The sequence below is a fragment of the Leucopleurus acutus genome, assembly GCF_964270905.1.
Source record: "Leucopleurus acutus genome assembly, chromosome: X".
Classification (NCBI taxonomy): Eukaryota; Metazoa; Chordata; class Mammalia; order Artiodactyla; family Delphinidae; genus Leucopleurus; species Leucopleurus acutus.
The window spans coordinates 2015902-2160080 of NC_139148.1; the positions used below are offsets into that span (position 1 = coordinate 2015902).

Below are 144179 nucleotides of genomic sequence, written 5' to 3' on the forward strand. Positions count from 1 at the left end.
CAGGGAGTCCAAATCTGACTTTCTCCTAAAATAAAAGAGACTCCAGAAATTCTTTTCTCCAAGTTTAGAAACCATTCTAAAACTTCATGAGTTTGCTGTTTTGATCATAATTTAAATTTCTTCCAGATTTGTAGCCTTAGGAAAAAAAATACGGCTTCATGCTTTTAGTGGAGAAAGATCAAAATAGTACATTAAATGCTCTCAGAAGACTTTCTGTACAGAGAAAAAATATTCAGTGAGTTAATATAAAATAAATTAGAAACAGATTGATTCTCCCCAAGATTACACAAGCGTTTCAGTGTTAAGAAGACGAAGGATAAAAATGAGAAGATCAATGAAAAAATATCAATTAACCAAGAGGAACATTTAAAAAGCTTTAATTACGGTTCAGACACCCAACTCCCAACGAAAGCCAAAACGTCGCGACTTTGTTTTTTACATAAGGTGGAATCTTAACCAGGTACATTTTCAGTGCTTGGTTGGAAAGCCTAATGCGGGGGAAATTGGCTGGGTCACCACCTTGGATTAGGCAGCAAAGTCATTTTACAAATTCCAAGTAATAAACAAAATCTTGTCTAAAACAAACACTTTCTTTTCCCTCTGTCCAACTTCCCCTATTCTAAGGGAATTCCCTTCAGAAACCCAAGCTGACCTTGGTCCAGCTTTGCAACTGAGCCACTCTGGAGGGATGTGCCCACCCGTGAATGTACAGCAACTAAAACGAGCTTCTGCCTGCCCCAAATCTCCCCTTGACCCTCATGGCATTTCCAACCCCACGAGATCCAAGGGTGGCTTCTCCTCCATCTTGGAATTAATTATAAACAGAAGGCATGAGAGCTCCCAGGCTTCCATGACACTAGCTGCTTGTTCGTTAAGGATCCTTAAGAGATCACCGGGTAACAACCAACCCCAGTACTTTGTCACCAAAGATGACCCACCATTTTCCTTGCTCACGTTTCTATGGGTTGGCCGTTTAGACTGGGCTCAACTGGGCTGCCTCTCTCTTGGTCTTGTCTAGGGTGTGTCACATGGCCACAGTCACCCGGCAGTTTTAACCAACGACGGATGACCCAAGCTGGAGCCCCTTGTCTAGGCTGACGGATGGAATCACCCAATAGGCGTATGGGCGCATCTACTCTAGACCATCCATTCCCATCCAGACCATCCAGAGGATGGCAGCTCCAAAACTGACCCCAGTCCGACCCACACAAGGACGTCCCGGGGGAGCCCAGACCCAGCTGCTGATTCACAGCATTACAAGCAAGTCCACGATTTGCTATATTGAGCAAACTGGTGCTCAGGGAATTTAAGTAACTGGCCCACACTCACCAAGACCAGAAGCGATATTAGTTTCTTAGAGCTGCTGTGAGAAATGACCCCAAACTTTGTGAGTTTAAGCAACACAGAGTTATTATTCTGCAACTGCAGAGGTCAGAGGTCCGGGACAGATGTCACGGAGCTAACATCAAGGTGCGGGGAGGGTTGCATTCCTTCTGGGGGATCCAGGGATCAATCTGTTCCCTTGTCTTTTCCAGCTCCTGGAGGCTGCTGGCTGCTTGCTTTGGGGCCCCTTCCTCTGTCCTCAAAGGCAGCAGTGGGGGGTTGAGCCCTTCTCACCTAGACTCACTCTGGTCTCCTGTCTCCCTCTTCCCCTTTTAGGAAGTGGTTCCGCCGAGCCCACCGGCATGATCTGTGATCATCTTCCTATTTTAAGGGCCAGTTAATGAACAACCTTCATCCCATCAGCAGCCTTTATCTGGCCACATAACCAGATATATTCACAGGTTCTGGGGACAAAAGGAGGTAGACAAGTTCGGTGGGGAAAACCATCACCGCACCCACCACAAAAGCAAAGGAACGCAACAAACCACCGGACCGTGAGCTGTGTTACTGATTGGCAGGCAGGGCAGGGGCAGGGATGTGGGTTAGAGCTGGGAGAACCAAGGGTGCCTATCTGTCCCCAGCTCCCTGTTCCATGACGTCACGTGGGTATCCTGGAGTTGGCCATGGTGCAGGGAAATTGGCATGAGCTCTCGACCCCAGTTCCCCAGTACCGGCTGAGAACAGCTCCTAGGATATATCCGCACATGACTGGGTGTGATACAGAACGGGAGAGCAGTGTAGTGTTCCGGGGAAAGGTTTTATCAGAAAGATGAGACTTGCTAAAGAAACCCAAGGGAGGCTCCCAGCCATGCACTGGGAGGCTTGGTGGAAGAAGACAAGAGCGGAAGGAGGGCAAGGGGTGAGACAGGTGGAGGGGTTTGTCCAGACAGGAGGTGAGAACACTGCACATTTGGAAACACGGTTCATAGATTACAGAAGTGGCTGGTAAACGGGGAGCAGAGGGGGAACAGGTAAAGTCGCCCTCTTTAGGCGTCTGGGATGAAATGAGCTGGAAGTATGCATTTTCGTCACGGTGACCTGAACGCATGTATTTTAAGAACTCATTGATACAACATTAGATCAAGTGTCCTGCAAAAAGGAGGCAGGACAACCCAAAGGTAGTCGATTACGTCTTGTGGTTTTTCCATTAAGATGTGACAGCTCATCGCGCCAACTCTATTCAATTCACGACGGTCCTGAACACGAAGGCAGCGTGGTTCCCCGTGAAGAATTCGATTTTGCTCAAGAGACAGAAGATGCACACAGAGTCTGGTCTAGATTTTAGTCCACTTTTTCTTGACCCTGAGATTCATGATGCCACAAAAAAAGGAGAAAAATCCCACAACTAAATCTAACACGAAAGCCAGAAGGCTCTTGAAAGAGAAAGGAGAAGGGGTATTGTATGTTTTGTCAATACAGAGGGTGGTTCTTCTTGACAGGAGGCTTGTCTGGGGCTGTCAGGGAAAGGGCCCCAACAGGGCAGAGGAGGAATCCAGCGGCCGCTCTGCCGTTCTCATGGCGTGGGCGGGACACGTAATGGATCAAATCACCTCTCTACATGGTTGAACCCACACTGTTGGCGACAAACAAGGCTCCCCCTACGTTTCAACCGTCTGAACGTTCATCTCTGCCATGAAAGCAAGTTTTAAAAAGGGAAGGTCAAGGTGCTGCATCTGGACCCCACGTGTCCAGAAGAATGACTGTTCTTAGAGATGAGTTATGTCTTCAATGGCTTCAGCTGGTAGAATGTTTGTCCCAATACTCAGGTACCTTTGGGATTCACAGTCCACTGGGAAATAAGGTACTAGAAGTTGGCAGGTGATACCTGGGTACAAGCTATATAAACCACGCATGACGGGAAAAGGAGAGAGCTTCCTAGGAACCCAAGGTGCGTCTGTGGAGGAAGACCCATTTGTACCCGGTGTTGAAAAATCGATTTTATTTGCACACAAGACACGGAGGATCAGTACTCTGAGGAAACTCATGGGAACAAAGCAAGGAATGCAGCATGTGTAGAGAAAAGCAAAAACATCGAATTCAGGTGTCATGGAGGGCTGGTTACTGGAATAATAAGTCAATAATAATGATGAATGGATAAAGATGTGGTGTATATATACAATGGAAATAATAATGACGAATGGATAAAGATGTGGTGTATATATACAATGGAAATAATAATGACGAATGGATAAAGATGTGGTGCATATATACAATGGAAATAATAATGACGAATGGATAAAGATGTGGTGTATATATACAATGGAAATAATAATGACGAATGGATAAAGATGTGGTGTATATATACAATGGAAATAATAATGACGAATGGATAAAGATGTGGTGCATATATACAATGGAAATAATAATGACGAATGGATAAAGATGTGGTGCATATATACAATGGAATAGTACTCAACCATAAACAAAGAATGAAATAATGACATTTACAGCAACATGCATGGATTTGGAGGGCATTATGCTAAGTGAAATAAGTCAGACAGAATCTAAAAAATAAAACAAACTAGTGAATATAACAAAAAAGAAGCAGACTCACAGACAGAGAACAAATTAGCGGTTACCGGTGGGGAGAGGGAAGGGGGGAGGGGCACGATAGGGGGAGGGGATTAAGAGATACAAACTACTATGTATAAAATACGTAAGCCACAAGGATACTTTGTACAGCACAGGAGATACAGCCAATGTTTTCTAATAACTACAAGTGAAGTATAACCTTTAAAAATTGTGAATCACTACATTGTACACCAACTATACTTCCACTGAAAAATAATAAAAAATTTAAAAATAATTTTAAAAGAAAAAATAAGTCAATAATAATGATAATACTAATACTACGTGTAGGAAGGGACCCCTTTTCGAAGGCTTTGTCACTGAAACTAAGAGGTACATACTCGATTCTGTTGAAACCAGAAGCGATTGACGCATCTGGACGGAAACCTTGTCTTGATCATGTGAACTTCTGAGAGATGAAACTCTTTCCACTGTTTCTCACACTGAACATGTGGGAACGTATGTATATGTATAGCTGATTCACTTTGTTATATAAAGCAGAAACTAACACACCGTTGTAAAGCAATTATACTCCAATAAAGATGTTTAAAAAAAAAGTATTTTAATTTTAATTCCACTCCAGATGTTAACGTACTGCAGGTGGGTTTTTTTGGTCTTGTGTTTTGACCGTTAACAGGATCGTCCTTGACGCATGAGGTGTCATTTGAAGCAGGAAGGAGGTTACAGCACATCCAAGTCCCCAGAGGAAGTTTTAGGTCCACATCATCCTTACGATGCCTGATGTTCAAGGCATAGTAGCATTCATGCCTATATTCCTGCACAGAATTAGAGAAGAGATTCCTCAGCTGGAGATTCTTTCCAATCCTATAAAGTGATGCAACTATATTCGATGTTATGATTTTAGGGCAAACCCAGTCTCCAATGAGGGATTCACAGCTCACACCCACGCTGATTTTAGTGAACGTTGCTAGAGAACCTTGCAAGATTCTTGGCCACACGTTGGCTGAATGGCCCTCCAGCCCTATGGCTCGAGAAGTTGATGGACCCATAGCAGAAAATGCAGGCTGCCCTTCCTGTCGGGCGTGGCGTGCTTTGTGGGCTAAGGAAACGGCCGTGTGTGTTCCCTGTGGCTGAGCTGGACTTCTGGTTTCCACCGGCCTCGGGGGATGAGAGTCAGAGGGTCATATCTCAAGCATTCCAGCTGAGGGGTTTAATACATCATATATTAACAGTGTGCTATCAAGCGAGAGATGATGTGGAAGGAAAACAATAATATTCCAAGGAAATCTCATGCCCACATACAACCCTGTTCGAGTCCGTTCTCCTTTTTGAAACCCATACCCTACACATCTGTTGGTGCAGACGGATCGTGTGACAGTCAGTCCCAAACGCACACACTCTAGAGATGAGGCAAAGCGCAATTTATATCAGCTTCTTAAATACATTTTTTTTTTCCCTGCGGTACGCGGGCCTCTCACTGCTGTGGCCTCTCCCACCGCGGAGCACAGGCTCCGGACGCGCAGGCTCAGCGGCCATGGCTCACGGGCCCAGCCACTCCGCGGCCTGTGGGATCTTCCTGGACCGGGGCACGAACCCGCGTCCCCTGCATCGGCAGGCGGACTCTCAACCACTGCACCACCAGGGAAGCCCCTTAAATACATTTTTAATATGTCGAAGTCTTCAGCAAATGTTACCTTCTCGAAAGCAGTGAGAAATGCGCTGTGAATATCTCCAGCATGACCGATAAGGGGGTTATCGGATCCTTGTGCAATCTGCCCCTTGAAATCTTTTAGGGGATGCTGTCTAGCCACGCGTGTTTCTCTCTGCAGAAGGGGATCCACATTTTCCAGAGACGAGGATCAACTCGGGTTTTCTGTGCAATGTGGAGCCTCCTTGAGCATCAGATGAAGACGCCTGTGGGATTCACGCCCGGATGTTGCAGCTGATGGGGAAACAGATGGTGGGACTCAAGCCGTCCTTTGGAAAATATCGGTACAATCGCTGCAAACAGCACAAAGCGAAGTCGGAGAGATGTCTGCAATCCGTGTCAGATACTGGGTCTTTCGAGCTCCACATGGCCTTTGCCTTTTCCCAAGAATAGTTTATAATGAAGTCAGCACGATGCCTTTTTTCTGGACCAACCACACCTAACATTTGCAAACTGATGACCACCGCCCAGTGGTCTGCAGAGGACAGCTGTTTGCGGTTAAAGACATCAACGGCATTTCCCCGGGGGGCATCATTTTCCTCGGGCTCCCTCCCTGCAGCTCATTTTCTCAAGTTTAGGGACCCAGCCTGTATGTTTCAGGTCCCAGCCCACACAGGTCGCCCCGTCGGACACGAAAAATTACATTAACATGGGATCAATTTTGAGAAAAGAATACTCTTCAAAAAAAAAAAAAAAGACTTGATGTTACTCTTTCTTTAGCAAATGTCTTACTTGAGGTAATCCACCCTCCCCTGCCCCCCTTGCTTTTGTTCACATCAGCAACTTTTCACCCAGAAGGATCTCATCAAGAACGTGCTGCATCTTCTCGAGTGCAAGGATGAAGTGGAATATCTGGCTGGGTTTTTGTTTGCCTGCTGTTAACAAGAAAATTAGTCTTTTCTAAGCCAAATTTAGAGACAAATAATTATCTTTTTCTCTTTTTAAAAAATTTTTTATTGCAGTACAGTTGATCTACAATGCTGTTCGTTTCTGCGGCACAGCAAAGTGAATCAGTTATACATATATATCCACTTTTTTTAAAGATTCTTTTCCCATATAGGCCATTACAGAGTATTGAGTAGAGTTCCCTGTGCTGTACAGTAGGTCCTTATTAGTTATCTATTCTATATATAGTAGTGTGTATGTGTCAATCCCAATCTCCCCATTTATCCCTCCCCCGCCCTTACCCACAGTAACCATAAGTTCGTTTTCTACGTCTGTGACTCTATTTCTGTTTTGTAGATAAGTTCAAGAGACGAACAATGATTAAGCCTTGCCTTATCTTGGGCACAGTGTGGAATCGACTTAAAAATAGCAGAATGCTATCATGCTAACACATAAATATGGAATCTAAAAAAAAAAAGGTTCTCAAGAACCTAGGGGCGGGACAGGAATAAAGACGCAGACGTAGAGAATGGACTTGAGGACACGGGGAGGGTGAAGGGTAAGCTGGGACGAAGTGAGAGAGTGGCATGGACCTATATACACTCCCAAATGTAAAATAGCTAGCTAGTGGGAAGCAGCCGCATAGCACAGGGAGATCAGCTCGGTGCTTTGTGACCACCTAGAGGGGTGGGATAGGGACGGTGGGAGGGAGAGGCAAGAGGGAGGGGATATGGGAACATATGTATACGTATAGCCGATTCACTTTGTTATACAGCAGAAACTAACACACCACTGTAAAGCAATTATACTCCAATAAAGATGTTTAAAAAAAAATGCTTTTAAGACCTCATCCTGTAGCTGAAACTCCAACTATGGTAAGGTGTATCTGTCTGTAGCATGCGTCTACCGTGTTTTACGAGCTTCACGGGGTGATGACCACCTAGGACAGCCTGGCATGCCCTAAACCACAGGAAATACCCGCGATGCGTCACCTTACACACTTCTGTAAGAATTCCTCTGGGATTTACACCTACAACGGATAGGGCTGGGTCATGAGATGTCCACGTACTCAGTGAGCATCTAACGTCTGGCCAGACGCTCTTCACAAGGGCAGCTACAGAAACTCAGTATCCTGCTGGCCCCCAGTGGTGGTCGTCTCACACAGGCGAGCGTTTCATACTATTCTGTACTGTGGAATCACCCCCCCACACACACACACACACGATGAAACATACAATATATGCACGGTTGCGAACACTGTAATTAAACCTTTCATTCGTTTTTTCAATCATTTTGAAACTATACCATCTCTTCCACCCATATATGAACCTACGTTGCGACATCTCTCTTACACGACGTATTTCCCAAAAGGGTAGAGACGTAATATTATTACCTTCCTCCCGCAATAGAGGTTTTCTGTGGCATATATGTTGGGTACCGATGGTCACGATGGCATCGTCTCAGACCAGAAAAGGAACGAAAAGGAAAAGGTGGGGTTCACTAAACCAGGGCGGGGCAACCTCCCCACCTGCTCCTCTGTGGGACTCGTGGCTTCTGTCCACCTTTCTCTGTCTTTCCTCCTTGGCTTCCTAAAAACGTGCTTCTTTTCTGGGCTCACGGCTCCCCCTGCAAATAAAGTACCTCATCGGATCCAGTTCTGGAAAGCTCGCCGTAATATAAATCCTCGAAAACCCGGCGTCCTCTGGTCCTGAAATAGCAAGAATCTAAGGTAACCAAAAGGAGGGCTGATCCCATTGCCACTGGTTCAAGCTTCCTTTCCATCAATTAAAACCACGTGTGTGTGTTACAGCCATGAGATCCAGATGTCCCTGCGGTAGGGGATCTCTGTAAGAGCCACGCAATCCGCTGTAGTCCCCGACGTGGTATTTCAGTACATCCGTGTCTACAGAAAACCGCCACAGGTGATGGTCAGCTGGAAGGACTTTGTATGAACACGGAGCCGTGCCCTGGACGCAAGGTTCCAATGTCCCGAACCCATAAAGGCAAATTCTCTCAGTGGTGACCCAAATGCCCCCTTAGCCCATTCACCTGACACTTTGTCTGTCCATCCGATGAATTTTGGAAGTCTGTGAACCACCATCATCCCGCCAACTGGACCCTGAATACGTCACACCAATATTCATCTCCTTTCCACCTTTTTTTAAGAGCAGGAAAGCACGCGACAATGGGAAGACACATACGATGGCTTGCCTTCTCTCTTTTCTAGAATCTCGAGGAAAATCTGGTTGTCCCCGAAGTCCCGTGGATACATACATTTTAATCTGTTGTAACAACTTTGTCTGCAAAGCACACTTCACCCGGGTGTCCTACGTGAATCAGGAGCCAGTGCCTAGTGCGTATCCACTGTGTTGGTAGCCACTGCGCTAGCTTCTGGTTTCAAGGAAAAACGTTAAAGCACTTGGATTACATGTGGACTTTTGCTTTCTAGGTCATTGTTTCATGAAAATAAAATGTCACAGAAGACAGAAAGCCGCTGTATGCATTCTTTCAAAATGTTTTCCTCTGCCCACAGAAACAAGCTCCACCTGTATAAATATTAGGCGGCCAGGAAGTAACTGTTTACTTATTATTACAAAGCCTTAAAGGCAGCAGGAAGAAGAATGTCGTGTTTATTTTTCCACACGAAATAACATTTAAAGCCACTGCAATGGCAAGGGGAGATGGGAGAATCTAAGTTGATAGGAATAGTTATAAAACTGTTACAGTCGCCCAGATGTATCATCTGGGAGTTATTTTGCATAATGCTGATTTCACTTAGGGTGTCTCATGGGTAGACGGTCAGCTCAGACACAAACTGAAGCCCAATATATTTTTTCTCTCCAAGGTTCACAGCGTTGCCAACCGGGATGAATGCCAACCCGAAGAAGAGGATGACATCGTTAGCAAAGAACCCCGACGGCATCCTGGGCGGACTGACGGACGGTGTCATTCTTCAAGCTGTTTTAGACAATCGTTTCTTTTTCTGCCAATCCTCTCTCTTTCGTGAAGGAGAGCCTTGTTCTCTTATTTGTTAAGGTTTGTTTTCTTTAAGTCGACCCTATTTAGACTTCTTTCTGAGTGAAAGCATCTGGGGATCGCTAGATGATTATCTCTCTGTCACAAACAATTTGCAACAGTGCCCTTTATGGACGGCTGCTGCTTTAGCAAACCAAATTACAGGACGCCCGCAAGGATAAGGGTGTCCCAAATACTGCGTTGGACACACTTAACAGGTACCACTCGTCTATTTACCAGCTACATTTGAAGCTGGGGCAAATAATGAATAGTTTTTTTAAGTACGTACATTAATTGGGGACATGCTGATGCTTTAAAAAAATCATTCAGCATTTACCCCAACTTCAAATGTAACTGGGCTTCCTGTATTTTATTTGGCTACCCTGCCTTTATAAGCCCTTTCTGGGGGCGGTGGGATGTGCATAGCAGATGGTACTATAATAATACCATTTTGGTCTTGAGGAAATAGTTAATCCTGGTCCTTCCAAAGCTACTTTTGCAAGTCAGCCAGGATGCTGCATTAACTATCTTTTACTTTCTAGCAGCGATAATTTGCTCGGGGCGTGGATGGTGGGGGGGTCACCCGCAGCTTTGAACGTTCACGCCAATCACATGTAACTACACCAATGACCATCTGAGCGTGGAGTACAACCTGCAGCCGTTTAAACTCCCTGAGACAGGAGACGATGGGCAACAATAAATCTTTCGAGGCCGTCCACGGGCTGTCCCGATGCGTACGGAAATCCTGCCCTGCATTCCTGATACCTTCCTTCCCAAGATGTCCACGGCTCCGCCCCCCGCCCCCCAATCCACCAGCAACCTCTTCGCAAGCTTGTCTACGCGGGTCCCAGACAACAGCAGGCTCAGAACATCGAGTTGTTCCACCGCGGAAAGAGAAACGGGTGCTGGACTCAGACCCAAGGTTAACAGCCGACCGGGTCCCATCCTCACGCTTCGGGGGCGTCACCTTCATTCTCTGCGACTGGATAAAGGTTTGTGCCCTTTCCAGAGAGGGCGCTGGTTACCGGGGATGCTGCAAACAGGCGAAAAGAACCTTGCTGGGAGTGTGGGCACTGCTGAGGCTGGGGACTGCAGCCAGCTTGGCGACCTAAGCTAGACATAAACGCCAGTCGGATAACAGTCCCTACCCGAGAGGTTCCTGGTTGGGGCAGGGGGCTGTGATGCAAGAATAAAGAATTTAGAAAATGCCTTGCTCGCCCCCCACCCCCCCGAGCTCGGAGGCCGCGGCTACCCACTCACAGCGGCGGAGTATTTGAGGCATAAAAGTGGCCCGAAGCCAGCCTGACATGGGACAAGAGAAAACAGAGCTACTTCATGGGTTGGTTCTGACTTCTCTTCTTGGGTCTGGACACGTTAAATGACTTTGTTTCCGTCTGTGGCAGATCAATGAAATGGAAGCGATACACCTAATAAGGTTCTCACCCCAGAATGGTGAAAATTGGTTTCGGCATTCGAAGGGCGAGCTTTCTAGAACTGGATCCGATGAGGAAGCGGCACGTTTCCGAATAAAACAGGAGAAATGAGGCTTCGGTTCCTGCTTTACATTCTCGGATAACAGCACGGGCAAGGCGGTGGGTACGTGCGTGCCCTGCGCGACATGAGTGACCATACAATCGCTAATGGACGAAATATGACTCTTTTATGGATCCCCAAAGGCACCGGAAATACCAACATTCCGCCGCCATTATAAATAATTATAGGATGTACTGGTGATGCTGAAATTCCTTATTTACAAGTCGTCCTAGCAGCCTGGGAGTGTCCGTTCCTGGTCATGGCTAATACTTTAAAAATTAACTACAGAGACCTCTTCGGACCAGCCCTGTCTGTGAAGTACACATATAGTACGGTGTTTTGTTGTTTTAATAATTATGGTTCTGGTCTCTGTGATTGATGTTTGGTCTTTACTCTTTGGTATCCATTGTTTTTCAATGAATAGGGCAGAAGAGAATTTCAGTTAGGAAGGTCTTTTACCTAATGAAAGATGAGAAATGCAATCGTGGAAGGGTTTGCCTATTCCTTTCGCTGGTAAATACTCTTTTGAAGTTGCGTTCATTGTCTATTAACTGTTAAATTGCTCAGCTGGGTTCGGCTTAAAAATTAAGGCTTTACTATCTACTTCCCTAACGAGAGACACTGTGGCCCAATTAAATACTGAGAGTCTTACATTTCAGCCCATTTCTCCAGAAAGAGTAGCTCACAGTGTGATCTCACGTTTTTTGGTTTTTGACACCTGAACAGTGTGTTCCCCTCATTTGCAGGAAGGATGGAATTTAGGATCCGCTCCAGCCCAAACCCATGTCAATTCTTAACTCAAATCTCTGTTGGCTGGCCCAACCACTGTGAAAAGAACACATCTTTGAAACACATGAGTGCATACTTTGGATGGAATCAAAATGTGTTTTACAAATACACATTGCCTTCAAGTCCCAGAAGTTTCTGAAATAAATTCAAACATGAGTTTGTCAGATGCCACAGACACCACATTATAACCCCAAAATAGATCCTACAACGATCTGGCACGAGGCATTTATGAAATAATGAACAGACCTCAGATCTGATAGCCCTATAAAAAAAAGATATCGTAAAAACCGGTAATAATAATAATAAGCATTCTCCCTTTTCATGAGCCAAAGTCAGAATGGAATCACCCCTGATCATCTGTAATGAGCTGGTTATAGAGCAAAATGTTACAAACTTTATACTCTTGCCCGGAATCTGTAATTATTCGGACTGCAATGTTTAATAACAGTCATTTTCCAATGATTCTGATTTAAGAGGAGTCCTATGCCTATTTTTAAGGATCGTAATTTATCCTTTTCCTCAATAATTCCCCTGCGCCTGCATGATTATAATGCTTAACACGTGTGCCTCTCGCCCAGTGACGAAGACAGGGCCGTAAAAAAAAGTAGGTATTCCATCTAACTCTGCTGACATCAAACAAACAAATCATCAAAGTGAACTCACAGGATATTTTTAGAACGCACAAGGGGTTCACAGCACCAGGCGGGGGCCACACAGCTAAAGAGCAGGTGTGATATCTTCCCGTAAAAAGTCTGCAAGATCCCTCCACCCAGCTGGAGACTGCCTGGCATGATGGTGATAAGGGAGGGGCAAAAGGCAGGGGAGGTGTTTCAAGGCGAAGAGAGGCTTCATCGAAAGGTGCTACCAAGAAAGCTACCTACCCAGATGGCCGCGCATGGGCAGAGCTGCACGTTGGAATCCGACATGCCAAGACAAAGGGAGCCACCAGATAAAAACAGATGTGAAACCTCGGGCACTTCGAACGCTACGGTCGTTTCAATTCTGCCAGTCATATTTAATTCGGGGCTTGGTTTCAAAACTCAAACCATGGAGGAATAAAAGGGAATAAATCCAAAGTTTTTCTTCACAATCTCCCTCAGCTGTTATCTGTTTGATGTGTATCTTTCTAGACCTTTTCTATGGATCTGGGTCCATAAATATATGAACATGCTGAAAAACGTGTAGTTTCCCGAAGTGCGTCATTTCACCCCCCCAAACGAAACACAACGGATTCGCCTGAGCGAATTCTGAATTCACTTTTCCACATACCAATGTATCTTAGAAATCTTCCCTTGACCCAAAATACAGGCCTTCCACAGCTTTTTTTTTTAAACTCCTGAAGCTTATTCTGTACATTGGCTGTACTCTGGTTTATTTTCAAATCTCGCCCTAATTTTATGATTCTGTCTCAGGCCACTTTTTTCTTGCTTTGGTTGTTAGTTTATTCCTTAGTACTCTAATACAAAAGACTCAAAGAACCCCAACTATCTGGTAATTCCAGCACACAGAAATGTGTGTTGCCATTCTCTAAAATAAGTTATGTACGCCCATGGCAAGAAAACTCAAACCACATGGAATTCCCACTTTATCGTATGTTTTGCATATATAAATTATTAGGAAAAGATAACCGATGGAAGGGGCAGATGGTATAAGTTATCTCACCCATTTCAAAGCAACATGAAGAAAGTAACATATAACAGATGGTCAACTTGGTTCATTTAAAAATGCACATCACTGACTTGGAGGGCACTGTGCTTGGGGAGATAAGTCAGACAAAGGGAAATTCTGTATGACACCCCTTACACGTGGAATCTAAAAAAATACAAGAAACTAGTGAATATAACAAAAAAGAAACAGACTCGCAGATATAGAGAACAAACCAGTGGTTCCCAGCAGAGAGAGGGAAGTGGGGAGGGGCAAGATAGAAGGAGGGGATTAAGAGGTACAAACTAGTAGGTATAAAATAAATGAGCCACAAGGATGTATGGTACAGCACAGCGAATACAGCCAAGATTTTGTAATAACTGTAAATGGGTGTAACCATTAAAAATGGTATAAAAAATAAAAATTGAAAAAAGAAAACCAAAGAGTTCACCCAACAAAAAACATTTTTAGGGCTTCCCTGGTGGCGCAGTGGTTGAGAGTCCGCCTGCCGATGCAGGGGACACGGGTTCGTGCCCCGGTCCAGGAAGATCCCACATGCCGCGGAGCGGCTGGGCCCGTGAGCCATGGCCGCTGAGCCTGCGCGTCTGGAGCCTGTGCTCCGCAAAAGGAGGGGCCACAATGGTGAGAGGTCCTCGTACCGCAAAAAAACAAAACGAAACAAACAAACAAACAAAAATTTTTAGATGCATATCAAGGTGAAATAGATTTTACCTATGTAGCTAGCAAAAAAACCCTTAAAAGTAACTTTAAAGTACGCGGCAGTAAAGATCTGAAGAAAAGTATTTTTTTTAAATGATTGAATGAGTAGAAACAGGAAGAATATTTTCTGAAGGCCAATTTGCCAAGCTGTATCAGAACTTAACATGTAGGTAAGCAGGAAGTTTGGAGGAGGAGAGATGAAGAGTGAGGCGTTTTTCTATTTCCCATTCGTGTGTTCATGGTTCAAATTAAAATCCTAGAGGTAGAAAGAGAAGGAAGGGGTGGGAAAGCCCCATTTCTGCCCCAGCCCTGGGGCTCCTGCACCGGGGGGGGAAGGTGCAGACTGGCTCTGCCGCCCAGCAGGTGGGACATCTCCTCCATGGGGGGAGCAGGCAGACCCTACGTGGAGCCTCAGGAGCTCCTAGACCCACCAGGAGGACAAGCAGAGGAAGACAAGTGTGGATGGAGGTTCCTCTTCCCTCCAGAGACTCTAAGCCAATCCAGGACGCCTCCTTCTTGGAGCACTTGTGCCGGAGACGGGAAGAGCTGGCTTCTTCCAGCTCCGGGAAGTCCACCTTCCCCCCCACAGTTGCCACCATCCGGACAGGAAGAGCTGGCTTCTTCCAGCTCCGGGAAGTCCACCTTCCCCCCCAGTTGCCACCATCCGGACAGTAAGAGCTGGCTTCTTCCAGCTCCGGGAAGTCCACCTTCCCCCCCACAGTTGCCACCATCCAGACAGGAAGAGCTGGCTTCTTCCAGCTCCGGGAAGTCCACCTTCCCCCCCAGTTGCCACCATCCGGACAGGAAGAGCTGGCTTCTTCCAGCTCTGAGAAGGGGACTTAAATCCTGAAGAACTCTGTGAGCCAGCTCTTCCACTGTCGGCAGCTTGAAATCAGTCACGGCGGGGTTAAGTACTGACACCATGGACGTCGGCAGAGGCTGCGCGTCAGGGCCTTATCTCCCCCGGGAGAACTGGTTTACAAAGCATACCACCACCTAAGACCGTCTAAGCCTCTGCAGCACTGACACGGAGCACGGCCCCACGTGGCCTTCTCAGGACAGACACTCCCCCACCCAATGTCCTCCACCTGCCTCTTTTCTGTAGAAAAACTTTAGCCAGAGAATAACTTCAACCAGAGAAGTGAGAAAATGCAGAAGCAAAGGAAAGCAGTCAAACAAAACCAAATAAAGCAGTTGAGTCATTACACAAAGTCAAGGACGCTTAGTCCCTCCTCAGGGACTAGCGATCGTATTCTGAGCCACGTCCTGTGAGCTGCTCTGCAGATACTGAAGACCCCGCCAGGTGGAAGAAGTGCACTGCACGGTGACCAGGCTGTAGCCATGACATAAGCTGCCACCATTCTGAGAACTGGCCTCAAGGAAATGGGAACCAACTGACCTCGGAAGTGAACACCAACCGTACTGAAAACAATCAAGAGGATACAGATCAGACCATCACTGACCAATTTCAAGATGACGATCACAGCTGACTGTGCTGTTTCTGCATGTAGCCCCGTCCCTCCGCCTTGACACTCCCCTCCTTTTTTTTTTTTTTTCTTTTTTGCGGTACGCGGGCCTCTCACTGCTGTGGCCTCTCCCGTTGTGGTGCACAGGCTCTGGACGCGCAGGCTCAGCGGCCACGGCTCACGGGCCCAGCTGCTCTGCGGCACGTGGGATCTTCCCGGACCAGGGCACGAGCCCACGTCCCCTGCGTCGGCAGGCGGACTCTCAACCACTGCGCCACCAGGGAAGCCTGAAACTCCCCTTTGAAAGCTCCTGTCCACTGATAAGCAGGGGAGAGGTGGCTGTTAGACATGAGTCCACCTTCTCCCCCCAGTTGCCACCATCCGGAATAAAGCACACTTTCCTTTCTACCAATGCCTGCCTCTCGAGTATTGGCTTGAGAGTGGCGAGCAGCGAGACCCGAGTTCGGTAACACGACGACAGTTGAGTTCTGTGTTCTTGGTCTCAAGGGATTAGAGCAGCAGGCTATATATGGGATTCATTACGCCTGGCAAAGCCACTAAACGGTTTTCTAAGTGTGATCAGGATGCCGATGATGGTGGGGATTGACGGGAAAATAGATGTGGAGTGAAAATCCAGAAAGGTATACTCTGAGCTACTACATGGTGCTTAGAGCAAACTAAAAGACCCAGGAGCCTAGGTGCAAATTTAGGAGACAACTGCCTTCCACTGGCAGCTTTCGGTTAAACAGAAAGCAGAATAAATTTGAGAATAGGAATATTCTCAATGCAGAAGCAGAATAGGCTGCAACCCCCTAATGTTCCGAACAACTGGCCAGAAGAACAATCACAGGCTTCAAAACCCGTTAGGGCTTCCCTCGTGGTGCAGTGGTTGAGAGTCCGCCTGCCGAGGCAGGGGACGCGGGTTCGTGCCCCGGTCCAGGAAGATCCCACGTGCCGCGGAGCGGCTGGGCCCGCGAGCCATGGCCGCTGAGCCTGCGCGTCCGGAGCCTGTGCTCCGCAACGGGAGAGGCCACAGCAGTGAGAGGCCCGCGTACCGCAAAAAAAACCCAACAAAACCAAAAAACCCTGTTAATTTACTTTCAGATGTTAGAGAAACATTGTAGATCTACATCTGCTAATGTATACGCAAACACTACACCCGGATGGTAAAACAAAGTATACAGTGGGCGCTAATAAAAAATAAAATGGATACAAGTTTCATGTGGCCTTACCAGCCTAAAATAATAAGAAAACCCCTTTCAATGGGATTATTTGCTGAGTTCAGAGGTTGAAGAAATGGTGAAGGGTGATTTATAATGATCTGCTAAAAATCAAGCAAAGGACAGGCAATTCAGAAAAAAAGAAATGTGAAAGTCCAAAACATGTGGCTATGTGCAAAACCTCACTCACAAATGTGGATTGAAAATACTGAGATATGACTTCTTTAACCCAATCCAGTTACCAAACAGTATAAAAGCTGGCCTGTCCACTTGCTGTGGACAAGGTTGTGAGAAACTTCTATTCTCTGTTGATGGGTGTAAATTGATAAAAGTGTTTCTGGGTTGCAACGGGCAGTATCTGATCATAATTTAATTGAGCAAATCCTTTGGATCCAGCATTTTGTTTCTAGATCCTTTTCTAGGAACGACTGCTACACACACACACACACACACACACACCAGATACACACACACGGACCCCAGATATACACACACATACACACACCAGATACACATCCCACACCAGCGGTCCCCAACCTTTTTGGCACCAGGGACCGGTTTCGTGGAAGACAATTTCTCCATGGACCAGGGGTCGGGGGTGGGGGGCGATGGTTTCAGGATGATTCCAGTACATTACGTTTATTGTGCACTTTACTTCTATTATTATTACGTTGTAATATACAATGAAATAATGATACAACTCACCATAATGCAGAATCAGTGGGAGCCCTGAGCTCGTTTTCCTGCCACTAGATGATCCCATCTGGGGGGTGATGGGAGACAGTGACACCCGACGTGAGGGCTTATGTCCAGTCTACTGCGTAAGACGCAGCTTAATCGTCACTTGACACTCACTGACAGGGTTTTGATATGAGTCTGCAAGCAATTGATTTATGATGGTCTCTGCGCCATCAAACCTCTCTGCTAATGATAATGTGTATTTCCAGCCGCTCCCCAGCGCTAGCATCGCCGTCTCAGCTCCACCTCAGATCACCAGGCATTAGATTCTCGCAAGGAGCGCGCAACCTAGATGTCTCGCATGCGCAGTTCACAGTGGGGTTCGCGCTCCCGTGAGAATCTAATGCAGCCGCTGATCTGACAGGAGGCGGAGCTCAGGCGGTAACGCGAGCGACGGGAGCGGCTGTAAATACAGGTGGAGCTTCCCTCACTCGCCCGCCGCTCACCTCCTGCTGTGCGGCCCGGTTCCTAACAAGACACGGACCAGTACCGGTCCATGGCCCAGGGGATGGGGACCCCTGCCCCACAACACACACACACACACACAAAGATGCAACCACATGTGTATATACATGCACATTATTTTATATAAAGCATGGTTTGCGCTGTACAAAATGCAAAGAAATTCTCTTCTTTTCAGCAATTCAATACATAAATTACATAAGGGCACCTTGCCTACAGTAGGAGACCATCTCCTCATTGCAAAGGAAAGTGCAGTAAGTTTCTCTACACTCAGTGGCAGAGAAACTACACATAACAGAGTTTTACATGAGGATGTCCTTGCATGTCCTGAGAACTGTTCCAGGCACCAGACATACAACAGTGAACAAAACCAGAGACCAACTTCCCTGCCTCCATGGAGTTTGCATTATAATGGGGAGAGACAGACAATAGAGATAAGTAAGAAAAGTGGACATAACCCATTAGAAAGTGCTCAGTGCTATGGAGAAAAATAAATGAAGGAAGGGGTTGGTGAGCAGGGGCAGGAGAAATGAGTTGAAATTTTAAATACGATGCAGGAGGGACCCCTTTATGAGAAGATAGCTGAGCAGTCTTTAAAGAAACGGTGCAAATGATGGATAGACAGACATAGATAGACAGACAGATATAGATAGATAGGTGGATGGACAGTCTTATGCTAAGGTCCAGGGTCTCTGAACTTCAGTGCTACTGACATTTGGGGCTGGAGGACTCTGATGTGCGGCGTCCTGTACCCCATCGAGTATGGAGAGCACGCCTCTCCCCTGAGAGATCAGCACACCTTTCTTTATTACATTCATACTCTTAATGAAATGTTGCACGATCTAAATACTACAATTCCAAAACTGTTTTAAATAACTGCTTTACATATGCAACATTACCCATTTGAGGGGTTAAACAGACGCCTCGAAAAGTGGTGAAAATCTTTTTAAAGGGGGTTATCAAATTTATCTTGCCTGGGTAGAAACAGTACATCTATCGGGAGCTTAGAAAGAGGATTATCTGTCACGACTGAAAGAATATTTTTACAAGGGCAGAAAATGAAGCCGATTTTCAGTGAAGACCAGTAGAAAATGTCAAAGGTAAGAACCAAATGAGAACAAGGAAATAAAGTGAAAACTGGGGGATGGACACATAGGAAAATGGTTACACATGTCGGGGTCTTCCATGCCTGACGAGGACGCGCTGAATTCTGGAGCCAAAAAACTCAACCTCTGCTTTGAGAGAGCTGAGAGTAAGGCACGTGGAATCCCACCAGCATCTCTTTCCCTTTTGGAAAAGAGAACCCTCCCAGCCATCCAGAAGCCCAGACGTCTATGCAGAACTGAGACTGGCTGGGACCCGGGACCCTTGGCTGCAGTGCTGCAGTGCTTGAACCTGGACACACCTCTATTCCAGCAACAAAATATACACACACCATATGGGACTAAAAATAACTGCGTGCATGCGCAGTTGGGGCAAATTCCGGACAAAAGATACAAAGAGACCAAAAACCCACCTGTGACCTCTGAAGAGCCGGGAGCAAAAGCGGGTACTGCGCATGCGCCCTGCACTCACACCACCAAGGCAGGGCACTGCGCACGCCCCCTGCACTCACACCACCAAGGCAGGGCGCTGCGCGCGCCCCCTGCACTCACACCACCAAAGCAGGGCGCTGCGCACGCCCCCTGCACTCACACCACCAAGGCAGGGCGCTGCGCACGCCCCCTGCACTCACACCACCAAAGCAGGGCGCTGCGCACGCCCCCTGCACTCACACCACCAAAGCAGGGTGCTGCGCACGCCCCCTGCACTCACACCACCAAAGCAGGGCGCTGCGCACGCCCTCTGCACTCACACCACCAAGGCAGGGCGCTGCGCACGCCCCCTGCACTCACACCACCAAAGCAGGGCGCTGCGCACGCCCCCTGCACTCACACCACCAAAGCAGGGCGCTGCGCACGCCCTCTGCACTCACACCACCAAGGCAGGGCGCTGCGCACGCCCCCTGCACTCACACCACCAAGGCAGGGCGCTGCGCACGCCCCCTGCACTCACACCACCAAAGCAGGGCGCTGCGCACGCCCCCTGCACTCACACCACCAAAGCAGGGTGCTGCGCACGCCCTCTGCACTCACACCACCAAGGCAGGGCGCTGCGCACGCCCCCTGCACTCACACCACCAAAGCAGGGTGCTGCGCACGCCCCCTGCACTCACACCACCAAAGCAGGGCACTGCGCACGCCCCCTGCACTCACACCACCAAAGCAGGGCACTGCGCACGCCCCCTGCACTCACACCACCAAAGCAGGGCGCTGCGCACGCCCCCTGCACTCACACCACCAAAGCAGGGCACTGCGCACGCCCCCTGCACTCACACCACCAAAGCAGGGCACTGCGCACGCCCCCTGCACTCACACCACCAAAGCAGGGCACTGCACACGCCCCCTGCACTCACACCACCAAAGGGGTGGGCAGACCCCCTAAGCCTCCCCTCCGGCCCGACCCCTGGACCCACCCCTACCCTCACCCCGTAGAAGGACCCAGCTGCCCCCCCTCGGGGAGCGGGGCAAGGGCACCTGTTACTTGTTCTCGCCCCCCCCCGCCCCCCGCTGCAGCAGGGACCCCAGTAAAGCTTTGCCTGAATTTCTTGTCTGGCCTCTGATCAATTTCTATCGATCAAGGAGGCCAGGAACCCCGGTCGGTAACAGATCTTCAATGAGAGCTGGAGACGTCTGTGGAGGGCTGGTGGCTGCCCCATCACCAGCTGTCAAGAGCTGAAAAAGACCTTCCACCACCGTTAGGAAGGAAAATCCGTCCAACCGGCATCCCAGAGCAGACTGTAAAAAAGTGATGGCCACAGGCCATGTCCATGGCAACTTCGACCCAACAGTTGTAAAACAAACTAACTAACTAACTAAAAAATAAAAGAACACACTGGACCAACGTTTTGTCAAAGTACAAGTGTGCAGAGACTGGGAATAAGGGCTGGAGAAAAGAAAATATGAGTCCAGAAAGACAGAGCACTGGTAAGCACGCTGTAAACCGCACCGATGAAGACAGAGCACCGGTAAGCACGCTGTAAACCGCACAGATGAAGACAGAGCACCGGTAAGCATGCTGTAAACCGCACAGATGAGGACAGAGCACCAGTAAGCACGCTGTAAACCGCACAGATGAGGACAGAACACCGGTAAGCACGCTGTAAACCGCACAGATGAGGACAGAGCACCGGTAAGCACGCTGTAAACCGCACCGATGAGGACAGAGCACACTGTAAACCGCACAGATGAAGACACAGCACCAATAAGCACGCTGGAAACCGCACAGATGAGGACGGAGCACCGGTAAGCATGCTGTAAACCGCACCGATGAAGACAGAGCACCGGTAAGCATGCTGTAAGCCGCACCGATGAAGACAGAGCACCGGTAAGCACGCTGTAAACCGCACAGATGAGGACAGAGCACCGGTAAGCACGCTGTAAACCGCACAGATGAGGACAGAGCACCGGTAAGCACGCTGTAAACCGCACCGATGCGGACAGAGCACCGGTAAGCACGCTGTAAGCCGCACCGATGAAGACAGAGCACCGGTAAGCACGCTGTAAGCCGCACCGATGAAGACAGAGCACCGGTAAGCATGCTGTAAACCGCACAGATGAGGACAGAGCACCGGTAAGCACGCTGTAAACCGCACAGATGAGGACAGAGCACCGGTAAGCACGCTGTAAACCGCACCGATGAAGACAGAGCACCGGTAAGCATGCTGTAAGCCGCACCGATGAAGACAGAGCACCGGTAAGCACGCTGTAAACCGCACCGATGAGGACAGAGCACCGGTAAGCACGCTGGAAACCGCACCGATGAGGACAGAGCACCGGTAAGCACGCTGTAAACCGCACAGATGAGGACAGAGCACCGGTAAGCACGCTGTAAACCGCACAGATGAGGACAGAGCACCGGTAAGCACGCTGTAAACCGCACCGATGAGGACAGAGCACCGGTAAGCACGCTGTAAACCGCACCGATGAGGACAGAGCACCGGTAAGCACGCTGTAAACCGCACCGATGAGCCAGAAGGCTGGTGTGCGCCGTGGTGAACGACGGAAATGAAAGGGTAGAAAAGAGGATCCACTTCTAAGTTCCCAGACATGATGGGAAAGAGAGCCGCAGCTTTTCTTCTAACCCCTCCCTAGTATTCGGTCCCTTGTGAAATCAGCAACACAGAGCCTGGAGCTCATGTGAGAAAACAAAAAGCGGGATTCAGAGCAGTCACCTATGGGCTTCCCACAAAAGACCCAAGCCTGAAATGTGGTTTCATTTCTGGATGGTTCTGCTAAATATGCCAAATAGGTTTCCCACCATGACCACAGTAAAGGCTTGAAAAGCACGAATTAGGGGATCTCTGCTAAAGCCCCAATTCTTTAAGATGACATTCTGAAAGTGGCATAAATTCCCCCAAATAGGTCACGGGGGCTCCTTCCCTTAGGAAGGAAAAGACAACAGATTCCCAAGAAAAAGCCAAGGATCTAAACATCTGGCCAGGGACTTCCTGGTGGTGCAGTGGTTAAGCATCCGCCCGCCAATGCAGGGGACACGGGTGCGAGCCCTGGTCGGGGAAGATCCCACATGCCGCGGAGCCACTAAGCCCGTGCACCACGACTACTGAGCCTGTGCTCTAGAGCCCGCGAGCCACAACTACTGAGCCCACGAGCCACAACTATTGAAGCCCGTGCTCCGCAACAAGAGAAGCCACCGCAATGAGAAGCCCGTGCGCAGCAACGAAGACCCAACGCAGCCAAAAATAAATAATAAATTTTTTTTTAATAAAAGGATATCAGTTTAAGAAAATAAATAACCATCTGGCCACCGGGAAATGGAGAGTTCTCGGGTATTAGAATGTACTCTGCACAAGGCCAATCCTCCCCCTTTGCCTTTTAGGCATTGGGTCGTGCTTCTCCACCTTGACAAAAATAAGCACAGTGGATAAGAACTGCCCAAATTCCGACCTCCGTGGGCCAAATTAACCTTTGTTCTTTCCCACTTACGGGAAGGACGTCCCTTTAAAAACTCTGCCTTTTGTGGATTTTTTTTTTTTTCTTCACTTTCTCTAAGGCACTGGTTTTAAACAGCCTGCACACGAATTCTGATCATGGGAAAGAAGCATTGTTCAGCCAGTGGCTCTCGGAGACAGCGCCCTCCCCGGGGGACTGTAAAAGCCGAATGTGCAGGGGCTCCAAGCCAGACCTTCCTAACCAGATACCACAGCCAGTCTATTCTCCAGGATGTTCTTGAGAACCGGAAACATTTCGGGTGAAATTCGAGACCCAGCCCCAAAGGCGGGTGCCAGGGGCCAAGGGCAGTGGGGACAGGGGAGCGGTGGGAGGCAGTCACTCACTGTTCAACGGGGATAGAGTTCGGTTACGTGAGAGCAATACATCCTAGGGAGCTGCTGTACCTGACGGTGCCTACGTAACAGGGGAAACCAGTTACCTGTTCCTTTGACCTTTGTGCTCTGTCGCCTGTGCTCAGTGATGCTGGCTCTGCACCTTTTGTAAAAGATGTTGCCTGTGGCCTGAAACATACATAACGGCACATGCTCCGGGCTCTGACCTTTACCAGTAAAACACTTTTCGGTTCATACAGAGATAAAAGGTTGCAGAACAGAGAATAACATGTGTCTTGTTGGAGGTTTACGTGAACGCGGTGACCTGACCTACATGGACAGATGCAAGAGCAAAGGATTCCAGCATCCAGAAGGTGCCACAACCCCAGCCCGCCCTCCCCTTGCCTTTAAAAATGCTTTGCTGAAACCCTTCAGGGAGTATGGGATTTTCTGAGCACGGTCTCCTGGCAAGCCCTGCAATAAACCTTTCTCTGCCGCAAACTGCGACGTTCCGGTTTGTTTCGCCTCACTGTACGTCGGGCACACGAACTTGCGTCCAGTAACATCTATACTTGACGATACTGTACTTTGCACTTAAAATTTTATTGAGGGTAGATCTCCTGTGATGCACTTTTTAACCACCACTTAAAAATAAAAGTTTATCTGTGCTCGTAGCTTCACAGGTCTACAAAAGAGTCTCTCGCCTGCATTTCTGGAAGGTAATTTGCCTGTTAATAACTCTGACTTTCAAAAGGGTTCAAGTAGATCATGGTTTTCTGCCTTAAGACAAAGCCAAGCATGCAATCGTCAATGCTCTTATCAATCCACTGACTGGAGGTCTTCAGCATTTGACAGTTTGCCCGGCATCCAATGTTTTCCTCCAAATACAGAGAATCTGGTTCTTTCTTTCTTCAATGACGGTCCTAATATTTTTATTACTGAAATGTCATGTGGTGCACTGGAATGAGCCGGAGTCAGGTGGAGTTTGAATCTCAGCTCCATGATTTATTAACTAGGAGACTCTGGTGAATAACTTAGTTTTTCTCGGCCTCAATTTTGTTACCTTTAAAGGAGGGGGCGGATATCTCCTATTTTTAAATGTTAAATGGTAGCCGCGCCCAGGAGTGGGATTGCTGGATCATTTGGTAATTCTACTTTTAATTTCTGAGGAACCTCACCTCCATGTGGCTTTCCATAGTGGCTGCACCAGTTTATATCCCACCCACAGTGCAGGAGGGTTCTCTCTTCTCCACACCCTCTCCGGCATTTGTTGTTTGTCATCTTTTTGATAATAGCCATTCTGACAGGTGTGAGGTCGTATCTCACTGTGGTTCTGATTTGCATTTTGAAGAGGTATCTGCACCCCCAGATTCACAGCATCGTTATTCACGACAGTTGAGACACGGAAACCACCTCAGTGTCTGTCAACAGAGGAATGAATAAACGAGGTGTGGCGTACAGATACATACGACGGAATATTACTTGGCCATCAAAGAGGAAATCCTGCCATTCTTGACAACACAGATGGGCCGAGAGGGTATTATGCTTAGTGAAATAAGCCAGACAGAGAAAGACAAATAGGGTATGATGTCACTTATCTGCAGAATCTAAGAAAGTCACATTCATAGAAACAGAGTTAAAAGGTGGTTCCTGGGGCTGCGGGGTGGAGGGGTAATAGGAGAGATGTTGATCAGGGTATAAAGTTGCAACTAGTAGGTAAATAAGTCCTGGAGATTTAATGCAGAGCACAGTGATTACAGACAATAATATTGTATAATAAACGTCACCCTCACTAAGAGACTAGTGCTTAACTATCCCCACCACATACACACACACAAAAATGATAATTAGGTAACCTGATAGAGATGACAGCTATCACTACAAGGGCAATCATACTGCAATATATAAATGTATCAACCAACACGCGGAACACCTATCAGAATGTTCTATGCCAACTATATTACAATAATAATTTAAAAAACAAACCCTGTAAAGCAGGTATCTTACTGTCCTGTATGGAGGGGAGCTCCAAAAACAGAAGAAACATTTTTTTTCTGCAGGCAATACCTGAGGCAGCCTCGGACTGAGACCACACCTGTTCTTCCTTAACTTCTTGAGACAAGGTTGTTGGATTCTTTAACAAGAACGCAAAATGAGACTGGCTTCCAGACTTCCATGAACAGAGTATGGTTACGGAAAAAAAAGGAGAAAGAAAAGAAAAGAAGCCAATGAGGGCAACCAAAGCGGCAGAGGAGACAGAAGAACCTAGCTGCTTCGCAACACAGACTCCGTGGACCATCTCCAGCAGCCCCTCAAATACCCTTTCTCATTTTCTCCCGAAGTATGCACGGATGTGCACGTGCATGTACACACACACGTACACCACACACACATGTACACGCACGTCCACACACACGTCCACGCACGTCCACACACACGTCCACGCACGTCCACACACACACTCACTCTCTCTCGCTCTCCCAAACCAGAATGTCACCCCCTAAGTACCCACTCTATAGAAATTCTAGACCGTCACTCCCAGAAGGTTTGCAGCCAGACCCTAAGTTGCCGTGCCTGTCTGTGGAGACGCTCCCAAAGGAATTCCATGAGCAGAGGTAGACAAGGGTGGCCACCAAGCAATAAACAGGCTCGTATGGGACCCTCGTTTTGGTGTGATGCTTTGCTACCGGCTGTAGTAGTGACGTGAATGCTATAAATCACACACGGGTTGACTTACAGTGAGGAAGGGCGCATGTTTCAGCAAACTGCAGAGGTAGCGTGGAAAGCCGGGCGCCAAGCTACGTGACGGATGAGAATGAAATTTTAAAATAGTTCAGTTTTTGATGACAACGATGGAGGTACATTTTGAACAAACCGCAAAGGCGACTGGCAAAGACACCCTCGGGTACTAGACGAGAGGTTGGCAAAGCATGGCCAAATCCAGCCCCCCCAGCCTCTCTTTATCAATAAAGCTTTATTGGAACAAGCCACGCCCCTTCATTTACATACAGTCTAGGGCTGCTTTTGCACACAGCTTGTCCTGCAGTGCCAAAAATATTAACCGTCTGGCCCTCTGCAGAAGAAAATACAATAATACTGCACCATATGTTTGAAACTTGTTTTAAGGGAGAATTTGAAAGTTCTCGGCACAAGAAAAACATTTTATAACTATGTAAGGGGACGGATGTTAAATAGATATACTGGGGTGTTTTTCTGCTATGTATACATATATGGAATCATTATGCTGTAAACCTGAAACAAACATAATTTTTTGGTCAATTATATCTCAGTAAAATATAAAAAATTAAAAAGAAAAAGAAAGACTTCCGACACCTAGGCTAGATGAAAGCAGAAAAGCTACAGCTTTCCCTGTGACCAAAGAACCAGACCGGAGACAGACTTTATCTTAAAAGATACAAAGTTTTATTAAACAAACCTGGAATCAATAGTATTATTCCATAAATTAGACAGCAGTAAAATTTTCCTAGGGTATATATACAAATCACAGTGATTTTCATTGTGCAAGGAATTGACAGGGTTTTTTAATCCACATGAGAAGCTGGGATGACCCGGCGGGGCTCCCAGTGTGACTCACTGGGGACGTGCCACGCTGGCCCAGGAACTTCATCCCGCAAGAAAGAAGGAAGCTCTGACGGCCCTGCAGAGCTGGAAAAGCATCTCAGGGAACCAGGAAAGACGGCCTGCGAGCAGAAAGGCTTCACATCCCCGTTGCAAAAACAAACATGTAATGACTTGTACTTAAATAACAAAAGTCCACCGTGGAAGATCAACAGAACATCTTAAGACACAATAATTTAGAGGAAACCGTTACAGAGTATTTCCTTTTGATTATGAAGCTCTGCTCCTTGGATGCAACCCCACAGGGTCTGCAAAAACAAGCTTGATATGAAAACATTATGCTTGGTGAAAGCATCCCCCCCCATTCCACCTCCAACAAGACAGACAGACAGACACACACACACACACACACACACACACACACAACTACTCAAACATATTAAGACAACTGTGCATGTGTTTTTCTCTTTGTTTTTGGTAACTCAACAACAACAGGGCTAGAGGGTACATACAGTACGTAGGATGTGCCCAACAGGTGTAAAATACATGCCAGGGAGACGCACCCCTGGAGAAAGAATAATGCAGGCATGCGTCACTTCAAATCTTAATTAGGAGCCATCAAGGGCTCCTGTGATGGTGTAAATTTCGCGATGCAAAATCAAAGGGTTGGAAAAAAAAAAATCCAATCTTTCCTGCACCTGCAGCTAACGTGAGGAATTTGATGTTCTGATGGGATCTGCTGCAGCCTGCAGCGTTCACCTGGGTGGGCGGCCCTCGGTGCCTACAGGGCGGTGCGTCGGGGTCTCGCGTGAACAGGATGGAGCTGTATTTCACAGTCCAAGTGGTTCCGAACTGAGAGGCAACTTAGGTTGTACGCAGAAAGGGCAAATGTGTGTCACATCACCCAACTGCTCAGTGCTACTGGTGACGCTGTGGCTGGCAGCAGGGGAGTCCCGACATACAGACGGACAGAAGGAAACAAAACACTGCGCGAGACATTTATAAACAGCTGATGGTGCAGCTGCCCCAGGAGCACAACAGGAGGTGGTGTTTTAAAGCATCGTGACGGTGTGACATGGACACCTGTTACCTGGTGACTGGAGTTTCTTTTGCGTATTTTGACATGTGGAGAGCATAAGTCACGATTTTTCCATTGCTGGCAAACGATACATTTCTGCTGAGGGGGATTCCAACTTCTGTGACCATGAACATTATGCCGTATGATCAGCTGTGATTTCACCTCCTTCTCAGCTTTACAGATGCCTATCAAAGCAGGCTGGCGACAATCCCCTTAGGAAAACAAGACCCGCCTCAATCCACCTCTTGCAATACATGTGTTTCCTAAAGACTTTTTAAATAGCATTGTCATTTACCAACTTGTCAAAATTGCAGAAAACAAAAATCAATCTGTCCTTTTCCGGCTCTGAATGTTGTGCTGATGGATGTGAATTTTCTCCAAAACTTTGCACCCTGATTATTTCTGATCCGATATGTGAGCACGGCAGAAGGCCTCCAGGGAGGGAACAATTTTTCGGTCATACACGGGGAGCGTGCCATGTGCTTAAGACTCACTTTGATCACACCCATCTTTGCACTACGTCAGACCATGTAATTTATGCCCTGGTCACCGGCAGGTAACGCTTTGTATAATTAAATGGGCCTGAGGGTCTGGAAGGTGAGACAAACACCATGTGGTACTCTTGGAATTCCTCTTCACTTTCAATGTTTTGCGTGGCTGACGGTCAATGACAACGTTTTTAAAGAACCAAGTCATCAATGCATTTGAACTTTTGTCTTCCCTGCCTATTTGTTCAAAATTAAGGCAGTGTGTGTTCATGCATTCTTGGACTCTTTTCATCTCATAAATTAAATCCTGGACAGGAAGAGCGAACCCAAAAAAACACGCATAGGGATCGTGTGTATGTACCATTTTGCATTGTGTTCAAGAAAGGTGTTTCATTTATTTTGTATTTTTTTAAGCATAAGCCTCCAAATAATAATTTTCTTTTTTTTTTGCAGCACGCGGGCCTCTCACTGCTGCGGCCTCTCCCGTTGCGGAGCACAGGCTCCGGACGCGCAGGCGCAGCGGCCATGGCTCACGGGCCCAGCCGCTCCGCGGCACGTGGGATCTTCCCGGACCGGGGCACGAACCCGCGTGCCCTGCATCGGCAGGCGGCCTCCCAACCACTGCGCCACCGGGGAAGCCCTGATTGTTTATCTTTATAGTCAGAAGACACAAGACATGTTTTTCCTTGTGTGTCTACATCTCCGTGCAGGTTTGCTTTGCTCATTTAACCTTCTGACCTTCAACGATGAAACAGTGCAGAAATTACACGGTAAAATTTTAGCCCCTGTTGGCCCATGGCTTCATCCAAAGAGCACGGTGCCCGAAAAGTACAGACTGAAAACACAGTTCTGTGGGAACATTTACCCAAGCGCGCCCTTGGAAAATAAATTTTTATTGAGCTACTCATTGTAGTGGGTTTCTTTCACTAAATTGTGGGCTCACTCTCACCTATGGACTTGGTTTTTGAAGACGAGGTCATTTATGAGAAGGGGGTGATTTAGTGTCTCCAATTTAAAGCTCTTATAGGTGTAAGTTGCCTTCATGTCACCTTCAAACACACACAGCCCTCGTCTTTGGATTCGCGAATGGAAACTGGCCAAATGTGAGAGGTGACTGCATCTCCTTGGACAGTTTTTGCTACGGTAAAAAAAAATGTATGATTTTTTGCAAATGGCAGCTCTCCACACCCCCAGATGTGCCTGCAGAAGAGACAGAGGTAGGCAAGGGGCTATAGGAAGAAAAGCCTTCCTGGCCCAGCCCAGGAAAAACAGTGTTGATGGCAAAGAACCTGCCCGGTCACCCAAGAACACATGAGCTGCAGAGGCCTGGGAGGGGGCTGAGAGCTCAGGGGGCGCCCAACGCTTGACACCAACACACCTGTGGGGCACACTCTGCCCCATGCCGGCTGCCCAAGGAGCTGGACCTTTCTCGGCAGGAAAAGGGAGGATGCAGGAGAGGCGATCTCGCAGATCTATCGGGTGCATCCCTGCCGCCACTGAAGGCTCTGGAACCTACTTCTTAAACGCACAGACCTCCACGGAGAAGGCCATGGTTGGGCCCTACGATCGGATACGTAACAGGTTTGAGCAATGCTGTGTTTTCAGCTGACTCACAGCCAACAGAATATGGGCGGCGCCTTCAGATTTTCACAGCAAAGTTTGGAATCGGAAAGCAGAAGCAGAGAGTAGACGAGGAAATGCACGAGGGACCAGACAGACACCGAGGCCCTCCGCCCAGGCACTGCTTCTGGGAAGACCCATATTTAAACAGCAACACACTCATGGCGACCCACTCAGCACTTGGCTTTCAAGATCAGTGCTAAGGGGAAGGCACAGCAGAGCACTCCTCAGGGGACCCTCACCATCACGTCCAAAGAGAAACGAATCTCACCCAACAGGTGAGATTCTGCACAAGCCAACCAGGTCTATGACACCAGATGGACTGAACATTGACAAGAAGAAGCAAAACTAAGCAGAAACGAGGGAGGTTCAAACACTTCCATCGTACCTGTTTTGTTTCTTACTTTTCCTAAAACCAAAGGGAAAAGAAAACATTTGCATAGGTTCATTGAGCCAATACAGAAAGCTACGAGTTTGCTTTGGGAGATGCAGTTTGGTCCACGGATTTAACCTGGAATATCAATAGCTAGCCATCCCCCTACAGAGTATGAGATTTTTTTAATGCAATAGAGAAAATTCCTTGAATAACAGTCATGGCCAATGGCTAGCCTTGCACTAAAGTCCAAACCCACATCTCCTTCCCTGTCGTCCTGGATTCATGACCCAAGGCTACCAGACACAAAGCACTGAAGATATTGGATATAGACCGTCGTATGATACCTTCTTCACATATAACCATAAAATGCATATAAGATGATAAAAAATGCACATATCATACTTTTAAAATTTGTCCCCAAGAGAATAGATTCTTGAAAAAAAATGTGAAACATGAAACACCATAGGCTCTGGAAAGTAGGAACATTTACTTCACTGCACAATTTCCCTGATCCAGGCACACCGTCCTTTTTATACACACACAGACACACGCACAGGCACACACATGCAATTTGTGGTTGTATCTGAACAAGTTCAGCTCAAACTTATAAAGTCTATGAGAAAAAAACCCCAGGATATCCCAGTAGGAACACAAGCCTAAAAAGAAGATAAAATCTACAACCAAACAATTTTTCAAAATGTCCTCCTACTGCGCAGTCGATTTCCAGCTGCTTAAATAATTCTAGGTCCACAAATGTCAACGGCTCTGCCATCTCTTTATATACATCCGGGTGTATATAAACGTGGAAAAGTCCTTATCCCATTAAGAAGATGCTTCTTCAGGTCTGCCTGGGGGCAGCCATCTGTCCCAGGCAGGCTCAAATCACCCTGTTTCTGGCATGAAATTAGACAAAGGATTTTGTTAGTTTTTAAACACCTGGGTAGAGTTTGTCATCCTAAGAACAACAACAATAATAGCACGAAAGAAACCCAACTTTCCTTTGGAATTCTTACTGCAAAGACCCACAAGCCTGAATTCTAAGGAGAGAAGATGCCTAATAAGAGACATGGAACAATATTTGAAAGGTGGGTTTTTAATGTTCTATGGTGTTGACATGCACAGAACTAGCCTCTCCTCACCCACGATGAGAAGGGAGATTCATCACTCAAGCAAAAACAGATCCGAGGGCTTCCCTGGTGGCACAGCGGTTGAGAGTCCGCCTGCCGATGCAGGGGACGCGGGTTCGTGCCCCGGTCCGGGAAGATCCCACATGCCGCGGAGCGGCTGGGCCTGTGAGCCGTGGCCGCTGCGCCTGCGCGTCCGGAGCCTGTGCTCCGCAGGGGGAGAGGCCACAACAGTGAGAGGCCCGCGCACCGCAAACAAAACAAAACAAAACAAACACAGATCCTAGTTTCAATGTGCTTTGCTGTAGGGTTATACAGCCAGAGAAAACATTTTGTGATGAAAAGAACTACAAGGCACAGAGAGCTGAGAGGCCCCCTGCAGCTGTCTTAACACCCTCTCCACCTGCTGAGAAGCAGGAGCCACACACAGAGGCACGAGTAAGTCCCACAGCTGCAGAACAGAGCTCCAGAATCCTGTAACGAAGCTGAACTCGGGTCTCACCTGTGGGATGAGATTTCGCTTCCTGAAAGAATATCTTTTCGCATAGCATCGTCACACCTGATCGCTCAGCGGAAAATACCAGCCGGTAAAATGACTGAGAGAGATTCAAATATGAATGTGTCTGGCTTTTAGAAGAGCAAAATGCAAGCTGGTTGCATGAACAGGAGGCAATGAGATCATGAAATGGTCTCCTGACTTCCAAAGGGTCACCAAGAATGTCATCAAATACGGCCCCTGCCATTGGCCAAAGTACATTAAAAGTAACTCGACTATAAATCTGGGGAAAAAAATGATACAAATGAACTTACTTACAAAACGGAAACAGACTCACAGACACAGAAAACAAACTTATGGTTACCGAAGGGGAAAAACGGGGAGGGAATATATTAGGAGTTCGGGGTGAACAGATTCACATTACTAGGTATAAAATAGACAAACAACAAGGACCTACTGTACAGCACAGGGAACTATACGCAGTATATTGCAAAAACCTACAATGGAAAACAATCTGAAAAAATATATATACATATATACAATGGAATCACTTTGCTACACCTGAAACTAACACAATATTGCAAATCAACTATACTTCAATAAAAAATAAAAATTAAGAAAATAAAAGCCAACCCCTAGATACCAGAGAGAAAAATAAAAGGCAATTAAACTAACTCAATAACTAACTAAATAAACTAGACCTTCAAAGTCAGAGAGTCATAGACCTTCAAAGGTTCGTGGAAATAAGAGACTCAAAGTCATTTCTTTTCAATCTCAAATTAACTTTAGCAAATTTCCTACAAGGTGTTCTCAGATGATTCCTTTCTAACAAAAAGAGACCCAAGAGCCCTTCTGAAAATACTTGGGAAGTATTGTGGTCTGGACCTCGGAGATTCCAGGAAGCAGCCACAAGAGCTATGCTTCTCAAATGTGTAGGCGCACCGGTCTCCTAGGAGCCGTATGTATTGGTACAGACCCTGCCCCGGCAGGTCAGTCCGGGGAGTGAGATCCTGGTGGTGAGGCTGGTTCTCTGGCGTGCGGCCCACACACACCGGCTGTTTCTTCTGCTGCCCTGGAAGGGACTAGGGCTGGTTCTGCTCCATCGCTCGTGCCCGAAGCGGGGAGAGAAGCCCCACTCGGTCTATGCAAGACCTCCTGCACACGAGGTTCTGTCAACCTCGCTGATTTTTTTTTTTTTTTTTTTGCGGTACGCGGGCCTGTCACTGCTGTGGCCTCTCCCATTGTGGGGCACAGGCTCCGGATGCGCAGGCTCAGCGGCCGTGGCTCACGGGCCCAGCTGCTCCGTGGTATGCGGGATCTTCCCGGACCGGGGCACGAACCCGTGTCCCCTGCATCGGCAGGCGGACTCTCAACCGCTGCGCCACCAGGGAAGCCCCCTTGCTGATTTTTAACTACTAAAAATAAAGATACACCTTGTCGTTTACCCATTTTAAATACAGCAGTGTGTACGTATCAATCCCGAACTCCCAATGTATCCCTCCCCCCTCCCCCCGACCCTCCCCCCCTCGTAACCTAAGTTCGTTCTCTGAGTCTATGAGTCTGTTTCTGTTTTGTAAATAAGTTCAACCAACGAGGACCTTCTGTAGAGCACAGGGAACTGGGCACAGTGTTATGTAACAACCTAAATGGGAAAAGAATTTGAAAAGAATAGATACATGTATATGTTAAAAAAGAAAAGAAAGAAAGAAACAGAATTCAACTGATAAAATTAATGCATGAAATGAGATTCCTTGATATTAAAAAAAAAAAAAAAGATATACCTTCCAGGTGGGGAGCCCATGCTCAGAAATTCTTGAAGACTTCCAGATCTTTCTGTGACACCGGAGGGGCCATGTTCCAGTCGTTCTCGGGATAAGCTTCGAAGTTGGAGGTGTCGCCCTCGCTGCACACTTTGGGCACGATGGGAGGCTGGGGGATCAACAAGACCCAACCCCGTGTTACAGAGGAACAGCGCGCGCCAGGATGTTATTATGCTCAGCGCACATTGCACTTTGCACAGACTGTGTTTTTTACAAATGGAAGCTTTGCAGCAACCCTACCCTGAGCAAGTCTATTGGGACCCTTTTTCCAGCCACACTGGCTCCCTTCGGGTCTGTGTCACATTTTGACAGTTCAAACTTTTCCACTATGATTATATCTGTTATGTTGATCTGTGACCAGGGATCTTTGACGTTACTACTGAAATTGTGTTTGTTTTGTTTTCTTTTGTACTTTGGAGTTAAGGTACGGACACTTTTTTTAGACATAGTGTGACTGTATGCTTAATAGATTACAGGATAGTACCTATTGTACATAACTTAATTTTTCTTCTTCTTTTTTTTTTTTTAATTTTTGGCCACGCCTTGGTTTGCGGGAATCTTAGCTCCCGGACCAGGGGTCGAACCCTCACCCTTGGTAATGAAAGCACACAGTCCTAACCACTGGACCACCAGGGAATTCCCTATACATAACTTTTATATGTGCTGCAAAACCAAAACATTAGTGTGACTCGCTTTATTGTGGTACTCTGGAACCAAGCTTACAGTATCTCCGAGGTCTACCCATACATCCCTCTATGTCTACAGCTTTCTGTGAAAATGTAAAAAGAACTGGAAGACAACAGAGCTGCTTTTCTTTGTTTATGAACAGGAAAAGCTTGGAATTAAAGATATTGCAAGTGAGGTGTCAACTATCAGATTGATGAATGCTTACACAGTTTGAAGAATTTAGGGAAGAAGGAAGGTACCCAGCACTTGCTTCTTAAATTCTAGAACTGAGGACCGCCTGGACTGCTTGTTAAATCGAGATTCCCAGGTCGGGGACATTCTGATGTAGCTGGTCCTGTGGCCACACTTTGGAAAATTCCAGAAAGATGGAAAGAGCTCCAGACTTGGGTTTTATTATCTCAGAGGCCATACCACAATCCTACATTGATAAAAATGAAGGCATCGGGATTGAGAAGAGGGTCAGCAAACTTTTCCCATAAAGGGCCAGTTAGTAAAACATTTTGTTTTTCAGGCCATACAACTTCTGTTGCGACTACTCCCTGCTGCCATTGCAGTGGGAAAGCAGCCATCGACAATCTTTAAACAAATGGATGTGGCTATGTGCCAATAAAACTTTATTTATAAAAACAAGCAAGGGGCCAGATTTGGCCCACAGGTTGTACTTTGCTGATTCCTGCATACATCCAACTCCAAGATTCTGTAACACACACAGACACCGACTAGTTTTCTCTAATCCTGTGAAACTGTTATGCTTTGTCCAGAGCCTTTAACACACGTGGTGAGCACCACCCCTCTCGCCCTTCCTCTGCAGGATGGATCCTAACCTGGATGTTTCACAAGACACTTGAGGCTCATGATGCTAGAATCCTCAAGTCAAGTCCAGGACGAGGACCTAGATTTGTCCCTGTCCCAAAGCTCCGTGCTTCCTAACAGACCACAGCAAAGCAGATGCAGCTGGAGAATCCTGACAGAGCATGCGTTCCTACGTGGATCCCAGGGGGAACATTTTAACTGCTATGTGGACACAGAAATGAGTCAAGTAAGTTAAAAATTATTCATTTAAAAAAAAAAAAAAGAAAACCCTCTTGTCACGTGTATATTTTGGTGAGTGTATCAAAGTGCAAAGAGCATGGAGTGGTCAGCACCTCAGAAACATCAAGGAGCTTCAGGTGAAGGTGCCACGTTCCTCATCTGACTCAGAAGTTCCGTGGCAGAAAGTCTAATTAGTGAGGTTCACGCTGTATACGCACAGCAGACAACTCCCATCCCCAAATGGGCCAAGCCACACGTGAATAGATCTTGGGTTGGCTCCATAAAAGAGGTTGAGGATTTACAAAGATTTTAAAAGTCACAGAGTAAGTTTAATGGTGACTTTTCCTTCATTCTTTCTCACTGCATTCAATAAATGAGCTATTTCTATAAACCAGGCGCCACGTGGACAGAAGGTGCATGATTCTGGCTTTCAGAAACCTTCCAGCCCAGTCAATGGCTCCAGGGGAGTATCTCTATCTGGGTGGCATATTTGGAATCACTTGATGAGCTTTTAAAAAGCTATAAAAATAAAGTTACACAGAGATACCTCTTTTTAACCATCAGTTAGGCAAAACTGCAAAAGTTGTATAACTCACCACTCTTGAGCTGGGGGAAAAGAGGCATTTTTCAGAACCAGTCCCCCGGGAGCACAAAAGGATGCCGTTTCTACAGGGACGTATGCTGCAAAAGTACCTAGATTTCAAACGCATTTACGCTCTGACCCAAGGATCTCACTTCTGGAAATTCATCTTCAACACAAAAGAAATGTACGCAATTATTCCTTTTAGGAGACTGGAATCGGCATTAAGTGTCTGTCAGTTGAGGTCTGGTTAAGTAAACGATGGTAGAGACATGCAAAGGAGTTCCATGCGGTTTAAAAAGAATGAGAAAGCTATTCAGGCATATGGGAAGATCTCGAGGTTGTATCGTTAAATGAAAAAAGCAAAATTAGAATAGTGCATGTGTAACTGTAGGTTTGTGTTTTTAAAAAAGGGAGAAGGACTTCCCTGGTGGTCCAGTGGCTAAGCATCCGCCTTCCAATGCAGGGGACATGGGTTCGAGCCCTGGTCAGGGAACTAAGATCCCACGTGCCACGGGGCAACTAAGCCCGTGTGCTCTAGAGCCTGCGTGCCACAACTAGAGAGCCCGCGTGCCACAACTACTGAGCCCGAGTGCTCTGGAGCCCTCGCACCACAACTAGAGAGCCTGCGTGCCACAACTAAAGACCCGACACAGCCAAATAAATAAATAAAAACAAATACTTTTTTTAAAAAAGGGAGAAAATAAGAATATGTGTATCCACCTGGGTTTACATTAACCTAAAGAAACTTTTAAAGGATACACAGAAGAATCTAATAAAAGTGGTTACCTATAGCCAGCTGGGAGGGGACAGCCTGGCCATGTATACCTATTAATATTGATTTGGTTTTTGAACAATGCGAATATATTACTTAGGCAATTTTGTAAGTCAGTGTAATAGAATAAAATACATAAAAGTTAAAACCTTGAACAAAATGAATATCGGTTCCACCCCTAGAGTCTGGGCTGGGGGCGAGGCATTAGCATTTTTTAAGTGTCTCCACTGGCGCCCAAGCGCAACGTTGAAAACATTGCTGTTGAGGATACCCGTCAATCACATATTAAGTTCAAAGAAAGATGGGCCTCAGAATACTTTCCATCTAAGCTACCACCATCACTGTGCCACATCCGTCCATAAGTATGAGACATGCGTCCTACCTGTGTTATTCCCCCTTAGAAAGGGAACAGATGAGATTCATCATAGTCTCAGAGCCAGGGACGGATGGAGCCAGTTCTCCAAAAACCCAACTGCAAAAGTGGGGTCTGAACCCCCCATTAGGTGACTCTTTAGCTGAGCTCTCCCCTGAATAGGGAACCTGGCTTATCAACGATTTGGGATGGTTGCTTGTACCGAATCAATTCATTACATGTCCATCCTAAGTGAAAGAGAGCTCAGGAGAGCTCCAGGCTGCCCAGGGACCAACTGCCCATTTAAATATGTTGTACCTTCAGTTTCCTTTCTGGGACAGTCTCCCAGTCCATGGTCCGGAACCACCGATGCCGTTTCACATCCTCTGCTCCATTCTGCAAAAGAAACATGCATCATCAGTGAACAGAAGGTTGACAGGATAGGAAAGAAAATATTCCAAGAGAACCTCTACGCGATGCCCTACGGAGAAAAACAAGAGTTTGCTATGTGTGCAATCACTGTGCCCAGAGTGTGAGCTATTAGGGAAAACGACAGATGAAGGCATCTGAGTTTCATTTGCTTTCCTTTGTCGTAGAAAGAAATCCGGTCACGAGGTTCACGTGTATGCCGCTCTGGACCAAAGACCAAAGTGTAATTATGATTCAGCCTCTTGACATAAAACTAGACTGACGCGCGGTCAGGTCTGAGTTTGACACCTGTTTTCATCTTGACAATTTCCTCAGGTGAAATTACACTCATTTTAGAAATGTATAAACTGAGATTCATTAAATGATGTCATTTGCTCTGTACTGCCCAGCAAGTAAGTCTATAACTCAAACTGAGCATGTCAAACTTCAGAGACTTTAACAACTACCCAACGTCGCCTCTCAATTAACAATGTGTACAGCACAGGGAATGCTACTCTATACTCCGTCATAACCTACATGGGAATAGAATCTAAAAAAGAGTGGATACATGCATATGCGCTCACTTTGCCGTACAACTGAAACTAACACAACACTGTAAATCAACTCTACCCCCCAAAAAATTTTAAAAAAACAAAACACAAAAAGCAATGTGTACTAAGGTCTGTCTAGTTCATCCTCAGCTGTGGTGTCAATAGCTGGACGGGAGGCACCACCAGTACCAGGACCTCTGAAAATCCCTTCCAAGTTCTCAGCCTTCAGCTGCACCCTTCTTCTCCTTTTTTACGACACTTGTAGCAACTTTTTAATCAATTAAATGCATGAAGTTATAAGACAGAAACATGTGATGTCTGTGACACAGGAGCCAGTGCATCTGAAGTTAACTTTTTAAAATGTGTATCAGTTCATATTTTTTAAAGTTTTAAATGATTTATCCTCAAAAAAGAAAATTCTCTGTAACCATATCTCCAAAAGGTAGGAGATGGGGTGTCAATGTTTTCTAGTTTTTTCCAGTCCTATTATTTTGAAAACTCTTTTTCTTTTCCTATTTCTTTCCATCCATATGTAAGTCAAATAATGACATCTGATGAGTGTTACCTTGAGGGATGCTGAGAGAAGGTAAATGGGACTGAAGGTTTACTCCCTAAAAGTTCAAACTCAGTATGGATACTAAGGTTTTATGGTATCTAGATAGATGACAGAGAGATAGATGTAGATGACGGTAGAGGACAGAGGATGAGCTATTTAGATAGATACATTTATAGATGATAGATGAAAGTTAGGTAGATAGGTGTTCAATAGATAACAGACAGATGATAGACAGATGATGGAAGATAACAGATGATAGGTGATAGATACATAGGCAGATAGATGATAGATAAATTGATAGATAATGGAGAGAGAGATGGATGAGATATCTAGATAGATGATTGATAGATGACGGATATATAGGTAGATAGATGATGGAATATGACAGACATATAGATAGACATAGATGATAGATAGATAGATACAATAAATAGACAAAGAAGTGAAGGAGAAAGTAAGTGCTAGAAACTTTCCAAGTGTGGAGGACAGAGCAGTGTCCACAGAGGATGAAGGAGTTAAACACAATGGTCTGTTTGGGAAATAAAAAGAGAAACACCGCAAATGAAGGAGCGCCAGGAGGAGAAACACAGCCCGTTACTGGATGAACAACCATGCTGTTTCACAGATCTGTTCCTTTCTCCAGTGATATCCAACCACTTAGCGTTTACTCCCCTCCCTTAAGGACCTCAACACATGAGCCAATCTCCATGAGTAGCCTTAACTAGCCAACCAATTTAACTCGTTATGTATTGAACTGTGCTCCCCACGAAAGGACATGTTGAGGCCCTAGTCCTCAGCACCTGTGAATGTAACTTTATTTGGAAACAAGGTTTCTGTAGATGTAAACAAGTCAAGATGAAGTCATTGGGGTGGACCCTAAATGCAATGACAGTGTCCTTACAAGACACAGAAGAGGAGAGACACGGACACAGAGGAGAAGCCCCGGGAAGACAGAGGCAGAGACGGGAGGGAGGCGGCCACAAGCCCAGGGACGCCTGGAGCCCCCAGAAGCTGGAAGGGGCAGGAAGGACCCTCCCCTGGAGCCTCTGGAGGGAGCACGGCTCTGGGACGCCTGGACCTCAGACGTCTGGTCTCCAGGATGGGGGAGGATGGATTCCTGTGGTTTTAAGCTCACGGTTTGTGGTCCTTTGTTACAGCCGCCCCAGGAAATGAACACACCCACATAAACAGAGGGCCCCACGAGACCTGCGGGGTTCAAGTCTCACACACAGGTCTACTTTGTCCCTCAAGACTGCAACTGACAGGGTCAATGCACTGGTCCACGTCTAAGTTTATCCACAGACGTCCAGAGCTAGAAACAGCTAAGAAAATGTCCCTGGTTTGTCTCAAATTCAGCAGTGCCAAAACAGAACCAAGACAGGCATATACAATATCACCGTTTATACAAGTCAGTTCCTTCCACGTGTTTCCCTCCAGATGAAAAGTTTGACAAAAGCACACATGGTGCACAGCTTCTAAAATGACGATGAAGTCACACACCAACCTGCACATGCATGTTTAGAGCAGCACTACTCCTAACAGCCCAAAAGTGGCAACAGCCCAAGTGTCCATGGACGGATGGATGGGCACACAGCACGGGGTCCATCCACACAGCACAACAGGACTCAGCCAGGACAAGGAGAGAAGCTCTGACCCAGGCTACCACGTGGATGGACCCTGAACACACGACGCTCAGTGAGAGAAGCAGACACAAAAGGTCATGTTGTGTATGATTCCATTTTCATGAGAGCTCAGAATAAGACAATCTAGAGAGACAGAAAGTAGCCCAGTGGTTGCCTACCACCAGGAGGGCTAGAAGGATAGAGAGGTGATAGATACAGGATACAGGATATGGGTTTCTTTTGGAAGGGATAAGCATGTTCTTTAAACGGTGGTGATGGTCGCACAATTTTGCAAATACATTACAAGCCATCGGACCGTCCACTTTAAAACGGGGAAACTGGATGGTATGTGAATTATACCTCAACAACGTTGTTGAAAAATATAAAAGTAAATAAAGTCATGATTCGTAACCTACAGATCACTGCTGAGTCACTGGCTCCTTTGGAGAGACAAGGAGATGGGGTGTAGACCCAGTTTGATTCTGCAGGCCCCAGAAACCCAGATTTGGAATCTGACCAATGACTGAATACGAATGTTCTGCCTTTGCTGAAGGGTGTGAAGTCAAATGACAGGCACTTATAACGAATACCACTTAACACATACGGACGGAAACACTCACCTTCATGTTTCCCAATCTCCTTGTTCTGTCGACAACAAGCAATTTCTTAATGAGGTCTCTGTTTGGGAGACGGAGACAAAAACACAGACGTGTTGATACGGACCCATGCAAACACAGCAGGTCAACAGCAGTAAAATCCACACCGCACAACGTGGACAACGGGCGCAGCGGTTCACACTGGCTGAACGCTTTCTAACGCTTCTTTCTAACCATGATCTGTTCCTAAATAATTTCTGCGGCGCAGAGCTGCGAGAGGGACCTAGCTAAGGGGAAGAGGTTGATTAGATCATCGTAGAAAAGAACAGCCCCGGAGCGGGAGAAAATGTGCCCGCCCTGGGGATGGGGAGGCTTCATTTCAGACATACGAGTCAGGCCATCCCCGCCGACTACACGACATGCACTTTCACCAAAATCGATGCTCTCGCTTTGCCCTGTGGGTCTGTTTATCTGTGAGATTCTTGTCTGGCCATCCGTGCCTTCCCGTAAGCACGTAAACTTATTGGATCCCTTTCGTGTGTGCCGGTTCACTGAGATCCTCCCTCTAGATAGCAAACGGGGGACTTCCCTGGTGGTCCAGTGGTAAAGAATCCACCTTCCAGTGCAGCGGACACGGGTTTGATCCCTGGTCAGGGGACTAAGATCCCACATGCCGCGAAGCAACTAAGCCTGCGTGCCGCAACTACTGAGCTCACATGCCTCAACTAGAGAGCCTACGCCCTTTGGAACCCGCGCGCTACAACGACAGAGCCCACGCGCCCTGGAGCCTGCACGCCCCAACTAGAGAAGAGGAAATCCGCACGCCACAGCTAGAGAGAAGCCTGCACGCTCCAACGAAGAGCCCGTGCACTTCAACAAAAGATCCCGCGTGACGCAACTAAGACCCGACACAGCCAAAAATAAATTAAATAATAAATAAATAATTTTGTTTAAAAATAAATAAATAAATTGCAGGCAGTATCAGAATACAGCAGGACGGTCAATTATGATGGGAAACTGGAGGTGGTTTTCAAGACTTCCAGAAGATGGGCTAGCTCTCAGAGTAACAGTTAAGGAAATAAAAAGTATAATGTGTGTGTTTAAGTATCTAATACGCTGACCATGTTGTGTATACATTAATATCCAGGGACTTCAAGCATATGAGGATGTTTTCCAGGACAATCAAACACCCCCGACTCAGCTTTAAGCATCTCAGCTTTCCTGAATCCAACAATGCCCCGGGGTAAGCAGCACAAACCCAGGCTCCAGCTACGCCCTGGGCGCTGTGGGACCCGCTAAGGAGGCTCAGATGCGTCAGGTGATAAATGAGGGACCAGGGACCAGGGCTCCTCACATCTGCACTGTGAAATCTCCCAGGTTCCTACTGATCAAACTCTGTTAAGGTATAACTGTAACACAGTTTCCCAACACTGTGTATCCTTAAGTAGAACTGGAGTCCTTCTAGACGTTCTCCCAAATCCATCTCAAAGAGAAAACCCAAGAACACTGGCTCACCTAAGGCTAGGATGTAGCCTTAAGGCTAGGATTTTGATGCATCCATCGAAAACAGAGGAAATGTACTCTTGTGCAAGGCAGAGGGATACAAGAGCACTGAGAAATGAAGGTACCTTTCCCATACTTAGTGAGTCTCCCCTTCATTATTTTAACATACCAAAGAAACACACTAAAAAAAACAAGGTCACCAAACACCACACTCCCAGAACATCCCCAAATCCATGTGTTTTTTCCTTCTTCTTCCCTATTATTTACAGCACCCTCAGCCCTATGAGTGCATATCGTTAAAGCTGCCAGTCCCAGGATTACAAGAAAATCAAAGATTTATTCAACATATAAAATCAGATCTTTGCGAAACAGCTCGATCCTGAAGGCAGAAGGTGCAGAAGAAAAGGGGCCACCCGATACGGCAAAGCCACACAGGAACTCTGCAGGCATCCAAGACGCGGCAGGTGGGCACCTCCATCCTGGAATGCCTGTGAGTCCACTGGCAGGCCCTTCATTCAGCGAGGCTGAAACTCTGAATCCTGCTGACTCCCCGGGGGCCAGCTGGCTTCTCCTCGACCACTTTCAGACACAGAGAAACACTTGTAAATAAATATGAGTTCTACCAAGTCGGCACCAAGCCCCCAAGCTTCTACTTCCTTTTCCATTATACATATTCCTGCAAGGAAACCCGAAGCTTCATCCAAAGAGACATGTGCCCAGGCCAACACGCTGACACGGTCCAGCGCTGAGGGTGCAGGAACCCACAAAGGACCTGAACAGCTTCAGTCAAAATTCTACCCTCAGGGCCACCTGGTGACAGTCACTTGGGTAGGAAATCACTCCCTCGGGCTCTGCTTCTCAGCCGGCCCATGAAGATCTAGGCAAAAACATGAAGAAGTAAAGCTTTACTCAACTATGATGTGCCATCACCAAGGGCAGCAAAGGGTCCCAGGTTCCTGCCCTTGGTGAGCCCCCTCACTGGGGACGTGAGAGGAAACGCCTGGAGCTGCGCACGTGAGCCCTCGCCCTCGCCCTCACCCTCACCCTAACCAAGGATTCCAGAACAGCCTCTGCTGCTTCTCTCTTGAAAGTAAACTAGGAGAAAAAGACGGGGAGTTGGCAGCAGACCGGACGGAGATTACGCTTAGGTCTGTTCTCTTTCTATAACATCTTCTTGTTCACGAAACGTTGGAAACGTACTCTATATACAAACATGAGTGTAAAAAAGAATGAAATTGTGCCGTTTGCAGTAACGTGGATGGACCTGGAGGGGATCATACTAAGTGACGTCAGTCAGAAGAGAAAGACAAATATCATATGATGTCACTTGTATGTGGCATCTAAAAAATGATACAGGGACTTCCCTTCCAGTGGTCAGGGCTCTGCACTTCCAATGCAGGGGGCATGGGTTCAATCCCTGGTCGGGGAACTAAGACCCTACATGCTGCGCTCATGACCAGAAAAAAAAAAAAAAAAAAAAGATACAAGTGAACTTATCTATGAAACAGAAACAGACTCAAAGACATAGAAAACAGACTTATTGGGAAAGGGGGTGGGGGGAGATAAATGAGGAGTTTGGGATTAGCAGATACACACTACTGTATATAAAATAAACAACAAGGACCTACTATATAGCATAGGGAATTATATTCAATATCTTGTAATAACCTATAATGGAAAAGAATCTGAAAAAGAATTTATATGTATATATGTGTATATGTATAACCAAATCACTTTGCTGTACACCTGAAACTAACACAATACTGTGAAGCAACTACGCTTCAATAAAACAAAATGGATAAAAAAAATGGGGGTAAAATAGAAATAAAATTTACTATTTTAACCGTTACAAATCCATATATTAACATAAGCAAATAAATGACCTAAGATTTATGGATCTTCCCTTCTCCTGGGGAAACACCTCCTGGAAGCATTTAAGTCCTTCCTCGAAAGAGGAAGGGGATCCAGTCTGATGATCTGTGTTGCCTGAGACCGTCACAAGTTTACCAAAGAAAGAAGCAGGCTGTGAGGACACAGGAGGTAGTTCATCTTTATCCTGCTTGGAGCACGCGCACCCACGGCAGCAGCGAAGTCACACCCATCGCGGGCGGGTCCCGCCAACAGGCAGCGGGTGTACAAGCCCCAGGTGTACCAGGAGAATTCCAGGGAGTCTACAGGGGCCATCAAGTAGCAGTGCCCGTGGCTGGGAGTTGCCGCTAATCTGACCATATCATCGGTCAATCGTTGACACATTTATAACTCAACTTTATTTTTTTCTCTTTATTATGTCTTCTCTTAATACCCTCCCCCGATCCTTCCTCATCCCTCAGCCCTCCCCTGTAACTCACTTTTTAAAGTGTTTTGCCATCCATTCGAAACATTGTTTCGAATGGATGGCAAATCTCAATGATCAAAGATAACTGGCAAATCTCAAGGATCAAAAATAATTCTCGTGCTGATTCCAAATCAACTCCTCGCATCAACACTGATGGGATCTGGAGCCTGGGAGAGAAATCCTAGACCATATTTCTTCATTTCTTTCTAGAGCAATAGACTTTTGAGTGCTGTACGCATTCCCCTTGTCACCTTACCGTCGGACCATTCAGGACACAGAAGTCTCCCTTCCGGATAATTTCTGTCTAACTGGAGCCTCCTTTTCTTGCTAGAATCTTTTGGAACCTAGCTGGTGGGTCAAACATGACACAAGCTCCGCCCACAGGAACCAAGAAGAACATCCTTGGTCCATACGGAGCATTGCTGTTTAAGGTGAAACAAACTAGATGCAGCCAGTGGCCCCAGGATCACAGCTGAGCACTGTCATGAAAGAAGTTTTCCCTGAACTCAACAGGTTCCTTTAAAAATACGTAGCAAAAAAAGAGAGAAAAGTTTAGTTCTCAATTAAACACAATGAAACCCCATTTGGGGATCAGAAGAGGTTGGAAGCACCTATCAACGTATCTGGGAAATACAGTAAAACAGCTAGAAATCAGGACTCACAACGGTGCCAATGGCTAAAAGCTGACACACAGGGCAAGGTCGTTGGAAAAATCGTTGGAAAACCTAAAGCGTTCTTATCTTTTAAAAAATTTAGCTTTTCCTCCCACTGACACAAAAATGCACACCCGAAGTTTAACACTGAAGCAATGCAACAGTTCTTGAAACAACGAGGGCGTAACTCAAAATTCTAGCAGGAGAAAGGACTTTAAGAATGAAAATAATTTAAGCAGGAGAGAAAAGAGAAACTCTGCTAAAGCCATCAACACTTGTGCCAACCGCAACACTAGCTGGGAGGAAGGACACCCTTCTTGTCAAATAACAGAACGGCTCTCGTATTAAATATGATAACAAACGCCTTTATTCGCTAATTGTAAGTGTCATTTCTTTTAAACGGTATAAAATAGGGCTGAGAGTCGTTAAAAGGTGAAGTCTCATCCCAGCAGAGTCATGAAAACCTCCTCCCTTTTGGTGGAAAAAATGACCGGTCAAAACAGCTTCAGCCCAGCACAGAGAATAACACAGGATCGTACCCCGCTCGGCAGATGCCATAACTGGGGTTTCTTAGATGCTTTAAAAATAAACACACCCGATGAGGCGGGAACGGTTTACTTACTTGACACTGAAGTCCAAATGCCTGGGGAAATCGATCTTGCCTGCAAGAATTTTTTGGTAAATGCCAAATGCGTTGTCATCAAAAAACGGAGGAAACCTGTTAGAAACATAAACATCTATTTTTAGTGCCAAGCAAGTGTGGAAAACATCCCTGCTGGGTAAGGAGGACTCTTTCCGCCTGACCCAGGCAGAACAGAATTTATTTCACGGCCGCTCTTTCCTCGCATCCTGGAGTCCATGGATGGCTCGAGACCAGCTTCGAAGACATGGTTGCAAGAGGCCAAGCGTGAAGCACCGCAGCCCGAGGACAGAGGATGGGCCGGCAAAGAAAAGGCAATGACCATGAGGCCATCTGACCAACTATGAGGTCACTAGGGTGCCATTAAAAATGTCTCCCCAACTGGACCGTGAGTGGACCTCTTTGTATCCCTCCTGCATACGGGAGTGTGGAGCACACAGTAGGTGCTCAATAAGTGTACACAGGCCAAATGTAAGAGGAGAGGTTACACTGGATCCTATTTTTTTGGCTCAAGTACTTCATAACTTTACAGAAGCCCATATGTAAATCTCCACGGTCGATGAATTCACCTCCATCCTACTTTGGGAGGTGAGTGACAGCAAGGCTGGTTTCCAGGTTGCGATTTTAGGCACAAAGATCTACACTAGGGGTTGGCCAGTGATGGCCCACAGCCTCTTTTTGTCAATAAAGTTGTACTGGCACATGCATGCCATACACGTATGTATCCTCTGCGGCAGTGTTACCACAATTAAAGACTATAGTCTAGTTAGAGAAACTAACAGACCTATCCTTTCTAACATCTGGAAATAGAAAAACAACACAATGTGACATAAGTTAAAGAAGAAATATACTTACAACTGTAAGGACCACGAAAAATCCAAGAAACTCTAGAAGTAAACCACTAAATGCATACCAGATAGCCACATGTCCCTGGGCACAAGGTATACTTCTGATACTTCCTCAGAGTGTTCAAGGCAAAGACCTTCTACTCGAAAGCAAAACCTCTATTTAGTTTCTTTAGAAGGAGGTCTTCTAATTCAGTAGAATAAGCAATGGAAATATGAAGGGGAGATTTCAAATGATGGTCTGACTGATGGCAAATCTCAATGATCAACAATAATTCTCGTGCTGATTCCAAATCAACTCCTCATGTTTTTTTAAAGAGAAACAGTGTATCATGGGTGGAATGGTGGCCCCCAAAGTTACACCCGTGTCCTCACCATGACTACCTACATGGGACCTTATACGGAAACAGAGTTTTTGCAGATGTGATGAAGTGAAGGGTCTGAGATGAGGTCCTCAGGGAGAAAATGTGTCATACATACCTACCCACGTGCGTGGAGAACGTGGCACGCAGTACTCTGGGGGAGCTGGCATTACACGACACTATCATGGGAAAGGCATGTTAGCAGTAGTTTAGCGAGCGGAAAAAACAATAATAGGGAGAGCACTAACACATCTTGCCTGAAGGAAAAAGCACGGAGAACTCGGCGTGTGCAAAGCGGCCAGAGAACCTGCCCTCAAGTCTCTGCCTTTAATCCAACAGAATCCTTCCAATTCTTAATAAACGGGTGCTTGTCATACAGAAGTGGGCGTTATGTGCACCTTGCGTTGTCCATGGTGAGACGTAGCCAGAAGGACAAGCTGCCCATCCCCGTGAAGGCAGGCTCGAGACTTTCGTCTGCAAACTTCATGCCAATTTTGCCATTTTCTCCATCATCTATCTGGATTCTTTGTATAGATACCGTCGACCTACCTAAATCTCCCAGTAAAAAAATGGATTGTCCAGAAACAGGCGCCATTGTTGTGACCTTGCGTTTCTCATCAGACCCCAGAGACCCGTTACAAAATGATGGTCCTGGGACGGCCCCAGTGGCCCAGTGCTTAAGACTCCATGCTTTGGACTTCCCTGGTGGCGCAGTGGTTAAGAATCCACCTGCCAATGCAGGGGACACGGGTCGAGTCCTGGTCTGGGAAGATCCCTCATGCCGCGGAGCCACGAAGCTCGTGCGCCACAACTACTGAGCCTGCGCTCTAGAGCCCGCGAATCACAAGTACTGAGCCCGCAAACCTACAGGCCGTGCTCCCAACAAGAGAAGCCACCGCAATGAGAAGCCTGCGCACGGCAACCAAGAGTAGCCCCCGCTCGCCGCAACTAGAGAAAGCCCGCGCGCAGCAAGAAGACCCAGCACAGCCACAAATAAACAAACAAATACACAAATTTATCTAAAAAAAAAAAAAGACTCTGTGCTTTCACTGCAGGGGGCACGGGGGGTTTGATCCCCCGTCCGGGAAGTTCCGCATGCCACAGGATGTGGCCAGAAAACAAAACCAAAATGATGGTCCCAAACTATGAGCCCATTGTAACAGGGAAAGGACCTTGGAAGGCAGGTACTTTGGAAATGGCTTCAAGGAAAAGAAGAGTTTCTGGAGAGAGAAGTGAGAGATGGGGGGCTACAGTATCGCCCTCCTTTGACTTCTCCCTCCAAGGTCCTCGGCCTCATACGTTCCTATGAAACAAATATCTGAGATCCTCAGAAAAAGGGGCAAGAACAAAGTACTGGGCCAGGAAACACCCGGGCAGACTGGAGCGTGAGAGAGAGTCCCGGGGCACCCTATCTTTGGCATGGCAGCTGTGATTCTCAAAGTGGGGTCCCAGGGAACCCTCGGGTTCCTCGGGATCTTTTCAGGAGATCTGTGACACCCTTTTTCTGACTATGAATCTGAATGTGGCTGCATTTTCGTCATACACCTCAACCAAAACAACGCATCACACCAGACAGAGTGTGAGAGAAGGGAAGGACGCAGTGGCCCGCAATGAAGCTGGACATAAAATAGTGAACATGTGTACAACGTCACTGTTTTCTCTACCTATTTTTAATACTAGGAAATAGTTATTGTTTTCATTAAAAATTTGATTTATGTTCATCATTAGTTTATCACCTTATGCTTTTACGTATAAACTTATACACTTATATATACAATCTCAGTTTAACTTCCAAATGTGGTAAACGTTGACAGATAGAACCTGCATCCCTGAGAGCTCTTTGGGGTCGATACTAACACTTAGGGGCGTTTTCATAACTTTTAGGAAGGGAGTCACTTTTAGGACAGATGGTTACTGAAAACTTTTAGGGTCCTGCGGCTGAAACGTTTTGAGAACCACTGCACCGCAGCTAACGTTCTACATGGATGCAACTCCAAATGCAGACTAGTTCCATCTTCCTGAAAAATAGGCGTGCGACTGAAACTCTCCACATGGGTGGATATGAAAGGAACAGATGATGGAAGACATCAGGGCTGAGTTGGGCGCTCCTGGAAAAGCCCATGAATGGGCCACCTGTTTTCAATCCAACCGAAACATTTCTTACTCGATGAAAATAAAATCCCAGTTAGGACATGCTCTCATACCTAATCACGTGGCTGGCTGTACCCAACAAGTGTACTTCTTGTACTTCATGAAACATTTCACCCACCAATGAAAGCAGTAAGCAAACAGACAAGGCAGAGTCTAGCCTGATCTTGCTAAAGGTGCCAAAACAGAAAATGGAAATCCAACAGGCACGCGGGAGACGGGAACCTGGAAGAAAAGGCCACCTCCGCCATCTGTATGAGAACTCCCTCCCACTGGCCACCAAAGGCGTCTGGGTTCAAGGGGGTGAGAAGAGCAGCTTGCACCATCCAGTGATCTCGTGGGCAACGAACACACGGAACCAGATGGTTGCAGACCCACTGAGCGCTCCAGAGAGAACAGAAAGGGGTGCTAGGGCGGAGCGTGGCTGGAAGCAGCGGAGGAGGGCTCTGAGGGCAGGTTACAGGTGAGCCCGAATCGTGAGGACTGGAAGCGAAGGGACCGGCCGGGGGGATGCCCTCAGGCGGCTGGCAGAGAGAGGGACAGCAATGCCGCACCGGGTGCTGGAGGCGCAGCAGGAAGGCCCGCGATCCCAGGAGAGAGGCCAGGCCTCCGTCTAAGGTGGGCAGATCTTCTACAGACCGACTCAGAGCCTCGTATAACGAGGAGCTCCGGGTCTGTCCCCTCGAGGGCTGCTAGGGAGAAGGACGTGGCCTGGCGGGTGTCGGTGAGGGACCCCTCCGGTGGCTGCCAGGGGAACGTGCCACGGGCAGGGGCAGCTGGAGGAGACGTGAGGACACTCGGGACGGGTCCAGGCGAGAGCAGAGGCTGGCCAGACTTCAGGGGCAGCCCCGGGTCAGCCAGGCGTGCGGTGTGGGCAAGTGTGGGTGTCTCTGGAAATACCACCCAGACAAGCCTGACTCTAACTGAAATGTGGAAAACAAAAATATGCCGACTGTGAACTAACAGCTCCCTTTTATGAAATGCAAAGTTCAGCTTACGGTGTTCTGGGTTAGGAGAGGGTTTGAATTATTAACCTCCAATTATTCTAATAATAGGACCTAGTAATAGATTCTAATTACATTATTTTCTACTGAATTCCTAATATTCTCTGAGACTACTAGAACTACTGTATGGTTAACCTTCTACTGGAATAGAGTATTTTCTATTTTCTAATGTTCTAATATTTTAAAATTGTACATCCCAATAGTAATGAGAATATCATTTTAATGTATTATATCCTAATAGTATCTTAGTTACTATTAAAATAGCATATTAAATTATTAGAATTCTAATAATTATGCTTATATAATAACCCTCATAATAATTCCAGTATATCCTAATATTATATTCTAATTCTACCCTATCCTACTCTATTTTAATAATTTTCTATTATAGTCTATCCATACTGTGTTCGAACAGTCTATTATATTCCAACCTTGCCTCTCCTAATGATATTCCGCATTACTGTGTTCTGTACTATTACAGTCCAACCGAACAATAAAGACAAAACAGAGGACACGTGGACCCCATTCTGCTCAACAGGACTGGGCGCCGGGATTCAATTCTCCTTGGGCAAGGCTGCCCTCTCGTGGTCAGCAATGTACAGGAGGGAAGGTATGCTGCTGGCTCGAGAGTGTGGAAGCTGATCAAGTACAGCTGCAGAAAGATGTACAGTTTCTATACCTTCTTGGTGGATCGACCGTACATGCCATTTATTTCAGCGTGCTGCTTTGATGAGGACTTCCTGGGCTAGGGTGCATGTGAATAAACTTGGGTCTATGTGATTTGCTAGAGGTGTTTGACTAAAGAGCAATGGAAAACTGAAAAGATTTGATAGATTGATAGATATTGATCTATGATTGATAGATATTGATCTATGATTGATAGATGTTGATCTATGATTGACAGATACGGATCTATGATGGATAGATATGGATCTATGATTGATAGAAAGGCAGATAGCTAAAAATTAATAGATACACAGTTAGAGATAGATATGAATAGACGATAGGCAGATAAAAATAAATACATAGAGAGTTAGAGATCGATACGGGTAGATGATAGAATAGGTAGATGACAGATGATATAGATACATAGAATAGATGACATACAGATGATAGATAGCAGATATACAGTTAGAGATAAATAGGTACAGATAGTAAGACAAATAGGTAGATAGATGATGGATAAAAATGACAAACTAGATGATAGGTAAATATGATGATAAACAGGTGACAAGAGTGGGCAGATAGGTATATTATGTAAATAGATACCAGAGCTGACCACAGATACAATAGAGAAGATATACAAATAGATAAGATACAGATGACAGATAAACAGACGATAACTAGATATAAACGACAGACAGATCATAGGTAGACGATGAAGAGATGGACGACTGATAGACGACTACGGACAGGTTTGCAGAGATTCCCCCCTGGTTGCTCACACACTCAATGCAGGAGAAGGCCTCTTTCCATCTTTCTTTCCAACTGAAAGCTGTGGACCAGCCCTGCAGGGAATCACACAGGCATGGAACAGGCTCCGGGTTTTATTAAAACCAGAGCAAACTTACCAGCAAAAAGCACAGCCGCCAATGAAGGCAGGACACAGGGAAGGGGCGGGAGTGTGGACGGAAGGCTGCCCGTCAGACAGAAGAGCCTCGCGTTCACAGGACGGGGAAGAATCCCCAGGTCCACAGTTTCTACGAGGGGGATGCCTGCTTTCTGTGTCCATCCTGCACGTCTCACGCAGAAGCCACACACTTCACTATTTAATCATGCCGACCCCTTGAGAAACAGTCCGACTCTCGGCTATCTGGACGAGGGGCAACGTGACTCCTAACCTCCCCCGAGGCACGTCTGGGATTGCAGGGAAGAACACCCTCTTTCCATTCCGACACACTCTCCGTTCATAACGTCCTCAGCTGCGTGATCCGACACGTACGTTACCCAGCTCCGGGAATCACTCCAGAGCGTCCGTGCGGGAGATGAACAGCATTTTCTTGGGAGACAGGGACACTTACAGACAGGACGGAAGACCTCGACAGCTGTGCCCTGCTGGTCCTTCAAGCCTCCGCTTTTGCTCTTTGGAAATCAAGCCGGACGGTCCGTTCATATCACCGTCACCAGCAGCGGGAAACTGCCGTGCGACCCGACCCCGAGAAGCTGCCCCCGACCCCCGGTGCCCCATCCTGGGGGCGGGCTGAGCACCCCAGGGCCAGCGAGGGGGGCAGGGACTCGCCGCCGACTTCTCCACGGAAACCCGACTCACCCCGAGAGCATCTCGAATATGAGGATGCCGAGCGCCCACCAGTCCACGGCTCTCCCGTGCCCCTTGCTCTGGATGACTTCGGGGGCCAGGTACTCGGGGGTCCCGCAAAGGGTCCACGTCCTGTGGGCAGAGAAGGGAGTCCACAAAACTCAGCTGTGCTTGGCCAGTGCGTGCGTCTCAGAAGCACTGAAGGTTAGTCACTGAATTGATCGACAAGATGCCTTAAACCCTCGCCCGGTAGATAAAGACAGTAACCCCGTCTTCCCTGACTTCTGTCCTTTATAATAAACACTCTGTAACCAAGAAAGAATCTGAGTGACGGCCCTGTTATCACGGCTGTGTCTTCTTCTTGGTGCTTACCTTTGCTGCTCAGGATCAAAATCCCCCGTCCCTGTTTTCCCATAAAGTGATGGAAAAAAGGATTCAAGGATTGACTCAAGGGAACGACCCTCAGGAACCCAGACGTCTGCTTTATGAATAAATGAGCTGGTTCTGTGCCCCCAGAGGAAACACCAAGCGACCGCTAAGTGCCTTTTCCACCTGCTCTGCAAAAGGCCTGAAGTGTTTTTGTGGGTTCGCGGTCATTTTAGTATCCGTGGTGGCTTTTGGAAATCCTCAGGTTAAGGGGCTCTGGGATGTTTGGGGTTTAAACGGGGCGGACAGCTTTGGAAAGGATTTTCTCCCCAGGAGTTGAGACTTGCAAAATATTTAGCGTTTAGCGCCACCTAGAGGACAGCTGGCTGAAAGCAAGAGATTCCAGCCAGCCAAGCCGGACCCAGCACAGAACGCGGAGATTTCTTCTGATCGCGTGGGTGGTTGTTTTTTATTTGGGTCATCCCTTCCCTGTGTCTTTTTCACAACAGATGGGAGACGCAGTCTTCTTCTCCTTTTAAGAGAATTCTATTTATACTTTAAAAAGCCCCAATGTTTAATTAAAACATAATTTGTAACATTTCTGCTGAAATATCTAAATTTTTATGCCCTATGGAAAATAAAGACTGATTTTCCTAATTTTCTCTTTATTTGTATATCTCAGTATGGAGGATTTTGCTAACAAAAATTCACCCGTGAAAAGATAAAAACAATACAAACTTCCAGCTGAAAGATTAGGTCCTGGGGTTGTAACATGTCGTGGTGACTATATAGTTAATAATACTGTATTGTACATTTGAAAGTTGCTAAGAGAATAGATGTTAAAAGTTCTCATCAAGAGTAAAAAATTGTAGGGCTTCCCTGGTGGCGCAGTGGTTGAGAGTCCGCCTGCCGATGCAGGGGACGCGGGTTCGTGCCCCGGTCCGGGAAGATCCCACATGCCGCGGAGCGGCTGGGCCCGTGAGCCATGGCCGCTGAGCCTGCGCGTCCAGAGCCTGTGCTCTGCAACGGGAGAGGCCACAGCAGTGAGAGGCCCGCGTACCGCAAAAAAACCCAAACAAAACAAAACAAAACCCTGCGTCCAAAGCATAGGAAAATAACACGCTATGGTCATGTTCACGTTTTATATGACAGATCAGCGATAGTGATTAATATCCAAGAGGGAAACCACGGACTTCCCTGGCGGCCCAGTTGGTCTTTGCCTTCCTATGCAGGGGGTGCAGGTTCCATCCCCGGTCGGGGAGCTAAGATCCCACAGGCCTGGTGGCCAAAAAAACCAAAACATAAAACAGAAGCAATATTGTAACAAATTCAATGAAGACTTCAAAAAGGGTCCACATCAAAAAAATCTTAAAAAAAAAAAAAAAAAGGGCAACCAAAGGAGATGCCAGGGAAGACGCTGCTGTGACACATGAGCTATGAGCTCCATCGGCGCCTTCAGCCAAAGTCTGAATGGTGACTTTCTCTTCCCCAAAGTGCAACTGACACAGCTAGGCTGTTAAACCACTAAGAAGATCTGGAAACCGCCTGGTTCCAGCCCACGTTCTTACGTTGGGTAAAAGTCCAAGGCAATCAATGTCATCTGCCTGTTTTGTGTTTTTGGTGTGTGTTTGTCATCATGATATACACTAAATCCCCAGAACATATTTATCATATAACTGGAAGTTTGTACCTTCACCCATTTCCCCTTCCGCTCATCCCCTGCCCCTGGCAACCACCATTCTACCCTCTGGTTCTCTGAGTTCAGCTGTTTTTTTAAAAAATTAAAGTATAGTTGATTCACAATGTTGTGTTTGTTTCAGGTGTACAGCAAAGTGATCCAATTAAACACATATTTTTTTCAGATTCTTTTCCATTATGGTTTATCATAGGATATCGGATATAGTTCCCTGTGCTCTACAGTAGGTCCTTGCTGGTTATCTATTTTATATACAGTAGTGTGTATCTGTTAATCCCAAACTCCTAATTTATCCCTCCCCCACCCTTTCCCCTTTGGTAATCATACGTCTGTTTTCTAAGTCTGTGAGTCCGTTTCTGTTTTGTAAATAAGATCATTTGTATTATTTATTTAGATTCCACATATAAGTGATATCATATGACATCTGTCTTTCTCTGTCTGACTCACTTTGCTTAGTATGATAATCTCTAGGTCCACTCATGTTGCTGCAAATGGCATTATTTCATTCTTTTTCATGGCTGAGTAATATTCCATTGTATACACATACCACATCTTCTTTATCCATTCATCTGTCAATGGACACTGAGGTTGCTTCCATGTCTTGGCTATTGTAAATAGTGGTTAGTAACACAGGGGCACATGTATCTTCTCAAATTAGAGTTTTCGTCTTTTCTGGATATATGCCCAGGAGTGGGATCTCCAATTCAGCTTTTTTAGATTCCACACGTAAGTGAGATGCTACAGTATGCATCCTTCTGTGACTGATTTATCTCACTTTAATAACCCCAAGGTCCAACCATGTTGTCCCAAATGGCAAGATTTCCTTCTTTTTTATGGCCGAATAATATTCCATTTTATACACATCTCCTAGCTTCTTTATCTACAAGCCAAGAAACACGTGAGGCTACCAAAAGCTAGGAGAGGGGCACAGAACAGATGGTTTTCTAGAGCCTTTACAAGGAACACTGCCCTGGCAACACCTTGATTTCCTACGCTGGCCCCCAGAACTGTGAGGCTGTAACATTCTGTTGGGTTAAGCCCCTTAGTTTGTGGTACTTTGTTATGGCGGTCTCAGAAGCCAAACACCCACCCCATGGGGGCCATATCACATCAGCCCTCACCCAGTTCACCTCTGCTTCTAAAGCACCTGGGGTTTTCACACTCCACACTGGGTATTATAACTTGTGCTACATGACGGGCTACAAGCTAAATGATGGCCAGGGAAACAAAACATTTGGAAACACAGCTTTGGAGGTCCAGAAAATTGTCATCATGATGTCCATGTTTATCTCTTTAAAGAGGCTGACCACCCAGTTGCCCCCTCAGGCTTGGAGAGATGACATCATGTCACGCAGACAAGGAGCTACAGCTCAGAAAGGGGATGCGATGGGGTTTCCGTGAGGAAGAACTTCAGGTTCTCCTTGTGACTTTGCCCTGCGATCGGCCAGAGGAAAGAGTCGAAAGTGCAGAGGCGACCACTTCACCCCATGCAGATGGCTACCATCAAAAAAACAGAGAAACAAGTGGTGACGGGATGTGGAGAGAAGGGAGCCCCCCTGCACTGTAGGTGGGAATGTAAAATGGTGCAGCCACTGTGGAGGGTCCTCAAAAAACTAAAAATAGAACCACCGTTACGATCCAGCAATCCCACTCCTGGGCATATACCCACGGGACATGAAAGCAGGGTCTTGAAGAGATATCTGCACACGTGTGTTCATTACAGCACTGTTCACAACAGCCAAAAGGGAGAAGCAACCCCAGTGTCCCTCACGGATGAATAAACAAAAAGGAATATATCCAGACTGTGGAGTATTATTCGGCCTTGAAAAGGAAGGGGACTCTGACACCTGCTACAACATGGAAGAACCCTGAAGACATTACGCTCAGTGAAAAGGAAAACTACCTAATGATTCCACTTACGTGAGGCCCCTAGAGGAGTCATATTCACAGAGACAGAAAGCAGATGGTGGGTCCAGGGGCTGAGGGTGAGGAAGTAGGGGAGCTGGCACATTTTAACGGGGACAGAGTTTCAGTTCTGCAAGAAGAAAGGAGTTCTGGAAATGGATGGTTGGGGATGGCTGTACCACGTACTGAATGTAATTCATATGCTGAATTTTACGCTTAAAATTGGTTAAGGTGGTATCTTGGATGCTATCTGTATTTTGCCACAATTAAAATTTTATAAAGTGCAGAGACAGAAGAGGCTAAGAAAGGAGGGTGTCCCCGTGGGCGGGAGATCCAGGAACAGGTGTCTGATACCCAGAGTCAAGGTAAGGTAGCCAGGACGTCGGCAGAAGCTGGACCAAGGGCGGGTTTGGAAAGGATCCGGGACCAGTAAGTCCAGACAGAGCTGTGTGGGAGCCACGTCCAGCTGGCACGCTTCTGCCAAGGAGCATGTCTCTGGGGCAGCCACTTAAAAACTCTGGGCTGCAGCCCAGGTCCAGACCACGTGTGCCCAGGTTGCCTAGTGTTGCCGTTGTGTCTGGCACCTGTCTGTAGACAGGTAGAAAGGAACGGCATCTTAGGAGGGAGAAAATACCCTTTGCAAAGAACTCCTCCAACAAGAGATGCAATGATGAAGCACTGATAGAAGAAACCCCTATCTTGCAGGTTTAATGTAAAGAAAGTAACAGTGTCTGCTCACTGATACGTTTGTCCACTCTCTCTGTTTCTCTGCCCATCATCGAGCTCACGCTGACCCTGCTGTGTAAGCAGTGCATCTGGTCCGAGCCCTCCCCAGGTCCACTGGAGTGTTGGGGGTCTTGGGCGGGAGTGTTCAGCTCTCTCCAGGAACCCACCCAAAGGTGCTCTTGGGTCCCTGCTTCCCTTCTCCATGACACCTCTCCATTCCCAATCTCTGACTCTTTTTTCACACGACAGACTCTTTCCCATTTCCCTAGAACCCCCCGTGATACAAAGTACCATTCCACTTTCAAATCCTATGGAAGGAATGGACGGTCACGTTACGTTGGTGCAGATAGAAATTGTATGGTCTGGTAACCAGCCAGGAATTTGGGTGCAGAAGGTGGCCGTAAGTTCAAGGAAGGAAAGGAGATGGGAGACGTGGGTTCTTCCCACACGGAGTCGAGCGGGAAGGGGCTCACACTACCTGCTGGGCTTTTTCAAGTGGCATCCCGTCAGGGTGCACAGAACCACCTGGCGGTCCAGCTAGGAGTTTCTTGTCCCCAAGACTTAAGCTTAGGAGCATCTTTCTTCCCGCCACACCCAGCTGAGTCAACTCAAAGTCAACCCTCGTTGCTCTGGCTCATGAAATTCATTAATTCTGCTGAGAGATCCAGGTACTGGCCCGTGAATGCTGTATTCCCAGGTGGGGCACATCCACGGTGGCCTGAATCTAGCTGGAAGCCTGGCGCTTAGCTGATGTCCTCACCAGGTGGAGGTGGGTGCAGATAATTGTATCTGTGTTAGGTGTGGTGTCTCCGCTTACATGTGGAAAGGTGAGTCTCTCCCTGGCTTCATCCTGGGGTATGGGGCACAGATGGAAGGCCGTATGACTTTCCAGTTTCTCAGTAAACTCAGGTAGCCTGACCCCCTCATTCAAGGAAAAGCTTTCTCCGAAAAGCCCCCAGGCTTCTTGGGTGTAGAGAGGCATAAACTGCTAGAAAGAGCTTCAGACTGCAGTAAACGTCCTTAAAGCCTTAGATTTCAAACAGTACTGCAGTTCCCTAAAAAGTTAAAGAGAATTTCCGTAAGTCCCAGGAACTTCCGTCCTTGGTTAAGGCCCCCAAAGAATTGAAAGCAGGGACTCTAACAGACATGTGTACACCCAGGTGCACAGCAGATGATTACTGGGCAAGGTGGAAGCAGTCTTCTCCTTTCAAGAGAATTCTCTTTATACTTAAAAAAGCTTCCTGCAAAAAGCCCCCATGCTTCTTGGATGTAGAGAGTCACAGATTGCTAGAAAGAGCTTCAGACTGCAGTAAATACGTTAAGACAAGACAGACAGTGGGGGATGTTACTGGGAGAGGGTGCTGGTCCAGGCTGTGAATTATCGATGCCCCTGGTCTTATCGTTTCTGCTCACTGGCTCCTGAAGAGAGGGCCAAGTGACACCCGCCGTTCTCAGTTTTCTCACTGTTATCAGGTCCACCACAACTGGGGGTGGGAGACCGTTATCCAAGTATGCTCTGTGAAACAGACGTCCAATTGCTCATGTGTTCCGACTCCCCCACTGCCTTCCATGGCATCCCCACTGAGTTGAATTGTGTCCCCCCCCAAAAGTCCTAGACTCCGGTACCTGTGAATGTATTTGGAAATAGGGTCTTGCAGATGTAATCAGGTTAAGACTGGGACTAATCCAATGACTCGTGTCCTTAAAAGAAGAGGAAGAGAGAGAGATCTCTCTACTGTATTAGAAGGAGGCCGTCTACAAGCCAGGAAGAGAGCCTCACCGGGAACCAAATCAGCCAGCATCCTGATCATGGACTTCCAGAACTGGGAGAAATACATTTCTCATAAGGTCACCAATCCTATGGGATTAGGACCCCACTGTCATGACCTCATTTGACCTTAATTACCTCTTAACAACATGATCTCCAAATACAGCCACACAGTGGGGGTTGGAGCTTCAAGACATGAATTTTGGAGGAACACAAGTTCAGTCCAGAGCAATGAAGGTGATGGTGATGGTGGTGATGGAGGTGATAATTATGGAGATGATGATGGTGGTGATGATGATCATGGAGATGGTGGTGATGATGATGATAGTGGTGATGATGGTGATGATGATAATGGTGATAATGATGGTGATAATGAGGGTGATGATGACGGTGGTGATGGTGATGAAGGTGATATCTATGGGATGATGATGGTGATGACAGTGGTGGCGATGGTGGTGGTAATGATGATGTGAGGGTGGGCATGATAAAGTCAGAAGCACCTACTGTCTACTCAATGCTTACTACATGAGAGGAACCGTTCTTAGGAAATACTTTCCATCGAGCAGACCCATCCATTGTTACCAATCACCCTGCAGGGTAGGAACAATTCCCATTACACAGACGAGCAAAACCAAGGCACACGGGGTGATGACAACATACAACGTCCTCAATCTCTCCAGAGTGGCAGACACAGGGGTCCAGCAGAGGCAAGTGGTCCCCATATCCACTCTTCATTCCTAAGTGCCCCTCTGAGGTGCTTCCGTGAACAGAGGCTCTTGGTAAGGGAAGTAAGTTTAACCTGGAAGCCGTAAGGTACTACCACTTGGCAACTGTGGGGATACACGCCAACTGCCTTACCTCTCAGGGCCTCAGATTTCTCAGCCGTAAAATGATGACGGTTGGCCAAACTTATCACCGAGTGAATTTGTGAAACATTTTATTGGTTGTTTGTTTGAATCAGGGCTTCCAAATAAAATGATTAAAAAAAAACCACAAAAAACTAGCAGGTGGACTATATACCACATGTTACCAATAGGGGGCAGCACCAATGCCATAAACCAATTTTTAAAACTATATAAAGTCTTCACACTCTTCTACGTAAAACCATCCCATTTTATTCTTAGCCATGAAACAGATGAAATTCTATAGGGGAAAATCAGGTTGCATTTAACAGCAGCCTAGAACGAAACTGGGTCATTTGTAGAGACATGGATGGACCTACAGACTGTCCTACAGAGTGAAGAAAGTCAGAAAAACAAACATCCTATATTAATGCATATATGTGGAACCTAGGAAAATGGAACAGATGAACTCACCTGCAAAGCAGAAATAGAGACACAGACGGAGAGAACAAATGTATGGATACCAAGGGGGAAGGAGGGGTGGTGGGATGAATTGGGAGATTGGGATGGACATATATACACTATTGATACTATGTATAAAATAGATAACTGGGCTTCCCTGGTGGCACAGTAGTTGAGAGTCTGCCTGCCGATGCAGGGGACATGGGTTCATGCCCCGGTCTGGGAGGATCCCACGTGCCGCGGAGCGGCTGGGCCCGTGAGCCGTGGCCGCTGAGCCTGCGCGTCCAGAGCCTGTGCTCCGCAGTGAGAGAGGCCACAACAGTGAGAGGCCCGCGTACCGCAAAAAAAAAAGAAAGACAAGCCGTAATATGAGTTGGTGACGGTGTGGAGAAAAGGGAAAGCACGTCCACTGTTGGTGGGAATGTAAACTGGTGCAGCCACTATGGAGAACAGGATGGAGGGTCCTCAAAAAACTAAAAATAGAGCTACCATGTGATCCAGCAATCCTACTCCTGGGTATATATCTGGAGAAAACTCTAATTCGAAAAAATACATGCACCCCAATGTTCACTGCAGCACTATTTACAATAGCCAAGACATGGAAGCAACCTAAGTGTCCATCGACAGAGGAATGGATAAAGATGTGGTGTGTATGTATATATACATATATATATATATATACACACACACACACACACACACACACAATGCAATATTACGCAGCCATCAAAATGAATGAAATCATGCCATCTGCAGCACCGTGCATGGACCTGGAGATTGTCATACTGACTGAAGTGAGTCAGACAGAGAGAGACAAATACCATACGATGTCACTTCTGTGTGGAATCTAAAGAAAAAGGAGGTCACAGCGCAGAGGACGCAGAGCACGCTGCCAGAGGCAGGGGGTGGGAAGATGGGAAAACGGGGGAAACGCTCACGTACTTGTCCACCAGTTTCTTGGCGAACCCGAAGTCAGTGAGCTTGATGTGACCGTCTCTATCCAGCAGGATGTTCTCCGGCTTCAGGTCTCTGTAGACGATCTCCTTGGAGTGCAGGTACTCAATGGCACAGACGATCTCTGCAGCGTAGAAGAGCCCGGTGGAGCTGGAGAAGCGGCCCTGGTTGCGCAGGTAGCTGAAGAGCTCACCACCCGGCACGAACTCCATCAGCATGTACAGGAAGCGGTCATCGTGCCCCGTCCAGAACCTGCGGGACCAGAGCGGGAGTGAGGGCTGCGCCTCGGAGGGACAGGAAGGGACAGGGACGGACGGATGCTGGGATGGCACTTAGACGGAGGTCGTGGTACACGAACAGGTCATGTTAAGATATATCTCTCGGTAAGACATGATCATACGAAGTGAAGTAAGTCAGACAGAGAAAGACAAATACCATATGATATCACTTCTATGTGGAATCTAAAATGAGACACAAATGAACTTATCTACAAAACAGAAACAGACTCACAGACACAGAGAACAGACTGGTGGTTGCCAAGGGGGAGGGGGTGGGGGAGGGATGGAGTGGGAGCTTGGGGTTAGCAGACGCCAACTATTATATAGAGAATGGATAAACAACAAGGTCCTACTGTAGAGCACAGGGAACTGTATTCACTCTCCTGCGATAAACCATATGGAAAAGAATACGATAAAGAATGCATATACACGTGTAAGGGAATAACTTTGCTGTGCAGCAGAAATTAACACGACATTGTAAATCAACTATACTTCAATTAAATCTTAAAAAAAAAAGATATATCTCTAGGTCCATGTTAGGATACTCATATACATGGACAGATATAAGACGTGTGTGGACAGATGTTAAGATTTGGTAGAGGGCTTCCCTGGTGGCGCAGTGGTTGAGAGTCCGCCTGCCGATGCAGGGGACACGGGTTCGAGCCCCGGTCTGGGAAGATCCCACGTGCCGTGGAGCGGCTGGGCCCGTGAGCCATGGCCGCTGAGCCTGCGCGTCTGGAGCCTGTGCTCTGCAATGGGAGAGGCCACAACAGTGAGAGGCCCGCGTACCGCCAAAAAAAAAAAACAAAACAAAAAAACAAAAAAAACGATTTGGTAGAGATCGATGTTAAGATATGTCTATAGGTATTAGAACAGAAAAACCAACAAATAAGCAGATGATTATTTTGTAAGAAGAGATACATCCCTAGGTAGATGTTAAGATACTCATACAGATGGACCGATGCCCACATGTGTGTGTGCGGCGATGCTAAGATTTGGTAGAGAGTGATGTTACTGGTACAGATACATGTTAAGACATGGCATAGACAGATGTCACGTTATGTGTATAAATACACGTTAAGATCGATCTCTAGGTGGATGTTAAGATACTCGTATAGGTGAACAGATGTCGAGATATGTGTGTGGACACATGTTAAGGTTTGGCAGAGATTCATGTTATGGGTACAGGTACCCATTCGATGTGCTAAGATGTGGCACAGATGATGTTAACGTTACGTGTACAGACACACGTTTGGACACGTATAGGTAGACGTTAAGATTCAGGTGCACGCAGATGTTAGGATACAGGGAGACACAATGCTAAGGGATGGCTATCCTGTCGACGTGCAAAGGTCTCAGAAAGGCCAAGAGTAAATACCAACTTCTGACGATAAACTGGTGAACAGCTTGTTATGGGCTGAATTGTGTCCCCAACCCCCAAATTCATATGTTAAGTCCTCACCCCAGGACCTCAGGAGGTGATTCGATTAGGAAATACGGTCTTTAAAGAGGGGATGAAGGTAAATGAGGTCACTAGGGTGGGCCCTGATCCCATAGGACAGGTGTCCCTATAAGAAGAGGAGATCAGGACACAGACACACACAGAGGGACGACCCTGGGAGGACACAGGGAGGAGACGGCCGTCTCCACGGTCTCAAAGGGCACCCACAAGGCCGACATCCTGACCTCAGACTTGCAACCTCTCCAAACATGTGCTAATAACTCTGCTGCTACAGCCGTGCCATCTGGGGCGCTTGTCTCACAGCCCGAGCAGACTCACACGGGGTGGGCACACCTCAGGGATCACACCTGGTTCAGTGGCCCCAGGGTCGTCATCAAGACTGCAAATTTCCAGTCCATTCATGATGGCCTCCCAGACACCTGCTGGGAAAGGTGGCCATTAACAAAAGCCCAAAGCAAGAGATTTCTAAGCAACGACGGGTAGGAGATGTTCCCAGAGAGTCAGAAGAGACGCATCCCCTTTAGAAAGGCGCTGATTGGCTCTGTTCACGGGAGAAAAGGCAGCAAGCAGCGAGAAACTGAGGAGAAAAGAAGAATACAGATGTAAGAAGAGACAGAGTCCTGAATGAATTTTAGAGGTCACGGCAAAGAGGAAAAGCAACAACTACATCCTGGGGAGATAAGCACGGATGGAGAAGAAAGTTTGCCTGTAAAGGAGATGTGGCTACGTATGGCTGATTCACTCTGTGATACAGCAGAAACTCATACACCACTGTAAAGCAATTGTACTCCAATAAAGATGTAAAAAAAAAAAAGATGTAGAAAAAAAGAGAAACGCTCGTTGGAAGTAAGGGCTCTGTTTCTGAGCGGATTTAGGACACAGAAGTGTGACTCAGGCACAAGCATATAAAGGTCCCCCCGCAGGATCGGGACACACAGACGACGATGTGAAGCAACGCAAGGCTACCGTGCCAGCAGCGGTGCCTGATCCCCGAACCCCCGGGCCGGGCATCTTCTCTGCTCAGGACACTGTGCTCCCCTCCAAGGCTGGTCCCAAAGTGCTGAGTCCCTCTGGGCTTCCATGAAAACAAAGGATGCTCGGAGGACCCGCGTCCTTGGGTGAGGATGCGCAGGGCACCACGCACCAGATGGTCCTGGCTGCTGGGATGGGCTGTTCCAATAAAATAAAGAAAAATACAGGCACACCTCGTTTCAGTGTGCTTTGCACACACCGCATTTTTAACACATGGAAGGTCTGTCACAACCCTGTTTTGCAAGCAACTCTACGGGCACCATTTTTGGAACAGCATTTGCTCACTTTGTGTGTCTGGGTCCCCTTTTGGCAATTCTCGCGATACTTCAAACCTTTTCGTTATTGTGGCAATCTGTGATTTGGGGTGTTTCTATTGCAAAAAAGCAAGTCACGGAAGGCTCCGAGGTTGGTGAGCAATTTTAACCAATAAAGTGTTTTTCACTGTGGCACCCACATTGCTTTTCTTTAGACATAATGGTACTGCACACTTAACACACTACAGTCCAGCGTAAACGTAACTTTTAGATGCGCTGGGAAACCAAAAGCTTCGTGTGACTCGCTTTACGGCGATATTTACTTTACTGTGGTGCTGTGGAACGGAACCCACCGTTATCTCTGAGATCTGCCTGTAATCAACCGTATCGATATATACACAAAGCACTGGAGGAGGTAGTTTGCAACGACCCAAAAACTAGCTGCAAGGAAAATCACGAAGCAATAACCAAGTGTGGCAGTGGTCAGGAAGGTGTAAGTTTATGCAATAAATAAAAAGATGGGGGACTTCCCGGGCGGTCCAGTGGTCAGGACTTGGTGCTTTCACTGCCGAGGGCACGGATTCAATTCCTGGTTGGGGAACTAAGATCCCCGTAGGCCTTGCGGTGCGTGCGGTCAAATTTGGAAAAAAAAAAAAAAAAAAAAAGATGGGCTGCAGAGAGGAAAAACGCCCCCCGTCGTGGATGTGAAAAACTTTTCTATGCCCAAGGGAAGCCTTTTAAAAAGAAAAAAGGACAACATACTCTTCTGATGTTCAAATGAATGGCTTTTTTGTTAAGCACTATGGTTTATATGTCTTCGCACAATATGGGCCACGCGTTATGAAAGGGTTTCTCTACATGCGCGTTTCCACGTGCAGACTCTTTGCACGACGGGTGCGGCTGGGGGATGACGGCTACCCTCCGATAGGGTTGCCATACATGCCATTCTTTCTCGGTGTTCCCCGTTGATTTCTGTCTCTCAGAGTGAGAGACGGCCCGGGGTCCTGTCTGTAAGAAGCACAGTGGCAGCCCCGTCTAGGCGTTGCTTTTCCCCCAGTTCCTGATAGCCGTGCATCTCTGGCCTGTTCCCCTTCTCACATCTGACAGCTCAAAGGCTCGAGATTTGCAGTGTTGAAACTTGAGGGAACACAGGACGCAGGAAGAGTGCTTTGGGGTTGTGGGTTGTGGCTATTGCTACTGGAGTGGAACACAACTTTGCTCCCCCTGCAAAGTATCTCTTTGGCATGCGGATTATTTCGACCTGAAAACAATCAAAGACTCAAAAGAGAAACTTTGACCTTCTCGCTAATAGCCTCAAAGAATTCAGACGGAGGAGCTGTTCCTGGGACCTCTATCCTCACCAGAGATGTCTGCCCGTGATATGGGCCACCCGTGGTGGGGAAACAGCAGGGCCTGGAGATCAGGGTCCACTCTGTGTCCCATTGTCTCTGCAGGCTCAGCAAACACTTGTCTACCAACTTTTTCTTTTCCGTCTCCATGTCGACGGCCTTCCTCCCCTTTGAAGTCCCAAGCCACTACCCCAACAGGCTCTTTTGTCTTTAGCTGAAGATGATAGCATTTAAGATGAGGGTTTGGACCATGTTTGTGAGTGACTCCGTTTTCCTGGGTCTCTCCCGTGTGTCCAGGGGATTCAACTTTCGTGTGACTTTCTCCTGTTCATCTGTCTCACGTCCATTTCGTTCTCAGACCAGCCAGAAGAGCCTGGAAGGATAAGGAAACTGTCTTCCTCCCCGACATGGCTTTCTGGAGAAATCGTCTGAGCAGACGCCCATCTTCCTTCCATCATTTAAAATCGAGATGAGCCGTTATCTTTGGGCCGCCCGCCCTCCTCCTCCGGTCCACATACCTACGAGTATGGCAAGGACGTTCCGTGCCGTGATGCTTGAAGAGAAGCGCACGGTATCCCAAACGCATGACAGCCTCGCTGTGTTTTGCTGGCGAGCTTAGAACCCAGCAAGGGCTTTGCGGTTCTGATGGGGAGATGTGTTCTAGGGCAGGGGTCCCCAACCCCCAGGCCACGGTACTGGTCCGCGTCCTGTTAGGAACCGGGCCGCACAGCAGGCGATGAGCCGCTGTTCCGCCCCGCACCCCCATCGCTCGCATTACCACCTGAAGCCCACCATAGACACACACCTTCCGTGGAAAAACTGTCTTCCACAAAACCGGCCCCCGGGGCCAAAAAGCTTGGGGACCGCTGTTCTAGGATCCTGACACCTGACTGGTGAACTTGTACACCGAACCTCTACGTAAACTGGTGACTTGCTGAATTTCTCTGGGGCAGGGCGGATGGCCAATCTAGCTAGAACTCATCTGAGAAGGCCTGGTATTCTGGGATTTCGGGGCCGAACTGAGCCCTTAAGAAGACGTGAAACAGTCAATAGTATCTAAGCAAGGGCACGACCATTTTCTACAGCTGTGAATTGGGTTGAAAAGGTAGGAGAAATATATATAAGCCTATCTCTCCGCTGCTCCAATGCACGCACACACACGCACACACACACGCACCTGGAGGTCATCAGTGAGCTGCTAGGCAACTCACTCTTTGCGTAACTCCTGTAACTGCTCCCACAGACCCGCTATCAGGCTAAGAAACTGCCCTGACGTATTCCCAGCTCTGGAAAACAATGGATCACAAGGTTCCAAGGCAAACTCATCTCAAGTCTCAGGAGCATCAGGTAATGAACAACGTGGGGAGGTGAGGACAGAACCCGATGGGGTTCGGAGCGAGGGGTGAGACGGCTTTCAGGGCTGAGCAAGTAAGTGGAGTGCGTCAGCCCCCAGAACAGCGTGGCTGGGCACCAGGTGACTCGGGGAGGGGGCCGGGGTCACAGCCTCTCTTTCCGTCCCCTGGGCTCCAGGGGAACTGCAGTTTCATCCACGGGCAGGCCGACCGACATAGGAAGCAACCGAGGGTGAAGTGTCTGTTATCCGGCTCCCAGTTCCTCACACGCCAAGCCATTCTCGGATACCAGCTGGGTGTCCCAGAATTCAACTCAGTTCTGGTACTGTGCACCCAGAGGTAGCATCAGACCCCACGGGGTAAGGGCTCCGTCCCACAGGACCCCAACGGCAAGTCCAGGGGGCCACCTGTGCTTCTGACCGGCCGGCGGCAGGTGGAAGGTTGCCACGACCTCTCCTTGGGTTTCATCTGCTAGAACGGCTCACAGAAGTCAGGAACGTTTACGCATTAGATCACCTGTTTATTATAAGAGGCGCTAACTCAGGAACAGCCAGATGGGACCAATGCAGAGGGTGAGATTTGGGGAGGGGGCAGGGGACCCCGACACCCTCTCCAGGCTGCACTCTCCCCAAATCTCTACATGTTCACCGACACGGACGCTCTCTGAACCCTACCTTCTTGGGGTTTTATAGAGGCTTCATTACGTAGGTCTGATGAACTCACTGGCCATTGGGAAGTGACCTCAACCTCCAGCCCCCCTCCGCTTCCCAAGTCAGGGTGGGACTGACAGTTCCAACCCTCTAAGGGTTGGTTCCCCTATAACCAGCCCCCAGCCACAGGTGACCCGGGGGCTTTCCAAGACACCTTTATGGCTCTCGGCACTTAGGAAATTTCAAGGGTTTTAGGAACTCTGTGCCAGGAACTGAGAAGAAGACCAAATAAATATTTCTTAGGATAAATCACCGTATCACAATCTCAAATGTCCCAAACAAGGGATAGAGTGGGGAGAACTATACCGACCGACCAGGATGGATGAAGATGCTCGTTCCACAAATATCTAATGAAATCAAACAAACCTTCAACCAACCGCCATACCTACGAGAGCCACCGTACATTAAGCGGATAAGTCATTTCTACCTTTGTAGATCACACGCAGAAGTGATCCGTCATCAGCTTGCTTAAGAAGCAATACTTTTCAAATAAAGGCACCCATAACGAATAGAAATTATGGCTATAAAACAAACAAAAGTCCTGAGGGCCCTGATGCCACTGTCCTCCTCCAAATCACGAAAATCAGATACATTATCGAAAGGAAGAAAAGAAATCCCTCCGATACATCTTTGCTTCAAAGCTCCACCAGTTAAGAGGTTTCTTGAATGGAAAGAAGTTGTAAAGAGTTGGGTATTATTAACGATCGGACGTAAACGAATATTCAAACAGTTCCTGACATCACGATTCCAAGAACAGTTACAGTCATCGCTTGGTGCTTGTGGCCGATAGGAGGCAGTCCACGTGACCACAGAGGAATTAAACTCTTGAGTTTAGAGAATCAGAAGCGGGATGAACTGCAGGAGCTAATCTGTTCATCCAGTCATTCTCATCAACTGCAGGACCGAGTCTATAAAAAAAACAGACGTTCGAGGGCCAAAAGCAAGGTTTATCACGTCGCTACGAGAAAAGCACGCATGTAGTGGATCTAAAAGGCGTGGGACCCACGGTTAGCATCACCAAGCAGCATCTCCAGTAACTCATGATCACCCCTTTACTGACCTCACCACCCACTGGTTTTCTCTTTGTTTAGTGGATACATCTGGACAAGACCCACTTCGGGGACTTCCCTGGTAGTCCAGTGGTTGAGACTTCGCCTTCCAGTGCAGGGGGTGCGGGTTCAAGCCCTGGTCGGGGAAACTAAGATCCCACATGCCTCACAGCCGAAACACCGAAACACATAAAGCAGAAGCAATATTGTCACAAATTCAATAAAGACTTAAAAAATGGTCCACATCAAAAAAAAAAAAAAAAAAAGAAATCTTAAAAAAAACCAAACAAAGGACCCACTTCATACCTGGCAATGTCCTATCTTGGACACACTGGAAAGGGCATCTCCCGTTTGGCCTGTCATGAGCCTTGTGGGAAGCAGGGGAACCAGCTCTAAACACCGAACACAGAAGGGGGGGTGTGTCCCAGCAAGATGGGAAGGGTTGCCCAGGTGTATCTGTGGTCGAAGGAGGCTGGGGACAGACATACAGGGAAGTTGGAAACTGAGGCACCAGTCAAACCCTAGAGCTGTGGATGCACCGTAGGGAGTCTGCATTTTGTTGCGGGCAGGAAGGAAAGTCATTGACGGGACTGGAAAACAAAGGATGACAGTTGGGTTTTCATGTCAGAAAGAAGCCCCCGTCTCCAATCAAGAGTGGATGAGCCCTGGGGAGGTGACTGAGAAGAAAGAGAGGGGACCCAGATGAACAAAGGTGGACGGACTTTGGAGATGTGACTTACAAGAGGAAAGGGCAGGTCTGGAAAAGATGAAAACTCTAACTCGAAAAGATCCATGCGCCCCTGTGTGCACAGCAGCAGTAGTCACTACAGCCAAGACATGGAAGCAACAGAAGTGTCCATAGGCAGAGGACTGGATAAAGAAGACGTGGTACGTGTATACACAGTGGAATACCACTGAGCCATGAAAAAGAATGAAACAATCGGCATGGATGGACCTGGAGATGATCATGCTACGTGAGGTCAGTCAGACAGAGAAAGACAAACGTTATACAGTATCACTCATATGTGAAATCTAAAAAGTAACAGGAATGCATCTACGTACAAAACAGAAACAGACTCACAGACACAGAAGCATGGATGGACCTAGAGATTATCATATTGAGTGAAGTAAGCCAGAAAGAGAAAGACAAATGCCATATGATGTCACTTAGATGCGGAATCTAAAATATGATACAAACGAACTTACTTACACAACAGAAATAGACTCACTGACACAGAAAACAAACTTATGGTCACCAAAGGGGAAGCGGGGGGAGGGGTTAAAAACTAGGGGTTTGGGGTTAACATATACACACCACTATATATAAAATAACCAACAAGGACCTACTGTACAGCACAGGGAACTGTACTCAATAGCTTATAATAATCTATAATGGAAAAGAATAGGAAAAAAGTTTTATATAAATATATAGAACGGAATCACTTTGCTGTACACATGAAACGAGCACAATATTGTAAATTAACTATAGTTCAAAGAATTAAAAAAAAGCAAGAGGAAAGGGCAGAAGCCCTGGTGAGAGTGAACACAGCAGCAAAGAAAAGGAAATCAAAAACAGTGCCCGGGGTGGGGGGGGACCCAGGAGCTGGAAGGGCCATTTGGGGGGAGTCCAAGGAGGAAGTGATGGGAGGTGTGGGGCAAAGAGGAAGGTCAAGAATTCCTTTCCAGCATGAGGACCCTGAACTGCCTGCAGAGACATCCGGGCAGAAGGGACCAGGCGCCAGGTGTGTGGATGAGTCCAGCTTGGAAGGAGCAGGTGTGAGTGAGAAGCTGAGCTTAGGAGTCTAGCGTGTCTAGTGTGCAGCAAGTGTGACTACAGTGCATGGTTTTGGGAGCACGTGCACACGTTCACACACGTCCGTCCCCTATACCACGTCCGCTCCCTGGTCCTCCCACCTCTACCTTGCATGGCCCATGGCCCAGCCTCTCTCCAAGGAAAAGCTAAGAGACCTCCCTCCCTTTCTGTACGCCCTCACGCCTGCCTGGCCTCCTGGAAAGCGTCCACCCAAAACGCCCAGGAGGGATCTCTATGAAGCAGAGTTAAAAACAGTGAGAGGCAAAAAAAATAATATGCTGTAAGAATGCCACACTCCGCATGTGTGTGTGCGCGCACGCACAGAGCTCTTTAAGCACGGGGAGAAGGACAGAAGGCATCATACCAAACTGTCCACGTGGTGACCTGGTGATGATGGAGGGACAAAGGAAGAAAGAAAAGGGAATGAGGCAAGCTGAGGAAAAAAAAAGAAAAAAGAAAGAAAAGCAGAGAAGAGAAGAGAAAATGCTTAAGCACTCTCCACGGGCAGGAAAGAGAAAGAGATGTCGAAAATGCACTCAAGGAGTTGAGGCTGGGACTGAGACGCCTGTACACCTGTGTTCACAGCAGCATTACAACAGCCAAGAGGTGGAGGCAGACCAAGTGTCCGTGGATGCATGATGGATATAAACAAATGTGTTCCAGTCACACAATGGAATATTACTCAGCCATGAAAAAGAAAGGACATTGTGATACAGGCTACAATGTGGATGCGCCTTGAGAACATGATGCTTGGTGAGAGAAGCCAGCCCCAAAAGGACACACAGTGTGGGATTCCACTCAGAGGAGGCCCCTAGGGTTGTCACACTCATCAGAAAGTAGATGGTGGGGCTGGGGGAGGGGGAGTGGGACGCAGTGTTTCATGGGCACCATGAGTTCCAACTTTGCAAGATGAAAAGGTTCTGGAGATGATGGTTGGGATGGCTGCACGATGTGGATGGACTTAATGTCACTGAATTATACACTTAAAAATGGTCAAGATGGCAGACGAATGGATAAAGAAGATGTGGCACATGTATACAATGCAATATTACTCGGCCATAAAAAGAAACGAAGTTAAGTTAGTTGTGGTGAGGTGGATGGACCTAGAGTCTGTCATACAGAGGGAAGTAAGTCAGAAAGAGAAAAACAAATACCGTACGCTCACACATATATGTGGAATCTAAAAAAAAAAAAAAAAAAAGGTTCTGAAGAACCTAGGGGCAGGACAGGAATAAAGACACAGATGTAGAGAATGGACTTGAGGACACGGGGAGGGGGAAGGGTAAGCTGGGACGAAGTGAGAGAGAGGCATGGACATATATACACTACCAAATGTAAAATAGATAGCTAGTGGGAAGCAGCCGCATAGCACAGGGAGATCAGCTCGGTGCTTTGTGACCACCTAGAGGGGTGGGATAGGGAGGGTGGGAGGGAGAGACGCAAGAGGGAAGAGATATGGAGATATATGTATACGTATAGCTGGTTCACTTTGTTATAAAGCAGAAACTAACACACCACTCTAAAGCAATTATACTCCAATAAAGATGTTTAAAAAAAAAAGTCAAGATGGTCAATTTTATGTGAGGTACATTTTACCACGATTAAAAAATTAAAATTGAAAAAATGCACTGGAGAGAACATATTAATCAATTATTCCATAAACAGCAAAAAAAAAAAAAGTGGCCGTCATTGACAATGAGTAGGAACACACTGGCAGAGACGTCAGCTCTGAGCTCAAAGAAGCACTTTCCACCTTTGATTATTGTCTTTTATTTGCAAAGTCTGCAGTGAGCACCTCCCTTGTGGCATTTTAATTAACTTAAAAGTCAGCCTCATCTAGCTGGAGACACCTAACTTTAAAGTTGGTCACAGTTTCTCCAGATGCTGCCGTAAAGCTGGACTCTGCCATTCAAAAGGAGAAAACAGAAAGCCACTCACGTCACCCTTTCTTGAGCCCCATCGCCCGGCGCAATCTGAGGTTCTGGAACATCCCTTCCAGTTTCCGAACCGGCTCCATGGTAACCAGTGCCCCCCGCCCGCCCCGCCGAGGGGACCTGAACTTGTTTCCCCGTCCCCAGCCCAGGCTCCCCCTGTTGTGGAACCCAGGGGTCCCAACGCTCAGTGGCTACATCTGATGCCTTCCCAAGGACGACCGTTCGCTCTCTCTCTCTTCCCAGATGGCTCCCTGGAAACTGCCCCACCTGGAACCCTGTCTCTCCCGTCCAACTTCCCAGGCGTGTGCCAGGCCAGTACGCCGCTGTGGAAGGCGGGGACGGGGTGACCTCGTGCTCTGTCCTCGCACCCAAGTCCCCAGCTGAACGCACAGGGAAGCGTGCCCTCCGAGGTGCCCGGGCGCACAGTGTGTCCATCTAACCTCCCCAGAAGTGCCCTGGGGGCCCGTTCCCATCTCCTACCCCCGCTCCTGAGTTACACACCAGCATCAATGCTGGAGCTCCCCCCCACGTCCAGCCTTGCGTCCAAGGCGGACTCAGATCCCTCCCCATGTCCCAGCCTCCTGGCTGACCCGTGGCCCCTGCACCAGGCATTCCCCCCACCTGTCAGCCACCAAATGCCTTCTCCTTCTGCGAGATTCTGCTGCAGCATCCTCAGCGGCTTAGGATCTCCGGCCCCAAAGGGCTGACGATTCCGTCCTTACCAACCACGCTGGGACCTACCAGAGCCTCATCGGGAACTTCACAGTTTCCCTCCACCAGGAGAATTCAAACCTCCCTTTTATAAAGCATCCACCTTGCCAGACCCCCCAAAATTCAAAATGGACATTTCGTTACGTTCGGACAAAGCACAGAACAAGGAATTGGGAAGTGGCTGTGTTCCTTCTGTCACAGCCGTCCCTTGCAGGCGATGGTGAAAGAGGAAGGAGAGCTATTTCTGGACTTTTGCTTCTGAAACTCAAGTGCAGAGGGGTCAAGGGAAGTCAGAACAGGGTGTTCTTTCCTCCTTAGCTACCAGAAAAGCCAAGGAACAGGTTTACTAACTACCCGTCCATGTGCCATGGAGATGCACACGAGACTCAAGTCTGTGGGCAGGAAGAAAGACCTTTCCTTTAGGCTATGGGCTCGTCCTCTCCAGACTAAGACCCAAGTTCCTCTACGTGGAGATCCAAGCTGTCACTTCGCCAATAATGAGAAGGATGTGCCCCATGGGTGATGGACCTCTGAGTTCTTTCATACCCACATCTGTAGCGGAAAGCCAATGAAACATGGCTGGCTAGCTGGGTCTTCTACTGCGCAATGAGTGACACGGCACTGGGACTGTTATTGGGTCCACAGGCTCATCACCAAGACGAAATGATGGAACTCCACGTGCAGGGGCTGGGACAGGAAAGTGAGAATGCACCCACACCCACCTAATCTCTGTGTGTGCCCCTATCACAGGTGTTATCAACCAACCATCCATCCATCATTCAACCCATCCATCCATCCGTCAACCTATCTAATCATTTGTCTACCATCTGTGTATCCATCCAGCCACCCATCCATCCAGCCACCCATCCATCTACCCAAATATCTACCTATCAATCTATTTATCTCACTATCTATTTCTATATCACCTACCTATTCATCCTGTCTTCCTTTCTTCCTTCCATCCATCCATCCACGCATTCTTTCTTTCTATCTATCTATCTATCTATCTATCTATCTAGGCAGTGGTCTGTAATCAGGACTATTTCACTCCCTGGGACATTTTCTGTCAACGTCTAAAGACATTTTTTGCCATCACACCACGGAGGGCGTGTGCTCCTGGCATCGAGTGGGTAGACACCAGGGATGCTGCTAGACCTCCTCTACTACACAGAAGAGCCGCCACCACAAAGAATTTCCCGTCCCCAATGCCAGTGGCGCCCAGGTGAGAACGCCTGTCCTGGATCCCACCAACTCTAAGATGCCAGCGATTTCTAGACGCACAAAGGGCAGGGAGCAGACACAGGGTCCTGGTCTAGGGGCGGGACACAAGCCTTCCTCCCCGGGACACCTTGACTGTCACACAATCCTTCTACACTGAGTTTGTCAGCTCTTCTGAAATTATCTCTACGCTGGCTGAACCGGCCCTTCAGGATGGCTTTATCCCAGAACAGAATGCATTCTCTGATGTGGACGTAATGAACGTCCTGGCCGACTTTCAACAACGCAGCCAGTAGCACTTCAAATACCGCACGCTAATGACACCGTGGGCGAACGTGCCAAATCGTTCACGTGGAAGTTGAAACTTGAGTCTTTGTGCGGCGTGATACCCGGGATCACCGGTATTCCATGTGGCTTCACGGGAACGCGAGTAAGGCTCACTCAACACTTCTGGCCAGTATGAAAGGCAGATGTTGGGAGAAGCAACTCATTTCCAAGAGAAACTGCACAGTTGGGGGGATTCGATACCTGCTTCCCTCGTGGTCTCTTCCCACTAAATCTGGTGCCCCATCCAGTGGCCCTGGGCACCCCACTCCCCCCGTTCGCGGGGCTGGTCAGAGACAGCGCTCTCCCCATTACCTGTGGGGCACCTCTAGAGTCTGCTGACCCTGGATCAATTTAATCCCAGTTTTCAAACACCGCCGGGTCCCTCAAGTGATAGTGCACAGAAAACTTCCAAAGGCGACAAGTACTTTATAATAAGACCCCTGTGCACTGAAAGACCTGCACTTAGCAAGTCACTAAGTAGTAGTGTCCACCCCAAAATCTATATGCTGAAGTCCTAACCCCCAGGACCTCAGCATGTGGCTGGATTTAGAGATGGGGTCTTTAAAAAGGAGATGAACGTGAAATGAGGTCACTAGGCTGGGTCCTGATCCCGTAGGGCTGGGGTCCTTATAGGAAGACGAGGCCAGGACACAGACATGCAGAGGACAGCCTTGTGGACTAAAGGACCAGGAAAAGTTCCTGCCTGTTGGCCGTAGCACAGTTGGACCTGACATATAAAAGGACTACACTGAGGTGTGCCTGCACCCAGTGAGCTGTATGGCAACAGGAATATCAAGGTAGCAAAGAGACTGTCAGATTACAGAGCTACCACAGTGCAGAGAGATCCCACTCTTTAAAATTAGAGAAAACCCGATTTAGATAACCTGGGGTCAAATTCCATCCCACTGAAACTAGGGCTTACAGCCTTTGTGATGGAAACAATTCAGGTACTTATCCAAAAGCACGGAACATCGGAATACACAATCTGCGTCCCTCTGGATTCGGCAGTCTACCCTACCTGATGAGGAGACCGCCCGATTAGCTGTCCAGGAGTCAAGGAAGCAGAGTTGTCTGACTAAAGTTCTGTTCTTCACGGTCCTCCTCTTCCCTATGCCCTTTTAACTTCCCAAAGCTCAAGGATTCTATCCTGGGGACTCCTCTGACGTAGTTAGAAAGCACCCCCAGAGGCTGGTGCCCACTCCAGGAGACGACGGGGTGTGTGGTACTTTGCTGGGGCTGCCGTAACAGAAGACCACAAACTGGGTGGCTTAAACAACAGAAATGCATCCTGTCGTAGTTCTGGAGGCCAGAAGTGCAAGATCAGGGTGTTGGTGGTTCCTTCTAGAATCTCCAGGGAAGGAGCCATCCTAGCTTCTTCTACAGCTTCTGGTGGTTGCCAGCAACCCCTGGGGCTCCTCGGCTTATGGCCGCATCACCCCCAATCTCCACCTCTGTCTTCACGTGGCCTTCTCCTCTCTGTGTGTCTTTGTGTGTCTTCTCCGCTTGGTACGAGGGCACCCATCACATCAGATGGAGAACCCACCTTACTCCTATAGGACCTCGACCTCCATCTTGATGACACCTACAAAGACCCAACTTCCAAATAAGGTCACACTCACGGGTACTGGGGGTCAGGACATCAACGTATCTTTTGCAGGGGTTGGGGGGGGGACACGACACACAATTCAACCCACAGCAAGGTGGAGTTCCCAGAATGGAAGCCATCCCCCAAGGTTCCCTATAGCATCACCCTAATGTTTCCAGGGGGACGTGCCTGATCCCAGAAAATATGCGTTGAGGTGACCTCAGCAACCCCGCCAGCCGCCGGGCGGCATGCCCACCACCCACGCACAGCCCTGGGAAGCACTCCTCCCACTGGCTTCTTCCCTCTTCTCCAAACTTGTGTCTTCTCGACGCCAATGTCGCAGACTTCTCGTTTTCACCATCAATTCCACCTGCTTCTCTTCCGTGTTCTCCTAATTTCACTGCAGACACATAACCCATCACGCCACTTGGTTTCCAGAGCAAACCGGAACCCAGCGGCCAGGTGCCCCGTCTTCCTGGGAAAACTCAGCCACAAAGCACCCTCGGGGACACACCCTAGGGTCCTGGCTTGAGACTTCCTGTATTTGGTAAAAGCCCAAGACCGTTCTCCTAAACCACGTGAGAATGACTTGGCAACAGATAAAGGAGTCCACATCTCCTGTACAGAACGTGTACTGAACACCGTAGCCAACTGAAGTCGTCATCCAGAATTACTATTTCAGTTTCTAGAAGAGACACCAGAAGTAGAAGCTTTTCTTCTTTCCAGAAGAAGATCTACACGCATGAGATTTTCTACCCATCTTCCCACCACCTCCCAGCGAAGAGGAGACTCGGACCTGAACAGGGAGGGGTGGTGGCTCTGCTGCACCGGCTAAGTTCTTTTTTTGTTTCGATTTTAATGACTCAACAGCATGAGACTCTACTGACCCGTCCACACTGGCCCAACACGGCCACTGGGCTTCATAAAAGGAAAGTAAGACAAGAAGCCAGCTGCTTCCCTTCTGTCACCCATCAAACATGCCGCCCGTCCCTGCTCCGAGTGACACGCTGTTTCGGGGACGTTGCTCCGGCGGCTGTGAGCCGACAGGCGCCTGCACCCTGCACTGGGGCACAGGCAAGGTGCTCCAAGAGCAGGGTGCAGGCGCCTGTCTCTGTGAACAGGCAGGTGCATCGCAGAAGAAAGGCAGGTGAGGGTGAGGTGGGAGAGGCAGGGGGTGGGGAGAGGCAGATGAAGGGGGCACCATGGGGGGGCGGGTGGCCCTGCGGTGACAACATGGATGGTATCTCCCACCTCCTCCTGCAGGTCACTTTCCTGGGATGGAGGCAAGAGCGTCTGAAAAGAGCCAGAGGCAGAGCCAGAGCCCGGGATGAGCCGTTTCGAGGCCACTGCGCCCCTGGGGTCATTCCCTGAGGATGTGTCAGCAGAGACGCAGGTCATCGGGGGGCCGTGCGGGTGAAGGGATCACTACGGCTGTAGTGAAAGCAAAGAACGCCTTGAAAGAGGCAAGTCTGGGAGGCCAAGAACAGCTGGGCACTCAGGCCAGAGAGGGGGCCACACCAGGCTGGGCTGGGAGGGGTCGGGGGCTGCGAAGGGGCGTGAGGAAGGCAGCGGAAGGGGCAGGCCCCCGGGGATGGGGACGGAGAGCCCTCTGTGGACGCCCACACCTGAGGCCCCTGAGTGGGAAACGGCCTTACCCTCCGCCAGCAAAGAGCGTGGCAGAAAGAGGGATCCATTTGGTCCACATTGGGCACCTTCAACTGGAAGGTTCTATGAGGCAGCGACATGGGGCCACTGAACGGCCAGCTAGAAACCCAAGGAACGATGTGAGTGAGCAGAGGTGAGCAGGTGACTGAGGTCCCAGGAAGACAGACTGGACAGGCTGTCCAGGGGGCTGGGGGTGGGAGGAGGGGACAGAGCCTCTGGCGGGCCCCAGGTGGCCCTGTGGACACGCGGCTGGTGCAGGGGGGCAGCGCCAGGCGTGCCACCCTGGGCAGGCACTTGTGGGAACGGCGCCTTTCTCCGTGAGACCGGGAGCTGAGATGTCTCAGCAGAGGGTGACCCGCTATGACTGCACCCCATCCCACCTCCCGCAGGAAAATCCACCTGGGGGCCGGGAGGGTGGGGACCCGGCGAAGGGGACTCACAGCTTGACCAGGAACGGGTGGCTGACTTCCTTCAGCACGGATTTCTCGTTGTGCACGTGCTGTTCCTGCTTCAGGCGGATGACGTCCGGGATACTCATCACCTTCAGGGCGAAGAAACGTGTGCTCTGCTTCTCGCGGACCAGCTGCACGCGACCGAACGTCCCCGTACCTGCAGTGGGGAGACGCGGTGTCAGCAGCCACGGCCCCCAGGACGGGAGACCAGCACCCCGACCTCAAGGCAACCTGGAGGCTCGGACAGCTCAGTAATGGGCGATACACCTGGTGCGAGGGCTGGGTGACGGGCACCTGTCTGGAACGGTCAACTGAACTGACACACACACAGGATCACTTGCCCCCGCTAATAGGGGCAACTGGCCATCCTTTCTGCAAATGAGTCGTCCCAGAGGAAACGCGCACACACACACACACACAGGGAAAGGCAGAATGGAAAAGGATGCTAAATACATTCCTTCGATGTGTCTTTTTCTTTAGGTTTTCTAAATCAAGACAAGACATAGAAAATAAACTTACGGTTACCGGAGGGGATAGCAGGGGGTGGGGAGAGATAAATTAGGAGTTTGGGATTAGCAGATACACACTACTATATATAAAACAGGTGAACAACAAGGACCTACTGTAGAGCACAGGAAACTCTACTCAACACCTTATAATAACCTAGAATAGGAAAGAATCTGAAAAAGAATAGATATGCATATATATAACCGCATCACTCTGCTGTGCGCCTGAAGCTAACACAACATTGCGAATTAACTCTACTTCAATTTAAAAAATTGGATTAAAAAATAAAAAATCAGAAGATAACTCTTTCCATGAAAACTTGTGAGTATCCCTGCCAGGTTCCTCTTTATCCCACACAGCACTGTATGAGAGGCAAATGAACTCAAAACTCTAGTACACGTGTTGGTGATTGCCACCGTCCTGTTAAAACAAAACAAAACAGGCCAAGTGTGACACACCCCTCCTCACAAGCTGCTTCCTTTAAGCCATTAACGCCAGCTAAACGCAGTGTTTCTGTGAACACTTGCCAAGGGTTAGAACCAAGTGATGCAGATACTAACAGAGAGAAAAGTTTAAAAAGTGCAAACATGGAAGGAAATCAACAGTATAAACGTAAAAGGAGATCAAACCCTCCTGTGCACCATAGGCTGTGACACTGCCAACCCAATGTCTCCTCCTCTGTGGTCTCCCACCAGCCCTTCTTCATCCTCTGAGCCTCACTGTGCGGTGGGGTCCAGCTGCTACCCCTCCCCCCGGCCGGCAATCACTTAGGGCACCTCTGAGATTAAAGCTCCGAAGGCATTTTATCTACGGCCAGAGAAAAGGTAAAGTTGGGGGCAGAAAAATGACATCTGTCTGTGTGACCCTCTGGAAGCTTACCCAAGACGGCTGTCCTTTCCGCCCCTGTTTATCGAAGAAATAACGCAGAGGAAGGGCTCTCCCAGGGGAAGGAGGTGTGGAAAACGGCCAACGAACTGGGGCTCCCTGGCTGGAAAAATGGCAATCAACATGATGAGAAAGCAGGAAGAAAGGAATTCAAGGATGGCTCGAAGACGAAAAAGACCTGCAACGCAACCACGCAGCCACCTTCTCCTCTTTCACAGAGTTGGGAACGCCATTTACGGCACATGGTAACATGGAGAGGGAAACAAAGTTACACCTAAGCAATGCACTTGGGGGGAGGGCCTCTTCTACAAATTGAAATTCTCAAGCTGCAAAATACGTTAAGTGCCTCTACTGGCTTACGCAGCTGGGGTGAGGGACATGGCTAAGTCACCTTGGCTTTTAAAGCAAGTTCCCGATCGTGACTATTTTATTACTGCGCAAGTAGAAAGTGATATACACACATGAAGGAAAGAAACTGTGCCAGAAGAAGCCAATGATGAGCCCCAGTACAGGTTTTAAAAGCCCGTCCTCATCAAAAGATGATTCAGAAGTAAAAACAGAATTGTATCACAGTGAGGCAGCGCTGACAAAGTTCTGCGCAAGCAGGTTCACAGAGAGGCAAGTAGGGGAAGGGCCCCGAGGAGAGTGAATGGACACAGTCTAGGTGTTTTCATGAGATCGCTTGATAAAGGGCGCATGAATGGGAACTGAGGACACTGGCATGGTATCCAGTGCAAGTTGTGCCTTTGACTTGTTCTGTGAACCCAAGGCAAACAAATGAACCCGTCTGGACTCATACTGTTTTCATCTCTCTGACAGAACAGGTAGAGGACTATATCGATGTTATCAACTGTCTCGCCACACGCTAAAATTCTAACGATGAAAAGAAAGACAACACGGCTATGACTCAACAGATTTTTTAAAAATTCTTTTACCTTTCTGCCTGCAACATCTTTTAAGCTTTGCTCTGAGCTGTGTGTGCTGTAAACACTGAGAACTCAAAGCAGAGTGCCTGCAGTGCAGAGATGGGGGAACTCCCTCAGCACCACAGTCAGATTACAGGATGATACCGGGAAACCGTCTTGTTGACGGCAGATGAAACCAGCATGCTGTAATTTTTAAGGTGACCGGCTTTAATGCGCTAAAGACCAAACCAACATTCAATGGTGCTGGTATGAAGTCGTTATTGCAGTAGAAAGAAAAAGGACAAACATCTTTTCCTGATTGGTGTTGGCAGGCTCTCCAGTATACATCCCCAGCTCTCCACATCTCCCGTTGGAAAGTAGAAAAGTCCCCCTTTTAGCTTTGCTGCAGGTAAGGATGGTTACATGACCCCCCTCCGCCCGATAAGAGACGAAATGGAATATTATTCAGCGTAAAAATGAAGGAAAGCCTTGTTGATTATCTATTTTATATATACTAGTATGTGTATGTTAATCCCAGGTTCCTGACTGATTCCTCCCCCTCGCGTTTCCCCTCTGGTAAACATAAGTTTGTTTTCGAAATCTGTGAGTCTGTTTCTGTTTTGTAAGTAAGTTCATTTATATCATTTTTAATTAGATGCCACAGATGAGTGACAGCGTATGATCTTTGTCTAACTTACTTCACTTAGTGTGATAATCAACTATACTCCAATAAAATTAAAAAACGAAGGAAATCCTGCCACTTGGGACATCACGGATGAGCCCCGAGAGCATTAGGCTAAGTGAAATAAGTCCAACAGAGAAAAACGCACACTGTATGATCTCATATATATGAGGAATCTAAAAAAGGGCAAACTCATAGAAACAGAGTCGACGGTGGTCGCCAGAGGTGAGGGGTGAGCGATCGGGGGAATGGATGAAGGGGGTTAAAAGGTAGAAGGTTACAGTTACAAAATAAATAAGTCCTGGGAATGTCAAGTACGGCATGGTGACTACAGTTAGTAACACTGTATTGTTTACTTGAAAGCCGCGAAGAGAGTAGATCTTAAAAGTTCTCATCACGAGAAAAAAATGTGTAACTATGTGAGGTGATGGATGTTAACTAGATAGACTGTGGTGATCAGTTTGCAATATATACGAATATCCGGTCATTGCGTTGCACACCCAAAACGAATACAGCGTTATACATCAAACACATCTCAAAAAAACGGGGAAAAAACAAACAAACCTCTTTCTCAACTACACTCCAGTAAAAATTTAAAAAATAAATAAAGGGGTCACCTTGAACACAAGGTATCACTTTACTGTGAAGTCACAACAGAGGGGAAAAGAAAAAGAACTGCCGAGTGAGGTGTGGGAAAGCACAGAAAATGCATTTTGCAGGGTCAGGAGGGACTGACCTGCCGTCTTCCTCAGCCCCAAACCCACAAACTGTCCCGAGAGGAGGGAGGTCACACAGGGACCATGGCAAAGCCTTTGCCCTGCAGACGCCAGGTAAAAAAAAAAGCGACCACCTTATTTTGTCTTTGAAAACCCATCATGTAAATGAAGCAGGTGGAAAATCAAAGCTACTAGGATTTAAGTTCGTGTGGGTCATTGTAAGTTTGCTGGAACTGAAAACACTTGGGGGGAAATCCACACAGAATGGGGACCGTAGGAGTAGCGTGGAATGCCAGGGAATTACAAAAGGAGAAAACGGAAACCACTCTGGGTTTTATCTCGGGGTAATGACAGAAATGATAGGGAGGCCACTCCCTCTGATTTCACCCTCCATCCCCCTCTGGTCTCCCCCCTTTTCCCGCACCACGTGCTGCAGAAAAAATCCACTAATGGACCAACACACCAGAACACCGACATCGCCCATGTGGACCCTACGCAACCTCTGTCCTGGGAGGGGACCCACAGTGGGCCTGGTCCTGCTTGGCTCACCTACACACAGTTTTTCTAACCCTCCTCCCACCAGTTGAGGGTTGAATTGTGTCCCACAAGAGACAGATTCAATTCCTAACCCTGGAACCTGGGAACGGGAGCTTATCTGGAAACAGGATCTTTGCAGAGGTGATGAAGGGAAGGGTCTGAGATGAGGTCCTCCTGGATGAGGGTGGCCCTAAATCCAATGACAGGGTCCTCAAGAGACAGAAGAGGAGAGACCCAGACACAGAGAAGCCCCGTGAAGACAAGAGGCAGAGACGGGAGGGAGGTGGCCGCAAGTCCAGGGACGCCTGGAGCCCCCAGAAGCTGGAAGAGGCAGGAGGGACCCTCCCCTGGAGCCTCTGGAGGGAGCGTGGCCCTGGGACACCTTGACTTCAGACATCTGGTGTCCAGGATTCAGAGAGGATGAATGCCTATGGTTTTAAGCTTCCCAGTTTGGTGGTAATTTGTTACGGCAGCTCCAGGGGTACAAATTCAACCAAGCAATGCAAGGATTCTTCTAGCATCCTTATTTTCTAATCACCTAATACTTTGTGTTCATATTTTTGCATACAGAACCTAACAGGATTTTTACTTATCTTCCTCCCGTTTGAGAACACGTCTGGAAATGAAAATTTACATTTTTCAAACACCCCAACAGGGATCTGCTCAAGTCTTTTGATACACTGATGTGGTCTGGGAAATCCGGGGAAATTTAAGGGCCAGCACTGAGGACACCACACTCAACTGTCTTTTTCCAGATAGTTGATGAGGAGATACTCAAGGAAAACTCTAGATTCATAAAATGAAAAGCCGGTCTGTTCTGGAAAAGTGATGAACTTTCCAAAAGCTTATCAAAAGAAGCATGCAGGGCTTCCCTGGTGGCGCAGTGGTTGAGAGTCCGCCTGCTGATGCAGGGGACACGGGTTCGTGCCCCGGTCCGGGAAGATCCCACATGCCGCGGAGCGGCTGGGCCTGTGAGCCATGGCCGCTGAGCCTGCGCGTCCGGAGCCTGTGCTCCGCAACGGGAGAGGCCACAGCAGTGAGAGGCCCGCGTAACGCAAAAAAAAAAAAAAAAAAAAAAAAAGAAGCACGCAAACCAGGAGTCTGCTTCAAGACAGAATAGGATGCTAGCTAATAACAGAAACATTTTCTGGGCAAAGGAAACACTGCTGGGGTTCTGCTCCGGTGGAGTAAGCCCCGTGGCTGTCCTCACCAGGAACACGCCCCCGCCAGAAAAGGGAATTTCTCCTGGAGACTCTGACACAGGCAGTTTCGCCAGAAAGACAGCCAAATTCCACATTCCCTTTTATGAACTGCATTTTCATTTCATGTTTCAATTACTGGAAGTGAGAAGATTCCTCCTCTTACAAAGGATTTTGTAAAAGTGTATACGCATAATGTCTCCTACGAAAAATGCACATACTTAAGCTTACCGTTATGACACAGAAGTCTGGCTTCCCAATGACTGTTTTTTTAATCCCTGAGACTGCAGCAATCAAATGAAATATGCAATACCCCTCTATCTATTTCTAGATACCTTACAAAATTTAACCTTTAAGAAACACACTGCTTTTTTTATCACTTTACATCGTGGAGACCATCGGCAGTGACGTTATCTTACACGCTTCAGTCTTGGGCTTTAAGGAAAAAAGACTCCACAAGAAAGGACGTATCCACGCTTTGATGATGAAAGGGGTAGAAACAAACCCTTTGAGGACACGTTTAAGGAGAACATTTATTTCACAAATAAAGGAAAAGACAACGTGAAATAACAGGATCATTGTAACAACCCGTGGAGCAGAATTAAGATAGAAATTCCACCAAGGTAGAAACTAGCAAAGACTGGTTAAATGTGCAAAGGGAGTCCTGTACATAAAACCGTATTTCCTGTGTTCTGTTGAAAATTAGGGAACTGAACCAGTTTTTAACCTGACGAGAAATCACCTTTTCTTTTCTTCCTGTTTCAGAGATTCAGAAATAGTACTGGTTCCCTAAAAATGACTGAGCTCATGCTCTGAAGGGTCTGCTCTAAAAAGGATGAGCTCTGGGGGGAGGGAAAAATGGGAAGATTGGGATTGACACACACACACTATTATATATAAAATAGATAACTAATAAGGACATGCTATAGAGCACAGGGAACTCTACTCAATACTCTGTAATGGCCTATATGGGAAAAGAATCTAAAAAAGATATGTGTATATGTATTACTGACTCACTTTGCTGTACACCTGAAACTAACACAACACTGTAAGTCAACTGTACTCCCATAAAAATTTCAAACAATAGGGGCTTCCCTGGTGGTGCAGTGGTTGAGAGTCCGCCTGCCGATGCAGGGGACACGGGTTCGTGCCCCGGTCCGGGAAGATCCCACGTGCCGTGGAGCGGCTGGGCCCGTGAGCCATGGCCGCTGAGCCTGCGCGTCCAGAGCCTGTGCTCCGCAACGGGAGAGGCCACGGCAGTGAGAGGTCCTCATACCGCAAAAAAAAAAAAAAAAAAATTCAAACAATAAATCAATAAATAGGATGACGTCTGGTCCACACAGCAAGGGAGGGGCAGTTATCTGAATATGCAAACAATTCTTAAACACACACACACATTTTCCATTCTGGGTCCACGCTGGGGATGAAACAGTTCTGAACAGGAGGTGCTACGGCTGTGGGGATGGATTCGGGGGTCTGAGATGTCAAGGCCTGTCTTTCACATCTGTGGGCCTAATCCAGCAATGAAAGACATCAGCTTCACCCTTCTAATCCATTCTTTACCCAAAGATCCCAGGGTGGCCTCCCGGGTGTTACCTTCTTACGAGGGACCCAGAATCAAAGCTCAGATTTCGTGCAGAAAGTCTTTCAGTTACCTCCACTCTTACCCAAAGAAGGCCCACTCGGGAGATTCTGTAAAGCCAGGTCTTGGTTTTAACTTCGTCCTGTGTTTACAGAGGATGTTATCACTGGGGGTCCCGGAGGAGGACTCATGGGGACTCCCCTCTGTGGGCTATTCTACAACTTCTCCTGCGTCTTCAACTGCTGAATGAATCGTCTTAAACTAGTTCATCATAAAAAGTTCTTGTAAAAAATCGCGTCTGTCGTACACCCTGGAGGATCCTATGCCCCACGTGACCATCTTCAAGAAGCCCTGTGTCCGAAATCCATAGATTCCAGGTTCGACCAGAGACACTTTGCTAAAGGCATCGGTAGAGAAGGACCGACTGTAGCAGCTCACCTGCCTTCTTTTTCTTAACCTGACTGTATCCCCCCCACCCCTGTCAAAAACAGGAAGGAACGGATACACAGATACGTGGACAGATAGAAAGAATGGAGAGATGGACGAAGGAGAGACAGATGACAGATAGATACGGGCTTTGTAAGCCTATTTCCAAGAGAGGAGACAAAACCTCATCACAGTCCACCTGACAATTACCTGTAATCTCCAGCTTCATTTAGTAACAGCCGACGCAACCTTAGGACAGTCCAAACCACTCTGTCAAACCTTAAAGCACAGAGAGCTGGGAAGAGGATTAAATACACCCGTCACTCAGCTTCTGACGTCAAGAAACCTCACTCCTGAAGACTCCTGGGATCCGGACGCCAACTAATTTCAACTCACTTCCCACAGCCGTCTGATAGAGAGAAACCTTTTTTTGTTTAATATTTATTTTACTTATTTTATTTTTGGCTGCGTCGGGTCTTAGTTGCGGCATGCGGCGGGCTCCTTCGCTGCGGCGTGCGGGCCTCTCTCTAGTTGTGGTGTGAGGGCTCAGTAGTTGTGGCGCGCGGGCTTAGTTGCTCTGCGGCATAGGGGATCTTAGTTCCCCAACCAGGATCGAACCCACGTCCCGTGCACTGGAAGGCGGATTCTTAACCACTGGACCACCAGGGAAGTCCAGAGAAAGCTATTTTTTTTAATGGAACTATAGGTAATTTACAATGTTGTGTTAGTTTCAGTTTACAGCAAGTGATTCAGTTCTTTATATATATATATTCTTTTTCAGATTCTTTTCCATTATAGGTTATTACAAGATATTGAGTACAGTTCCCTGTGCTCTATAGTAGGTCCTTGTTGTTTATCTATTTCATATATAGTAGTGTGTACCTGTTAATCCCAAACTCCTAATTTATCTCTCCCTCCCACGACCCACTATCCCCTTTGGTAACCAGAAGTTTGTTAGAGGTAAAGCTTTTTCAGGAGAGCATCTCAGGATCACAAAGAGACCAACTGCAAGAGTTCTCAGTACGTATCCACGCCATCCTGAAGCAGTCTGCACCCGCCCCTTGTATACAGAGCAGAATCATACCTGTTTATCCTGGCAGGAAGGGAGCTGAGCCAGAGCTCAGAAAGAGGTGACCCAACCATCTCTAAAGACAGACCTGCCTTACCGGCCATCCCATCCCCTGCACCCTCCACCTCTCTGTAACCTGCGATCTCTCTTGAAGTTACGATGCTCAGTGTGCCTTGCACTGGTGTATCCCAGATGCTAATAAAACAGAACCAGGCATGGCCAAGGGGACAGAGAGTGTGGGTGGAGGAGACCCAACCTGCCCTGAAATGCAGGAGAAAAGACAGCCGACAGGCCAGTGCGGGGGGGGGGGGGGGGGGCGGGGGGAATGCCACAGGAACAGAGCTTCCAAGAAAGCATGGCATCTCTTCCCTGTGGCGCTGGGAAAGAGGATGCGGCGGAAAATGCGCTTCAACCCAGGTCCCCTCAGCGGGAGCAGAATCCCCACACCCTGTGTGTCACCTGCTGGGCCAGGGGGTTGAGCTCTGCGTTGGGTTTTGAGGGAACACTCTTCTTCCTCACACTTCTATATGGTCGAGGTAGGTTAAGGTACAGAGGCTAACACAGGATGTATATAATATTAAGGGTTGCAACTGGGAGACTTCTGAGCGACCCAGCGACCCTCAAGGGGCTACAGAGGGGTCTGGACCACGCTTCAGAGCCGAGGCTGCCTGAGGATCACACACCGCCGGCCTCGTCGTACCGTGGCCTCTGATGCAGCCATTCTGCAAGATGGGGGCCGGACAGAGGGTGACATACCCCCAATGCGCTAGCATGCCCAGACGTGGGAAGAATTCAGCGGACCCGCAGGTGAGCCTGGGACACGGCAGGCAGCCTCAGCCTCAGCAGCGTCAGCTGGCCACCCGGGGGGATCCGGGGGTCCCATCCAACTCCCTTCCACCACCTGTGCATCCCAAGTGTCATCAGCAGTCACCCCCTTTGCCTGGAACCCCGCCTGCAAGGTGTCAGGAATCACTTGTCTCCTCCACCCAACGGGAGCAAAGGTTTTATCTCCTCAACTGTTTAGACAAGTGAAATTAGTTTGCAGATGTTTAAACCAATTGAAAAAAGGATCTATAATTTCTAAGGAGGCTGAAAGAAGGCAGTATATGAAGAAAACGTCAGTCCACTCTTGATAGTGATATGTGCTCCTCTATGTTGAAAAGACTTTTTTTAAAAAAATAAATAAATTTATTTATTTATGGCCGCGTTGGGTCTTCGTTGCTGCGCGCGGATTTTGTCTAGTTGCGGCGAGTGGGGACTATGCTTTGCTGCGATGCGCGGGCTTCTCACTGAGGGGGCTTCTTTTGTTGCGGAGCACGGGCTCTAGCCACACGGGCTTCAGTAGTTGTGGCCTGCGGGCTCAGTAGTTGTGGCTCACAGGCTCTAGAGCGCAGGCTCAGTAGTTGCGGCGCACGGGCTTAGCTGCTCCGCGGCATGTGGGATCTTCCCGGACCAGGGCTCGAACCCGCGTCCCCCTGCACTGGCAGGTGGACTCCCAACCACTGCACCACCAGGGAAGTCCCTGAAAGGGGCTTCTGCAGAAAGATACAAGATACTAAGCTGGGTACCTGGAGTTGGCTAGGGGATGTGGTGATGGAGGCAGATGGGGGCCAAAAACAGGGATGCATTTCCATGTATAATTTTCATTTTTTAAATCTGTGAGCTGTAGAAATGTTTCAGGTACATGATAGTTAAATCTATGTTCAATTGATCAATTCAATAAACATACATTATATAATTATTGCAAGATAATTACTACACCATAATGAAAGAATGTATCATTGTAAAACCCAGTTCTTATCTTTGAGGTTTCCCCCCTTTAAGGTAACATCAGAAAAGCTTATAAACTACAATACATGACATCATGTGTCCCAAGCCTACAGTTCTCCTTTTCAAAGTTGGCTTTTGGAAATTACGGCTGCAAACTAGTACAAACTTCTGTTTTACAGGCGAAAAAAAAAACCTTTAGAAGGTGTTTATTAAAGAATGTGTGCTAACTCAGATTAAAATTAGAACTGTGGAACTGTACACTTTGAAAGGGTGAATTTTACGGTTTGTGAATTATCTCTTAATAAGCAAAATTTACCCCCAAAAATGTGTGCTTTGGATAAAGCTCTGAGGATTTTTTTTTTTTAAACTTGGAACCTTCAAAGATCAGCTGATTAAACTGGACACAATTCAGCTGAGCCCTGGGTGGGAGGGGTTAGAGTTGTGAGTTCACTAGTCTAGACAGATTTAAAAAAAAAACAAACAATCAGTTCTCTCAAAATGTTGCTGGGTCAAGCCACATTCCCTTTCACAGAGCCCTCCTGTAGAACAGATATTTCAGACACACAATTCTTCTATTTACAGATTAATTACTAAGCTACACTCTCTCTTAAGAAAGATACAAAGTGTATAATCACGCAAGAAAAAAGAAACACAGGAAGTCCCTCACACCAACCCCAACGCTAAGGAATGTAACACAAGGAAACGCCTGGAATCCCTGGCCCTGCACTGGGCTCCCCAGGAGCAGATGTGAGGGACCTGGAACCGCGCTGGGTGACTCTTCACCCAGGAGCACAAAGGCTGGTCTTTGTATTCTGACAACACCATCCGGGCAGGTTAAAAGTCACAGCCTGGTACTGCATCCAGGGTGGGATGTGATGATGTCATAGCACCCCGCAAAGTTACAAACAATGGCCCTCAATGTAATTGACACTCTGGGTTAGATAATTCGGGGGTTGGGGGGGAGGGCGTGTGCTGGGCACTGTGGGCTGTGGAGCACGATCCCTGGTCTCCACCCGCCACATGTCAGTAGACACCCCCCCCCGCATGTGACACCCCAAATGCCTCCAGACATTGTCAAGTGTCCCCCCGAGGAGCAGAATCCCCTTGGTTGAAGACCACTGGTATAGACAGATGGATGACAGATGGACGACAGATAGAAGATAGATAATAGGTAGGTGGTAGATGATAAGTAAGAGTGATGACAGATGACAGCTAGATAGAAAAAGGTAATAAATGGATGGATGGATGGATACATGGATAGAAAGATACAGAAGACAGATGATAAATGGATGGATGATATAGGTATAGATGGATACATACATACATAATAGAGAAATACAGAGATGGTAGATAGATGATAGAGAAATATAGACAGACAGTAGATGGATAAATAGATAATAGGTAGAGTGGTAGATGACAGATGGATAGATAGATATGGATAGATGAAAGATTTATAGTTTTGATAGATGGTGCATAGATATAATAATGATAGGTGGATGGATAGATGATTGATAGACAGACAGACAGACAGACAGGGTCTCTCATGTCAACGCAGAGTTTCTCTGCCTCAGCACTACTGACACTGGGGCTGGATGAATCTCAGATGCGGGGCGTGCTGGGCCCAGCTTCCCTGGTCTCCATCCCCCCAGGTGTAACCATCAATAATGTCTCCAGACTCTGCCAAGTGTCCACTGCGGGCAGCATTGCCCCCCGTTCAGAAGCACCAACTTGGAGCAAGACAGCCCAGTCGAACTTTCTGTGGTGACAGAAACAGTCTACGTCCGTGCCGTCCAACCCGTGGCCACAAGCTCACAGCGGCTCCAGAGACTGGGCGACTGGCTTTGATCGTCTTTCACGTGGCCAGCAGCTGTCATACCGGACAGCCTTCAAGGTGCCGCAACTCAGCTCACGCTCAATTCTTGCGTCAAGTGTCAACCTGCCCCTCTGGAAATGTAGAGAATGCTGTACCTCTGACAACAGATGGTTTGTGTGGCCCACGCTGTGAAGACCACCTAGCTCTCTAAGCAAAAACGGGGTCCGGGACTTCCCTGGTGGTGCAGTGCTTAAGACTCCGCACTCCCAGTGCAGGGGGCCCAGGTTCGATATCTGGTCAGGGAACTAGATGCCACGTGCATGCCACAACTAAGAGTTCGCACGCTGCAACCAAGGAGCCCGCGAGCCGCAACTAAGACCCAGTGCAACCAGATAAATAAGTATTAAAAAAAAAACTACTGAAATATTGCTGTGTGTTGGACGCTCTGCACGATTCAGAAACAGCCACAATCCACACAAGGCTGGTCCCTGATATCTTAGTTTTGTTACCATCGTGCGGGAAAGGCTGACAGTAAACGTTAATGACAACAGCCATTCTGACTCTGATGCGCTCATCTATGTTTCAGGGGCTTCTAAGGCTGCAGGACTTCAGGACACAGGTGTGCTGAGGTACATACGGATGGACCTCACCTTGGGGTGAAGGTCGGGACAGACGTTCGTTTTCGAGGAAGGGAAGTTTCCAGTGGAAATTGGAGGGTGGGGCGGACTGGAAAGTAGAGGCTCACTGAAGTTAAGGACGGGTGGGACTTCCCTGGTGGCGCAGAGGCTAAGAATCTGCCTACCAACGCAGGGGACACGGGTTCCAGCCCTGGCCCGGGAAGATCCCACATGCAGCGGAGCAACTAAGCCCGTGCAGCACAACTACTGAGCCTGCGCTCTAGAGCCCGCGAGCCACAACTACTGAGCCCACGTGCCACAACTGCTGAAGCCCTTGCGCCTAAAGTCCGCAAGAGAAGCCACCACAGTGAGAACCCGCGCACCGCAACGAAGAGTAGCCCCCACTCGCCGCAACTAGAGAAAGCCCGCACGCAGCAACGAAGACCCAATGCAGCCAAAAAACTAAACTAAACTAAAATAATTAAAAATTTTTAAAAAAAAGGAAATCAAGGATAGCAAAGGCCACAGAGAGAATGGAGATTCGTGAGGATGGAGGAAACAGGGCAAGAGAAGGCGGGGATTCTGAAATCCTTCCACTGCGTTCTTTAGGCAACGGATTACAGGAACTCACGCGGCGGGCAGGGGGAAGTGACTGACTCCTCTGAGTTCGGCGTGCTTTCCGTTTTGTTTCAGAGATTTCCCTGCGGTTGCAGAAGCCAGTAGGAAGGACGAAAGACTAGTGTGGAGCGAAAGAACAGATCCTACATGAGGCTGGAGGGGATGGGCTGGGAGAGGGAGGGAGGAGATGCCCACAGGGTAGCACTGAGGCATCTGAGAAGGTCGTGATTTAAAACTTGAAAAAAGAGCCTGTACTTTTATGAAGATGTATTTTATATAACTTAACAACGCTAAAATATAGTAAGATCTTTTGAGAATGTTATTGTAATATATGTTATTGTTTGCACAGACTTTTCTGCATAATTCACTCTAAAAGCATACAGTGTATGGTCTAAGAAAGAAAGAAAAAAAAAAAAGACAGGAAACAGGAAACCCTGGCAGGTGTCCAAAGGGTCCACTGAGTTATTCTGTTTTGGGGAGGGTGGTGACAAGTTCCATGTTGGACCCTGCGGATGTCTGGAGAAGCAGGGATGTACTGGGTTCAATCGAGCCCCCAAAGATTCATGCCCACCCAGAACCTTAGGATGGGACGTTATTTGGAAACAGGGTCTCTGCAGATGTGATGAAGGGAAGGGTCTGAGATGAGGTCCTCCTGGAGGAGGGTGGCCCTACATCCAATGACAGGGTCCTTCTAAGACACAGAAGAGGAGAGACACAGACACAGAGGAGAAGCCCCGTGAAGACAGAGGAAGAGACAGGAGGGAGGCGGCCACAAGCCCAGGGACGCCCGGAGCCTCCAGAAGCTGGAAGACGCAGGAAGGACCCTCCCCCGGAGCCTCTGGAGGGACCGCGGCCCTGGGACACCTTGACCTCACACGTCTGGTCTCCAGGACTTGGGGAGGATGGATTCCTGTTTCTGTAGGTCACCTGGTTTGTAACGATTTGTAACAAGAGCCCCAGGAAATTAATATAAGGGGCCCCCTGGATGTTGGGGAGAGAGAGACAAACCCACCCAACAGGCTCTGCCTTGAAGACCACCCTGCAGCTCGCAAGAGCAAGATGCAGGTGACGGCTGTGCCTTTGGCCACCAGCTCCAGGATGATAACTACAGTCACAAGCATGGATCAGATCACCCTTTGGACGTTAGAAAATTCTCCTTTGTAATATCCAGCCATCCTGTTGGAAACTCTTTTGTTTCTCTTTTATTGAAACTTCCTATTATTGTTGATGGATACAGTATCATGTCAAACTTCTCTGAAAACGACTCAAAGTGAGACTTTTAACAAAATTCCCTATGTTCCCTTGTTTTCACCTTCTCTTAGGTTCCCTGAATTATTGGCTTTCTCTGGGATCTCAAGTCTTCTGCTATCTTGATGTCTCAGACTGTGTAAACCGATTGAACAAGGCGAGTTTGGTGGCTGTTTCCTGTTAAGAATGAGGGTCTTCAGAGGAAACTCAAGTTTCCACGTGTGAGTGAGGCTGGGACCCTAGGCATGAGAGCATTAGGAGAACGTTACCCTTAGAGGGCAACCACTGCCTTCCGTCTCTTTACTGAATAAACTGTTCCAACAGCGCTGATGGTTTTCTGGGCACCGTGCTCATCACAGGAGCTGTGGAGTTCTCCAGGGATCCCTGTGCTTCCTTACTCAAGCCTTACTTTTTTTTTTTGGCCCCGCCGTGCGGCCTGCGGGGATCCCCGTTCTGCGACCAGGGATTGAACCCGGGCCCTCGGCAGTGAGAGCGCCGAGTCCTAACCCCTGGGCCACCCAGGAAGGCCCACTCAATGCTCACTCTTGTCACAGCTCGTCTGGGGTCCGGCGTGTCCCGCCCTCCCCATGCTGCTTCGTCCACACTGTCCTACACGCTGGCGTGTGCTCTGGGCTGCCCCGAAGTCTGATGCAACTTCTAACCTGTGCGTGACACCTGCAGCTCCTTCGTGACGACTGTCTGTACCTACGTCATTCCTGTGTTCCTGAAAATAAACTGTATTATCAGTTTAATGGAAACTTGGGAGAGGGAGACTATGAGGGGTGTGTGTGTGTGTGTGTGTGTGTGTGTGCATGTGTGCACGTTACCAGCAAGCAGGTGGCATCTGTGTGCAGTCAGGTTGCCACATGACATCAGATGTCTCTGCACTACTGATACTATGTATACGATAAACAACTAATGCGAAGCTACTGTGTAGCACAGGGAACTCTACTCAGTGCTCTGGGGTGACCTAAATGGGAAGGACATCCAAAAAAGAGGGGATAAATGGATACGTAGAGCCGATTCACTTTGCTGTACAGCAGAAACTAACACAACACTGTAAAGCAACTCTACTCCAATAAAAATTAATTAATAAAAAAGTCTCTGACGATATTTACAATGGAGAGAGGCCGGAAATAAATTACACACACACACACACACACACACACAGGCAGACCTCAGAGACACAAGTTGGGTTCCAGACCAACTCACTAAAGCAAATACAGCAATAAGTCGAGTCACAGGAATTTTTCTGGTTTTCCAGGGCGTATAAAAGTGATCTTTCCCAGTTGATAGACTCCCCTGTAGTCTATTAAGTGTGCAATAGCATTCTGTCTAAAAAAACAATGTACAGACCTTCGCTTTACAATAGCTTCTTGCTAAAAACGGCAAACCATCCTCTGAGCCTTCAGGGACTCGTTGCAGTAACATCCAAGTTCCCTGGTCACAGATACCACGACACATGTCATCACAATGGAGACGTTTGAAATATGGCGAGAACGACCACAACGTGACCCAGAGACACAAGGGAAGCAAGTGCTGTTGGAAAAGTGGCACCAACAGGCTTGCTCGAGGCGGGGCTGCTACACACCGTCAATTTGTAAAAAAGCGCGGCATCTGCGAAGTGCGATAACGCGAACTATGCCTGTGTGTCTATATATTTAAACCTGTACCTTTCGCTACATCTTCTCAAGGAAGATGTAGCTTGTCTTCTGCTGACAAACTCCATCTTCCCATCAGTGAAGGTGTTTTGCCCGTTTGAAAGTGTTTTGTTATGAAATCCTCAAGTAACCACAGGAATATGGTTCATATAGAAACAGAAGAGATGCTATAAGGGGTCCGTGTGGAACGTGCAACCAGAGATGCTTAGGAAATGTCATCTGGTATTCAATCACTTTTGGAAAATACACGTATGCCTCTGGACATTCACTTATACTAGGGAAAGGAGGTCTTTTTGACGTGTCATTTATCTCAGGTATCGTAATGAATCAGGGGACAGCCGAGAATTTTATTAAAGAGCTGTTTCCACTGGTATCCCTAACAGTGTCTGAGAAATCACTTAAAAACGATCCTGAGGTCGTGGCACCCCAGAAGGAAGGAATTCTGATGTCTGATTTTGTTGACCTATACGACTGCTGAGATTCTTAGGTGTGTAAGCTGTGCTGTCCAATGAGGTAGTCACCAGACACAGGTGGCTTATTTAAAGTCCAATGAAGTGAGGTTGAGTCAAATAAGGAAGTTGATGATGACCCAGCAATCCCTCTCCTGGGCATATATCCAGACAAAGCTGTAATCCGGAAAGACATATGCACCCCTATGTTCATAGCAGCACTGTTCACAACAGCCAAGACACAGAAGCCTAAGTGCCCATCGACAGAGAAACAGATAAAGAAGATGTGGTACATGTATACACTGGAATATTACTCAGCCATGAAAAAGAAGGAAATAATGCCATTTGCAGCAACATGGATGGACCTAGAGTTTATCATACTAAGTGAAGTAAGTCAGAAAGAGAAAGACAAATATCATATGATACCACTTATATGTGAAATCTAAAATACGACACAGATGAACTTATTTACAAAACAGAAATGGGCTCACAGACACAGAAAACAGACCTGTGGTTGCCAAGGGGGAGGGGAGGTGGGGGAGGGATGGAGTGGGAGTTTGGGATTAGCGGATGCAAACTATCATGTATAGGATGGATAGATAACAAGGCCCTGCTGTAGAGCACAGGGAACTCTATTCAATATCCTGTGACAAACCATCATGGAAAAGAATGTTACACATGTATCACCGAATCACTTTGCTTTGCTGTACACCTGAAACGAACACAATACTGTACACCAACTATACTTCAATAAAATAAATTTTAAAAAAAGAAGCTGGTCACCATAGCAACATAGATTATAGAACATGGTCCTCACGGCATCCGGTTCTCTTGGACCGCGCTGCTCTAAAGAATCCAAGAACAGGAGAAGTTTGCTGTGAGAGAATCCAGGAGAGGCAGATGACTCAAGAACGAGGCGCGCGAACTTGCTGAACTGGTCCTGCGGAGTCTACTCGGGAGCCTGGCTCATTTGCGTGATAGCGCTGAGGCCGCCATGCTGCTCCCAAACTACTGAGAATCACCCTTATGATAGGGGAGGGTCAGGCTTCAGCCCTAGACTTATTCTTGGTAACAGAAAACTACTAAAGTTGCATAACAGTCTTTACAATGTTTAGACCGTTCGCGTGATGGTTAATGGAAAGCACGGATCCTGCCGAAATATCCCCCAGCTGAGCAACCGCTGGGTTCCCGGAGCACAAGAAGCTTTCTTCTGCTAAAGCCCCGACCCCGAGCCTCGTCTCTTCTCTCTGTTGCTGATCACATCCCTGAGAGGTGACCCTTCCATTCTTCCAACTGACCTCAGGCTCTGAACTCTCGCCAGGGTAACTGACAGCCAGCAACACATCCATTCTTCCAGTGTCTGGCTGGACAAATCTTCTGGGGTCCCTACTGTGCCCCAGGGTACAGAGTGATACACACACTGTGTGGTAGACACAGACCCAGGCCACCTGCAAGCCCGTCAATGTCCACTTCAGAGCCCCCCACGCTCCAAGCAGCACCTCTCAGACTCTCTGATCTCAGGATTTCTGGATGCGCTAGAAACCTATCGAGATCCCTGAGGAGCGTCTGTTCGTGTGGGGCTTGGGGGTGCCTCTCGATAGCAGCCATAGTAACAAGTAAAACAGAAATACAGAAAACGCAAGAGCCCTCAAGGATGCATTTCACTGGTGGTCAAAGAGGCAACCATGATCCCACGTCAGGCGGCCACTGGAAACGCCACCCAACACTCATGCGAGAAGGAGAGAGGAAAAAAAAGCAAATAATGCTTTCGTGTTCTTACGAAAGTCATAGTGACCTCAGAGTCCCACAAGGAACTCCCATGGGCCCCAGGACCCCACTTTGAGAACCACTTGCATCTCAGCTATGGACCGACCGTAGCAACCCATCGCGTAACCGATGCGGTCTTTCAAGAGGCATTTCATTCTGCCTCTTAAATAGACTATTTCACAAGAGCCAGCATTTTCCAAACTGGATAAGGAAATATTTTTACAGTCTTTTTAGTTTAGGCTCTGCAAAGCAGACACATTTTGAGTTGAGTCTGTTAGGTATTACAATCCGCCCTTTTCATTCTCATTTAGTATCTATTTTGTGATCATTTAATAGCTCACGGCACTAAATACGGGCATTCTGAAAACCTGAACAAACGACACATAATCAAATATAACTGTCTCCCATTCAAAGTCTTTCTGATGATTCCTACTTCAAACCACAACCTTCTCACCAAGATCAAAGGTGTCATTTGAGAATGTGACGAAGACCCACTTTCCCTCAACCGTCTTCCTCCAGGATTTCCTACCTGCCAAGGATACCCAATTCCCACAGCATAACCCTCACTCCCCAAAGACTAAGGACGGAGACCGGGGGGTCTGGGAGGGAGCGACCTAAGGGTCCCCAGGAGTCATCTTAAAAGTCCCCCGTGGCCCCAGGTTGGGGTAAGCGTCCACCCTTCATCTTTGCACGACACAGGCGAACCACGTCCTGGGAAAGCACATGGAATCCAAACATCTACTAAGAAGACAGAAACGAGTGTCTCCCAATGCCCGTGCCTGAGCCTTGCCCAGCTGGAGCCAGAGAACATGTTCATAGCCCAAAGTACACTGCTCTACAAGCCCGGGCACGGCCAGTCCATGCAGAGTCAGGACAGCCAGAGACCTGTTTCATGCCAGCCACTCGGGAAGTCAAGTTTAATGCTGGCAACAAATAAAATCGATAGAAAGACAATGTCTCCAATTCCTCCAGAGCCTTGATAAAAGCTGCTCACTCCATCTCGACGGCCCCCCTGCAAATCTGTGGTCTTTCAGGAATCCACAGGCAAGACTCCTGCTGTCTGTGCTACTGAGTGATTCCTGGGCTGGGCTGGCGTCCTCATTTTAGACTAATCCTGCCTTCTACTTTCCTATCACTGTGTGATGTCTGTCACGATTCATTACTCTTTTCTAGGCTGCAAAAGAAGCAGCCTGGAACCTGGACCGTCAGAGGTTGCACTGTTTCCAGAACAGAAATATTCTGAAGGGACAATTCAGAAACCACCTTCTGGCGCAGACTCGGGACTGTCTACCTAGGAACGACCTGCCCTGCTGACTTGACAGGAAGGCTAGGCAGCGGGCCTGGCAACAGGAGATGGCTTTTCCCATCCAAAGAGGTGGCCGGTCTCGGGTTTCATCAGAGTATTTGGCAACGTCCGGAGAACTGGAGTGTTTTCAACAGCCAGAAGGGTTCTCACCCCCTCAGCCAAAAACCTCCCAGTGTACGTGGGTGTGTGCACACCTGTGGATGCAGCAATGCAGGGAGAAACAGAAGCACGGAAAGTCACTGGACAACTAAAGAAAGAAGTCGGTTTCCCCTTTTACAAAGGTAGAAGATCTCCCACCGATAACCCAGGAGGTGAAGAACCCGGTCCACACACCCACCCCCCACCCTTCCCACGGACGGTTCTGCCAATGGCATCCCCAGTTCTAGACGGGGATTGTAAAGCTGGTGTCTAAAGCTGACGGCGTCCTCGTTTTACTTTTGCTTTTAAGGAAGCCGAGCGGCTGTCCTGAGATGCACTGCGCTCAGAAACAGGCTTCTGGAGCAGGTGGCCGCCGCCTCGTTGTTCTCCCTGCTTATTTCTGTGGCTGGTTCTCCCCAGGGAAGCAGCTGGGGGTTTTCATTCGTGGAGGGGGAACTGTAAGGAAAGCAGCAGCAGCTGGGAGAGGGAAACAGACCTGCAGGAGGGTCCACCAGCCACGGTGCACAGAACACAAGACTCCCCCAACGACCAAGGTGCTCCGGGATGGTGGGAAAAGATGACGCAGGCTTAGCAGTTCTCCTGGGTCACGATTCCCTTTCCTCCATGGCCCTCTAGGAGGCTCAGAGGAGTAGCCCAGAATCTCAATCAAAATACAACATGTTACTACCAGGAAAAATAAATAAAGACCCAAAAAAGAAAGAAAGAAAAAAAAAAAAAAGCCTACCCAAAGAAGAGTAACAAACACCAGAAGCAAAAGCTGAAATAAAGACCCAACCGCGTCTCTGTGTGAGGTCTCTACCGACTTTACAAGCAGAGAACAATGAACTTGAAAACAAGAGACTTCCCCGGAGGCCCAGTGGTTAAGACTCCACGCTTCCACTGCAGGGGGCGCGGATTTGACCCCTGGTCAAGGAACTAGATGCCCCGTGCCGCGACTAAGACGCAGCGCAGTGAAATAAATAATAATAAAAAAAGGAAACAAGAAATCGATAGAGAAAAAATAATCGGGGCCACGAGAAGCTGCGGCTTTGACCCAAATCAATACAACGGATACCTCAGAATCTGTTACCAAAAGAACGTGCTAACTCATCTTTCGCAGGATCAACGAAATGAACGTCTTCATGAGTAAAATCCCTGCCAACAATGACTGTATTCAAGGAGTCAATACTCTGACTCACTGGCGTTTGGTTTTTTTCTGGGTAAATGTTTTTTTCCCCTACGGTGTGAGGATAAATGGAAACTAGCACCCAGGCAGAATTTCCACAAGAGGAAACTCTAGATAGCTGGCCTTCTGGGTGCCCGTTCGATTTAGGGGGGCGGGCGGGGGGTAACCCTCCAAGCGAGAGTTTTCAATCTGTGCTGAATGATTTTTTTTGGAATTGTCCGCAAACACCAGCTGGCTAACTACCCACCTCTCCTCGCTCCCTGCTAGCCGTCCCCCCCTTCACTGCACACACCCAGGCACAAGCAGGCGTGGGCACACAAGCCCTGCTTCTGTCTGCCCCTGCAACCTCAGAACCCAGGTGCCCTCGGCGTTACAAAGGCCGTCCTGTGAGCAGCGGAGCCCTGCCCGCCACACCCAGCCCTCAGATCTGCCCGGTCTGGTCCTTTGTTCAGTGAACTGGCTGCCGAGATAATGAGGCAGCAGGGTGACATCATCAACCCAATTCACTGTCAACTGTGTTACAGGAACCCTGGGAGGCTGCCCTCCAAACGCCTTCCATGAGCCCGGCTCATCAAAACCGTGTCCAAAGGACACGTCCAGAGGATGCGTATAGAGAGCAGCTCACGACGTGGGAGCGCTGGGTGCAACGATTTTCAGGAACTCCCGCGTTTGAGCAGGGACTCTGGGAGACGGTTTGTTTTTCCTGTAACTGGAGGGAAAGCCAGCGTGAATTTCCAAATGGTAAGTGGGGTGAACAGGTGTGCAAGGGGCCGAAGGTGGATCTTTTTTTCAAGCATGGAATCACCCAGTGGGAGGGGACCTCGGACGCCCAGAGTCTAGTCTTGACAGACCTCCTAGACTAAGCGGGAGGCACTGGGCCAAGCAGGTGCTGGGGAGGCCACGGCAGCACCCGGTGCGAAATAAAGCCTGGAAGGACGGCCCAGAGGGGTCCGACGGGAGCTCCTACACAGGGACAAGGTGACTCACAGGACGGTGACAGCCACCCACATGGAGAATGTCCCCTTCACGTTCCTACGCCCCAGGGCAGCAGGACGGTCCGTGCCGGAGGAGGAAAGGACCTGCATCGTAGACCACACGTGCCCACTCCATCCGCGGCCTTGGGTGATACGGGGCGTTCCAATGGGACGAGCCTCGGGGACACTCAGGATGCGTGACTGGAGTCCTCCACGGCTAACTCCAAAGGCACTGAAGAGCTATTTGTAACATATGCTCTTATTTGGAGACGCAACCCAGATGCCAAGCGGACGTTTACTGGAGTGCCGTAGGGGTGTAGCGAGAGATGCAGCATCCTGTGCACCCGACCCAGCGCAGTATCGCAGATCCGTCCTCCCCGCAAAACGCAGGCGGGGCATGACGCTGCTGGAACTAGGAGCTGCTTAGACGCATTCGTAGTGTTGCTTTTATTATTCTTCCAAGGGGAACCTCGGGGAGGCGGGGGGAGAGCCTGCCAAGTTCCTCAAATAAAAAAGATAAATAAACGTCCCCGTGTTGTCCAGTCAATGGACACGCTCAAGCCTCCTTGAGAAGAAACCGCCCGCCGCCGCCGTTACCTCCCGCCCCCGCGTGGACACAAGCTTGGTTTCTGGGATTCCACGTGGCTAACCACACCTGCCTCCGCACGGGTCACAGCCGTGTGTCTAAAGGTCCATCCCGGGGCCAGAAGCTCCTCGAAGGTACGAGGCTTTGTCATCTCATCTTGGAGCAGTCCCGTCACTGGCCTTTCTCTTGCAACACGAGAACTGGTGCTGCTTGGCCGGGGACGTGGCAGTCAGTGGTGACACCATTCCAGCCCCTCAAAAGAGGGCAAAGATGTGACAGCCTCAGGTAACTCATTACTCCCTTCCCCAGCGTGCACGGGCACGCGCACACACACACCCAATTTCCAGCCCCATCTGTCGGTCAGTGGATCTCCCATTTCTCCTCCCAGGTAGTAACGGAAGAGCTTTTTATTGTTAACTGCGGTCCCTCCTTTTGTGGAAGTCAAGGCCGTCAGACCAGGGCTGAGGCCAGGCTGGGCGCAGCCATCCACCCGCCACGTCCTCCAAAGCGGTGCTGCGTCTCGGGTGAGGCGCACACAGAAGAGTAGAAGCATCAGCGCACGATACACAGAGTAAGATGTCCTTGTCGTCATCCCCAGAACCTGGGGACGCGTTCGTTTACGTGGCCGAGGGGAACTGAGTCTCAAGGAGCCAACCACAGAGGTGAATCAGCGGAGCCTTAGTAGCGAGATGCCCCTGCGTTAGTTGGGTGAATGCAGTGGCATCAGCAGGGTCCTTAGAAGGAGCCGAGAGACGCAGGAGAGAAACGGCACGAGAAGGGTTTGACCCGGCAATGCCGTCTTCAATGACGAAGGAAGATCATCATAAACAAAGGAATGCGGGCGGCTTCTAGGAGCTGCAAAAGGCCAGGAAAGAATGCTCCCCTGGAGCCTCCCAAAGGCACACAGCCTTGCCCACGCCTTGGTTTTTAACCCAGCCATGCTGGGAATTCCCTGGCGGCCCAGTGGTTAGGGCTGGGGGCTTTCACTGCCGAGAGCACTGGAGAACTGAGATCCTGCGAGCTGCACAGCACGGCCGAAAAAGAAAGAAAGAAAGGAAAAAACAGCAACCAGTAATACCATTTCCAGACGCCTAACCCTTGGAGCTGCAGGTTAATCAATGCATGTTGTTTTAAGCCACTGAGTTCGAGGTCATTTGTTCCAGTAGCCCAAAGGTGGGAAAGGCCACGCGAGAGATCCCAACAGGAGACCACGGGAAGTGGAGCTTGCACTGGGCTCCCTGTGCGGGCCCTGCCCGCCCCCCTCCCCTCCCCGGCTCCCTGACTCCGAAGGAGGTGCTCTGAGCATCGGAGGGGTGGACGCACGACAGGTGAGCTGAGAAGAGTGAGCACCAAATCCACGCAAAGACACTACCGTGTGTCCTGGAACACGAGATGAGCCTGTGTTCGGAAAAGGTGACGCTGGTGATGATGAGGGTGATGATATTATGGTGCCTACCTTGGATGCAATGAGCCAAGTCCGCCTGGGGTGAGGCTCAACTAGTGCATCATGGGAACGCCAAGGAGGCTGAGGTACCGTACGATGCACTGAAAGGTTCATGGTGTCATGGGCTGAACTGCGTCCCTCCACCCAAAGGATTTCATCTTGAAGTCCTGACCCCCAGCACCTCAGGATGCGGCTGTATTTGGAGATGGGGTCTTTAGGTAAAATGAGGTCGTTAGGGTGGGCCCTGATCCCACAGCACTGGTGTCCTTCTAAGAAGAGGAGGTCAGGACACAGACGCGCAGAGAGAGGCGACCCCATGAGGACACAGGGAGGAGACGGCCGTCTACACGCCCAGGAGAGAGGCCTCCGGAGGACCCAGCCCTGCCCACGCCTGGATCTCAGATTCCGGCCTCCAGGGCTGTGTGCAAATAAATTTCTATGGTTTAAGCCGCCCAGGCTGTGGTGCATTGTTTCTCTAAGCAAAAGAATGCAACAGGAGAAACAAAATGGGGTCCATCCAGCACAATGAAACATGACTCAGCCATAGAAAGGAATGAAGCCCTCACACAGGCTACCAGGATAAAACTCAAGAATGTGAAGCTCAGTGAGAAGCCGGACGCAAAAGGCCAGACAGTGTAGGACTCCACTGACGTGAAACGTCCAGCACACGCAAAGCCATAGAGACACGGGTTAGCGTTCGCCAGGGGCCGGGGAGTGACTGCCTCACGGGTAGCGCGTGTCCTTTGGGGGATGACGAAAATGTTTTAGAACCAGACAGAGGCAGTGGTTGCACAACACGGTGCCACTGAATTGTTCACGTTACAACAACCTTCCGTGAGTTTCCATTAAACGAAAGTTCCCCGAGGGTCAGAAGTGATGCAGGTGATGCTGGTGGAGGGTGGCAGGATGTGGCAGCAGGTGGCGGAAGGGGACAGTGACGATGTAGATAAGGACAAAGACGCCTCCCAGGCAGATCAAACTAACCATGTCCCGAACGGTCCTCCTGGGCTTTCCCCCAACACGGCTCCATCCCTAACCCCCTCAGTGTCTCCAAGGGGTGGCACAGCTTTCCAACCATGTAACCCCCAAACCCTGGATTCACCCCTGATTCTTTTCTCAGTTAGTTTCTCTAAAGAACCTTCCTTTCTCAGTTCTTTACTGTTCTTCCCAGCAAGAAAGAGCATTTGTAGTTTTCAAAGAAAAGAGGAAAAGGGGAAACGTTTTAAATGGTGTGAAGGTGGTGACATGTGAGTGTTTGAAAATAAACAAACGAACTTGGGGGAAAATACCAAGAAAGCCCCAAGAGGTCGCTCCTGAGACTGAAGGAGAGGCGCTGAGAATCCTGAACACGTGTTTCTCAAGAAGAACACCGTGCTCACAAGCTTCAAGTGACCCCGGAAAGGGGAAGCGTGTGTCTGTGTCACGTGGTGCTTCTGCCCTTTTCTTGCAGTGACAGACATGGCCTCCTTGGTGGTCCCCAACTGTGGAGAGACCCATCCCGGAAGCAGGTCTGAGACCAGCATCATGGCGTCATGTCCTCGTCCCCATGCATGAGCCAGGTCGGGACAAGGAGGGTCGTCCCCAGATCCAGGGAGAGAGGTGTCCTCCTGTAAGGAATCCAGGATGTGGCAAGGTGAGGCTGTTGCTCGGACAGCCACCTGCACCCCAAAGGCAGAAGCTCAGGAGAAAGAAGCCAGGGCGACATGTAAGGAGGAGTCAACCCAGTGTTACGGACTGGATGTCTGTGCCCCCCCAAATTCCCACGCTGAAGCCCTATCCCCTCCCCACCAATGCGACGGTGTCCGGAGGTGGGGCTCTGCGAAGTAATTAGGACGGATGAGGTCATGAGAGTGGGGTTCCCAGGATGGGATTGGTGTCCTTATAAGAGCTTTCCACTCTCCACCATCTGAGCACACGGCAAGAAGACAGCCAGCGCAACCCAGGAGAGAAACTCTCACCAAAACCCAACCACGCTGGCACCCTGATCTCGAACTTGCGGCCTCCAGAGCTGGGAGAAATCCATCTGCATTGCGATAAGACACCCAGGGGACGGTCTTCTGTCATGGCAGCTGGGCCAATCAAGACAACAAGGTCGGGATGGATTCAAGATGGCGAACCTTGGCCTGACCACATGGGAACTAACTCTGCCCCATCCAGCTCGGGGGATGACCTCTGTCAAACAGTGAGCTCTGCTTTAGCCACACCCACATGCTGCGTGGGATGAGGACGCCCTCGGAAAACACATGTAACCTGGTGTCCTCCACCTCCAAGGATGTGAGGAAACTGCCTTATGGACCAAGCTGTAAGGCCACACGGAAATCAACTCTGCAGTCCTCTCTGGCAGGTGTACTAGTTTCCTGGGGCTCCCACAAACTGTGAGCTTAAAGCCACAGGCATCCGTCCTCCCCCAGTCCTGGGGACCAGACGTCTGAGGTCAAGGTGTCCCAGGGCCACGCTCCCTCCAGAGGCTCCAGGGGAGGGTCCTTCCTGCCTCCTCCAGCTTCTGGGGGCTCCAGGCGTCCCTGGGCTTGTGGTCGCGTCCCTCCCGTCTCTGCCTCTGTCTTCCCGGGGCTTCTCCTCTGTGTCTGGGTCTCTCCTCTTCTGTCTCTTAGAAGGACCCTGTCACTGGATGTAGGGCCACCCTCCTCCAGGAGGACCTCATCTCAGACCCTTCACGTCATCACATCTGCAGAGACCCTGTTTCCAAACAAGGTCCCGGTTCCCAGGTTCTGAGAGGACATGAATTTCGGGGGAGAAGGGGACTCTATCCAACCCAGGACAGCAGGTTCTGTGTGCACGTGTCTGTGACTCGTTGGCTCACCCCTGCCTCTCTCCCTGCCTGCACGTTTCTCCTCCTGGCTGGTCTTCACCTGACCGCTCCCCCCACCCCACACTTTCTATCCTCTGGCGCATTTCCCTTTTCTCCTCCTGAGCAGGGAACTATTGGCTGTGCGTCTCCTAAGCTTCTCTTCCCAAAGTCCCCCCCACCCCCCCAACCCCGCCGTCCCCTTGGAGATGCAAAGTAAGAAAGCAGAGTGTGTAAGATGAAGACGACACGAAACAGACAGATCCATGGAGACAGAGAGCAGATGGGGGTTCCCAGCAGCCGGAGGAAATAGGGGGTGACTGCTCACAGATTTGGGGTCACCCTGCGGGGGCAGCACACGAAAACGTTCTGGAACCTCACAGAGATGAGGGTCGTGCGACTTTGTGAACGTGTAAAGCACCACGGCACGGTTCCCTTTGAAATGGTTCCTTTTGTGTTATGTGAATTTCACTGCCATTTTTTAAAAATGAGAGGGAACAGGGGCTTCCCCGGCGGTCCAGTGGTTAAGACTCCGTGCTTCCACTGCAGGCGGCCAGGGTTCGATCCCTGGTCAGGGAACTGACATCCCACATGCCACTGGGAGTGGCCAAAAAACAAGTGAAAGTTTTTTTAAAATGAGGAGGAACAGCCTGCAGGACTTCTGTAAGACGAAATATTCTTTTCTAGTATTTTCCGTAATTTTATAAAAAGAAATATTTTTTTCTTGTATTTTACCTAACTTTCGAAGTTCCTCTGATGCTCTTAAGTTGAAACTACCCTCCACGCCCACTCAAGGTAAATCAGATTAAAAGGTGAACACAATTTTCTGGGTATCGCTACACGGTAAGCAACATTCCCTCCTAAAGGCTTCTGTCAACATCGCCCCGGGAGAGGTCATTCACATGCAGTGGGAAATCTCCCCAGTGCGGATTCCACCCGCCTCCAGGGCGTGCTGCTCCCGGTGATGCTTTGAGAGTCCAGGTGGGAGGGAGAAAAATTAGGGCCGGTTCTGGGGAACCAAGGGTGCATGAGACAATCTTATCAGCAGGGAGGAAAATGAAAGTAAGAGACAACAGTGCAGGTTTAATTACTCACTACGGAAGGTCTCCTCGGTCTAAAGAAAATACAACTTTCTGACAGTGAGACGTGATAGTAAAAAAATACAAGTGTGAGGCGTGAGCGCGTTTCTGTGGTCAGGGAATGAGCTTTGTGCCTCGATCTCGGGGCTGGTGGCTGCCCAGACGGATGTACAGGATAAAACTGCACAAAACCAAACGCATGCCCCCTCCTCACAAGCTCAAAGGAGTTCCCATGAAAGGTGGGAGCACTGATGAAGGTCTGTGGTCTCTTAGCAGGATGGACCCCACGACGGCGCGCGTCCTGGTTTTGATATTGTGTGACACCTACAGAAGACGTCACGGGGGAAAACTTCATGAAGGGTGCATGGGACTAGGTGCAGGTTTCGGAATCCCCCGTGCGCCTATCATTATTTCAAAACATTTATCTTTAATAGCACCATTGTTCGTGCTCATAGCGAGAAATCAAGCTTGGTTACCTGGACCAGGAATGTGGACCGGGGGCTGCACACCATTCCTTCTGCAACTGGGCCTGTTTTTCAATCTATGAAATCAGTTTGGCCAAGACAGGACCCAAGGTCCCTTCCACGCTCTTTAAAAAATGCCCATGTTGGGGCTTCCCTGGTGGCGCAGTGGTTGAGAATCTGCCTGCCAATGCAGGGGACACAGGTTCGAGCCCTGGTCTGGGAGGATCCCACATGCCGCGGAGCAACTAGGCCCGTGAGCCACGACTACTGAGCCTGTGCATCTGGAGCCTGTGCTCCGCAACAAGAGAGGCCGCGATAGTGAGAGGCCCGCGCACCGCGACGAAGAGCGGCCCCCGCTTTCCACAACTAGAGAAAGCCCTCGCACAGAAACGAAGACCCAACACAGCAAAAATAAATGAATAAACTAATAAACTCCTACCCCCAACAACAACAACAACAACACCAAAATGCCCGTGCGATTTTTCACCAACATAAGCTAAGCTTTCTTCCAAGCTGTGTGAATTTGTGGAGGGCTAATCAACCTAGAACACGGACAATTTCCCACAGACAGTTTATCCAGGAGCACAGAATAAGGGCATCTGAGACCTTACTGGTCACTGACTTTCCTCCTTATTCTATCTCCAAGGTGTCATGGCCGCCCCGTGAACTGGGCCGTCCGCTTCCAGCTGGGTCTCCGTATCCTGGTGCCAACCCTCCTGGGGGGTCCTGCCATCTGAACAGCCACTGCCGGTTTTGCTAAATCATGGAGAAGCACATCTGTGCCCACCTGCTGTGTTCCACCTGCGCTGATCGTCACAACCCTCCTTGGGGGATTGTGAGTCAGCAATTCTGTCCCACAGGCGCCTCCCCCGGGGCCCAGCTCACAGGCAAAAGAAAAGGATGAAAAAAACACCTGTTGGTGAGAAAAAGAAGAGCTCACACACCAGAGTGGAGATCAGACCAGGTGAAAATGCACAACTGTGTGAGGCCAGAACTTCAGAACTTCAGGGTGGAGGACAAGCCCAGCCGGCCCGGTCCTTCCACCCTGACTCATTCTGGAAGGTTCCAAGGGCGTGGGGATTGTGGTTATGTTAAGAAAGGCTGAGAGGTTTGTCAGGGTGGTTTTTTTGTCTTCTGTTTTGTGTGTGGGTTCGTTTCAAGTTGTGGAAGACAGCCTCGCTCAGCTGGAGAAATGCATACAGATGGCCTCAGACGATTCAGAGCCACTGGGGGTGCCTGTTTGCGATGGGGGACAGTTAGGGATGGGTCCGGGGCAGTCAAAAGGGAACTTAAGTTTCCTGGGCCCGAAGCTTAGGATGAAGAGGCACCATGCTGGCCCCAACTGCGTTCTAACTGTGGGTAAAGAGCCCAACATAGCCCCTCACTTTTGTCCATGACACCTCATGGTCTAACGTTACTGGAAACTCTAACACCTCTGATGGGTTTGGGATTTTTTAAAAGCTTATTCTTACTTTCTTAGATTAACCATGTGCAGATAAACCTGGAATATTAAAGAAAGTTCTGGCAAAAGGTGATTTTAAAAAGCCACCAAAACTGCAAAGCCACACACACACACACACACACACACACACACACACACACACACCCTGGGTCCCAGGCCCCTGCTGGTCCAACATCCTGAACACGTGTGACCTGGCTCTCCCTTCACACCCTTGGAACCCACAGGAAGTTATCCCTGAAGAGCAAGTATCTTCTTCATTAAGAAAGGGAAAGACAACTGGAGGGCTCATTTCCCCCCCACCCGGCCCTGCTCGGTCCCCAGAGCCAGTGACTTTCTATTTTTAAGGACAAGACGACTCACTGGGCACCCTAGGCCCACTAGGCAGCGCCCAAAGGGCCCCCAGGCAGCTGCAGACACCGGGCTACGCCACGTCCGCAGCCCACCCACCAGCCCACGCCCCGCCTGATGCCCTGGCACCTTTCACAATAGACTTGCTTAAGTGCCCAAAACAGATCCAGTTGCCAGCGCTGTGTGCCAAGGGCCGCCGGGTCCTCCACCAACTTTCCATTGTTGAATTGTGTTTCCACCTACCGGTGTGACTGCACTGGTCTAGGTTTCTATCCTCGTCTCCTACCCTGCAAAACACAGCCAGCTTTTAAAGCAGCCCTGCAGAGCGCCCCAGAGGGAGGGAGGGAGGGAGAGACAGAGAAAAAGAAAGGGAGAGAGAGAGAAGATGGAGAAGATGAGACAGAGAGACACAGAGAGAGAGAGAGAAAAACAGGAAAGGGAGGGAGAGATGGACAGTGAGAGAGAGAGAAGATGAAGGAAGAGATGGACAAGAAGGCTTGGAGGGAGAGGAGGAGAGAAACAGGAGAGAGGGAGGGTGCCTCCTGTCCCCTCCGTCCCAAACGAGGCTTCCTGGGCACCCCTTCCTCACAGCCAACTACATACGGGCAAAAGGCTACTGACGGAAAAGGGAAGGTTTCAAGGCCACTCTGAGTGGTTTTAATGCCACTCTGGCTGTGCCCCTTGGTCATATGAAACCCCAAGCCATGCCCTTGAGGCTAATGCTTCCTCCCTTCCAAGAGAGGGTGGGGAAGGGCCCGAAGAAGTACCTGGGTACCCCTGCTCCAGGGTCATTTACGGTATGCGCCCCCTTCCCCATTGATTCTTTCCTGACAGGTTGGGACAACTCCCTTAGCAACAAAGGGTTGCTAGGAAGCCACAGGCTGGCTTGAGCCCACAGCCTGAAGGCAGCGCCCTCGCGGAGTCGGGATATTCTGACCCATTCAGGGCGGGCTCCATACACCAACACGTTTTGGGATCCAGGCACTCATGGGACTGGAGACTTCACGTTTCCAGCTGCCTAGGAGTGGTCAGGTTCAAAGGAGGACGACAAAAAGGAAATCAGTGCCGGATAAAAGAAATGCCCAGTTCCGGATACACAGACGGAAAATACGGCAGGATAAGGAAATGCGTAATTCACCCCCAACGCCGCCCCGCGCCCCTAAAACGCCACGGGACACCTGACCTCCCAGTTCCAGATACGCTCTCAAGTCCAGGCGGGAGCATCCTGACGCGGGGGAGAGGGGGAGCCTGGCCAAGGTGAGGTCTGCAGGGGTCTCCGCGGCCGCCGCCGCCCTCAATGTGACGTGACCCCAGCAAGTTCTGTGACGTCGGGGGGGCCCAGACACCGGGGAGGTTGCTGGGGGGCGGGCGGGAAGGTCTAAAACAGGAGACTTTGGAGGTGCGGGGCAGAGCGCCCGCAGGTGGGGAGGCTCTCGGGGGCCGGAAGGAAGCCCTCCAAGTCTAGGGGCGTTCGGCGGACCCAGGGCGCACGGGGAGCCCCGCGCGGAGATCCCGAGCAGGCGGGACCAGGCAGGGCCCTCCCCGGGCGGCGGCCGGGCGACCGCACACAAGCCTTTTGTCTGACGCCGGCTTCCCGGGCGGCGCCGAGCGCCCCAGCGGGCCGGGTCCCCGCGCGTCGCACTCACCCACGGTGGCCAGCGTGTCGAAGTCCTGCGGGCGGTAGGCGGGCGGCTCCGGAGAGGGCGCCCCGGGGCCGGGGAAGTGCGCGGGCGCGCCGTCGGGGGTCTCCCCCGAGCTCTCTCGGGCGTCGGCGTCCGCCGCGGCCGCCTTGGCCAGCCCGGGCGCCTCCATGGGGGCGCGCTCAGGTCCGGGGTGCCGGGCCGGGCCGGGGGGCGCGGGGGGCCGGGCTTCCCGGGACGCAGCCTCGGAGGGCGGCGCGGCGGCGGCGGCGGCGGCGGTGGCGGCATCAGCGGCGCCCACCCATGCGCGGCCCCCGCCTCCCGGTCGGCGGCCGGGCGCAGCAGGCGGCGCGGCGGGGACAATGGCTGGGCGCGGGGCGGCGCTCAGGGCAGGAGCGGCGGCGGCAGCCGGTGGGAGTAGCCAGCGGCCTCTGAGGGCGGGCGCGGCGTGGCCTGGGCGGGGGACGCGGCCCGGGCGGGCGGGCGCGAGGCGGGGTCCTGGCCGCGGCCGCCCGGCCGCCTGTTCATTCCTCTCGTCCCGCGCCCGCCGCCCTCGCGCGGGCGCTGCGTGCGCGCTGCTGGGGGGCCGGGCGGAAGCGGCCTGGGCGGGGCCGCGCGCTCCCTCCGCCCGCCCGGGCGCCGGCCCGGACTCAGCCCGCCCGGCTGGGGGTGTGGCCCGCGCCGCCGCGCCCCGCCCCCTCCGCGCCCCAGCCCTGGGACCTCAGGGCCCGGGCGCCAGGAGCCTCTCCTGCCATTCTGGGGCGGGGGCGGGCGCGGGCGCGGGCGGCGAGGTTGCTCGCGCGGCCTCCGCGCCCCGGGGCGCCCCAGGGATGGGGTCTCGGCCGAGCTCCCCCGGGAGACGCGCGGGCCTGTCCCCGCGCCCCCTGCGCCCCAGCCCGGAAGGCTGGGGGAAGGCGGGACCGGCTGGGGAGCGGGAGGGCGTGGCTTAAAGAAAAGTAAAGTTAAAAAATAAAGCTGGAGTTGGATGCGGATGGGGCGCGCTCCGCCGACCGCGCGGTGCCCGCGACTCCCGGCGGGCGGCCGCCACGTCTGGCGAATAACCATCGGGACCAAGGCCGCTCCCAGCCCTGGCTTGTTGGACTGCAGTCATGTAAGATACGCACCATGGGGGAGGCGCGGAGCCGCGCTCCCGGAGCGTTTCTTGACAGCTTCCGATAAATCTTTAATTATTTCAAAAGAACCATTTCTTAAAATACTAAGAGGCAGGTAACAATCAGACAACTACCAAATGCGGCGCATGCAACTTGACGGGCAGCTGGTGTAAACACACCAGGGACGATTTCGGAAAAGAAACGCAGGACGGTCACAGACAACTACACAACGATAGCGTTAGATTTTTCCTAATGGGAAGTGTGTCCCAGGCCATCTTTGGTTATAGTTATACCCCCAAAATGTCGGGGCTGTATCTGAAATGCAAATGTAACTAGACGGATGCGGCCACTGTTTTTCCGGGGATCTGGTTAAAGTGCTCCTTGGACCACAGCGGGCCGGGCAAGGAACGCCTGGAATCGGTCTTCCAGAGCAGCCCCCAGGGCTATCCGGGCCGCAGGTCCGCGGACCACAGTTTGAGCAGCGAGAGGGCACCGAGCCTGCCCTATTGTTTGGCGGGATTCCAGCGATTCCGCCCTTGAAAGGGAGGGTCCTGCCCCTGAGTCCTCTAGTCGGCGTGGGGACGGTCTGTCGCAGAGGCCAGAACTACAGAAAGGAGGCGTTTTACGGGGGACCAGGCCGGGCCTGCCTCGCTTGGCCAACTGGGAGGGGGTGACAAGAAATCAGAACCGGCTCTGGGTGTGGTGCTCTGGCCCCCGGCTGCCAGCCGCGCCCCTGCCCTCCTCGGCACACTGTGGGCGGCTTTTTCCCCGGGCGAGACGCCTGCTGTCTGCTGGTTGCCAGATCTTGAGCTGGAATGCGAAAAATGCGCTCCAGGAGCGGGCCGCGTGCGCCCCAGCGGCTGCTCAGACAAGGACTGGTCCCCCGCGCTCAGGCCACCAGGCCGTGCCCCGCGGAGGGGCGACCGGGACGGTCCACGCCGGGCAAGGGCGCGACTCCACGCGGAGCGCGCGCCCGCTCCCCGCGGACGCGACCTTGTGACTGCGGTCGGGCTGGCTAATTAAGGTCGATGGTCAAGGCTAGGGTTTCACGCCCAGTGAAAGGCACGCCTTGCCCTTCTAATGGCAGCCGGGGAGGAAAAAGTAACAGAGACGCTTGCAGAGTTAAACTCTGGGTGGCGGAGTGGATCTGACCCTTCCTCGCCCGCCCGGAGTTTGACCGCATACCTACCTGTTCCTATAAATATCCCGGCGGGTTTCACAACACCTTGATGAACAAAGCCGCTTTCATCTGGAAGGCTCATAAAAATTCTTCAGAAACCACAGCATATTTCTTGAAAGGCAAAAAAGAAAAAAAGCCCTGCAAGCGAGGCATTACAGGGGCATTTGTACCGCCTTTGGGATGAGCATTCGGTGGTGATGGGGCAGGGAAATACCGAACTCTGTAACCCAGCGGACTAAACGCTCCCCGTACGCAGAATGAGCTCTAAAGTCAACGCCGAAACAGGTGTAGGCGGTTGTGGAATGAGGGAGAGAGAAAAAGGGTGGTCCGTGAGGGCAGCTGGACACTTCTTTTGGAATTGCATGTATTTGTAAATGTGTATGTCTATAAGTAGATAGGTAGATATGTGTGCGTGTGTATACTGAGTGAAAATAAAAAGCGCACAGTTGCCTTCACAAAGTTTACAATCTCTCTATATTATTATATATATTACATTCCAATGTGTTCTGATATATATTCTAAAGTGTTTGCCAGCCTTCACAGACTTAACAATTTATATGTGTATAATAGATATTAATATCACATATTATATTCTAATCTATTCTGTGATACATATGTTTTACAGTATATATTCTATTTGATTATGTTCCAATATATATATTCCAAAAGAAGTGTTCAGCTGCCCTCACAGACTTTATCTATATTAGATATTATTATATCACATATATTCTATTCTGAATATATATTCTAATATGTTTTATTATATGTTCTAATATATATATTCCAAGAGGTTTTCAGCTGCCCTCACAGACTTTACAGTTTTTAATGTATATAATATTAGATACTATTTATGCCCCACATATTCTAATCTATTCTGAGATATATATTCTAATGCTTTATTATATGTTCTAATATATATATTCCAAAAGAAGTTTTCAGCTGCCTTCAGACGCTACAATTTATATATAATATTAGGTATTATTTATGTGATATTACTATATTCTAATATATTCTGGAATATACATTCTAATATATTTTATTATATATTCTGATTCAGAGAAGCGTTCAGTTACAGGAATACGGTTTCCGATTTCCGTGGTTAGGCTTTACTGTCATTCAGATGAAGCCGTGGTTTACTAGGAATAGCCTAGGTCATGTCTCATGCTCAGTGATTTTGTTCCTATTTCTCAGGTGAGCTGCTGCATAGCCACGTAGGGGGGTTTTGTGCTTTCATTCGGCACCAGTGAATGTTTTCCTGGCAAGGGGTGATTCAAGTATTTATAAGCGCTCACTTTTAGTAGGTTTGCAACCCTCTGCTGCTTCTTTTTCCCTTGTCCGGATGGCCCTGTGGTGGGTTTGCGTTGGTTTCATGCGCTAGAAATTCACGATAACCTAGTTAGCTGGCTACGTTCTATTACAATCCTGGGCACTTCTGCCTCCACGGATGGACCGCTGCTGTCGTGATGAGTCACAGATGACGGTACTTATTTTATCATTACGATCAGTACACCCACAGTCATCAGAGGCCTGCCCCGGTGGGAGCCCAGCTGAATCCCCACCACTCACAAAGCGTCCCCACGCGCCCCAAGGCTGTATTTTGGCGCCTGGTTCTCTAGAGATATTTTATGCAAAGCGGACCCCCTTTTCCAACAGCTTCAATTTCACTTGTTGAATAAGTGTTTGACCCAACACACGTGGATAAGTTTTGACCTAGCAATGGCCTTCCTGCTGATGGAAATGAAGTTTTCACCATGGAGATGTCACACACACTGCCCTGGTTAGGGAGGTCATGAACTCCAAATGGGCTGAGAGCAATGAACTCGTCCAAGGTAGAGTCCTGGATGGTTAAATTTGTGCACATTTGGGTAAAATTAAGGAATCCCCCATCACTAAAGTAAGACAAAACCCTAAGCCACCCTCTCTACAAACTGCAGTTTAAACATCTGAAAAAGTACAAGGACATTTGACTGTCACACTGCTCTTATTCATGTATGGAGCTCCAATGTCTATGAATAATGGTTTTGTTTTGTTTTTGTTTTTTGCGGTACGCGGGCCTCTCACTGTTGCGGCCTCTCCCGTTGCGGACCACAGGCTCCGGACGCGCAGGCTCAGCGGCCATGGCTCACGGGCCCAGCCGCTCCGCGGCACGTGGGATCCTCCCGGACCGGGGCACGAACCCGCGTCCCCTGCATCGGCAGGCGGACTCTCAACCACTGCGCCACCAGGGAAGGCCTGAATAATGTTTTTATACGTGTCTATTTACTCGGAGGCTTTTCTTGAGAGATTTCAAAGGAAACTGTAGAGGAACGTGTTGAGAATAGACACATTGCCTGGGATAGACCAGCCTGTAATTAGAAGACGGTGCATTTACTCATCACCGAAGATATGCAGGAAAGTTTTTACTTGTCAGATGCTGAAGAGATTCATGGAAAATCTAAGCTGTGATGCCGGAGGAACACAGGTGGGTCATGCTTCCCGAAACGTGAATACATATGGTGGATAGAGGCATCCTTCATCCGAAAGGGAAGTTAACGTTCGGTGCCCCTGTGGCTGCTGTGTAACTGGACTTCTGAACTTGAACTTTAGAAGTCACATTTTACCCAAGGAATCGCTGTGATGGTTAGAAAGCAAAGATGATTAGGAAGTAAATATGATGACTTAAGAGAGATTTCACCAAGGGCATCGATCATTCTGTTCCATCATATGTTAACGCAGTTTCCTTTCCCTACCTAAAATCTCAAGTTGTGAAAATGAATGAGTGGGGTGGCCCCCATGAGCCACGGTGACCTGCATCCTAGAATCCACAAACCAGACCTTGTCACTTGGGTCAGGCTGTCCTTTTAGCTCATGTGCTAGTGTCTGGAGCTTTCCATGAATTCCAAGTACCACAAAGGAACATGAGAAAAATTACGCCAAATCAACTCGTATATGTCTCTAGACATTATAAATAATATTCTAGCGCCAACTGTTATCTACTTTGGATTAAAAGCTTCTTTAGATTTTTAGATTCTCACCTTGTATGCTATTAAAAAGTACCACAAGGACATTACCACGAAAGAAAACTAAAATCCATTTCAGAAGGACTAGATCTAAAGATGGGGGAAAGTATAAGACAGGTTCAAGGTTGTATTGTACAACACAGGGCATATAGCTAGTATTTTATAATAACTGCAAATGGAAAGTAACCTTTAAAAATTGTACGAACATTTAAATTTTTTTAATTAAATAAATAAAAAAATTTAAATAAAGAAGTGGGAAAACAAACAACACAATGAGACTAGGGACTTCCCTGGTGGTCCAGTGGTTAGGAGTCTGTGCTTCCACTGCAGGGGGCACAGGTTCAATCCCTGGTCAGGGAACTAAGATCCCCCAAGCCGTGTGGCATGGCCAAAAAAATATATAAAACAACAAGACTAGAACATGATAGTGGAGTGGGGTCAGTTTTCCAATCCCTGGATGGTCATAGGAGGACCTCCTAAACTTGACAGAGACAGAATCACAGGGGTAAACAGATAAACAGATCTGACAGCCTAAAAATGTAAGAACATTATGGAATTATAAACAAAATAAAAACACATTTACAACAAGAATGCAAAGTGCCTAAGAAAAGTACATGAGCCAAACTGATATATGTTCAATGTTCAATGGGCATTAACAGACAATTAACCCAAAAAAGGGCATAGCTACGGGTCATTCACACAGGGAGGAAACAAAAAATCTTTAAAGTAACTAATAATCAAAGAAACTGGACTGAGAACGAACGTGACGGCTTTTTTCTTTTTGTTTTTAAATCCACCTGACATGGTACAGGTGAAATGTTCCATGCTAATGAGGGAATTCTTATACACTTTTGGCTGTAATGTTACGAAATGATCGTATGTTTTGGTGCAGTCATTCTATGTCTAGAAGTGTACTTTTCAGAATTAAATTTTGGAGAATATCAAAAGCCTCATGATCAGAGTTACCCATGATTATGGGATGAAGTGTAGTCCGCAATCTCACACAAATTCAGATGTTGAAGTCCCCACCCCCAGGACCTCAGAAAATGTGGCTGGATTTGGAGATGGGGTCTTTAAAGAGGGGATGAGGGTACAATGAGGTCACTAGGGTGGGTCCTGATCCCGTAGCACTGGTGTCCTTATAAGAAGAGGAGATCAGGACACAGACACACACAGAGGGACGACCCTGTGAGGACACAGGGAGGAGACGGCCGTCTACACGTCCAGGAGAGAGGCCTCGGGAGGGACCAGCCCTGCCCACACCAGGATCTCAGATTCCAGCCTCCAGGACTGGAGACCATAAATTTCTGCTGTTTAAGCCGCCCAGTCAGTGATATTCTGTTTTAGTGACATGATCTGACAATGACACCAATGATTCAAGGCAGTTTTTATTATAGAGAAATAAATAGACATACTTTCAACACCCAGAAATATGGAAAAGTATACTGGTCTGTTTACGTAAGGGGATTTTCAAACTCTTCAGAATGGGAGCATTATGACCACATTGTAAGTATCATGGGCAGCCGTCCAAATTTTGTAACACACTCTGATCTTCATTATATAACAAGACGATGCCTCCCCCCGCCCCAGAAAGGGAGGGAAATGTCCCAAAAGGCTGTGTCTGGATTAAGAGAATCTTTACAAAGATTTTTCTAATGCTGTACGCCAATTTTTTTTTCATAAGGACAGAGACCTCAGAACACACAAGATTTCACAGGAGATACAGATTGAGAGTTATCTTAGGGCTTGCCTAGAAACTGTGGTTCTGTAGTTTATCTTAACTTCCAGGAGGGACGTAAGAAAACATTAATTCTTATCGGAGAAACAGATTGCTGTAGTTGGTCATCTGTATTTATCGGTAGGAAGAGGAAAGTTGAAAACTCGTGAAGGACGTGAGGAGGATGTGACTGTAAGTAGAAACACACCCCCTGATCTTGGAGGAAGGCATTTGTGGCTGGAATTCTTCCTTAATGGAGGATTCAGGCCAGCCTCACAGCATCATCCCCTCTGAGGCGTGGTGGCGGGGCTCTAAAAATGCCGAAAAATAAGACTGGGAATGAGGTGGCAACTAGCTTTTCTCGTGATAAAGCCAGGATTTTAAAAAAATAGTTTCCTGTTGCAGAGGAAAGAAAGAGATTGGGAAATGCATTTCACAGGAGTCCAGAATGCGTATGCCGTTTTAACAGGGCAAAGAACGTGGGTCACCCAGTAAACGTTATTCGGAAAACTGCAGGGTGACTTAAACGTAAATAAAGCCGGCCTCTTGGTCTACTCTTGACGCGGAAATCAATTCTTCACGTGTCAAAAGGCATGTACAACAATAAAGCCCTGGAGCGTTACATGAGAATATGGATTTTAAAATACGATAGTCATAATAAATACATTTGTATCATCTGTATAACGTATACGTTTTCCATGGTGTATATATAAGTTATATTGGGGTGGCCAAAAAGTTTGTTCAGGTTTTTCCCTAAGATCTTTTTTTTTAATGAATTAATTTATGTTTATTTACTCGGCTGCATGTATCTTTTCGAATTAGGGAAAAGGGGGTGGGAGGGATAAATTAGGAGTTTGGGATTAGCAGATATATAAAACAGATAAACAACAAGGACCTACTGTACAACACAGGGCTCTGTACTCGATATCTTGTAATAATCTATAATGGAAAAGAATCTGAAAAAGAATACACACACACACACACACACACACACACACAACTGAATCGCTTTGCTGTCCACCTGAAACCAAAACCTTCTAAATCAACAAAACTTCAATTTAAAAGTACATAAGTAAAGGGGAAAAAAAGAAGTGCTGTTCAGAACAGTCTTAGAAAATGTGGACAGACTTGACTAGAAACAGGCAATACTGGACATATCCAAAAGGAGCCCTAAAACATCCCATCCCATAACCTTGAAAGAGCAGATTCCACCCATCCCCAGAAAGCAAGGATGCCACCAACACCTCATGCCTGGACTTAACATCAAACACCTGTCCACAGGATGAGAGGCACAGCAGGTAGTATCCATCACGCATACATGGGGTATATTTGGGGTCACCACCACCAAGAACAACAATACAACCATGTGTTTGTATAATGAACAGTGGAACTTTATAAGAAAACGAGGGTTTGGTATCACTTGTTTTGAATTTTGCTGAATTCGTGGCTGCCCTCTCGGGCAAAAAGAAAGATGATACAAGTGTGACAGATAAGCTTGAGGTTAAATACAAAAAGACCTTCATGGGATAGGAATGTTCTGTGGTGTGAAATCTTTGAGGGACACAGAACTAAGAACAATTTAGAAACAAATTTAATCTGCTGTGTGGGCACACACAGAACTGGAGTTCACTGAATATCAGATACAGCACTTCAGCTTTTAAAAGGGGGGCAGTAGGTGTGGGCTTGTCTAGAGACAGTACAAAGAGCTTCAAATTTCCAGAAGAAACTATATTCAATATCCTGGGATAAACCATAATGGAAAAGAATATTAAAAGGAATGTATATATATGTATAACTGAGTCGCTTTGCTGTATAGCAGAAATTAACACAGCATTGTAAATCAACTATAGTTAGTTCGATAAAAAAATAAATTAAAAAAATTTTCCAAAAGATTCACAACAGAGTGTTCAATGGATGAAACTGTACAGTTTGGGGGAAAATTGATCCCTCAATGGGCCCAGCCTTCTGTGGGGCATTTTAATACAGACCGTGAAGTCATTTAGGCTGGAGTCTGTGGGTCTAAATTTTAGGATTTGAAAATGTCAATCAGTCTAATATTTCTACCGTGTGATCACTAAGGAATCTGAAGGTACCTGGATAAATGTGAATTCCTGGTAGGGGATTCCACAATCTTTGGCCAAAATGTTGAGATTCCACCATATTCTTAAAAAGCCAATGGCCAAGAAGCTTAGAGGTTGTCTTTCATGGACCAGGTCCTGGGTTCCATGGTGGCCCCCCCTCTCTCCCCCCCGCAAAAAATGATATGTCCTCTTACAATCCATCAATGGGATGTTATTTGGAAAAAGAGTCTTTGTGGATGTGACTGAGGATCTCGAAATGAGATCAGCCTGGATGAACCAGGTGAGCCTTAAATCCAGTGATGCATGGACACATGTCCCTACATGAAAAGGAAACACAAGAGGAGAAAGCATTGTTTACAAGGAGGTAGAGATTGGGGTCATGCATCTACAAGCCCAGGACCACCAGAAGCTGGGAGAGGGGATGGGACAGCTTCTCCCCCAGAGCCTCCAGAACTAACCAGCCCTGCCCACACCTTCCTCTCACACTTCTGGTCTCCAGAACTCAGGATACATTTCTGTTGCCCTAAGTCGCCCCAGTTTGGGGTAATTTGTTACAGTAACCCCAGAAATCCAACACATCAGCTTGTCTTATTTTAGATCCCCATGAGAATTTGATGAACTGGAGGTCGTACCGTGGAGGGTCTGTTTCTGTAGACACTCCCATTTGTTGCCCCAAGGGCATGGGATAAACCTTTTACAGAAAAATTCTAAAAATATGTATACATCTCTCTACCTGTAGCCAGTTGGCAGGTTGCCTTCCTCTTTGCAAAATGACAAGGTTGTACCGGTGGGGGGTCTGTCAATGTGTCACATCCCAGACTGATGGTGCAAGAATGTTCCACAGTCCAGCCCACCCAAGATAAACTGTGCACTTGCCACAGATGATGGCTTCAATTGGCGAGGGTGTGGAGAAAAGGGAACCCTCCTGCACTGTTGGTGGGATTGTAAATTGGTGCAGCTACTATGGAGAACAATATGGAGGTTCCTTAAAAAACTGAAAATAGAGCTACCATGTGATCCAGCAATCCCACTCCTGGGCATGTATCCAGAAAGGATGAAAACTAATTGGAAAAGATACATGCACTCCAATGTTCATAGCAGCACTATCTACAATAGCCAGGACATGGAAACAACCTAAATGTCCATCAAACAGAGGAATGGATAAAAAAGATGTGCCATGTATATATATATATATATATATATATATATATATATATATATATATATAATGGAATATTACTCAGCCATAAAAAAGAATAAAATAATTCTATTTGTAACCACATGGATGGACCTAGAGATGATCAGACTAAATGAAATAAGTCAGACAGAGAAAGAGAAATACTGTATGTTATCACTTATATGTGGAATGTAAAAAACATAACAAACTAGTGACTATAACAGAAAAGAAGCAGACTCACAGATATAGAGAATGCATTAGTGGTTACCAGTGGGGAGAGGGAAGTGGGGAGGGGCAGTATAGGGGGAGGGGAGTAAGAGGTACAAACTATTAGGTATAAAATAAGCTACAAGAAAATAGATACCTAGTGGGAAGCAGCTGCATAGCACAGGGAGATCAGCTCGGTGCTCTGTGACCACCTAGAGGGGTGGGATAGGGAGGGTGGGAGGGAGACGCAAGAGGGAGGGGATATGGGGATATATGTATATGTATAGCTGATTCACTTCGTTATACAGCAGAAACTAACACACCATTGTAAAGCAATTATACTCCAATAAAGACGTTAAAAAAAAAAAGCTACAAGGATACATTATACAGCACAGGGAACATAGCCAATATTTTATAATACCTGTAAATGGAGTACAACCTGTAAAAAATCGTGAATCACTATATTGTACACCTGTAACTTCAGCAACTATACTTCAATAAAAAAAATTAAATTAAAAAAAAAAAGAATGACAGCTTCAAAACTCTGACCTCCTTTTGGAGCTACTGCTATCGATTTTCTTGCTCTCAAAGATCTTTCCAGAATTTTGCAAGGAGCAGTGAGAACAAGACACAGAGGACAGAAGCAGCGTCCCTCATACTAGCCGCCAGTGTTCGTAAGAGGCGCGTGTTATTATTTCCTGACTCGGGGGTGTGAGATCGCTGCAGGCTTTTGTGGTTGCAGGCTGGGTGTTTGTTCTTCTGAGCTCCTGCCGTGTGAGCCGGGATGCTTGCAGGTAGAGGCTACGCGTCAGAGCTCTGTGGGGCCACAGGGAGCCGTCTGTCTCAAGGCTACACCTGGTGCAACTCCAGCTTGTCAAAAGTAAAGTAAAGGCTGCCGGGAAATGGAATCTCGGAAGGAGGTGAATGCAGTTATTTCAGAAACAGACTGGATTTCTGGCTCCCTCCTGCATAATGAATACGAATGAAATAGCACAACTTCTGCCCTCTCTCTTCCCAATCCGCAGGTTTCCTTCATGGTTTTCATTAAATGGGATGAGGTCGGTTGCATATTTAGGTGGATGGGGTGCTATTCTGGAATGAGCACGCAGCGGTCATCAAATCGAGAGCTGAGGAGCGGTGACTTGAAGCTGGGTTCCGCTGGGGCTGTCCGCAGGACCACGTCCATGGGGCTTCGGTTTCCTCCCAGCCCTGGGAGCATCCCTGGAGAAATGGGAGGAAGCTACAGGGGCTTTCCTAACCTCTTACAAGTGTCCCTTCCACCCCCATTCTGTGGTGACATGGACTGAATTGCGTGCCTTTAAAACCCATATGTTGAAGTCCCAACCCCCAGGACCTCAGGATGGGGCTGTGTTTGGACATGGGGTCTTTAAAGACGGGATGAGGGTACAATGAGATCACTAGGGTGGGTCCTGATCCCTTATAAGAAGAGGCGATCAAGACAGAGACGCGCACAGAGGGACAACCCTGTGATGACACAGGGAGGAGATGGCCGTCTACACGCCCAGGAGAGAGGCCTCGGGAGGAACCAGCCCTGCCCACACCTGGATCTCAGATTCCAACCTCCAGGACTGGGAGAGATACATGTCTGATGTTTAAGCCCCAGTCGCATGACGATTGGGTGCAGCCCCAGTGCGTCACCCAATCAGTGGTGCATTGTTTTGGCAGCTCTAGGGAACTAAGACATGTGAGACACAGTAAGTTTATCTCGGATGCAAGGGGGAGGAATTTAGGCTCCACTTCTTGGGGGAGAGGCAAGATAAGAACCTGTGGAAGGGAGATGTCAGGTCACCTCTGGGGCTGCGCCATCTTTAAGGTGCTTGCTTTGCGGGGACGGTGGGAAAAGGGGATGTCATTCGTTTGAAGTACCGTGACTGCACTCTGACACGCATCGGATCAGCTGCCGCAGAGCAGTGAAGCAAGAATCTTCATCTGATACCCCCCCCCTTGTTTTTTTAATACCCTTTTCTTAATACCATCTTCTTGACTTCTCAAACCACTTTGGCCACCGAGCCGGGGCCCCACCCTTAACACTTCCTGCTTCAGTTTGCAGTCAAAAGCCACCTGAGTGTTTTACTAAACCTTGGTGCGTAAACAATTCATGCTCTGACGTTGGAGGGGTTCCGGAGAGGTTCCTTAACATTTTTATGCCGCCATAAAAAAACAACAAACTTTTGCCATTTGCAACAACGTGGATGGACCTGGAAGATATTACGCTCAGCAAGACAAGTCAGGCAGAGAAAGACAGATACCGTAGGATCTCACTTATATGTGGAATCTAAAAAACAAAGCAAACTAGTGAATATAGCAAAAAAAGCAGACTCACAGATACAGAGAAGAAACTAGCGGTTACCAGTGGGGAGAGGGAAGGGGGGAGGGACAAGATAGGGGGAGGGGATTAAAAGACACAAAGTATTACGTATAAAATAAATAAGATACAAGGGTATATTGTACAGCACAGGGACTAGAGCCATTGTATCTTGTAATAACCTATAATGGAGTTTAATCTGGAAAAATTGTGAATCACCATGTTGTACCCCTGAGACATAGAATATTATATACGTATATCAACTCTATTTCAATTTAAAAACAAAGCCCTGGCTCATCCACCCCCCCCCCAAAAAAAGACACTGTAAAAGAAAATACAAAATTTATTGGAAAATACATTAAAAATTGTTTAGGGACTTTCTATGTTATTTCTCTTCTAGAATAGGTGGTACCTGGAGTTATGTTCAACTCCATGTATAGGGCATGCCACCGGGTACAAAGACCAGAAATGCCAGGTGAGAATGACACTAATCAGATCCTTCCACAGCGTTTGTGTTGTTTTGTCCATCACTCTGTGGGCACCCTTCCCTGGTGTGCACATTTAACGGGTCCCGCTGAGTATTTCCTAATCTATAGCCCAGGGTTCTTCTTCCCTGGCACTGTGGGTATTTAGACCAGATAATTCTTTGCTGTAGGGGAGCTGTCCTGGGCACTGCGGGCTGTGGAGTAGCATCCCTGGTCTCCGCTCACCCCATGCCAGGACCATGTCCTTTTCCCCAGTGGTGACAACCAAAAATGTCTGCAGACGTTGCCTCTCTGCAGAAGGAGGGCATTGTCTGTGGTAGAGAATCACTGTCTTAGCACCATGTATAGCTGCTATTCCACACAGATGATAGATATAATTTTTGTATGTGGGTGTGTATATATACGTTTAGATAGATAGATAGGTAGATAGATAGATGCTAGATGGATAGGTGGACAGATAGATCGAAACTATGTACCAGACATTTATTATATAATAGACAAATTAGATAGATAGATAGATAGGCCCACATTTGTCTTTTTAAATTTGGCTACAATTTTCATTTAAAGAAAACATCCCTAAAATTGATTTGCCTCCATTTAATCTTTTTTTTTAATTAATTAATTAATTTGTTCTTATTTTTGGTTGTGTTGGGTCTTCGTTGCAGTGCACAGCTTCTCATTGCGGTGACTTCTCTTGTTGCGGAGCACGGGCTCTAGGCACGCAGGCTTCAGTAGTTGTAGCACGCGGGCTCAGTAGTTGTGGCTCACGGGCTCTAGAGCACAGGCTCAGTAGTTGTGGCGCACAAGCTCAGCTGCTCCACGGCATGTGGGATCTTCCCGGACCAGGGCTCGAACCTGTGTCCCCTGCCTTGAAAGGCAGATTCTTAACCACTGCACCACCAGGGAAGCCCAGTCTCTGTTTAATCTTAAATAATACTTCTACAAACTTAGCTACTTTCCTGGTATCTGTTCCATGACAATACTACTCAACCAATTTATCATGACAGCGTAGGGGGAAGCAAGTTTCACATGCTTTGTGAAACTCTCCAGTTTGAAAGAAACTCCATTCAGGGAAGCTGAAATGATATTTGTATAGAAAACAGTGCAGCAAGAAATCCAATGCGGAAATCACAGTGACCAAAAGAAACAAACCAATTGTTGCGTTTGTATTTTTTTAAGTTTTTCTTCAGTAAAGGTCTATAAGCATAAAGAGCTTTTTTTTTTAGACCTATTTTTGTTCGCACCTACGTGGGTAGCGTAATCCCAACACAGCATATGCGGGAATTACTCACATTTGCAAAGCTTTCTCAGAGAATCTGAAGACACATTAGCTCGATACTTCTCAAGCTCTCCCAAGCTCATTTCATTAACTCCTTAAACTGTCCCTGGGCTAGTGCAAACACTAGAACGCAACTTTGAGAAAACATCACCAAATGCAGCTTTTCTCTGGAAACTGCAGCTTCCAAATGTAAAAAGTCCTCTTTCCGACATAACTCCTTCCAAACGAATCTTGCCTCAGTGGTGAAATTACTTTGTATAAAAGAACAGCTTAAAATGAGGTTGAAGCCAGGTAATGATTACTCTTAAGAAAATAGTTAGACGCTGATGCTGTCATTTTAGGTATTTTTAAATGTTTGAGCTGATCACCCCTAAGGCATCTGTGGACACATCCATATTCTTTTCCTCGTGGGTGTTTGTTTTAAATTGAGCAATCTGGGCTTCGAGGGGAGAAACTGTGTTCATCCCGTGGAATTTTGATCTTGTCTGTCTAATCAGATGTCACTGGGAGAGTCTGTCCAGTTCCTGGGGGTTGAGAGGGTTTACGTCAGCAGACCTCACTCTTCCAGACGTTATTGCTTATCTCAGTGCCTCAGACGGGAAAATCTGGGGTCAGGAATCTCACTCATCTGTCTTTTATTGACCTGGAGGTCCTTTTAACACCCGGACCAAAAAAAAAAAAACAAAAACAAAACCAAATGAAAAAAGCACCCCCAACTTCTATGAACAAAGAGATGTCGCCGCCTATATTCATTTAACGTTTTGTTTAAACATAGTTTTTAAAAGGAAGAAGACGCAGACATAAGTTATGTTGATTATTTTAATAAAGGATTTTAAAAATATAAAACAATCTATCGTTACGTCTGTACTATTTAAGTAGACTTTTATGAAGACATGGGGGAGGTGGGTGTTTTCCTAAGCATAGAATTAGCAGCTAGAATGAATACTCCTTCCTTGATTTAAGATGGAATTGAAACACGTTGTAGTTTTAAAGCTGAGTTTAGCTTTCATCCCCAGTTTTCCCGAGATTTCTGGGACTGCGGTGTTCCTTCAATCGCTTCTGAAACACCCTCTGATTCTAATAAGAAGTCTGATCTTCTGTTTTTTTACCTAGAGAAATACAATCGTGAGCTCTATTCCAGAGGCACTTATCCGTATTACAAAAACACATTTGCAAACCCAAATGCCTTTCCTAAAATACGGTTTGGATACTGGAGTGGAATAAAATGCTTCAAACGAATCAAGCCCAAAAAAAAAAAAAAAAAGTCTAAAGTGTACATCCTTAAGAATTAAAATTTTAAGTATTTTTTTGTACGGTCCATTCGAAAGGCGTTTTATGATTCAAATGTTGTCCTTGTCCTCTGGCAAGCGATCGAGAAAATTGCACAAACATTTTATCTCTGGACAAGAAGATCTAAAACACAGCAGTTACTCAAGAGACGAGACGTGAGCACAGAGAAATGGCACGTGGTTCACTTCCCCGCAAAGGACACTCATTTTACTGTGTGGGAAATCACTGTCTTCTAGCCTCAGTGCCACTGACTTTTGGGGCTGCGTGACTCTGCGATGCGGGGCGTGCTGGGCACTGTGGGCTGTGCAGCAGTGTCCCTGGTCTCCACCCACCGCGTGCCGGCAGCATCCCCTCCCCGATAGCTGTCACAGCCAAAATGTCTCCAGACACTGCCAGGTGTCCCTGGGGGGCAAAATAACCCCCAGGTTGTGAATCGCGACTCAAGAGACGTGAGGACGACACACGAACGAACTGGAGATCGTGAACACTGATCTTAGCGGGACTGACTTGGGATCTGCTCGGCGGGACCCCAAGTTTCTGGTTGGGTGACTCTCTTCCCCATGGGTCTTCATGCTGGGGTGCAGGCCAAGGGGCAGCGGGTACTTGGGGTGTCCCACTCTTCTGGCAGAGAATGGGAGCTAAGAAGATTAAACAAACGAGGCTGCCACATTTAGAGCCCACACTTTGGTCACCTGTTACTGATGCATTGGCCAGTCACATGTTTGAACCCAATACAATGGTGCAGGAATAGTTCCTGTGCTATAAAAATGATTCTAGTACCAATTCCAAGGTGTATGTGTGTGGGGGGGGGAGGGTTCCCCACATCAATTCTTGCACACCAGTTGGGTGTCCTACAGTTCAACTCAATTCTGACACATCTACCTGGAGAAAAGGTCGGACCCCACAGGTGAAGGGCTCAAGTCCTGCAAGACTTCCTCCACTTCAGATGCCAATCCAAAATCCAGGGTGACGCCTGTGTTTCTGAGCGACCACCTATTCTGGGATTCTATTCATTTGCTAGAGTGGTTCACAGAATTCAGGAAACCTGTTTATTCTCTAGATTACCGGTTTGTGACAAAGGATATTAAAAGGTACAAATTCACAGCCAGACGGAGAGGTCCCAAACAAAGGAGCTTCTGTCCCTGTGGAGTGTGGGGTCTGGCATCATGTCACGTGGAACTGACCTCGCTCCCCAACTTGGAAGCTCTCTGAATTCCATCCTTCTGGGTCTTCAGGGAAGCTTCATTACTTAAGCACGACAGATTCACTCACTGGCCATGGATGACTGATTCAACCTCCAGCCCCTCTCCTCTCCCTGGAAATCAGGGAGTGGGACTGAAAATTCCAACCTCTAATCACAGGGTTGGTTCCCCGGGCCCCCATCCTTAGGTAAGTTAACAAAAGTCACCTCATTAGCATAACAAAAGACACCTTGGTCTCTCTCCTCACGAAATTCCAAAGGTTTGGGGAGCTCCATGCCACAAAGGGGGGTGAGGACCAAAGACATATTTCTTATAAATCACAATATCACACCTACTTTTGTGGGAGACTCTACAAAGCCCCTGAGTCTCTGAGTCCCTTGTTTCTGCCTTTTGCCATCTTCCTTAATATCTGGGCAGCCTAGTGCTAAAATTACGGGATGCCGCCTTTGGCTTTTTTTTTTTTTCACATCTTTACTGGAGTATAATTGCTTTACAATGGTGTTAGTTTCTGCTGTATAACAAAGTGAATCAGCTATATGTGTACATATATCCCCATATCCCCTCCCTCTTGCATCTCCCTCCAACCCTCCCTATCCCACCCCTCTAGGTGGTCACAGAGCACCGAGCTGATCTCCCTGTGCTATGCGGCTGCTTCCCACTAGCTGTCTATTTTACATGTGGTAGTGTATATATATATGTCCATGCCTCTCTCTCACTTCGTCCCAGCTTACCCTTCCCCCTCCCCGTGTCCTCAAGTCCATTCTCTACGTCTGCGTCTTTATTCCTGTCCTGCCCCTAGGTTCTTCAGAACCTTTTTTTTTTTTTTAAGATTCCATACATATGTGTTAGCATACGGTATTTGTTTCTCTTTCTGACTTACTTCACTCTGTATGACAGACTCTAGGTCCATCCACCTCACTACAAACAACTCAATTTCGTTTCTTTTTATGGCTGAGTAATATTCCATGGTATATATGCGCCACATCTTCTTTATCCATTCATCTCTCGATGGACACTTAGGTTGCTTCCATATCCTGGCTTCAGCTTTGGTTTCTCGCTGAAAGACTGCACATTCCTTTCGGTGATGAATCCCACACAGAACTTCCCTCTTCCGATAATCAGTGGTCCTCAAAGCCAGCCTGCACCAGCAGTGCTGCATCATCTGGGGATTTTTGGGACATGCAGAATCTGGGGTCCCTCCCAGATGGGATGAACAGAGAGCTCTGGGGGTGTGGCTGTGTTGAACGAGCCTTCTGGGAAATTCCCAAGCACGCACCAGGCTAAGAGGAGAAGGCTGCTTCTTCCCAGAGACCCCCAAGCTTCACCACCTGAATCCCTGGGGAGGATGGGACCCTTCTTCTGGAGCAGCATCCTGGGGGTGGATATACAATGGGCAAGACACCCGACAGTGTGGAAGACGCTGGAGCGCACCCACCCCTCCCCGGTGATGGCTGTGGGCTGGGCACCAAGTCCTGGGGTCATGCAGAATCTCATTCCTTTCTCGGGTCAGCTCACGTGAGGGCAGGGGACGCTGTCCAGGCCAGTGAGACTCAGTGAGGCTTCTGCTGCTTGGCAGAAAACGTGGAGCTCATTTCTGTTGGACTCAAACCTGGGCTGTTGCAGGCTTAGAGTCGGGCTTCTCAACCAGGGGTGATCCTGCCTCCTGGGGGACCACTGGCAATGCCTGCAGGTGTTTTTGATTCTTATAATTAGAGGCCAGGGGTGCCACTGTATGAGATGTCCCAGGGCTGCCTTCACAAATGACCGAAACCAGATGGCTTAAAACAACAGAAATTTATCCTCTGTCAGTCCTGGGGACCAGACGTCAGAGGTCAAGGTGTCCCAGGGCCGCGCTCCCTCCAGAGGCTCCAGGCGAGGGTCCTTCCCGCCTCTTCCAGCTTCTGGGGGCTCCAGGCATCTCTGGGCTCGTGGCCGCGTCCCTCCCGTCTCTGTCTCCGTCTTCATGTGGCTTCTCCTCTGTGTCTGTGTCTCTCCTCTTCTGTGTCTTGTAAGGATGCTGTCACTGGATTTAGGGCCACCCTCCTCCAGGAGGACCTCATCTCAGACCCTTCCCTTCATCACGTCTGCAGAGAGACCCAATTTCCAAACGAATTCCTATTTGCAGGTTCTGGGTAGACATACATTTTGGACCCACTGAACCCACAACTGGGCCCATCTTAGGATTCTACCCACCACACTCACGATTTTCAATGTATTTCCTAACAAGGAAACACAAAAGTGTATCTGAAACTTTCCCTTCCTGTTAAAGAATAAAATACACGAATACGTTCTTCAAACAGCCTTCAATCAAGTCCAACCTCTGAAATATTGACAGTTGGCCTCTTTCCAACCAACCAAACATTAAAAATACGCAAAACTCTCCTGCATCTGCCGGTTTGATTCTCTCTCATTCTACGCTCTACCAGGAAAGGCGCCTCTGAGCTGCCTTTCAATGCTTTTTACACAGCTGCTTTTTCTGAAACAACCATGTTTGAAGTGAACTTTCAACGGACACGGGGGAGGATTTACGTAGCATCTGTGTTTTCCAAGGAGCATCAGCTCTGTTCTGGGTCACCCAGCCCCGCCAAACAATTACATGGTTTTAATACAGGTCGAAACGGTGGCCATAATTATGCTGCCCATCTAATCCAACGCACGATGAAAGTGCTATTACAAGCCTAATTACTATATAATTATATATGATCAGAAGTTTTCCAGCTAATAGGAGCACACTCTTTGCAAGGAAAGGAGTGCGTGCGTGCGTGTGCGTGCGCGTGCGCGTGCGTGCATTAGTAATTACAGTGCTGTCGCAGTGCTTTGAAAAAGAAAAGGGGCTTTCCCTTTCCTTTGTTTTGCTCTAGGTACCCTTTATTAAATAAAGTCTGAGGTGTGTATGTCACAAAGAGAAGTGAAGAGTCATCCCAACTTGTTTTTTATGATTACATGAATATTATTTGCTGTGGGCCAAGTTGTAGGATGAGAATCCTACATTGGAAAATAATTACATTTTCCAAGTGCAAGGGTTTACATTGTTTATTCCTTGGAAACATTAGGAGTGAGATGTCTTTCACAGAAATGTTTTGAGGCTTAAACAACATATGTGAAAACATTTTGTCAACCAGTGATCAGGCGGAATTGTTATTAGAGCATGAAGTGTTGCAATAAGTAAAAACCAGGAGATCTAATCCAGCTGGGCAAATGTCTCATGACGGTGTCAGGCTTGAATTGGGCTGAGGTGCTAGGAAAAAAAGAAGATTGCCCTTGCATGGTGCCTGAAATGACCTTCTTTGTGGAGACTCTTGGGATTCCATCATCTTCCAGAAGGTCCCAGTTGAAATACAAACAAAACTGAGAAAGGAGGTAGGTGAAACCAGCAGAATTCACTATTTTTATTTTATTATTTTGTATCATTTTAATTTTAGCTACGGTCTGCAGATGGGAAGAAGAAAATTCTAGCGATTTTCCGTTTTAACAGCTTTTGGAGATACTATTCACATAGCTTTCAATTCACCCAAGGTGTACAATGGGATGCCTTCAGTCCATGCACAGAGTTGTGCAACCAGCACCTCTATTTAATTCCAGAACATTTTCATCACCTCAAATAGAAAGCCCGTCCCCACGAACATTCAGTCCTCACCCCCTCCCTGGTAAACACGAACCCACTTTCTGTCTGTCTGGATCTACCTGTTCTGGACGTTTCGTATCAATGGAATCACACTGTGTGTCCTTCCGCGTCTGGCTTCTCTCACTGAGCATCGTGTGTTCAAGGTCCAGCCGCGTTATAGCCTGTGTCAGAGCTTCACTCCTTTTCACGGCTGAGTCATATTCCACGTGTGGGTGGATCCCATTCTGTTTATCCATCTGCCCCTCCTTCCCTCCATCCATCTGTCCATCCAAGCATCATGGACACTTGGGTGGTTTCCACCTTCTGGTGGTTGTGAATAGTGCTGTGAACGTGTGTGTACAGGTGTTTTCATTTCTCACCCTGCCACTTACGTCAAGCAAGTGCATGCAAACATCTTTCAAAACAGGTGGTGCCACGTGTATAGAGGCTCTCCCCGCTGAGACCCACCGTGGTTCAGATAAAGTCTGAGAAGGCAGCAGGGTGGGCTGGGGGGTCAGCCCGGGGCATCAGGTGACTTGCCAAAGAGCAGGGACATTTATTATCCACCCGTCACCACTGTCGCCTTCACAGATTTGATGGTGTCTTCATGGTCACCTGCTTTTTCACCACCTGACCCTGAACAGGCCACGCGGTCTCAGCAATGCCAGCAAGTGTAAAATACATGTGGGTACCACCTTGGGTAGGATTCATTTCCTCTGCAGGGAACAGAAAGCCCAGTGCACAGTGATGCAGAAGAGATGGATATTTTCTCTTCCTAGGAAGGAGAATGTCCACCCGGCTGCAGCCCAACGCCCGTGGGGTGCTCTGCTCGCTTGCAGGCTGGTCTGTACCCGGATAGCCCAGGACGGCGGCATCTGGCTTCTCAGAGGGAGGCTGGAGATGTCAGAGAAGAAGGTGACAGACACCCAGCTCTTCCGAAGAGGCTCATGGGAGCTGCCCCCGGGGGCTTCTTGCTTTCATTATGCCCAACCAACTGTCATCCTACGCCCCTCCAGCAGCAAGGAAGCCTGGGGTCGTTGTCCTGAATCCGAGAGGCCTTGTGCCAGGTTCCAGACTCTTTGTGGCGGAAGGAGAGTGGAGTGAATACTGCAAGCGCCCCCAGGCGGCTGTCCCACGGCAGGGGCTGCGTTTTGGTCTCTTGTATGTGTGTTTTGGGCGAATAGAAAAAAAGAAGTTATGTGGCAGAAACTAGACAAGTGCGGGAACAGTTGAAGCTTGAAAGACGCAGTGCTCGGGCGGTAGGGAAAGAATAACAGAAGAGAAAAGAAAAAGCCAGCCGTTACAACGGAATCGACGTGAAAAATCAGTGAAAGGATGGACGAGGCAGACAGGTGGGTGACTGCGGCTGGTGAGGGGGCAGAATTCCCTGTCGTGGTTACTAGACTTGAGATCAGTGATTCTCACCTGGGGCTGACCTTTTCCCTCCACCCCCAGGGGACACTTGGCAACGTGTCCGGAGACACATTTGGTTGTCACAATTTGTGGAGGGGGGGAAAGAGGGGGAGGGAGAGAGAGACACAGAGAGAGACTGTGATAGCACCCACAAGGTTTCCCACTTGCTGTTTTAACAATCATAGAGCATACAACTCAGGGGCAGTCAGCACACGCACAATGCTGTGCACCCCCCATTTCACCCCAAAAAGAGACCTCGTACCCATCAAGCGGTCACTCTCCGTTCCCCTCCTGCAGCCCCTGAGGATCTGCGTCCATCATCCCATGGTTTTTTTTCCCTGTGTCTCCACTGGACCATCCTGTCATCAAAACACCAGCTCTATGAAGAGAGGGGCCCCGCCCGCTCCACTAGGACCTGACGTTAACTTGATTCTACCTGCCAAGACCCTATTTCCAAGGACGGTCCCGTTCTGAGATACTGGGATTAGGATTTCAGGGTATCTTTGGGGGAGGTTGGGGGTATAATTGAGCCCACCAGAGCGCTCAAAACTCAGTAATGACGATCCATGCATTTTTTAAAAGGGAAATAATATTAAACTTTTATTTATATTTGGTGTACTTATTGAAATTAAAGTCTTCCAGCAGGTCAGAACAGTTTACAGTTCATGGCATTTACAGATGGTTTCTTTTGTTTTAGCTGAACTCAAAGGGAAAAGAAGGGACTTCCCTGGCGGTCCAGTGGTTAAGACTCCACACTGCCAAGGCAGGGGGTGAGGGTTTGATCCCTGGTGGGGGAATTAAGATCCCACGTGCCGTGCAGAGCGGCCAAAAGATAAAAAAGGTAATAATATTAATTGTTTTAAAAAAGGGACAAGAAGCTTAAAGAAAATACCTGAGAAGAAAGTACAGATGGACGTGTATATGCTATGTCATGAATCAGGCCTGGGTAGGCGTGTGTAAATGTGATATTAGGGTTAGCAAGACTTCAACCAGTGTTGGCCAAGTGGCAATTAGGGATGCAAGGCTGGGTTCAAGGGTCATGAAAAATACAACACATGGTGCGCGTTCTAAACGAAAAGAAAACCCGGTTCCTGGCACGATTCTACGTGATGCGGCAGCAGTCAGCTCCCATGGACACCTCAGGAGCTGACGAAGATGACACGCAGCCAGGCAAGTTAATCCTCCCCCTGCGTCCCGCCTGGGGAAGCACACCAGGTAAGAGGACACCCTTCCCTCAGCATCGTCGAAAAGGCGCAAGGGATACAGCACCAGGGATGGACCTGGAGGGTATGATGCCTAATGAAACAAGCCAGAGAGACACAAATACTGTAGGATATCGCTTACATGTCGAACTTACAAAATACAACAAAGTAGTGACTATAACAAAAACAGAGGCACACTCACAGACCTAGAGATCTATAGTGACTATAACAAAAACAGAAACGGACTCATAGATCTAGAGAACTTCCCAGTGGGGAGAGGGAAGGGGGAGGGGCAAGATAGGGGGAGGGGCAAGATAGGGGGAGGGGAGTAAGAGATACAAACTGCTGTGTACAAAATAAATAAGCCCTGGGACTTCCCTGGCGGGCCAGTGGTTAAGACTCTGCGCTTCCGCTACAGGGGACGCAGGTTCTATCCCTGGTGAGGGAACTAAGATCCCACATGCCGCGCGGCACAGCCAAAAATAAAATAAAATAAATAAGGTAAAAGGGTATATTGTACAGCACAGAGAATATAGTCAATATTCTATAATAATAATAAATGAAGTATAATCTGTAAAAATTATGAATCATTATACTGTACACCTGAAACATAACATGGTACATCAAATACACCTCCATTTAAACAAATTTTTTTAAAGAAAAGGAAAGATGCAGGGAGCTTGGGAGGGGCCACCTACGTGACCCTCCCTCTTCAAAACCAGCACAAAGCAAGTACCCATCTCCTCCACCCAGAAGATGGTGGGGCACATATAGCATCGGCCACGAATCATCTAATCTACGTGCAAAGACACAGGCACGAAGGCTAATTCCCTTTTGTGCTTTCCCACACGGGTCCCGTTTGTGCTATTTTGGGTCACCCAGTCATGCGGTCACGGATGCTTTCAGCACAGGCTAAAGGCACGGGGAATCCATCTGCCTACTTCTTTTGTTCCAAGGACAAAAGTCTCCCCTAAGGGGCTCAGGGAATCTTGCCGCTGCTTCCAGCTCCCGCACGGGGAGCTTTGCTAAAAACGCAACAAAGTGTCCGTTCTTTGCAAATTCACGGAGGAGTAGGTAGCACAGAGTGACCTCCACATGGGGCAAATGTTTATCTTTGAAACGCGATTGCGCCCGTATATTTACATAGACAGTCTCCATTTCCTGAGCAAACATCGGCGCGTTCCATTTGGGGCTACTTGGTACTCTCTTCAACAGTTTAGAGGCTGTGGGATGCAGAGAGGTTACACTGAAAGGTACAGTGTTTGTGCCAGGAAAGGAGAGACGGCACCAGATTAAAAGAGCACAGTGTCCGACCTGGGAGGTTAGAAAGAGTACAGCAGTTGAACACACACAAAGGAAAGAGGAAGAAAGAAAAGGGAAACAGCAGGGTTCATTACATAAAAAAAGAAAGAAAGCAAAGAAACAGAAGATCCACGTAGTCAAAATTAAAAGCATTGAAAACTTTTAAATAAAATCCATTTTAAGTTAAAATTGAATTTTAGTAAAATTAGTGTTATTTAAAAATTTACATTTGGACTTCCCTGGCAGTCCAAGGGTTAGCGCCCCGTGCTTCCACGTCAGGGGGCACAGGTTCGACCCGTGGTCGGGAATCTAAGATCCCGCAAGCCAGGACACGTGGCCAAAAAAAAAAAAAAAATTTTTTTAAATTTAATTTTATTTTTCATACAGCAGGTTCTTATTGGTTATCTATTTTATACATATTAGTGTATATATGTCAATCCCCATCTCCCAATTCCAAATAAAACTTTACATTTAACACATTCAATTATTTTAATTTAAATTTTAATTTGTAATATAGCTAAAAGCACACTGAAATAGAAATAGTATAATCAGCAAAATTCTGGTAAGATTGAACATAAAAAGAAAATAGAATGTGGCAATGAATAATAAAAAGCAGATATAATTTAAGATGCAGCAGTGTTTATAACAACAACAAAAAAACATCCAAGAAGATAACTTTTTTTTTTTTTTTTTCGGTACGCGGGCCTCTCACTGCTGTGGCCTCTCCCGTCGCAGAACACAGGCTCCGGACGCGCAGGCTCAGCGGCCATGGCTCACGGGCCCAGCCGCTCCGCGGCATGTGGGATCTTCCCGGACCGGGGCACGAACCCGCGTCCCCTGCATCGGCAGGCGGACTCTCAACCACTGCGCCACCAGGGAAGCCCAAGAAGATAACATTTTTAATAACGCTTTTCCCCGTACATTTAAGAACTTGGACACAACAGATGCATTCACACTGTACTATGAATTTGGTATTTTTTTTTTACCAGAACTGACTCAACTACCTATGTAAGAGCTGAAAAGTATTATAGACATTTAATAAATCGAATCAGTACTTTAAAAGCTTCCCACTGAGAAAATAGTCGGCTCGGGTAGTTTTATCAAGTAGTCGAAAATTCCAGTATTATCTAAACTACTCCAGACAATAGAAAAACAAGCAACATCTTCAATGCATTTTATGAAACCAGTAATATTTCTATGCCAAAACTTAAGAAAGCATGGGAAAGAAAATCACAGATCAATCTCACTCTTTGTGAAAAAAAACCTGCAAATTTCAAAGCAAAGTGTTGGCAAAACAAGCTAGGTAAGCCATTAAGTGAGTTTGTTTTATGTTGCACATTAAATGTGAACAGATTAAAGGAAAGAACAAAATGAAGTAAAAACAAGCCCTTCTTATACCACCTGATGCAGAAAATAACTTGGGTAAAACTGAACATCCATTCTTGATTTAACAAAACAGGAATAAATAAAAACTTCCTTAATTGAATAAAGGCTTTCTACAAAACAACTGATTGTACATAAGACCAAAGAGTGAAACTTTGAAAGTGGTCTCCTTAAAATCAGGAACAATTCAGGGATAACATCATTTCTATTCAACACTGTCTTGCAGGTTCTAGCCAGTACAACCAGACCAGAACAAGAAAAAAATAAAGTACAAGAACTGGAAAGAAGGAGGATCATATCATTTGCAGAGGGCATTTTCTACATGTATACAGAAGACAAACAAACAAGTTTCTAGATAAAACATAGAATTAATGAGTTTAGCAAATTACCACTTATAAAATCGCGAAGCAAAGTCAGTCTCCTTTCAATACACTGGAACAAGAATATTTCATAATATGAAAAAATCCCATTTATAATAACAAGAAAAAATAAAGTCTTTTGGATTGTTCTACCAAAAGAAACACAAGAACAAATGAAGAAAATCGCACAGATCTAGTGTCCTGTTGACAGACATAGCTGAAGAATATAATTTGAGAAATGTATCATGTTGAAAGTTTGAAAAATTTGGTAGCATAAAGATGCAAGCAGTCTCTCTCTCTCTCTTTCTCATAGTTATAGCAACATTTTTTTCAAAAGCCTGACTACCTGACTTTAAAACTGATACACAGATAGCCAATATTGCTAAAATAAATGTGAAGAAGAAAAACAAGGGGGAGATTATTCTTGCAGATGTCAAGTTATATTTAAGGATGCAATAGTAGGAATGCAGTGGTGCCTGGGTGCTGGGACTGAAAACAGTCAATGGAAGGCACGATGGTGTGTGAAAAATCCATGGGTAAACCATGACCTAATCAATATGGTGCTGGGACCACTCGTTCTCCATAAGGACCAAGCCATACTTCAAAATCAAAAGTTTCAAGTAAATCAACAATGCTTCAAAAAAAAAAAAATCAAAGGTTTTAAGATTAAGCAGTTAGGTTTAAAAGGTGAAACCTTAAAACTCCTTAGAAGAAAATACAAGCAAATATATTTATGACCTTGTGGAAGAAAGAATTTTTTAACCAAGAGACAATCGGCAGAAACTCTGAAAGGAAAAGACTGCTGCATTCGATGACATGAAAACGAAGGACTTCTTTGCCTCACGACTCCTTGCTGCCTCACGGCCAGGCAAGACACAGACTGGGGGAACTTATTTGCTATACATAATCCACAGAAGATTAGTATTCCCAATACATAAAGAACTCCTACACGTCCACTTGAGAAGACCACATGATTATAGAAAAAAGGGTGAAAGACTCCAACAGGCATTTCAAAGAAAAGGAAATCTAAGTTATAAATTAAACAAAGGGAAGCAGCTCACTCAGCGGTCATCAGGGATGTAAAATTAAAACCAGAACTGGTATCTCATAGTGTAACCAAGCGGGACCCTATGGGGACTTCCCAGACAGGTCTCCCCCACCTCCTCCCACCCCATGTCCTCCACCTGCCTTTTGTCTGTAGAAAAAATTTAGTCAAAGATTACATTTAATCAGAGAAGTGAGAAGATGCAGAAAGAAACCAGTCAAGCAAGACCAAATAATAATAGTTTGGCCATTAAACAGAGTCAAGGACCTTTAGTTCCTCCTCAAGGGCTGCAGATCATATTCTGAGCCACAGCCTGTGAGCTGCTTTGCAGATACTGAAACCTCCACTAGGTGGGAGAAGTTACCTGCATGCTGCCCGCCAGCATGGAGACCCCAGACCACTTGGAACCAGAAGGTTGATGATGTGGACTGCCAATGACCTCACCACCAACCAATCAGAAGGTCCATGAGCTGACCACACACCCACAGACCCCCTCCCTCACTCTGCCTTGAAAAACCCTCCCCTGAAAGCCATCAGGGAGTTCGGGTCTTCTGAGTACTAACTGCCCAGACTCCTTGCTTGGTGCCTGAAATAAACACTGCACTTTCCTTCACCACAATCCCGTGTCAGTAGATTGGTTTTACTTCACGTGGGTGAGGGGACCCAAGTGTGGTTTGGTAACAATAGTAGCAAGAGCTGAGCACAGACATGGAAACATGGGAACACGCATACTCTGCCTGTAGATGTGCTACGGCTACTCGGAAAAACCATGTGGCATGACTAAATAAAGATGAGGAAATGCATATGACTCAGTAATTCCACAAATTACTTACCCTGGAAAGACTTTTACAAACGTGCACTAGGAAAAAAAGACGGGAAGCCCTCCAAATGGTTATCGAGAGGGAAAAAAATAGTAAGTAAATCACGTGACATTCAGATGGTGGAATAATACACAGCAAAGAAAATGAATAAAACACAGCTAAGTACATCAACAACGTAATTCTCAGAAACAGTGTTGAAGGAAATAGGCATGTTGGAGGAGAAGACATGTAGCCCAATGCCATTTATATAAAGATCAAAAACAGGCAAACAACATACTTTACAGTTTAGAGATGAGACCCGTGACAAAACTACTCATAAAACAAAATAACAAGGGGGAATTTCCTGGCTGTCCAGCAGTTAGGACTTGGTGCTTTCACTGCTGAGGGCCTGGGTTCAATCCCTGGTTGGGGAACTAAGATCTCACAAACCGCATGGTGTGGCCAGAACAAAAACAAACAAAAACAAATTGATGAGGAACATACATTCAGGATATTTTAACCGTGAGGGCTTTGGAGGGACAGACGAGAAGCTTATACCATATGGGATGTGTGTCTTGCTTTATGCTACATTGTACATGCGTATTCATATTATTATTTTTTAACTCTACAAGATATTATATACTCATGCATGCGTGAAAAGAAAAGAAAATAATTCTATCGACTGGTTTATTTACACTCTGTGGTGAGAATTTATCGGTGATTCTGTAACTGCAGCAAGTCAATCAGAATTTAAGACCCAGAAGAGACCAGAAATACAGAAATATGCATGGAGGAAAAAACCCTCAAAGTCGCAATTAGTGGTAGAATAGGTTGAGAACCAGCTTTTTTTCTCTCCTTCTCTCTCGTTTTACTAAGCAATATATCCCATATATGACAGGACATAGTTCCAATGTGTTGACCTTAATCTTTCTCTAGGAAAGACGTCAACTAGACTTCATGTATGCAAAGCTAGTCTAAAAGTATCTTGCCCTTTTTAAAATGAAAATTATTATTTGTTCATTTTAGAAGTGTACGTTCTCATTCTTTTTATGTATTTATAAAATAACCCCCAATTGAACCAATCACCAACAGAAGGCATCTTATCTGGTTTTGGTGAAACGTGAGCGTCTTGACTATTAAAGCAAGTACATGTGCTTTGAATATGAATATGAACATGATTTTAAAGTGATAATTGAAAGATCTGTTCATTCTTATTACTTCCTTGTAAAGGCTCAGGGTCGAAAACTGATTTTCTAGAGTAAAAATAATAACAAGTGCATTCATTGCTACCACATTTTGCCCCCATCACCCAAGCTGGTGGTTCCCTTTCTCAATATTAAAAAATATATATATATACACATTTCTGTTCAATCCTGCTGAGTCCTAATTTGGACGTTATCTCTGCCTTTCTTTTCTTTTTTCCAAATGCGGTCTGTCACCACATCCTGTTGACTGTGCACTTATCAGGTCCTTCAAACTGGAACCTTTCTCTCCTTATCTCCCTCATCAATCTCCCATCCAGGACTGCACGGGGCTTGTACCTGTGTGCTCACCACAGCCTTCCTCTGGGTTTCTGTTTGGACCGTCACACGCCCTGACTGTGGCAGACGGAATTATTTTTCTTAGATAGTAGGATATGCTCACGCGACAACTCACAAAAGTTTTCTTGTTCTGCAGGAGGAAACCCGTCCATGGGGCATCCATTTCTAGACCCTTCCAGACCAAGGTACATGTTCCCCCATGCCGTGGCGGCCCATATTTACCACCTGGCCCTTTACAGGAAGAATGTGTCAACACTCGGTGTGGACAAACCCCGTTCTTGTCCTCAGAGAGGTCACCACGTGAGGATGGAGAGAGATGAATGCATGATTATAACCTATTGTGATACCTACTAGGTGAAGGCAGAGCAGAGTAATAGCGTTGCATTCAGAGACTTCTGGAATGAAATCTGATACAGGATGTGATGGTTGGTACCTCAACCACTCAACGACCCTGGAATGAATAAGTGCACCACGCATTTCAGACACTACAAAGAACTCCAATACGTGATCCCAATCGTTCATTCCCCCTTGAACACCTCCGGTTGGAGTTTTGTCTTTTTTGTTTTTTTTTAATTAATTTAATTTTTTTTGGCTGCGTTGGGTCTCCATTGCTGTGCGCAGGCTTTCTCTAGTTGCAGCGAGCGGGGGCTACTCTTTGTTGTGGTGCGCGGGCTTCTCATTGCGGTGGCTTCTCTTGTGGAGCACGGGCTTCAGTAGTTGTGGTACGCGGGCTCAGTAGTTGTGGCTCGCGGGCTCTAGAGCGCAGGCTCAGTAGTTGTGGCACACAGGCTTAGGTGATCCACGGCATGTGGGATCTTCCCGGACCAGGGCTCGAACCTGTGTCCCCTGCATTGGCAGGCGGATTCTTAACCCCTGTGCCCCCAGGGAAGTCCCTGAGTTTTGTCTTTTTCTCACTTTTTCTAAACCTTTTTTTTCGTCAAATGATTTGCGTGCACTTCAGAGAACGGAATTTTTTTTAAAATCTCAATTCGGTAAAACGTTACTAAGGGCTTATGATGTGTGACGGGTATAAGGGTCGGGGTTGGTCTTAAAGATGCAAACAGGTGAGGTGCTTTGTATTTGTCAGGTAGGGCTGCAATAAGAGAATACCATGGGTTGGGGGCTCCAGTAACAGAAATTACTGTTTCCCAGCCCTGGAGGCTGGACATCCCAAATCAAGGTGTGGGCAGGGCTGGTTTCTCCCGGGTCCCCTTGCCTTGGCGTGTGGACGGCCGTCTTCTCCCTGTGTCCTCAGGTTGCCAATTCTCTGCACATGCCAGTCGACAGACAGGGAGAGAGACATATAGAGAGAGATAGAGAACTGTGGTGTCTCTTCCTCTCCTGACAAGGGCACAGCCCTGTGGGGTTAGGGTGCCACCCTGATGCCTTCATTGAACCTTAATTACTTCCCTAAAGTTCCTGGCTCCAAATATGTCCTCAGAGGGGTTACAGAAAGACACAGTTCAGTTTGTAACAGCCTTACTCAGAATTGCATGCTGATTGCATGGGACCTAGCAGTTCCTTTCTTCCTTCTTCCTTCCTTCCTGAAGAAAAATTCAAATATATATTACATCACTCATTATTACTAATAATGGACGCTATGGGAGAAAATTACCACGACTCTATAAAGATAACTAGTAAGTCACTTATTTTCTTCTCATCTTGTTGCCAAACATAACAAATTGGTCTTGGCTTGTAAACTTGTGATACACGTGGTTTTCACGCTGATTCGTGGTTAGCATGCTTCTCGTGGTCAATGGTTCTACATGTCTCACTTCCTTTTTCTCAGGGATAAACAGGCTGAGAACGTATGGAACAATCAGATGATTTTATTCCTTTGCTTTTGAGTGAAGGTCACTGGGGGCCTTTGCCTGGGAGGCTGATGGAGACACTGAGAAAACAGAGCAAGGCCTACATACTCTTCATTTCTCCTATATCCCCAGAAGGGGTGGGGGAATGAAATACTTCAAGGTAATGAGCACAAAAATGGGACAGCCCCAAGCCTCAGAAAGGTAGCCACGATTCCCTGCCTTACTGAGTGCGGCCAGATGTACGGAGGAGTCATCCAGGCTTAGACATTCCCCTTCTTTGGGGTGAGTTAAGGATTGTGGGTGGAAGTCCAAGTGGATGATCTTAAACGCCAGTTTCCTGTTCAAAGAATCGTGTTCCAGAGACTGCTTCTGTCCCCGTGTGGTGGACACCGCCCTGGAAGGGCAGGTTGCAAGACAGGGAGGTACAGACTTTCCCCACAGGTGCCCCGTGCAGGAGGGCGCATCCCCGAGCTCATCCCGGGCACAGCCCAGATGCCTGCCCGCCGAGCACCCAGACCTGCCCAGGAGGCAGCTGTCTGCTCCCGGGCTCTGCACAGCTACTGGGAGCAGGTGCATCCAGCCCGCAGGGACCCCCCCCCCCCACCACCGCCTCTATTCCCTCTGGATGTTCTTCCCTAAAGAGACAATCTGCGCCTGTTTTGGACACGAACGCCAGCTCCCTCAGTTCGTAGCTACGCCAGTCTGGGCTCGTGTCGCTAAGAGATGGCATGGAATCATCTCCTCTTGTCGGTTAAAGGCTGCAAAGCAGGAAGAGAGTCAGATGTGAAGTTTGGGTCAAGCCTGTGTAGCCTCAGCTCTGGATTCCCTGGGGCCTGATGCGTGCGCTTCATCTTCTGGGCCTTCCTGCTAATGCTCTGCGTTTTGATCTGTTTCCTGTTGGTTACGTTTTATGACTTAGAGACGAGACTCGATGAAAAGAGATTCAACCAAATGTATCTGGTTTTGTAATAGCTCCAGCACATGCTGAGGAATAGAAGGGAAACAGAAATAAGGGAATAGAGGGGGAATTTTAGATTTCCTGTAAATTTTGTTCCTACAAATTCACATTGTTTTACACACACACACACACACACACACACACACACACACACTCCGTCCATCCACCCATCCATCTACCCAACCATCCATCCATCCATCCATCCACCGTCAATCCATCTATCCATTCATCCATCTACCCAACCATCCATCCATCCACCCACCCATCCATCTACCCAACCATCCATCCATCCATCCATCCATTCACCCATCCATCCATCCACCCATCCATCTACCCAACCATCCATCCACCCAACCATCCATCCACCCAACCATCCATCCACCCATCCATCCACCCAACCATCCATCCACCCATCCATCCACCCAACCATCCATCCACCCAACCATCCATCCACCCATCCATCCATCCATCTTTTATTCTCTGTTTCTCTTTATTTGTGTATTTTGAGGCCAAAATTGAATTTAATACTCCTTTTCTTCTGCCTTCCAGGGAAGGTGGAGATAGTTTACAATGGAGAAATGCACACACTTTTCCTCTCAGCTGAAGCATCCCATTTGTAAATAGCTTTTGGCTTCCTGAACTGCTTCTCCACTGATTCTGAAAATCCATCCTGCTCTCCCCAAGGCACATATCCAGGCCCTCCTAAGACCCAGAAGAACGCCAAGATTTCTATTTAAGGAGCGTCCCTCTCCTTCAAAGGTGGCTGTGGTTATAAATAGCAGCATTTTAAAACTTGAATGTTTATGTTTTCATCAGACTGTCAAGGTTAGGAAAACTGGCCTTCAGATCCAACCACCCTGGAGTTGGAGTCTGGCTATGCCTACGTAACAAACTCATGTGACTGTTGTGAAACCAGCACAAAATATTTCACGTAAAGAGCTTATTATAAT

The 144179-nt window shown here is 47.8% G+C and overlaps 1 protein-coding gene across 1 annotated transcript; it reads right to left on the bottom strand.

The window, feature by feature from the left end:
* Positions 1–30954: 30954 nt before the first annotated feature.
* Positions 30955–110928, bottom strand: LOC309978408 (cAMP-dependent protein kinase catalytic subunit PRKX; the record flags this gene model as incomplete). Its single annotated transcript, XM_082864884.1, has 9 exons — positions 30955–31509; positions 34018–34165; positions 37801–37878; positions 41240–41297; positions 46329–46424; positions 52975–53094; positions 61670–61933; positions 78861–79029; positions 110763–110928. 8 exons carry the CDS (start codon positions 110926–110928, stop codon positions 34040–34042), a joined length of 1077 nt encoding a protein of 358 aa, XP_082721010.1. The 3' UTR covers positions 30955–31509; positions 34018–34039.
* Positions 110929–144179: the final 33251 nt, after the last annotated feature.